Raw genomic sequence first — 144,179 nt, forward strand, 5'->3', positions numbered from 1 at the left:
ATCTTCAGCTGCTGAGCATGGGAGATAGGGCGCATCTCCAGGAAGAGACAGACACCTGGGGTAAGCCAGGTGCCCAAGAAGCAGTGGGGGTGACCTTACCTGTGACCCACAGCATTAGGGATATGAAACCTGAAGAAGCCACCTCCTGAAGTCAGGTAAGAACTGCAATGGAGCAATGCAAGCAGCAAACCACCCACAATTCTTTTGATCCAATATTTACCCTGTTTACAAGAAATGTAGGGATTGGGGATGGATGGGGGACTGAGGAAATGACCAACCACCATGTTGCAGAACTTTCTAGGCCATTGTACTTGCAGTGAAGCTCTGCCATTGGATAGAGAAGAGGTGGGCAGAGCTAGGAGTTGGGAGGAGGAAGGAAGGAGGAAGAGGAAGAGAAAGGAAGGAGAGGAGAGAAGATGCCTTCAGATGTCTGCATGTCTCTAGCAGTCTAAGGTAGTTATAAATATCAAGATTAGGTAATTGGGTTAACAATCCTAATTGTGTTGGCATCTTGTGTATTGAGTATTTGCTAATATATAAATCTACTGGATAATCTTTAAGCATTAAGTGTCTTATATCTACTGGGTACTGGGAATTGTTATACCTACCGCATGGGGTGGTGGAACTGGCCCTTGAGCCATGCTTAGAGCCACAGACTTCAAGGAGCTGACCAGCAGCCACACAAACATCCTGTGGGTCCCTGGCCAGTACTCCTAACCAGCTGGTGCCCCAGTGCGGGACCTGAGAGCAGGAACATGGCGGTAGCTGGGAGCTAGCCAGCTGGTGTGTGCCAGTTTTTCCATTACCTCTTGCTACACTAGTGACTGGCTCAACTTAAATCTATTCTGTGGGTAAGCAACAACCCCAAGCACTATTGCTGATGCTCTGTTATTTGTCTTATGAGAGGCTTAATTGAGCAGCTAACTCTGACAAATGCAAACACCACAGCCAAATAGTGGATGGCGCTTGGAGATTCTTATGGAAGAATAAGAGGATTATATAATACATATGTTAAGGTTCAACAATCGAAGTCCTCAGACTTCCTTCAGACAAATAGTGTGTAAGAACAAAGAGCATTTATTCTGCAGAAACAACCAGCATGCAGGGGTCACCACTGTTTCAGAATGGCAACCCAGACAAAGACACTCAGAGCTCTTTAGTAATAGAACTGCTATTCAATCTCTTCCAATGTCTAGACTGCACTGAAGACTCTGCCAGTCCTTAAGTGTTATGAGTTAATTGTTTCTGAGACAACAAGCAGACATTTACAACTTAAGAGCACACTCCAAGAAGTTGCAAAACCACTAACCAATGGTCATAAAAGGGAACTAAGGGTTTACTATAAGTGCAAGGACAGAAGATAAAATATTGACTAGGTTTACCTATACAAAACTTCAAGGATAACTTAACTATAGTTTTTAGTGACAAATGATGAATGTTTAGCCAGATTTAATATAAACATTCTCGGATGTAAACTTCTTATTCAATTTATGATTTGAATTTATGTATAAACTTGTGGTGAACTTTCTAGAACTTAGAAATAAAGGTTAAAATCACTTTTCAATGTCTTTTTCTTCCAGCAACTTCAACTAGCAGTCTGGAGTTACAGCCCAGATATAACAAAGGCTACTTAATCTCCTTCTGTTTTACTACTAGGTGCTAAGCAACAGACTGCAGTTCTTGGCTTCAAGCTGTTACTCAGGTGGTATACTTTATTAATAGTCTTATTCCTAGAGCTGGTATCTTATGACTCAGTCTCTGGGACTTAACGGCTATTCCTGAAGCTGGTACCTTACAGTCTTTTGGAAATCAGACCTGATGCTTAAATGGAGACCAATGGGGTCTATGTTGCCTTTACATATACATTGTTATAGCCTATACCTATAGCCCTTGGTTGTCCTCTAGAGTTGGAAGGTAAGTCTCTATTGCTCAAGACCCATGTACTTCAGACACAGGGCCCAGAGGATTTTGAGCTGGACCTGACGTGAATGAATGCCTCCTCCCTGAGGTCTAGCTTGTTGCGCTATTAGAAAAAGCCGTACAAGATTTGAAGGAAGAGAAGGAAAAAGCAGTTGCTATGATGCCAATGAACCACACTGATAACTGGCATGGCAGTATGACCCTAAAAGTGCAATACGGGCACATATAACTGGGCCACGATCAACAGCTCTCTGGACTTAAAACCCAGTCAACAAGAGGAAAATGATGTCTGATACTGGAAACCTAGACAACTACTCAAGGATCATGACATGATCTTGGAGGAGAGCCTACAGCCATCAGTCTACAAAACTAGAATCCCACCTACTCTCTAAACGTTAGTCCTTAGACCCACATATAACCTGCACCCATAGTCAAGTAAAGTTCTCTTTGAAACCAACTTACAAACTGCTAGCACAAACCACAGCCAGTCAAGATGCAGAAGTTCAGTATCGAGTCCCAAGGGATACATCTACAACAGCACCTAATAATCAAGAATCACTGTTGAAGAGGGAGGAGATGAAAAGATCTTAAGGTCCAAAGGACCAGAGTTTTTGTTGTAAGACTCCTAGGAATGTCAGAAGTCCAAGTCTCACCAAGACTGCTTAGGCAATAGCTGAACAAGAACTATAACAGGCACGTGAATGTGGCTGAGGTGAAGGTAGGGGCAGAGTCCAGAAAGCCTGAACCCAAACATAAAACATCTACTAGAACTACAGCAATGCTGACAGCAGGAAAAATGGTCTTGCACCAGAAAGAACATTCTAAATGGTCAGTCCTGAAAACATAGAGAGAAGTTTTATCATACAGACTGAGTAGGCTGTATTTATGTATTTTCAAACCACGCCCCCAACCTCCATCCCTGCACATATGTAACAACAATTAATAAAAAAAGTTATGAATTTAAAAAACAGGATGGAGGTTTTTGAGTGCTGAAATAGAAGGGATATATGTTATAATAATATAATCTCAAAAATATTTTGAAGTATGAAGAAAGTAAATACTATTCTTGGTCCTTAGAAGTCCTCTGAGGTGGCAAGGAACAGAACATTCATCTGAACATGTGCAATCAAGCTAATGATGCAGTGCAGAAGTGAAAAGTTCTTTTTAAATTATCTTTGGGTCTGACTACAACTTTTCTGTATCATTTCATTGTACTTACATGGAAGATACTCTATTTTATAATCCTAGTAAGAATTTCGGGCACGTGTTGGGTACATAGAAGTGTTCTTATGGTGTCCTTCCATCTGACATCAAGGCTATGACTACTAAGCACTTTGTTATTTTTAGTGAGTTTGTTTAGGAATATTCTGACCGTGTCTGCATTTTAATAGCAACAATATTTTAAACTGTCAGAACTATAAACTTTTCTATGTAGAAGGTACTTAGCATGTGAAATTTTAATTTTCATGTTAAAGCAGCACACTAAAGCAGGCATTTTAGAGAAGACTCAAATAAACCCAAGCAAGGAAATTACTTCTGAATAAGTAGTAACAATTTTATTTTAACTCAACGTGCTGAAACACAAAATCTATTTCCAACAATAACACAAATAGTGTGTATCTCATCATAAAACAACAAATGGATTAAATAAAGGCCAGAAAGTTTAACTGTTAAAGGTCTGAGTCTTAAAAGTCAACTTCCTTCTGAACTAATAATTAAATAATTTTAGCAAAACTTTTATTTCCAAAAATGGACTCAATTCATCTATAAGCAATGCTAAATTAACTACTTAGATTATAAGCTTTACAATAAGCTTTACCAACAGGAAAATATTTAAAAATAAGGATTCCTTCTCAGACATAAATTTACATACAACAACAGAAAATACAGCGTGATTTCATTCCTAGTAAAGAAGTCTTGCATTGGAGGCACTCAGTATTTTTTTTTCAGCTAGAAATAGCCAACATTTACATCATTCCATGAACACTTAAGTTGGAGCTCACAATCTCTATATAAAAAGGTTTGTAAAATACTCTCGTGTGTGCTGAAAGTGCTGTATGTATTTCTGAGAATACTGAAACCCACTCTCTCATTCACCCACCTCTCTCAAGAACACAACAAATATTTCCACTGTAACCATCAAAGACTAGGTATGTCCAAAACAGATTATTTCACTTCTACATGAACAAGTGAGACTTGTAGTAAAACTGCTGATTGAGATTTTCATAAAACTTCCAAGTCTTTGTTGCATTTTTCTAATAATGAATAGTATCTACGATCCCATCTTTTTGTGTGTTGTTGGTGTTGCTATGGATCCAACTTACAGACCACAAATATTCATAAGCACTCTATCATTGAGCCATACTTGAAGCCTTTATCTATAATTTCATATAAAAACTTCTGCTTTAAATTCATGTATAAAGTTTTAATGAGCAAAATAATATTTCCAAAAATTTAAACTCTCAATTAGATCAAGGTAAAAAATAAAATAATGTTCATGACATTTTTAAAATATTTAAAGCAATTATTTTTAAAATTTAATTATCCTTGATATCCTAAAACAGCACTATTTTCCTATTTTATAATGCAGAATGCTGGTCACATTTTTGAGGATTACACTGTCTTCTGGCAATCCACTGTCTTTTCATATAAAGTACACTTAAATGAGATACTTCAATTAATCTGAATTTTCAGCATATTTAACTAAGTTCTATTTTCATAAATTCACTCAAGCATATTACACACAGCCCGAGAAAATATAACACATACATATCTCACACAAAGGGCATTTCATTCAAGGTTCTCCAATTATTATTTGAAGATAGTAATATAGAAAGTATTTAAGGAGGTAACATCAGCAAGCCATCTCATGGCACCTTCATATTTGTGCTCCAAGTATCAAAACACATTAAAAGCAAAACAATGAAAAAGGCACAAATACAGCATTTCTAAATCTTACTCTGAAGAACAATTTTCCAACAGACACATTTTTAAATTGTAATATTGAAAACCACTTACTCTGTTCTGAGAAAAGCCTTGTTTAGGTGACTCAAAAGTAACAGGAGAAAACTGGTAACTTAAAAAGACTGCATTAAGCAGAAACTGTACCTATTTTGACCAAATATACTAAAATATACATTAAAATATACATTAAAAAACAGAAAAGATTGTATGATTCTTTAAGTGTAATGGTTGGTATAGTACCATCCAAAAAGTGGGCATTTCAGCAAACACCGATATTTATAGAGCACAGTGTTGGACATTTTTGGTAGAAAATATATTAGCAAACTAAAACCAAAAATATGTGTTATAACATTGCAAACATTATCAATAAACATTTATAATGTTTATATGGCATTACTATTGATTTCACCACGGTTAGAAATGTAGACCAAACCAATGAATCAATTTGCAATATGTTGTACATAGACTTCAGTGTTTTTATGACATTTGACAATGTATTCCAGATGCTGAGTGGAATCTTGGCTTTTTGTTAGACCATGAAATTATCTTGTATTAAAAAGTGTGCTTGTATGTGTTTAAAAGCTTACACTGTTAATGTAACACAATTTGTATTATGAAGAAATTAAGTGAATAAACCTTTGCTCATCATGATTCTCTTACATAGGGTGAAGCCCACTCTCAGTTGAAAAAATTTCTTCTATCTCAAATAATTCTTACCATTTTAACTCAACAAAGAATCAAAACTAAAATATCTAAAAATAACAATCTTTGCTTGTTTTCTCTTGATAACTAATGCTTATTTGACAGTATTTTCTGAGTGTATTTTAAGATTGTTTCAGTTAAGACCTAAAAAGCTATAGTTAAAATAGTCTATTTTAAAACAATATGCTTACTTTTGTCCTGAATTTTATAATAAACAAATTACACAAATTTTAATGCAGGGAATAAAGCTATATATGCAAAATACAGGCACATATACCTGTTTTCCAGTAACACGCTCAGTCTTTATGAAGAGAGCACATCATTGGTGCTTCAGTCACATAGGATCTGACACTGACCATTCCTGCTTCTCTAGAAAATGCATCACAACAGATCTCACAACTATTAAACACAGAACATTTGTGTGTTTAAAGCTAAACTTTAATTTAAAAAAACTGTTTCACTAAAAACAGTTGGTAACATTTATCCCATTCACGTTACGCAAAATTTCAATCATCTACCTTGTTAGTAACTGAGCCACTGAGGAGAGAACAAGCTTCCTAGTGTGGCTGCACACACTCAGAGGGTTCTCTGCTTCCCCATATCTGTTAATTGCTTTGAAATAAAGCAGACTGTACAAGACTCATTTATTGTTAGGTGCCTTCCCCAAATGTAATAAAACTGTAATAAGCTCAATAATAAATATTTTTAATCCAAGTCAATGTATCTAAAATCAAGCATAATTTTATCTATTATCATGAATATCCAAGTTGGCTCCTTGTGTCACAAAAACTTCCTTTAAATGTTAAAACATAATCAAAATCTTATTAATTCATGCAAAGGGAAAATATATATGTACCATTTATCATAGAAAATTTCCACATTAAAAGTGCACATATATCTTTCTTAATTGGCCCACTCATTACATGTACATTGGTCATCCTGACTTTAACATCTATTGAATTTTTCTTTCAAATGTAACTCATAAATTTAAAACATTAGCAAAAGCCATGCTTTCTTTTTATTGAAATCTTAACTTCATATTATTTTTCAATCTTTACAAATGTGCATAAACCCAGTTTCTTGAGCAGTTAATATACAGACAAACACTACAAATATTACTAAAATTTTAGGTCAACTCATTGCTTATCTGCCCCTGGAAATGAAAAATAATTTTAATCAGAGCAGTGTATGGCCAACACTTATCTGGATGGTAACAGGCTCTGTAGTGTCTACACAACTGAGACTGGAGATGACTCTGGCAATCTACAATCCAATAGAACCTTGTTTTATACTTGAAGATCATATAGAATAAAGCCTGTAAAATTCTTTTGTTTCTAAAATAATGGAAGATCCTTTGAAACTCAGTATCATCAGTTATCAATATTACTGCATTGTGGAGCTAGTGCAATCCTGCATAGCCTTGGCAAACTGACAAGGCACAATAAAAAAAATTAAATTATTATATGAACAAGAGAAGTCACTGAAGACAATTTAAGGCCTTGAAGTGAATTAATCAGTCAGATTTAAAGCTGAAGTATAAACCATAAATTATCCATGTGAATGCAAGCAATATGCCTTTCCAGCTTCTGTTCTGCGGACAAGAGACAGAAACAACTGTTGCTTATGGTTTGTATTGGAATCCTTCGGGACCTGGGGGAGTAAAGGCAAATAAATTTTCTACTGTCCATGGAAGACTCAAGACTGCTTTAACCTTTTGCGTGGAATACCAAACTGTGGACACTGTGAAGATGCGAGTGCTCGGAAGGCTTCTGCCACTAAATGAGGATGAGACTGAATCATGGACTTCCACCCTGATGTTTCCATTATGTCAGTTGCTTGGCTGAAAAAAAAGATTAAGATTAAGATACTGAAAAGACACTTTACAAGTGGTTTGCTGAGTTATCATTTTTTTTGGTTTTGTTTTGTTTAACTTGAGGATTTTAAAATTTTAGACCCCATAACTCTTTCCACACACTCACTTGAATGTTTAAAAACATTATCTTTATCTTATTAGCATTTTCTGGCAAACCTGAACATTAAGATGTATTGTCATCCCCAAAGCTCTCCAATGATGCATGTCTATCCCAGGACCTGATCATCTCTCTTCCCTTCTCATGAACACCTCCTACAGGCTGTCTCAAGGGTAACACTCTTCTCCTTTGACCACTGTGCATTCGGTCTCACCCACTGTCACAATTCTAATAGTCACTGCTGATCCGTCCAATCTCAGGGCTTTACTTAGTCAATTGCTCTTTTTATCTGAATGAGCACAAAGTCTCACAAATTCAGCACTGTCACATGAGAACTCATCCCTTTCTCCTGAAGTCTCAAATATTTTGTCCTTAATTTGGCTGAAGCTTTCACTGTTGTCCAGTGATCCAAGTTCAACATCTAAGAGTCATCCTAGAAACAGTCCCTTGATTAAGCATCAAAGTCCCATCTTAATTCTAGATATCATCAAGCATCCACAAATTAATCTCATAATTTCACAACTGGGTCATTATTATATTCTCCTGATTTGTGTTTAATCTCCTATACTGTTACTGCAGCTTCCATAAAGCTCCAACAAAAATATGACTCTATTATGTTTTATTCTATTTTTTCCCCTACATTTAAGTTTTAACAGTGAAAAATGTGGTTCCATCCTTTTTATAGCTTTGCATTCCCACTTCTACACCCTGGATTCTCCTTTCCTATTTTATTTATTGTGTCCTGTATGTATAACATGCTCCCAGTGAGCAATCAGAACAACTGAAAATGCAACACATTAGTTCCTTTCCCTTCTCTCCTCTATGCCTCCATTTACCTGAATTTAATCTTGTTTTTCAAATACCAACATTACTCCAACCTTTCTGTACCCATTCATCAACCTGCTAAATGTTAAGAATGGAATCAACAATGCTAAGAATGGAAGCTTTATTGAATCCCATCAGGAGAATTAACTGTTACTGGAGAGTCATTATTCTTGACTTCATTGTCAAAAGCCGTAAATGTGGTTTGGGGGATCTGACCTTTGCTTACTTTCTCTAGCTTTTTCACACTAACCACTTACTTCACACATTCTTTACTCTGGTTTTCTGTAATATAAATAAAACTAGGCTCCACACTTTATTTTAATTACTTGTTTAATCAATCTGCTATCTTCTGTACTAAGCAATAGTGTTCTAGGAACTCAGTAAACCAAGAATCATGCACCCATGTATAGTGCTATGCTTTGTTTCATGAATCCCTTTCAGTCTGTCATGTCTGATCTTTCCTTCTCACTGACTCCTGCTACCTCTTAATCATGTTTGAAATGCAGCTCAGCCCAATCTGTGAGCCATTCCTAAATCCCAGGGCTTAGGCAAGTGCTTGTACATATATCCTCTTCTATGGATCACTTTAAAGGGTGTATGTGTGTATTTATCTCCATTAGATCAATTACTTAAGCAAAGACAGTTTTAAAATGTTGTTTTATATTAAAAGTTAAGTATACTGAATTAAGTACTACCTGATTATCAAAAAAATGTTTTTGTTCCACCATTATGTTTAAAATTTTAATGAGTTATTTAGAATCACATTGGTACTTATTAGTTTACTTGAGTAATTTCATTTAATAAGTATTTCACTCAATAAGTATTTGATTTAGTAAGTATATATTGAAAGTCTGTACATATAACACCAAGTATATAAAATTACCTAATACTTTGATAGAAGAAAAGTTGTATGATATATTTTCTCAAGACTAAAGAAAATCTTGAAAACCTAAACTAAAGCTAACTAAAAAAGATTAAAGAGAGCGACTGCTGCTAATACACAATGTTAGAGTCACCTGACAGCCCCGTGGTCACTGCTGCTGATGTACAATGTTAGAGTCACCTGACAGCCCCGTGGTCACTGCTGCTGATTTACAATGTTAGAGTCACCTGACAGCCCCGTGGTCACTGCTGCTGATTTACAATGTTAGAGTCACCTGACAGCCCTGAGGTCACTGTTGCCATTACAGATTTGAAAACAGTAAAAAGCTTTACTTCAGAAATCAGAATTTACAAACTAATATGAAATTAACAGATAAGTGCAAAGAAAATATACTGTTATCTTTAATACTGTGTCCTTTTAAATTTTATCAACTATCTCACACCCTTAATAATGTGTTTTGTGATAAATAGCCCATCGTGGTCTGTAATTTTAAATATCAACTTTTGATAATTTTTCAAAAGCAGACTTTAAGGGTTTATAGGTAAAACTAATCAAATGTTTATGAGAAACCTCTAATTTATCATTTCTTCCTTTTGTTATTGGAAATAATTACAAGAATACTAGACAATAAGAGACAGGAAAAAGTAGAAAAGTATTCATTTCTAATACTTTGTATATAAAGATCTAGGATCAGCAGGACTTAGCAATCATCCCACCTCTTAGCAGTAAACATACTACTGACTTACAGCGTCAGGCAGCTTAGCTGTAAGGCAGAGCATTTGGCTGATCTAAACCTAACTCTTGAGGCAAAACAGGAAGTGTCTGAGTTTGATGATGGGCTAGAATGTATAGCAAGACTTCAAAAGCAAGCAAACAAACAAACCTCTAAGTTCTACTGATATGTAGTCCTCACTATTTAAGAGGCTAGGGCAGGAAGAGTCAAGTCTGAATCTATCCTAAAAAACCTAATAAGATCGTGACTCAAAATTAAATTTCAAAAGGGGTTAAGACTCAGGTAGCTCTGTGGTAGAGTCCTTGTATAGCATGTGCGAGATCTCGGGTTTGATCAACAAGCATGATCAAAATCAACAAAACTTTTAAAGACTTCCACGGCAAGTCTTGAGGACTTAGCCTTCCTTAACACATTCTGAAAACAAGAGGCCAGATTTCTAGCAACCCTTATAATGCCTGCACTCAGCTCTATACCATGTGTGTGATGTGCATGTGTACTTGTTCAAGAAATTAAGAGGATCCATCCTACCAGGCAGTGGTGACCCACACCTCCAGAGGTAGAGGCAGGGGCAGGGAAATCTTCATTAGTTTGAGGCCACTAGCCTGGTCTACAGAGCTAGTTCCAGGACAACCAAGGCTACACAAACAACACAACAATGACGCACAACAGAAAACAAACAAACAGCACAAAAGCATCCATCTCAGTTTGCAAGAAAACCCAAACTTCAAGGAATGTACTGAAAGCAGTAAAATTATTATTTCTAAAATAACTGGCAACTGGCTTCATCGGAAGCCACAATTATTGTTCATGAGCAGAAGGATATACATCTTACTTGTTGTTCCAGTTTTTCCCATCCTTACACCCAAGTTGTCGAAGAACACTGCACCTGCATTGAAGATTTAGACAGGGTTTAAGAAGTCCCAGTGAAAACATGTTCAATATGTCATGTCAAATGAAATGCAAGTATAGCTTACCTATTAATAAAGTCTATTGCCTGGGCTTTCAACTGTTCTGCACTGTGCAAATCTGCAAGGACAAGGGTATCAGCAACATTTTCTACTGAGAGGTTACTACACAAAGCTTCTTCACACATGACCTTCAGCCGTTCCAGTGCATACTACCCAAAAGAAAACATAATTATTAAACATGTAACCCCCTTATTTAGTGTGTAAGTACATGATATTTGTAACAGTAGATAAAGCTCAGAAAAATTTGTTTGGAACTAATACTATTTTTTAAATCAATAAATTGTTGGTTTAGCTTACAAAGAAAATGTAAATGAATGCATTCAGGAGAAATACTTCAGAAAGTATCTTAAGTATAAACTATGGCAAATTTTAAAGTACGATTTATGTAAGACATCTTAGTAATAAATTATACTAAAGAGTATTTTGTCAGATAAACATTTACCTCAGTTCTTTTCTTCTCAAAGCAAAGAATTCATCTGAGAGACAACTTAAGCTATATATATTTTTTTTTGTTTAGTAAAAAAAAAAGCCAAGTAATGAGCACATGACAAAGAGAGATCTGAGTGAAACTGTTCTTAAGAAGGGGAAGCATGACAGCAGCCTGGCAGATTTCGCATAATGGATTTCTAAGATGTTTACGGTCCCTTTTCTTGTGGCATCATTTTCAAATTTCTCTTTCTGGGTAGCACCTTTATTTCATCTCATCCTACTGTATGCTATCTGCTGCCACAGTGCCGCTTTTTACAATTCCCTACTTATTAGAGCTTCACTGGTGTGCATATTCACCATTGTGAAAAGTGTCCTAATACTTCAAATTCTAATTTGGTAGAAAGAACTCAAGCTTAGTTTTAAGGATGTTGAACCACAGAAAGGCATTCATTCCACTATCAGGAGATAATAGTATAGTTACCAAGTTGCCTTAGCTAGCTCTCTGGCTACTAAGTGTGAAAATACCTCACCGTAGAAGTAGTGACTGTCTAGAACCCACCTGTCCCTCTTGCTCACAGGTGCTCCAGTTACCTCCTGTAAAAATCCATTTTCTTTTCTAGTATTTTACACTTAGTATGTAACACACTGTATTTCTTTTGCACTATTCAAGCTTGAAGAATGATTTCACGGAAAGCTAAGTAAATCCTGCAACTGCTAATTTTTTGCAGATATCAGTGCAAAGCTGCGTTAGTAGGTTTGCTGAGGTTTAATGACAAAAAAATAAACAGCACCTACTTAAAATTTTTACCTTGATGATTTAATACAACCAAAAACTTAGCATCCAAAAAAATGAATATACACTTTGAAGTTTATCTTTCCCATTCACTTCCAAGAAGTTGCTGTGCTACTGAGATATGCTACTGAGAAACTATCTTGCATTTTCTGAAGTTATGCTTACAAATGTAATTATACAATATGTATTCATTATCTAGCACTGTTTTCAGTGGGACAATTTTCAGGCTCGTGCACATCATGGATTATAGTTCAGTCCCTTCTTACTGCTAAGCAGTAGGTTCCTTAAATATAGACATCTTTCTTTTTATCACTCCTTTATACATATTTACATATGTGTGTATATAAAAGTATATATGTCCATATATGTGTGTGTGCGCCAGATACCTATTGTAATAATTCATTTCTTTTCTAATACTTCAAACTTAGCATTTACTACTGAGTATTTACTTCGCCAATATTCAGTCTTGAAAAACGACCCTCAAAAGCTGAGTAAATGTTAATAACCACTAATATTGCAGCTAAATATATGCACATACATATTGCATATATATATACACACATATATATGTACAGTTTATTGCTAGTTCTTAACTATTATAGTTATAAATACTCATATAAACTTTAAATCAGAGTAGGTATATGTTTTTAGTGGGTAATAGAGCAGTTAAAAGTTTCAAAGTAAACAGAGTGGAATACATGGCAAGTTTATATTTGACTTCAAAAGATATTGTAATTTTCTAAAGTGGTTGTATCATTCCATGCTCCTACCAACAGTGTCTGAGAATCCTACTTCTTCCAGATCTTTGTCAAGTCTTATAAACAGACTTTGATTTTAGCCATTATAATGGGTGTGTAGATATGCACTATGATGGTCTTAATCTCCATTTCTTTAATGATAATTGTCATTTTTATTTAATGAACTTCATTAGTATATTTGGAAACTATTTATTTAAACTTTATCTACTCTTTTATGTTCAAAAAGACAGAACATATTTACAATAGAATATAACAAATTATTAAATTTTTCCTTTCTATGCTATCATATTAAAATAAATCTATAAAGAGAATCATGTAAACCATATTATTTTTAAAGAAAACACACAAAGGTTGTGTAGTATATGTTGCATTTATCTTAAAAATTATTAAGCTTATGGCTTAATCTTCCTTGGAAAATTCCAGGCCCCTCATACTTTCCTATCATATTGATATTTCAGACAATTTTATTTCTATAAGTAGTCTACTTTATGCTATTTTATAAAACTTTCCAAGCTATCTAACAAATAGTACAAATTAAGTTATATCAAAAATTACTTTTACTTTTTTATGTATAATAGCTTCCAATAAACAGCAAGTTTAAGGACTTTTGCTTCTGTTTTTTGATTCTGTCCTTTTAAAACCCCATTACTTACTTTGTCTGCAGCTGCCAACAAGTTGTCGGCCATTTTATCAAGATTTGGTGCTTTTCCTGTGTAAACGAATCTCATCATTTCTTTAAAAACCTCAGGGTCTAAATCATTTATTTCCACTCGATTCTATTATTGAAAAGAACACAAACAATGTAGGAACAAGTACATATGTGACTCCACATGAATCTTTAATGGTAATTAAAAAACATAACATTTTCAAACTCTATTTTAAAATTGAGGTTAAGTAAGTCTGTAGTAAGTTAATCATCCAAACTATAATATAGGCTATTTTAAGAACAAAAGCATACACCGTGTAAGAGATATGACCAGTTGGAAACTACGTACATGGATAGTGAAACCAGGTAAGTATTACTATGTGGGAAGCTTCCCATTTTTTCATAATTAAAAAAAGACAAATAAAATACTGCAGTTCAAATCAAATACATTTATGTAAGTTTCTGAACACAGTTTCAGAAGACAGTTACTGGCTTTCTCTGAGTACCTAATATAGTATCTAAACCTTATAGCCACAAACTCTATTCACGGTTTTTAAGTGAAAGAAGAATCTACAAATACTTGTAATAAGAGCTCACTAGCTGAGAAGACTTGCTTTTTGCAAAATGCCAGGTGATATTACTTACTGGTCATGCTAGTTATGCTTACTTGAGACATACTCCAATTCAGATAAGACCAGTTACTTTTATATTTCTGTGTGTGGCCCTGGGCTCATGTAGTCCCACCTGCTAATCACACAGCCTATGCTCTCAAGGATGTCTTGGATCCTCCACCAGTGCCATCCTCCCAGCCTCTTCACCATGGATATGGGTTGAGCCTGCAAGCTTCTGAAGCATCCTCACTGGAGTCAATTTTCCAGTGGAGTCCTGTAGTAGCAATTTATGCCCAAGCCAACTGTTCCCCACTTGGATGCTTAACTTTCATTTTAGTATGCTATCATAAGGAATGTTTGTGTGAACAAACCAGGCATATTTGAAATACAAATCTTGTGTGGATATCATAATTGCTGAGCATCTCACCACCCACTGGTCAGTGCTTTCCACACAAGGCATGGGCTGAGACTTTAGATCCAGCTTATGTCACCTGTGAAATTGGGAGTGTATGGAGACTTTGGACTCCACCTGGCCACCCTCTGAGGTCAGAGAGCCTCATCAGATTCCACATCAGGATATGCTGGGAAGGCAGGGAACTTAAGACTTCAGACCTTACTCTGAGCTGACATTTCATTGAGGTCATGAAGTATGCTGGTATTTCATTCCCACCCCAGGGTTACCTGAGAGTATATTGACATTTGCCTCTACACCACATGGTTCTGTGAGGTCGGAGAATGAATTGAGACTGGTTCTATAGCTGGACTCTCTGCACTTCCCACCTCACCCTGCAATTATGCTTTATTTTTATGATATACAAGATGGATGCAGCAGGACATTCTGATATCCCACTGTTCATACTTTACTTTTTTCCCCACCATTTTGGTTGTTTTTCAGATGTATTCTCCTCTCTTAGTCCTTTCTCTGACCTCTCCTCAGAAACACATGTTTGTCTAATTGACAAAGTAACATGACTCCTCCTCCTCCTCTTGCAGATTAAACTATTAAGTGTTACCTGAGGGCAAGTATTTTAGTCCTTGCTTCTCATTCTGCATTTAAGCATCTCCCCAAACCTGCACCATTTTCACTTCCAGTTCTGTTTTTCTACTTCCTGTTTAGCAATCTAATGCTTAGTATTACTGTGACTTTTCCCTCTAGCATCCCCACAATAACTAAGCTATTAGTACCTAAAGCACTATCAGTGTCCTTTTACTCACCAAAGCACTTAAAATACTTAAGTGTGATTGTACTCTTTTCAGTGTAATCACAGCTACAGTGAGTGTTGCTGCAGGCAGTAATCAACTCTCAGGGGAGCCATGTAATTAGAGCCTAGTGTTCTTAACATCATTAAATTAACTCTTAAAGAGGAAGATATGAACTCAACTCTATAAAACCTAGTATCTCCTGAATACTGTAAATGTGTCTACTGAAAATAAAAGGTAATCTGAATTTAAAATATCTGTAACAACTGCAAAAAACTCAACCAGCTATGTAGCATCAGACGAACAGTGCTGATGCAAAAATCACAGATAATCCAAGACATTGTATCTGCTATAAAAATCTACCAATCTCATAGAACATGCATATGTTCTAAAAGTTCAAAAAACACAAATGATCACCAAGCCAGTTCTATAGAATACTGAAAACTCTAGACTGAAGAAAACAAACAAACAAACCAAAAAGCCCATCCAAGATGCTACAGGTAGCAGTAGAAGGTATTAAGGTAGTTGTTAAAAACAGGAGACTAAAATCACAATGGACTACAAACTTTAAGAAAATGTAGGGAATTATACACACCTTTTAATAATAACTGAATATTAATGTTCTCATTTATCTAACCTGAACCACACAGAGGACTGGATTAGAAAACAGGATCCTTCTTTTTGCTTTTTACATGAAACATAGCTCACCATCAAAGACAAGCATTACCTTATAATGCAAGGACATAAGAACATATTCCAAGCAAATGGCATTATAAAACAAGCAGGTGTTGCTTTTTTAATATTTGAGAAAATATATTTCAAACCAAATCTAGTAAGGAGAAATAAAGGTCACTTCATACTGATTAAGTAAACAATTCATCAAAAGGACATTACAAAATCAAAAGTAAAACACCTTCAACACAGGTAGACCCAATTTCCTGAGACACATACAACTAAGGATACAATTAAAGGTCAACACCAACATAACAACAGTGAGAGACTTTACCACTCTATCAGACACACGATCCAGATGAATATAGAAAAGCATGGAATTAGATGACCTCAAAAGATGCAATAGACATAGCAGAAACATGGAACACTCCCCCAACTAAACACTACAGAATATATATTCTGTAGGCCGTGGAAATTGACCCCAAATAGACTACAGATGGAACATAAAGTAAGTCTCAACAAAATTTAGGGACTCTGAAATAACTGCCTGTATCCTATCTTACCACAATGGAAGAAAGGAAGAAATGAACAGCAAAAATACAGAAAATACAGAGGCAGATGCTCTCAACCAAACATTGAACTGACCGCTAGGTCCCCATGAGAGGAGTTAGAGAAGGGATTGAAGGAGCTGAGGGAGTTTTGCAGCCCCGTAGGGGGAGCAACACTGTCAACCAGCCAGACGCCCTGGAGATCCTGGGGACTGGACCATCAACCAAAGAGTACACATGGAGGGACCTATGGCTCCAGCCAAGTATGTGGCAAAAAATGGCCTTGTTGGACATCAGTGGGAGGAGTGGCCCTTGGTCCTGTGGGGGGTTCCATAGCCCAGTGTAGGGAAATGGCAGGGCGGGAAGATAGGACTGGGTGGGTGGGGAGGCACCCTCCTAGAGGCAGGGGGAGGGGTATGGGATAAGAGGGTTTCTGCAGGGCAGACTTGAAAAGGGGATAACATTTGAAATGTAAATAAAGAAAATATTCAATTTAAAAAAAGGAAAAAAAAACTCTGAAAACTAAAAAAAAGAAAAATACAGAAAACATAAATTTAGAGGTGTATTACCTCGAATAATAAATAAGTAATTGAAGCAATCAAAAGTACAAAAATTCCTGTAATGAACAAAAATAAAAATGTAATATATCAAAACTTAAGAGATACAATAAAAGAAATTCTAAGATGGAAGTTCATAGCTCTCAATGCTTACAGGGGTCGTGGGTGGGAGAAATACACAACCTGAAGTCCTAGCCTGGTGCCCGTATGCTGACTGTCTACCCTACTGAATCCCTCGTCGCGGGTGGGAGAAATACACAGCCTGAAGTCCTGGCCTGGTGCCCGTATGCTGACTGTCTATCCTACTGAATCCCTCGTCGCGGGTGGGAGAAATACACAACCTGAAGTCCTGGCCTGGTGCCCATATGCTAACTGTCTATTCTACTGAATCCCTCGTCGCGGGTGGGAGAAATACACAGCCTGAAGTCCTAGCCTGGTGCCCGTATGCTGACTGTCTGTCCTACTGAGTCCCTCTGAAAGCAAAGCTGAACAAACTTAGAAAACTGAAATACTTCAGTGTATCAAATCTGACCAAATGGAATGAAATTTTAAAACTCCAAATGAATCTCTCATAATTATAAAACCCACAGAGATGAAATAACACAATCCTGAATCATAAAGAGCAAAGAAAGCAAAAAAGATCTTTTAAAAATACACGGGATTAACTGAAAATATAAAAAACACAACAAAACCTCCGAGACCCATTGTAAACAGTTTGAAGAAGAAATCTTATACTTCTAAGTCCCTATATTAAAAATTCAGAAAGAGTAGAAATAATTAACTATTTCAGTAAAGTGGCACAATACAAAAAAAAAATCAACTTAAAAACTTAGAAGCCTTTCTATATACGAACAACAAACACGCTGAGAAAGATGAACATGTGCCCATTTATACAGCTTCAGAGAAAAGAAAGTCTCTAGGAATGACCCACTCAAGCAGGTGAAAAGCCCCTACAATGAAAACTTGAAATCCTTAGAGAAACTGACTGAAAAAGACACTGGATGATAGACAGACCTCCTATGCTCAGGGGCTATTAGAATTCATACTGTGAAAATATTTTGATAGGTAATCCCTATCAAAATGTCCAAATTTGTTACAGAAGTGTTTTTAAAAACTATAAAATACATATAAAGCCGTAAAAGACACTCTAACAAGAGAATACTATGAAGGGATTATCGTTTTAGATTTCAATATACTACAGTACCATAGTAATAAAAACAATGTAATACTAGCAGAAAAACAGATATTTAGACCAATGTGACAAAACAGGAAGCCCAAGTGTACATTCATGTAACTATAACCATCTGATATTTAGTAAAGATGGCAAAAGCATACACTGGAGTAATGGTTGCATCTTTAAGAAACGTTCTGGGAAAATTGGAGGTTCACATAAAGAATGAACTTTAGATCTATGCTACTGCCCTTTACAAAAATAAAGCTCCAAATGATGCAAAGAACATTTCTCAATGTGAAATGTTAAAATCTGAGAACCCTAGAAGAAAACAAGGGTACATGATATAGAAATAGGAAATGACTTTCTGAATAGGACTCAAATTTGCTCAAGAATTAAGACCAACAAGGAGAAATGGGAATGTTGAGCGCACCTCCCGTGTCCCCTCCGCCCGCGAACGAGGACACGAGAGGCAATATTCGGGTATCACCACAACAAGGCTTTACTCTGTATCAGCAAACGTGGAAAACGCAGAAGGGACAAAGACAGGAAGAGGCACAGCTAAAATACACCCTAGAGTGACGTGTTCACTTCTGATTGGCTGTCCACTCATCACCCAATATTACGCCTCGGGATTGGCCAGTGACTTTGGCGGGCTTTCTGCCTTTGCAGCTGCGCAGTTAATTGTTTACTAGTGGGAAGGACACGATGTCCGCGCCATCTTGGAATGGCGGATACTGACATGGCTCACTGCGGCTCCCAACATGGGAATTCATAAAAAGCTTCTGCACAGCAAAAGAAACAAAGGAGTGAGCATCCAGATCTAAAAAGACATACACTGCATGCTATTACTGGTCTGTAATTCCTAGCTGCAAATCTCTAGGAGTTCATTAGCTGGATTACCCTTATAAAGCTGAGATGTAAAAGGAGACCATGGTGGCTAGGACTCTATAGGATAAACTAGCAGAATGCAAAACCCCATGTACTAGGCATAGGAAACCTTCCTTCCAGTTGTTGGTCAACTCTCAAAGCAATGTAGGTTATCGCTATTGCCCTTGGATGCCTCTAAGAATCTAAAGGCAAGTCCCTATTGCTGAAGTCACCATGCTGTTTTGACAGGGACTTAGAAGAATCAAGATGCGTGAAACCTTGGATCCTCCTTCCTGAAGACAAGCCTTCTCAGAAATAAAAGGTGCTATATAAAATGAAAAGGGAAAAACAAAACAAAACAAAAAAACCCAAAAAAGCAAACAAAACAACAACAACCAACCAACCAACCAACCAAACAAACAATAAACCTACCTAGCTATAATATCTACAAACCACAACAATGACCAGCAGGACAAAGTATCTCTACAAGTGAAATGGTAGTACATTCTGGGAATAGTTAACAGTCACCTAGTTAGACTTGGGGCCTGTTCAATAAGAAGGAATTCATACCTCATACTGAAAACTAGCCAGCTGTTCATGTCTGGTGAGGCCATGCAACCCAGAAGAGACCCTACTGTTGTCACTTTCCGAAACAATATTTTATACTCACATATAAGTGTACTCTCACCCCTTCTTTTTGCAGTAAGGAGATCATTACAGAAAGCCACAAATGATAACAATGCAGAGAACTTACTGTGGTGTGTCCAGCCCCAATCAATGACACCAATCCTCACACCTCCAAAAGCACTACTGAAGTAGGGGTCAGAATAACTCTAAGACCCCAAAGACCAGGTAGTCTTCTGGAAGACTGAATCTTCTTTATATGACAGGGAAGTTCCACCAATGAAATTTCAAAGATAAGATTGACTCAAGAAGAGAAATTTCTCATACACACACACATACACACACACACACACACACACACACACACACACACCAAAAAACAAAAACAAAAGGAACTTAAAAATGCACCTTAAGGCTTTGAAAGAAAATTAAAGAATATAACTAATGCCTCTAAAAAGTCTGGGATATATTCAAAAGACCAAACTCAGAATACATGGAAGAGAAAGGGCTAAGGTAGTTGTAAAAGGAATTGATACCCTATTTACTGAAACTGAAAATTATACCTATGGAAAGAAATTTATTCCTGAGTATCAGATGCCTTTAGAACCCCAAATAGACATGATCAGAAAAGAACTTCTCCACGACAATTTAGTGAAGAAGTAAAAAAATACAAAGTAAGGGAACTGTAGAGATGGTTCAAAATTTAAAAGCACGGGCTGCTCTTTTAGAACACCTGGGTTCAATTTCCAATACTCACAATTGTGCCTCACAACAATCTGGAACTTCAATTCCAGGAGATCCAACAGCCAAACCTGACCTCCACAAGCACCAAGCATATATGTGGCATACAAACTTACATTCAGACAAAATAAACAAATTCAGAAATTAAATGATAATCTTAAAAGTTGTAATAGAAAACTACTACCACCACACTCAAAGGTAAGAAGATCATGAGAACAAGAGGTATTACATCAGTAACCTTAAAATTCAGAGGCATGAAAATACATTTCATACTCTGACTACCTATGAAGTATGCTATATCTAGCAAGGCTTTCTTTTAAAACTGGAAAATAGGGGCATTTTAAAAAAAAATCACAGATTAATGTAACTCACTACAAGTAAACCAGCAGTAAAGAAAATCCTTAAAGGAATTCTGTACATGGAGGAAGAAGACAAAAAAGCCTCGTACACAAGACTTGCACTCCATGAAGGGATGAGATGAACAATGAAGAAATCGGCAAGAATCAACCATAATCAATACACATACATACATACATACACACATACACACACACACACACACACACACACACACACACAGAGAGAGAGAGAGAGAGAGAGAGAGAGAGAGAGAGAGAGAGAGACAGAGAGACAGAGAGACAGAGAGAAAAAGAGAGAGAGAGAATAAACAAACTTGTTGAATCCTATTACATACTATTCAAATTATACGGCTTTGTGATTAACTTCTAGTAATCAATAATGCATACAGGTCACATTAAGGGGGAAAAAGCACTTTCCATTGGAATCCTTTAACCAAGAGAGAGTCTAAATTTGAATTATCTCTACTTCATGTCCCTTCTATCTTCTGTCCTATCTGTTGTATCAGTCTCAATCTGTGCCAATCTGTGCCTCCTGAAGGCTGTCTTGTGAATGTTTGTCCCAGCACCTGCCCCCCCTTTTTGTGTGCGCTTGTCTCTCCATTGTATGAGCTGTATCTCTGTATCTGCGTGGTGTCTGTTTGTTGTTCTGTGTGAATATGTCTTACTATATCCCATGACCTCTTCCGAGAGTATCCCTGCCTACTTGAAAGGAGGAGTGTGGCACTTAGAGCTGAGTCCTTTACAGTACCTTATTCTCTGCATGTTGAGCAGTTGAATGACTTTGTATTAACTGCCAGTTACTACAAGTAGTTTCACTGACAATTGCTGAAAGGTGCATTCATCTATGGATATAGCAGTAAGTCATAAGGAATTGTTTTTAATATTATATCAATCATAATCAGTTGTTACCTGAGGCCTATGACCTCAGCTAGTGAGAGAGACTAAAAATAGGAAATGAGAAAAGTATCCCTATGTTTATGGCATGATTCCTTACTTCAGAAACCCTATAGATTCTATTAAAGAAAACACTAAGATTTAGTAAACATGTTCACTAGAATTGTGGGATACAAAACCAGCATACAGAATCAGAAGGACTGAAGAGACAGATGAGCCAGTAAAGGCAAGGCTAACAACCAAAGATCAAGAGACTTCATATATACTAACAATGAACTCAATGAGAAAGTAGGAAAAACATCTCTTTCAAAATATCTCCCAAAAATAAAGTGCCTATGAATAAACCTAAACAAGATATAAAAGACACATACAACTTGGCTTTAAGATACAGAAATCTTTAAAAATTATAAAATGGGAAGTCATTCTATGCTCCTAGACTGATTGTCAATATTGTGAAAATGGAAGGATTACCAAAAGTAATCACAGGTTCAATGTAATTACCATCAAAATTCCAATGTCATCCTCCATAAAATAAAAAATATATTTTTATCATAAGAAAATATCAAATATAAAAAATGACCACATATAAGCAAATGTTTATCAGAAAGGACAATGATGGGGATATCACAACATTTGAGCTCAAATTATAGTACAGAGAGTAACAAAAAACAGAATTGCACATGCAAAAACATACATGTAAATTAATGGAGTAGTAATGGAATCGGATAAAAGAGGCTCTGAAATAAACCCACACTGACAAAGGCCATATAATTTTTGAAAGTTATTAAGAACACAGAATGTTGAAAACAACAGCATATCTAATAAATGGTGCTGGCAAAAGATTACTATAGAGCCACATTTCTCACACTGCATTAACATAAATTCAAACAGACCAAAGAATACATGGCCCTACATGAAATCTAAATTTTTCTGAATAGCAGTGTTAAATCTACTCACAAACACACAGTTCATGAAATGGGAAAAATAAATCTTCAAGCTATACCTCAGACACAGCATGATATCTAGAATATCAGAACTGTAAAAGTTAAACTACAAAACTTTCAATCAATAAATAGTCTAACAAGACTAAGAGACAGACTTCAAGAGAAAAGACACAGAAAGAGTTTAAAGCATGTCAGTCAGAACTGTTATCAAGGAAAAAAAATGATATTGGCCAAGGAAGTAGGCTTCAGGCAGGAATCTGATGTTAGGCTAGAACAAAGAAGTAGTTTCAGGAAGGAATCTAAAACTTAGGCCAGAACAAAGAAGTAATTTCAGGCAGGAATCTAAATCTTAGGCTAGAACAAGGAAGTAGGCTTCAGACATGAAAATGACTTTGGACTTTGGACTAGGACAGGGAAGTTGGCTCAGATATTTTGGTCATTCTGATAAGCCCTTAGAAACAGTGATCTTAGGAGTGGTCACAGAATTTTGTTTATTGCCTTGCTCTTCCTTGACTATTTTCATCTGTTGTATCCCTCAACCTAGAACTGACCTAAATACTTGCATGTAATTCAAATGGTATAAAAGCAAAAAGGAGGAGGAGGATGGGATAGGGGGTTCTAGGGAAGGAAAATGAAGAAAGAGAATGGCATCTGAACTGTAAATAAATATAATATCCAATAAATAAATAAATAAATAGAACTATATACACTTAAAAAACAGAAGACAAATGACAACAAATGTTGGTGAGACTAAAGAAACACAGCTGGTGGGAATATAAACTAGCACAATAATTTCAAGAATTAGAGTGGAATGTTCTCAGAAAATTGAAAATATAACTACCATGACTTAGCTAAAACACTGGTGTGTGTATATATCCCTGCTCAAACTACACCATCTTTCTGGTCTGTACATTCCTCAGGAGAAGATCATCAGCTTCCCCGCCCTCTAAAGACCACAGTCTGAAGGTATGCCAGAAGATCTGCTGCAGCAAGGGCAACAGGTCACCAGAGTGCATGCTCCTCTGAAGACCCCACGGTCTGAAGGGATGCCAGGAGATCTGCTGCAGCAAGGGCAACAGATCACCAGAGTGCATGCTCCTCTGAAGACCCCATGGTCTGAAGGGATGCCAGAAGATCTGCTGCAGCAAGGGCAACAGATCACCAGAGTGCATGCTCCTCTGAAGACCCCATGGTCTGAAGGGATGCCAGAAGATCTGCTGCAGCAAGGGCAACAGATCACCAGAGTGCATGCTCCTCTGAAGACCCCATGGTCTGAAGGGATGCCAGAAGATCTGCTGCAGCAAGGGCAACAGGTCACCAGAGTGCATGTTCCTCTGAAGACTCCAGTCTGAACGCCTCTCAGGAGGTCTACTATAGCAACCCAGGAACACAAAAGACAGGTTCCAGACAGAGATACCCAGACCAGCTGATACCAGAGATAACCAGACCATACACAATACATAAGCCAATATACTCTGGCATTGCCACAACCCAGTTCTCCTACCACAGCAAGCCATGGATACACCAACACACCTGAAAATCAAAAAGCTGACCTAAAATCCTATCTCATGAAGATAAAAAGAGTCCTTTAAAAAGGATATAAATAACTCACTAAAGAAATAAAGGAAAACACAGGTAAACAGGTAGAAGCCCTTAAAGAAGAAACAAATTCCTTTAAGAAATATAAGAAAACACAATCAAACAAGTGAAGGAATTGAATAAAGCAGTTCAAGACCTAAAAGTGGAAGTAGAAACAATAAAGAGAACACAAATGGAGGCAAAACTAAAAATGGAAAACCTAGGAAAGAGGTCAGGAAATAAATATGACAGCATCAATAACAGAATACAAGAGATAGACGAGAGAAGCTCAGGTGAAGAAGATATTGACATAACAGTCAAAGAAAATTAAAAAAAAAAAAAAAAAAAAAAAAAAAAAAACCCTCCTAAGCCAAAAACATCCAGAAAATCCACAAGGAAAAGACCAAATCTAAGAATAACAGGAAGAGAAGAAAGCAAATATTCACAGCTCAAAAAAACCCTAAAACATTCTCAACAAAATCATAGAAGAAAACTTCCCCAACCTAAAGAAAGAGATACCCATAAATGTACACTAACCCTATAGAACACAAAATAGATTGGAACAGAAAAGAAAATCCTCTCCTCACATAATAATCAAAACACTAAATGCACAGAACAAAGAAAGAATATTAAAAGCTGTAAGAAGAAAAGGCCAAGTAAAATATAAAAGCAGACCTATCAGAATTACACCAGAATTCTCAACAGCGACCTTAAAATCCAGAAGAGCCTGGACAAAGGACATGCAGACCCTTATAGAACACAAATTCCAGCCCAGACTACTATACCCAGCAAAACCTCAACAATCATGGAGAAACCAAAATATTCCAGGACAAAACCAAATTTAAACATTATCTATCAATCCAGCCCTACAAAGGGATTTCAGAAGGAAAACTCCAAAAGGAGGGTACCTACACCCCCCCAAAAAAGATAGTAATCATCTCATAACAAAATCAAAAGAAGGAAATCACATACACATAAGGCCATGCGTTACAACAAACATAACAGGAACTAAAAATCATCTGTCTTTATATCTCTCAATATCAAGAGACTCAATTCCCCAATAAGAAGACATAAGTGAACAGACTGGATGGATACCATAACGATCCAGTATTTTGCAGACTACAAAAAAAACCATACCTCAATAACAAAGACAGACACTACCTCAGAGTAAAAGGCTCGAAAAAAGTCTTCCAAGCAAATGGTCCCAAGAAGCAAGCTGGAGTTGCCATCCTAATATTCAATAAAATAGACTTTTACACAAAAGTTATCAAGTGAGATGGGGAAGGACACTTCATGTTCATCAAAAGAAAAATCCACCAAGAGAAAGTTTCAGTTCTGAACATCTATGCCCCAAAGGCAAGGTCACCCACATTCATAACAGAAATTTTTCTAAAGCTCAAAACAAATATAAAATAATAGTGGGAGACTTCAAGATCCCACTCTCACCAATGGACAGGTCATTAAAATAGAAACTAAACAGAGACACAGAACACAGAGAGTTCATAACAAAAGTTATGAACTAAATGGATTTAACAGATATCTACAGAACATTTCACCCTAAAACAAAAGAATATACTTTCCTCTCAGCATCTCATGGAACCTTCTCCAAAACTGACCATATAATCAGTCACAATACAAGCCTCAACATGGACAAGAAGACTGAAATAATCCCATGCATGCTAATGAGATCACCATTAACTAAGGCTAGACTTCAATAACAACAAATCAACAGAAAACCCACATACCCATAGAAACTGAATAACTCTCTACTCAATGATAACTTAAAGAAAGAAATTAAAGACTTCCTAGAATTCAATGAAAATGATGACACAGCATACTCAAACTTATAGGACACTATGAAAGCAGTGCTAAAAAGAAAATGCATACACTAAGTGCCCTCATAAAGTAACTGGAGATAGCCTACACCAGCAACTTAAAAGGATATTGAAAGCCCTAGAACAAAAAGAAGCAAATACACCCAGGACAGCAGGAAATAGTCAAACTAAGGGCCTAAACTGAAACAAACAGAATGATACAAAAAAAAAAAAAAAAAAAAAAAAAAAAAAAATCAACAAAGTCAAAAGCTTTGAGGAATCAAGATAGATAAACCCATAGCCAGTTTAGCACTAACTAAAGAGCAGAGACAGTATCCAAATTAACAAAATCAGAAATAAAAAGGGAGACATAACAACAGAAATAAAGAAAAAAAAAACATCAGATCCTACTACAAAAGCCTGTATCTGACAAAACTGAAAAATCTAGATGAAATGGATGATTTTTTAGACAGATATCACATACAAAAGTTAAATCAAGAGCAGGTAAACTATCTAAACAGGATCATATCTGCTAAAAAAAAATAGAAGTCATTAAAAATGTCTCAAACAAACAAACAAACAATAAGGGCCAGATGACTTTAGTGCAGATTTCTATCAGACCTTCAAAGAACTAATACCAATACTCCTCAAACTATTTCATAAAATAGAAACAGAAGGAACACTATCTACTTCATTCTATGAAGCCAATTACACTGATAAATAAACCACACAAAGACCCAACAAAGAAAGAGAACTTCAGATCAATTTCACTTATGAATATCGATACAAAAATATTCAACACAATTCTCGCAAACAGAATCTAAGATCACATCTAAATCATCATTCATCAAGATCAAGTAGGCTTCATCCCAGGGATGCAGGGATAGTTCAATATACAGAAATATATCAACAGAATCCACTACACAAATAAACTTAAAGGGGAAAACAAAAACACATGATCATCTCATTAGATGCTGAAAAAGCCTTTGACTACCTCTTCATGAGAAAAGTATTGGAGAGATCAGGAACTCAAGGCCCCCAAAATTATTACTAAACATAATAAAAGCAATATACAGTAAACCAACAGCAAAAATCAAATGAAATGGAGAGATACTTGAAGCAATTCCACTAAAATCAGGGATAAAACAAGGCTGATCTTCTACAGCTGATAAACAACTTAAGCAAAATGGCTAAATATAAAATTAACTCAAACAAATCAGTAGCCTCCTTTATACAAATAAAAAAGGGGGGCTGAGAAAGTGATTAGGGAAACAACGCCCTTCACAATAGTCAGAAATAATATAAAATATCTTGGGGTGACTCTAACCAAACAAGTGAAAGATTTTGTATGACAACAATTTCAGGTCTCTCAAGAAAGAAATCAAAGAAGACCTCAGAAAATGGAGCGATCTCCCCGCTCATAGATTGGTAAGATTAACAGTGAAAATGGCCATCCTATCAAAATCAATCTACAGATTCAATGCAGTCCCCATCTAAATTCCAACACAATTCTTCAAAGACATGGAAAGTGCAATTCTTACATTAATCTGGAAAAAAAAAAAAAAAAAAAAACCAGAATAGCAAAAACAATTCTTAACAATAAAAGAACTTCTGGGAGAATTACCAACCCTGACCTCAAGCAGATGTCATCAAAGCAGTACTGATAAAATCTGCATGGTATTGGTACAAAGACAGGTTGATCCTTGAAATAAAATGGAAGACACAGAAATAAAACCACATACTCATGAACATTTGATCTTTGATAAAAAAATCAAAAAGTATATAATATAAAAAAGAAAGCATCTTCAATAAATGGTGCTGGTCTAACTGGCCATCTGTATATAGAAAAATTAAAGTAGTCACCTTTCACAAAGCTCAAGTCCAAGAGGATCAAGAACCTCAGCATAGAATCAGATACACTGAATCTAATAGAAGAGAAAGTGGGAAAGAGCCTCAAATACACTGGCACAGGAGGAATGATGCTTAACAGAATACCAGTGGCACAGGCTCTAAGATCAAGAATTGATAAATGGGATCTCATGAAACTGAAAACCTTCTATAAGGAAAAGGACATAGTCAATAGGAAAAATTGGCAACCTAAAGATTGGGAAAAGTCTTCACTAACTCCTCATCCAATAGAGGGCTAATACCCAAAATATATAAAGAACTCAAGAAGCTAACCTCCAGAAAACCAAACAACCCAATGGGGTATAGAACTAAACAGAGAATTCACAACAGAGGAATCTTTGAAGGCTTCAGACTGAGGTGGTGTGGGGCAGTGGGGCAGTGGGCGAATGGTTAATAAGCACTTAGTTAATCTTTAGTCATCAGGGAAATGAAAGTCAAAATGACCCTGCAACTCTACCTTACACCAATCAGAATGGCTAAGATCAAAAACTCAAGTGACAGAAAGCACATGCTGGCGAGGATGTGGAGAAAGAGGAACACTCCTCTATTGTTGGTGGGATTGCAAATTGGTAAAACCACTCTGGATGGAAATCAATCTGGAGGTTCCTCAGAAAACTAGAAATAGATCTACCTGAAGATCAGGCTATACCACTCTTGGGCATATACCCAAAAGATGCCCCACCATGCCACAGGGGCACATGTTCCACTTTGTTCATAGCAGCCTTATTATTTGTGATAGCCAGAAGCTGGAAACAACCCGATGTCCCACAATGGAAGAATGGATTCAGTTAATGCAACTCATTGACACAATGGAATACTAATCAGCTACTAAAAACGAGGACATCATGAGTTTTGCAGGCAAATGAATGGAACTAGAAAATAGTATCATCCTGATTGAGGTACCTGAGTGAATGGTATATACTCACTAATAAGTGGATATTAGCCAAAAAAGTACAGAATACCCAGGATACAATCCACAGAACTCAAGAATGTTAACAAGTGGAGGGGCCTAAGTGAGGATGTCTCAATCCCATTTGAGAGGGAGAAGAATGTAATCACAGGGGACAGACGGAGGGCCCTGGATGAGAGAGAGGAGAGGGGGAAAAAGGGGGAATATAATCAGGTATTACAAGGCCTGGGGGGAGGGGGGGAATAGGAGTGAAGCCCCGAGGGCCAGTAGAGTGACTGGAAACAAGCAACCTGGTTAGATGGGAGGTGGGGTACCCTCTAGAATGTACCAGAGATCTGGGAAGTGAGAGATTCTCAGGACTCCACAGGAGAAACCTTAGATGAAATGCCTAACAATGGAGAGAGGGAACTTGTAGAGTCCACCTCTAGTAGAAAGACAGGGTATCAAGTGGCTGGTTGGGGTTGTCGTTCCACAGTCATAAACTCTGACTCAGAAGCGTTCCTCTCTAAAAGAACTATAGGAACAAAAACGGAGAAAAGCCTGAGGGGAAAAAAGGTACAGTGACAGGCCCAAACTTGGATCCAACTCAAGGGGAGGCTCCAAGGCATGACACTATTACTGATATGGTGTGCTTACAGACAGGAGCCGAGCATGGCTGCCCTCTAAGAGACCCTAGAAACAGTTGACTGAGATAGATGCAGATACTTAAAAAAGCAACCATAGGAAGACCAGTAGTCTCAACTCAGCTGGCTCCTGAGGTCTCTCAGACACTGAACCACCAACCAGGCAGCATGTACTAGCTAAGTTAAAACAGCCTGGAGGTAATGGCACAGCCTTTAGTATTAGTGCTCCAGAGATGAAAGCATGTGAATATCTTTGAGTTCAAGGCCATCCTGGTCTGCAGAGTGAGTTTCAGGCCAATCAGAGCACAGCATTTGGTTCAAGTTATTATTGTATCTAATATGTGCACTGTTCTCAGAATTCTTTTTCTCAATCAAATAAAAAACCAGAGTTTAAAAAAAAATAACAACAAAAAAAAAGAAGAAAGAAAAAGAAAAAGAAAGAAAATAGCCATCCTATCAAGGAAGATCTACAGATTTAAAGTAATCCCAATAAAATGTTAGGGTTATTCTTAACATAAATAGGAAAAAACAACAAACAAAAAACAAGGAAAAAAACAGCAGAAAATCAAACAAAACCTTCCTCAAACTCTCTTAAAACTCACCTGGAAGTGGATAATACTCTGCATAGCCCAAACAACTTGAACAAAAGGAATTCTTCTGAAGGTATCATAATACCTATTTCAAGTTATTCTAAAAGATCACAGCAATAATAACATGCTGCTGGTGCAGAAACAGACAAAGAATCAATACAAGATTAAAGAGAAATGGTGTAAGTGTAAGTTCGTGCTCTACAGACAAAAATGCCAAAACCACATTAGACAAGGCATCTTTAAAGTGTGTTGGGAAAACTGGGTATCTACATGCAGAAGACTGAAACTAAACCCTACTTTCTAACCCCGCTTGAGGACGAAAAAGAGGGAGAGACAAAAAGATCTTGGAGAAGTGCACAGAAGAACACACAAGGATCAAGGATTTCAACATAAAACATGAAATTCTGAAATGCCTAGATGAAAACACAGAAAAGATACTAAATACACAGATGCAAGAAAGGACACTGTAAAGATGATTCTGGTTACTCAGGAAATAATGTCAACAATCAACAAATAGAACCTCATATAATTAAAAATTTGCACACCAAAGGAAACTATTTAACAAAGAGATAATCTACAGAATGGGAAAATATTTTTATCTGCTATGAATCTGATAGAGGATTAATATTTATAATATACAAAGAACTAAATATCAAGAAACAACCCAATTAACTGTACCATACATTAAAGAATAATTCTTAAAAGAAATACAAATCAACATCCTTACCACTGAGAAGATACTAATTCAAACTCCCCTGAGATACCATCTTATCCCCATCAAAATAGCTTTTATCAAGAAAATAAAAAATATGCCGAGGATATGAATAAAGAAACCCTTTATTCACTTTTGGTGGGAATACAGACTGGTACTGGAATTTTATTCAGGTGCTATAATTAATTAATTAATTAATCAATCATGACATTTTCAGGAAAACAGATTGATCTAGAAAATACCATATTATTAAATGAAGTAATCAGGCCTTGAACAGAAAAACTCCCCCATGGTCTCTCTCAGGATTCTAGCTTTGAATTCTTAGACTATGTGAACGTTTATAATGGGTCCATTAGTGGAAGTGGAACAATACAAGCCTAAATGGAGGGGAGAGTAGTAGAAAACTTTTTCTATGAAAGTAGAGAGAAGAAATATTAAGGTGGAAAAGGCTTCTTACATGGGGAATGAGTCAAGGAATGCAGAAGATTTAAGAGAAAGGGCTAACCAAAGGCAATGGGAAAAAAAAAAAAAAAAAAAAACCAAACTCCATAAAGCTTACTATTTGTTATTTTTTAAGTCGATTTATTAAAAAAATATAATTCAAAAAAATTTGAACAGAAGTCCATACACAGGTGGGTAATTTATGCCCTAGAAGCCAGAAGTTACTCAATAATAATAATAATAATGATAATGATAATGATAATAATAATAATGATAATAGTGTGATTCCTTCCCCTCCCCCTCTCTCACTAGAGACGAATCAGAAGGCTTTCTGTACACTAGGAAGTGCTCTAGCAATCAGACCATGAAAACAGTTGTTCCTTACAATGCTCAGTGAGCATCCACATTGAGAGCATCTGCTGTTTTATTAGAGGACACATTTTCCCCAGTTTCTAAATTCTTTCTATTATAATTTGAGAACAAGAACATGCACAGATATTTTTAATATGTGCATTCTATACACATACATATATACAAATTAAATAATATGAAGCCTTTTAACAACATTTACCTTTGTGCATTCGTCCATTTCATGTTCAAACATTGCATTAAAAACTGGGGATCGAGCTATAACAAGAATAAGCATCATTACTCAATGCATAAATTTATTTTTAAAATGTTATATTATCCAAAGGAAAAGGTACCTGCAAGCACAGACTTATGAGCTTTGAATTCTTTTCCTCTCACAAAAAAGCAGCAATCTGTAAATCTTGTGTTTTCCCAGAGATTACCTAAATCTTCTGCTAGTCGACATTCTGGCACCTTTAAAGTGTTTGTATTAGTATGTCCTGATACATTTACTGAATCTTGGACCACACTCACCTAATAAAGAAGACAACAAAGAAAACATTTTCATACAGCATTATTAATCACTAGTTACTATGTATATATTTTATTTATTAAATTTAAGATATCTTGATTAATTCAACATACCTAATACTAAGTAATCCCAAATCCTAGTACCCTCAAAACATATTTAATGATATAAATGAGAGAAATAGCCTAGGGAAACTAAGATATAACCTAAATCTTGTTCAGTGGTGACACTGTATGTAAATAAATAGCTTATCAATTGATTAGAAAGCTCATTTATTATAATCACAAAATTATTTCTTAATTAAAAACTCCACAATATCATTAGATTTACAAAGTTCATATCTTTGTGAAAGAATTTTTGTTTTTTTTTTTCACTTACACTGCACACCTATTAACATTTCAATTTCATTATATGTACTACTTTCAGAATTTTCAAAGACATAAAACTATTATCATAAAAACTGGAAACTTAGAGGAAGAGAAATGGCTTAGTACTCAGGTAAGAGTTCAGCCTGTCATTCTAAAGGACATGGGTCCCAGAACTGCCAACTCAGCAGTTCTCCACCATTTGTAACTCCATGGGATCCAACACTCCTTTCGGACCTTCCTGGGCACCAGACAGACAGTGGTATAGAGACATAGATGCAAAACACACACACACATAATAAAATAAAGTAAATATAAGAAGAAAATTGGTAATTTAATCATTATTCCTACACATTTCAACAACAGTAGAATTGATTTAAATATCTGCTAAAATTAATTAAAAATTTTTAAGTTAAATTAAATTAAGTAAAAGACATACTAAAGAAAAAATTCCCACTGTAATTTTTAAAGTTCTTGACATTTTCTGGAAAGTCAAAGGTAAGTTCAATACAAATGTACTTTAGTTCAATATGCATATATTTTATTTATCTATGAAACACTAAAAAGAATTGGGATAACTGTAACACTGCTTTTATGCAGATCCCCCATTAAAAATCGTTGTTCACTGAGTCAAATCTTATAACCTTCACACCATCTTTAAAAAACAGCACTCCACTGTATTACTTTGATAATTTTGTATTACAATGAACAACAAAAAAGAAACACTAACAAACCAAATAGTTCAGAACAAATGAACAATTTTGAAAAATTAAATTGGATGTACTGTATTAGTTATGCTTTGAGTACTAAATATTGAGAATGGGAACATTTTTTACAAAGCGGTAGACAAATGAATTGATTTCTTGAGAATGTAATTTAAGGGTACACACTGGGCTTGAGACACGGTTCAGTCAGCAAACTGCTGTGCAAATTTGAGGATCTGAGTTTGATCTCTAGTACCCAAGTGAAAAACATAACAATTTACAGCAGCAAGTGCAATCCTAACACTGGGAAGGCTGAGAGAGGAGGATGCCTAATGTTTGCTGGCCAGTCAGCCAGCCAAATGAGGACGCACCAGGTTCAGTAAGGATCTAAAAAAAAAAAAAAAAAAAACCAACCAACCAACCAAACAAAAAAAACCCAAAACAAAACCATCTAAACAAAGCAAACCCACCATCATGCAGGAAGCACATATTACAATAAACCATGTAGAAAATGAAAATGCATAACAGATAAACTTGAGCAAATTACTAACATGCAAATACATGGTCCTGTTTAAAAGGTCTAGAGATCTGATATACTAGTATATAGAAATGTGTGTTTCAAATAAGTTACTAAACACGAGAAAAAGCTAGACAAGATTTAGATTGGAAATATATGTGGCATAGAGGTAATTTGATCTATTCACTTTATCTTATAGACAGTTCAAACTGGTATCATAAAGTAAATAAAGCAATGTAAATCACATGGATAGTCTGTACCAGAAAAAGCTTCATATACCTCCAGATTCCTAAGGTCTTTATACTACATGTTATTTTTAATATATATAATTACCTTATACTATTACCTTTAGCAATTATGGACAAAGGTATTTATTACAATAATCTTATTTTCTAAATATGGGGGCCAAGATATTATGTACATAAAGCCATACACAAAGGTTCTATCTTAAGACTTTCATAATTCAAAGTATCTAAAATTTCAGTAACTTTAAGAGAAAAAAATGCTCCATTGATCTTTACTTCATTGCCCTATTTTACTATTTATCAAAAGACAATGATACACAAATGGACTATGCTGATGTAAACATATACTCAATTTATTTAGCAATCATTTTTAAAATACAATGTATTTAATTGCTTATATTAATAATTATTCTTACTGGGCGGTGGTGGCTCACACCTTTAATCCCAGCACTTGGGAGGAAGAGGCAAGTGGATTTCTGAGTTTGAGGCTGGCCTGATCTACAAAGTGAGTTCCAGGACAGCCAGGACTACACAGAGAAACCCTGTCTTAAAACAAAAACAAAAAACAAAAAACAAAAAACAAAAAACAAAAAACAAACAACAACAACAACAACAACAAAAAACAACCAATAAATAAATAAATAAATAAATAAAAAATAATTATTATTATTATTGAAATTTTTAAGTAGAGAGAACTGGATTGTTTAATTACCTACATAAATTACACAGTTTTATAAAAAATACGGTCACAATTTATATAGAAAAAAATTTCTTAAGCTCTATGTGTTGTTTCTAATTCAATATAACTTATGTTTGTTTGAATGCATGCATGTATGTGTGTATAAACTGCAAGTGCATAAGTGTCATACCATCATGCAGCGCTCAGAGGAGAACTTTGAAGAACCAGTTCTCTCCTTACTTTGTTTCTGAGGTTGAATCTGGCTTGTTATCATGTTATTTCTAGCTAGACCACAAGTCTCAGTCTGATTCTCCTGTCTTAGCCACTCATTTACTGTAGGAGTGCTGGGACTACAGCTGTGTGCTACCACAACTGCCTTTTTATGTGTTTTCTGGTCATCAAGGATGTGCATGGCAAGTGCTTTTACACACTGAATTATCTCCCTGGGACCCAAGCTAACATATTTAATATAAAAACTTGGCAGAAGACACACAATCATATATAAAGTAAGTATGTAAAAGAATAAGAAATCAGAGACATTATCACTGTGGAGTGATGCACAGCTACACTCTGTATAAGCAATCATACTGTAAAGGACTCGCATTCCTTCCATATCTATCTAGTGCTATCAAAGCAACCACACATTTCAATTCAAATAGAAATTAATGACCTAAATAAAGTTGAGAAGTGATGGGTTCTCACTGTTTTGATATCTATAATTTGAAATGATAAAAACATTGAGAACAGGTAATGAACAACTTAATGGAACCTAGAGAGAAAATTCAGGAAGAAGGCTGAGATTCTCTGCTGACTTAACACATAAGACAATTCTCTTTTTAAACTTGCCATTGGTTCACCCTAAGAACATAGCTTATAATGAAGATGAGTATTTCAGGGGTATAACTGTATATGAATCTAGCTCACAAATCTAGTTCTTCTTTTCTGCTTTGACTGAACAGTACTTGTTCTAACCTTTAAAAACCTGAACCCTGTAAAACTAAAAGGGAGCTGTTTCTAAACCCACACAGTATTATAGTGTCACTAGAATCAACTACTTGCTTAACCTCTAGACTGACTACAAAAAGTCCAGTTTTGCATATCTCCTAGAAAAGGGAGACAGTAAGAGCTTGGGGGTTTCAAGATCCCATTTTAAAAGTTCTAGTCATAGCAAGAGTGTAGTCAACTTTTCATTTCTCAGCTATGAAATAAAACCCATCTTCTACACAATACCACAATGTATTAAACGGACCTTATTAAAAGGATACCTTATCAATAGGAATTATTTTATGTGTCCTTAGGAAAGAATGAGTTCAGCTTTATTAAAAGCTCATCTATTTTAACTATACATATATATTTCTGTCTCTCAAGGAATGTCATAGATCTGTAGACTATCAATAATATTTAATATTTTTAAGGTTTCAAAATATGAGTGACTTTAACCAGTGTTCTATTTCTCCAATTTATTCTCAATTTCTGTTTGTGCATCATTTTGGAGAAAGGAAGCAGAGCTGTTTACACTGTTAAAGATTTTCATCTAACGCTTGCCACTAAATAGACTGCAAGACTAACCTATGTCTTGCATAAAAAGAGTAGTACCAGCTGCCTTACCTGTCTACAGCACCACTTGCAGTGGAGGGGAGATGCCAGTTCTTTAGGGAGGGCAGTGCAATGCTTCCACCTCTTCTGCAAGCAGTGTTGGAGATGCTGTAGAATGAAGGGTATCCATGAGAGGAGTGGAAGGAATGATGGAGGGCACAAAGAACGTTAAAAGTGACTTTGCCCATCTGTACTAAAGATAGTGCCCAAGAGATAATGTCTGGGCTTGTGAAAAGCACATTTCAAGATCTAAAAATGGGTTACCTTAAAAATATGTCATAAGTTTTATGGGTCACTAGAATGTGTTATTTAGCATATTGATAATATACACACATACCTGAATAATCTTAAAATTAATTTCAGCCTTAATTCTGAATTTATTGTCTAGGTTCCAGTATATACACCCAGAAAAACACCTACTAACAAACATTATTTCAGTTCTATAATACAGATTATTTTCTAAAAGAGGTTAAGTTATTAGTCAAATCTATCAGGCCATTTTGTTTGATTGTGTTTTTATAGATTGCTCAAAGAATTTTTAAGGACCACTAAATTATAAGATGACCTTAAAAAAAAAAAACCTAACATTTTCAAATTAAGATCAATTCTAAAATTCTGGAAGAATCTACAATAAAGGTCAAAATTTAAACAGTATAATAATTTTATCTATTTAAAATACTACTTAAATGCCTGCTTACTACAAACAAATGCTTCAAGTTTTAGCCCCTTGAAATGATGAGGAAACAACCCAATAATTGTATTTATAACAAATGAATTATGCAGTTCATTTATGTATGTATTTCTCTGTGGTCATACTTTAATTACTATGCATACTTCAGAATGATATAATACAATGGTACAGAGTTTGTAATTTTGAAAGTTTCTATTCATTGACTAGAGACTAAAGTTAATTCAGTAGATAAGGAAGTTACTATATTCACCTCTTCACATTAATTTGCTGAAGTATATTGATATTTTAAGAAATTTATCTGCTACTTAAGTATATCAATAAAATTGTACTAAAAACAATATAATCTTTTTGAGTTTATTCCAAAAGTTGAATTTCATGATTTTATATCAATAAAACTATCCAAAGATAAAAATGACATAAGCAAACCCAAACCTAAACTCAAACAAGTCATAAGAGTAAATTCCTGGAAGAGGAAATAGAATTTTCAAAATATGATACAATATGAATATAAATTAAGCAAATATTCTTATGCCAAATTATATGTGCACATCATTAAAATATCAAGTTTGTTTTTTATAATATTAACACAGATTTGACTATGTTAATCCAATAGCTTGAAGGACCAGAAGGCTTCCCAATGTTTTCCACATGCATTTTCATTCAAACTATAAACTGCAGAAGGTTGTATCAGATTAATCTATAAAACTGGCTATGTCAGCATTATTCAAAATAAAGAAGATATTAAATGTGCACAATGATATATATATGTATATATATACACATATGTATGTATATATATACATTTATATATTTAGTATGTGGTAGTATAACTATGCAAAAAAACTAGAGACATGGCAAAAATATAAAACACCATGTTGATTTGTAAGATTATTTTAGTCAGATTTTTCTAAAAAAGAATTTACAAAAGAAACCCTGTAAAATAAACCAATCACTTTCATTTTAAAATTATACTCTGTATTAATCTAGTTCACTCTTTTTCCACATTAGTAAATAAACCATGGAGTTATTAATATAAAGGCATACCTACCTCACAGAATAACGTAAGCTTGTCGTCTGGAAGGAGACCATTAGCTTCATCAAGCAAAAAATCCCTTCTAATGAATTTTTTAAATCCCCAGTCCTTCCCCTGCACAAATCGATACGCTCTTTGGCTTTCTGGTGGAAAACAGAGGTTTAAATCAAACAAGATTCAAAGATAATTTTTTCCTTAATGGTAAAGAAATACAAATGTACAGAATATAGCTAGAATATTCGTTATGCTGTATGAGCTACAAGTATAAAAAAGGCATCTGAAGAAACTTGTCAGGAGAATTAAACCCTTTCATTGTTCCTCAAAGTTTGGCCACAGTCATTGAACTTAAATTAAGACTTATGAATCTCTTAAGAAAAGTCATCAAATCCCTTAGAGGGAAAGGAGACACACAGACACACATGCACACATTTGCATTTTCTCACACACAGACACAGACACACACACACACACACAGACACAGACACACACCTCTGTTGCCTGTAAATAATAAATGCAAATCATACTGGTATTGGCATAGTAGTCATCATCTAACGTCAAAACTTCATTAAAAAATATCTCATTTCTTGTTTCTCCCTTTAAGACCAATGATCTAATTCATTAAGAAATTTTTTAAGCACTGCTGCCAAACATACCTATTGATTTACGTTTGCTGAATTATAGAAAACCTCAAGTTGGTGAGAATGTTAAAAAGCCTCTTCCTGTTCCCACGGTACATATAATCTCATGAAATAAACATCCATACATAAAAGCCCTCAAAATGCTTTTTGTAGAATTTGTAAAAAAAAAAAAAAAAAAATTTAATAAATATCTAAGATGTTTCAAATATTTTAGGGACTGCTCAATTGTATGGTGTGAAATACACAAGATTCTCAACAAAGTATTTTTTACATATCATCCATTATCTACACAATTAGCATAGAACTTTAACTGAAATACTCTATTTTAAGTGACATATAATATGAAAATGTAAAAATTAATTATATGTGTAATGAAGTTACTCGATTCTTTAATTCACTTCTAAGAAAGTATTTACAATTCAGTGTGGCCATTCACAGGCTATTACCCTATAAAAAACATTGTAAATATTCTCTAACATTCTTCTCTTATACAGCTCTGAAGTAAAGAATTTTAACGGAAATTAAAAAGCTCTGACTACAAGAAAATTTCCTTTTCTTTCATTCACTGTTAAAAAAAAAAAAAAAAATTCTAGTGAGAAAATATGAGGCCAGTCCATTTCCTTGTAATGTCCACCAAAAAGGCAAGGGAGAGGAGACACTTTCCTGATGACATATACCAGAAACCCTGTTTTAGCAGCAACTACTTTTCCAAGTGACAAGTGCAACATTATTTTAGGACATGAAGCAGTTAAATTTTAATATTATTGTAACTACCTCTATATTTTTATGGAGCTAAACCATAGGAAACAACTTAAGCTCAAATGTGAAATTAAAAAATGGCCAATGATAAATGTTTTGAACTAAGACATAAGAGAGGACAATAATCTCAGTTTTCCAGGTAAAGTATGAAGAAAAGTCTTTTGCCAATCACTTACCCATTGCTTTTGTTTCTTCCCTTTTAGCATTCAGAAGAGAGAATTTGAATTTAGCTCGAACCTCACTTTTTGGGCAGCTAACTAGAAGCAAATATAAGGACAAATAGTCTTTACTTTCATCATCCAATCCCTTTGGGTTCACCCTCAGGCACCTGAAATAAAACAATAGGTCATTTATAGTAATTTAGTATTCGGCATAAACAAAAAAGGGCAGACAACACTGAAATTACCTACAAATTAGTATCTCAACTGCACTTCTGAAATAACCATGTAGTTTTTTTTACATTTCTCCAATTTATTAGGAATTAATTACTAATTTAGTGTAAAATTATACTAATGACTATAGTACCAACAATAACAGTAAACACAAAGTTAACAAAAAATAGAGTAAAAAAATATGTTTACCATTTCATTTTATCATTTGGGCCAGAAGAAAATGTTGAACTCTTTAACACTTCACCCATTTCTTCTCGACAAAAACTGAAGTTATTAATAGTCCACATGTAGGAAAATTTCACTACTTTAACCTACAAGATAAGAAAACCATTTTTATCCTCATGACTTAATCTTGTCACAAATCAAATATTCATTCTAATGACAGTGAAGCCATATTGCTTTACAATTTTACAGTAATACTTGTCATTGTTAGAGAATGTATGTGACAAGCAGCAAATGCATTTTAAATGGCATGTACCTGTGTGTAACACCAGCTTTCTGCAACAGGACTAGTAGACATATCTCCATGCAGAGGTGGAGTAGGTTCCCGAGACATTGCCACTTTATTACAGTCTTAAGATTCATATAGTATCCCACAAACTTGAATAATTTAGCTACAAACAAAGAAATTAAATTTACTGGTCAATCTTTGAGAAAATCAGAAAGAGAGATTATATTTAAAGTTCGAGAAATTAGTATTAAAATTAGATTTTGAAAGAGTACATGAGGTATTTAAATAATTTTAGAAATTTTTCATAAATCCATAAGCATCTGTCAATCTAAACCTGAAATGCAAACCAGCTTAATATTTATATAAGACTATTTTTCAAATACCACAAATCAAAAATATCCATGTAGCATATCACAGAAACTTAATGTCATCAAAGTCTGGCTCATCTTCTGCCATCACTTCTTGAAATGCAAAGGGCCATAGGCGAGTTCTCACTGTAACTCTATGTCACTACCTGCCAGATCCTAGTTCTCACCAAAGAACACAGATGTCTACAAAAGCCTATAAATAACTCAGACTACCCACTGTGTCCTTAGACAGTATCTGTGGCATAGTGTTTTCTTCGAAGATGTACTAAGTGATTTATTTCCCTTCTAGTTATCTATTCCTGATCCAAATCAATTTGGATGAACAATTAGTAACCTATCTGGATGTCGTGAGCAGCCATTTGTTTGAGATGAGCTCTCTTCTCCAGGGTGTACTTTTGAAATCTCTGTCAAAATCAGTTGGTTGCAGTTGCATGGGAAAACGTCAATACACCATAGTAATAGTTTTCATTATTGGTGCCTATGTCCTTTTCTTCAGTTCTCATCTTCCATCCTCCTACTGACATTGTTGATTTTGTTGAATATACTATACTTTTTAGGAACAATGAGAACCTACTTTTGATTTAAAAACTGATCAAGAATACCACATAAATCTGATGGAGGGAAATACTTGGCAGAAGAAGACAAATTCTTCAATTAAAAAAAGAGATTTTTCTCTAAAACTATAAAACAGGAGTTAAAATAAGAAAATGAATTGAGTAAACCACTTGACATATTAAGAAAGAAATATAGCTATAAAAGATAAAACTATGAGTGAAGAAACACTTTAAAATTCTTCAATACAGATAAGAAACAAGAGCCAGGAATCATGGTGCAGGCTTGGAGCCCCAGCCAAGAGCAGAAGGATCATAGAAACAGAGTCTGGTAAACAAGGTGGACTGAAGGAGAACCACTAGAGATAACAGACTAGCCTGGTTTACACAGCAAAGTCCTGAATACTGCCTCAAAACAAAGAAAACAGAAGAGGAGGTAGAAATAGCTAAGGGGGGTAATGGTGGTAACAGAACAGGAGAGAAGAAAATTGGGGGAAAGGGAGAAGACAACAGGAGGGAAGAGGATGGAGGTAAGAATTGAAGAGAAAACAGTCACCAATAATGAAAACTATTACCGCAATATATAAAAGTCCTCCCAGGCAACTACAACTGATTCATTGAACTTTTTATTGGTTCTTTGTGAATTTTACATCAGGTACCCCAATCCCATTTATCTCCCTCTCCCTTCATACCTCCCCTCTACCCTTGTAACCTCTCCCCAAACAGGGGGAAAAAAAAATCTCACTGTGGAAGCTGTAGTTGGGTCACTGTGGAAATACAGTATACCCTTTTGTCCTTTGTTTGCAGATGTTCATTGCAGTGAGGCTTGGTCTGGTACAAACCTCTGAATTCTGTTACACTATCAATACTAGAATAAACAAGAGATGGTGGGAAGGGAAGGCTAACTAAAACTAGTAAGTTATGAAGAAACCATACAGAAATCTATTAATTTTTAGGCTAACTAAATATATAATTAAAATAATAACAGAATAGAGACATTTATCATAAGTAGAATTCTGTCTCCCTGTAATGACCATGGGTTACTAAATGAAAATCCCAGTAGCAAGTAAAGAATACCACTCAGGGAGTTCTACAACACCACCTAAAAGGCCCCCCAAAAATACAGGTCATTGTCACTGATGTTGGTTCTTTACCAGAACCATGGACTCTACCATTGAAATAAAGGTACCACACAATTTGGAAGTAGAAATCACACAAATCAGGTAGAAACTAAGCTGGAAGGTCCCTCCTGCTGTGTAGCTTTTATAGTGCCAGATATGGCTACTCAGACAGCTAAGCGAAAAGTGGTTAAGGTTCTTATCCAGCTGTGGACCTTGTATGATACAATGCCAACCTGTCAGAGGAGATATGTCCATTGGTCCAATAATAACATGAATCATATAGGATTAACAAACTGCATTCTGATTGGATCAGAAGCCCACTCTGCTAAAAGAAGCTATCTCTTGAACATGATAAATTCACTCAAGTTACTTTCCAAAGGTAGACATGTAAAGAAAAAAACAAAACAAAACAAAACACAACAACCTTCATATAAAGAAATTCTAATATATTTTTTTTATACCACATGAACGCAAACCAGAAATTCATGTTTTTAAATGAAAGGTAGCCAGGCATGGTAACACAGGCCGGCTTCACAATCACTATCCCCTTTCTTCTCCCTTCCAAGTCCTGGATTACATAAAGGCTGTACTAGGTCTCATCACCACTACATCCACACCAGGCCAGCATCTAGTCCCTTTTCTTCCTTGATGATAGCCATTTCACAACCTTACTCTTAAAATGTAAATAACTAACAAGTGACTGAACACAAATTTGCCTGGCTCCAAACCCATGCTCCTCCCATAGAATATTGCTGACTCTAAAAGTTACAGAGACGCAACAGGCTGATTATTTCAACTCTTAATTTTACAGATGACAACCAAAAGACACAGGCTACATGAAATATCAATGTAAAATGTTAAGTACTAGAATAAGGGACAAAGATGAGATACTTGAAAGTCAACTTCACTATTTCCAGTAGTCTTTACCCATCTATTTTAAAAGAAAAAAAAATAATGTATTCTATTAACTAATGCCATTCAGACCTTCCTATCTTTATTCTTTCAAATAAGATTGTATAAAAAAAGAACATAACTAAAATATTATCAGTAAACAAATGATTTCTTTCTTAGTCAATGGACATAGGATAGGGCCATGGCATGAAAAATCTATCCTACATAGTTTAAAAACATACTGAACATCACAGCATAACTAAACAATAAACAACTGAATACCATGTATTTAATTGCATGGCCAAACACCAAATGTGGCTTGCTGCAGCCTAATATCCTGAGAATACAATTACTGAATAATGCTAGCCTAAGAAAACATAAAAGTTTAAAAACTGAAAGTAGAATATCTTCTGAATATGGACTGCTTTCATAAAGTAGTAAAACTCAAGCTAAACCAATGTTAAGTGAAGGACTTGTCTGGATTTAGTTTAGAAATTTCAAGTGTGATATTTCCTCCTTTACTTATTGATAAAAAGTGAGTTTTACTGATATGAACATTTGTGAGATTTCCTATTTCATAGAAGCATAAGCACTAATGTTTGATACAGATGAATACTAACATAACTACCTATGTTTACTACAAAAATTTCCCAATATTTATGAGAAAATAAAGGTCATGTTAAATAACCATGCACCTATCATTCCATTTCTTCTCCCTACCAAAAGTAAGTATTGGCTTGAGACTGCTGCTAACATTAAATGAATATGAAGAGATTTATCAATGACTCCCTAAACTTTACAGGCAGGAGTTCACAGATGTAATGAATGCATACACAGATATGACAAAAAAAATAGTCGAGTAGTGACTCTGAATGTAATAAAATATCTGACAATAACAAGAAAGCCCGCTATAGTTAGTGAACTACAATGAAGAAAGAACTTACTCAATTTAGTTATAAGTGATAATGACATTTTAGCAAATGTGCCAGGGCCTCCTTCATCAGTAACAACAATAGTATTAGCCCATGTTCTGAGAAGAGGGTACTGCTACCAAAGAAAGCTTGTGAACTTTATTCTAAAACATCTGTAGTTCTATCTTTAGCTAGCTTGGTAACTTTGAAAGCCTGGCTCAAGAGCTTGTCTTTCTTTCACTTGTGTCCATACTTTGGGAATACAGAAGTAGCCAGAAGATCCTGGACAGATGTCATACAGACCCTAAGAGAACATAAATGCCAGCCCAGGCTATTATACCCAGCAAAACTCTCAATTACCATAGATGGAGAAACCAAGATATTCCATGACAAAACTAAATTCAAACAATATCTTTCCATAAATCCAACCCTGCAAAGGATAACAGATAAAAAACTCTAATACAAAAAGGGAAACTATACCCTAGAAAAAGCAAGAAAGTAATCTTTTTTCAACAAACCCAAAAGAAGATAATTACATACACATAATTCCACCTCTAACAACAAAATTACTAGGAAGCAACAATCACTGGTCCTTAATATCTCTTAACATCAATGGACTCAATTCCCCAATAAAAACATAAGACTGACTGACTAGATACATAAACAGGACCCAGCATTTTGCTGCATATAAGAAATGCACCTTAATCACAAAGACAGATACTACCTCAGAGCAAATGGTCTGGAGAAAATTTTTCCAAGCAAATAGTCCCACGAAACAAGCTGGAGTAGCCATTCTAATATCAAGTAAAATCAAAGTTATCAAAAAAGGTAAGGAAGGACGCTTTATACTCACCAAAGGGGGAAAAAAAATTACCAAGATGAACTCTCAATTCTGAACATCTATTCCCCAAATGCAAGGGCACCCACATTTGTAAAAGAAATAATAGTAAAGCTCAAAGCAAGCATTGAACTTCACACAGTAATAGTGGGGTACTTCAGCACCCCACTCTCATCTATAGACAGATTATGAAAACAGACACTAAAAAGAAACACAGTGAAACTAACATAAGTTATGAACCAAATGGATTTAGCAGATATCTATAGAACATTTCACACACACACCCCCCAAAAATATACTGTCTTCTCGGCACCTCATGTTACCTTCTCCAAAACTGACCATATAATAGAATATAAAACAAGTCTCAAATAAAACAAGAAAACTGAAATAAGCCCAAGCATCCTATCAGATCACCATGCACTAAAGCTGGTCTTCAATAAGAAAAACAACACAAATCCCACATACTCTTGGAAACCGAACAACTCTCTACTCAGTGAAAACTTGGTCAGGGAAGAAATAAAGAAAGAAATTAAAGGCTTTAGAATTTAATGAAAATGAAGGCACAGTATACCAAAATGTATAGGACACAATGAAAGCAGTGCTAAGAGGAAAACTCATAACCCTGAGTCCCTCCAAAAAGAAACTGGAGAGAAAACACAATAGCAGCTTAACAGCACACCTGAAAGCTTTAGAACAAAAAGAAGCAGATACATCCAAGAGGAGTGGATGGCAGGAAACGATCAAACTCAGGACTGAAATCAACCAAGTAGAAAGGAAGAGAACTATACAAAGAATCAACGAGACCAGGAGTTGGTTCTTAGAGAAAATCAACAAGATAAACCCTTAGCCAGACTAACCGGAGGGCACAGAGACAGTATCCAAATTAACAAGATGAGAAATGAAAAGGAAGACATAACAACAGAAACTGAAGAAATTCATGAGATCCTACTACAAAAGCCTATACTCAACAAAACTGGAAAATCTAGATGAAATGAATGATTCTCTAGGCAGATACCAGGTACCAAAGTTAAATCAGGATTGGATAAACCATCTAAAGAGTGCCATAATCCCTAAAAACAAACAAACAAACAAAAAAAAAAAATAGAAGTAGTCATTAAAAGTCTCTGAACCAAAAAAAGCCCAGGAAACAGATGGTTTTAGTGCAGAATACTATCAGACCTTCAAAGAAGACCTAATACCAATTCTGTTCAAACAATTCCACAAAACAGAAGGAACACTACCTAATTCAGTCTACGAAGCAATAGTTACACTGATACCTAAACCACACAAAGACACAACAAAGAAAAAGAACTTTAGACCAATTTTTCTTATGAATATCAATGCAAAACTACTCAACAAAATTCTCGAAAATGTGGAATGCTAGGGTGGCAAGGAGGGAGTGGTTGACTGGGTAGGGAAGCTCCCTCATAGAAGCAGAGAGCAGCAGGGATGGGATGGGAGTTTCCAGAGAGAAAACAGAGAATGGGGATAATATTTGAAATGCAAGTAAATAAAATAACCAATAAAAAATATTTTTTAAAAAAGGGATTTAAGAGCACTCTACACCAGGGACAGTCTGGATTACCTATATATCATAAAGACACATATAGATTATCTTTGTCCAGCCCTGCTCCATCCAGGTAATCCCTATGACGCACAATGACTTACCATGAACATCACTTCCTCTTAAATCTCTCTTCCTCCCTTTGGGGTTTCCCAGTGTTCATCCTGTTCCCAGGCAAACATCCTCCAGCATAGCACATGGCTGGGAAACCCAGTAAACTCCCTTGGTTCACAATGTAACAGTCATAGCAGCTGCTTAACTGATACCTTCAGTGCTCATCCAGTCTTGAAACTCAGCCCAAAGGACACTTAACTTGTTCCAAGTAACTTGACCATTTCACTAAAGGCTATAGCAGACAAACTAGGCTCCAACAGGGAACATGAATATCCCAACCCTCCTATCAATTAGCCTCCTTCTGAGCACTGAACCCATGCTGAAAGAACATGCTGTATAAAACGGAAAGAAAAATTTAACCAGCTAACTGCAAATACACAAATCCAAACACAGAAATAAAAACATGAGATACCAAACCATCTCCAAAATGTAAAAAATCCCATAACAGCCACTATTGAAAATAACATGGAAAAGCTCCCAGATGCAGAATTGCAAAGAATGATTGCAACTATGGCTAAACAACTAAAAGAATTCTAAGACAAAGAGAAGAATGAAATAAGGTCAGCCCAAAACAGGAAAGTAGACTGTGAATCTATGAAAACCCAAACTGAAATAACGCTTGAACTAAAAAAATCTCAATAAGCCAGTTAAAACCTCAACAGAAAGCCTCACCAACAGAATCGATCACTTCAAAAACACAAGTCAAGAAAGGAGGATGAAGCAGAGGAATTCAAACTCCTGGTGAGCATAGAGTTCGAGGGAAAAAAAGTTACATGAACAGAACACGGAACAGTCAAGAGAAGAAAAGTAATTCTCCACCATGTATTACAGTTAAAATATTACAAATATCTAGTACAGAAAGGTACCGAAAGCTGCAAATGAGAAATGTCAAGACACATACAAAGGCAGGTCAACTGGAGTATTTGACAGAACTCCTTAAAACAAAAAGGGCCTGGAAAGATGTATTCCACCTTTCAAAAGTTTACAATTGTCAAACATATTACTATGCCAGGCAAAGCTGTTTATTAAAACTGAATAAGAAATAAGCATTTTCAATAATACAAACAGATTGAAGATATTTTTCAGTTGTTTTATTGTGATATTAACTTTGTTTTGTTAAATAAAATAATTTGTATTTAATACAAATTTTATTAAAATTATAATTTTAATTATTTTATTAAATTGTTTTATTAAATGTATTTATTTATTCCCTTTACATCCCAGTATCAGCCCCTCTCCCCCCTAGTACTTCCTCATGCAGATCCTCCTCCCATTGCTCCCTCCCCTTTTCCTTTGAGGAAGAGTCCTTCTCTGGGCATCAACCCTCCACTAATGCCCCATCCCCACGCTCCTCACATCAAGTCACTGCTGCAGGACGAGGCACATCCTTTCCAACTGAGGCCAGACAAGGTCGTCCAGTTAGGGGAACAGGATCCACAGGCAAGCAGGCAACATATTCAAGGAGAGGCCCTGCCCATGTTGTTGGGGGTCCCCCACATGAAGACCAAGCTGCACGTCTGCTACATATGTGGAGGCGGGTCTAGGTCCGGCCAATGCTCATTCTTTGGATGGTGATTTAGTTTCTGGGAGGCCCTAAGAGACCAGGTAGTTGACTCTGTTGGTGTTCCTATGGAGTCCTTGTTCACCACAAGTCCCTCAACCATTTCCCCAACTATCCCATAAAACTCCCCAAGCTCTATCTAATATTTGGCTGTGGGTCTCTGCATCCCACTCTCAAAGGGACAGTTATGCTAGGCTCCTGTCTGCAAGTATAACAGAGTATCATTAATAGTGTCAAAAATTGTGTCTTGTCCCTGGGACAGGTCTTAATTTGGGACTGTCATTGATTGGCCATTCCCTCCATCTCTGCTCCACCTTTTCCCCTGCACAACATGTAGGCAAGAAATATTTTGGTTTGAAGGTTTTGTGGATGGGTTTATGTCTTTATCCACACACTGTATATTCTGTCTGGCTACAGAAAGTAGCTACTTCAGGATCCATATCCTCAACTGCCAGGAGTCTCAAGTAGAGTAGCCCCATAGACTCTTTGAGGCCTCCCCTATCCCATGTCTCTGGTACTTCCTAGAGATTGTTCCTGCCCCCAATTTCTCTTCTCTCTCTCTCCTGCTCTCCCTATATCTAATTCCCCTTGCCACCACATTCTACTCACCTCCTCATCTCCTCTCCCACTCAGTTCCTTCCCTTCATCCACCTCTGATATCTATTTTATTTCCCTTTCTGAGAGAGATTCAACTATCCTCCCTTGGTCCCTCTTGACTATTTGACTTCTTTGGGTCAGTTGATTATTGTGTGATAATCCTGTACTTTATGGCTAATGTCCACTAAGTGAGTACACACCATCCATGTCCTTTTTGGCCTGGGGTACCTCACTCAGGATGGTATTTTCTAGTTCCACTTGCCTATAAAATTCATGGTGTCCTTGTTTTACATAGCTTCCATTGTATAAATGAACCACATTTTCTTTATCCATTCTTCAGTTGAGGGTCATCTAGGTTATTTCCAGTTTCTGGCTATTATGAATAAAGCTCCTAAGAATATAGTTGAACCAGTGTCCTTCTGGGATGGTGGCACATCTTTTGTGTATATGCCCAGGAGTGATACAGATGGGTATTGAGGTATAACTATTCCCAATTTTCTGAGGAACCACCAAATTGATTTCCAGAGTGGTTGTACAAGTTTGCATTCTCACCAGCAACAGGGCATTGTTCCACTTGCTCCATATTCTTGCCAGCATATGTTGTCCCTTGGGGTTTTGATTTTAGCCATTTAGATGGGTGTTAACATAGAATCCCAGAGTTGTTATGAACATTTCTTTATGTGTTTTTTGGCCATTTGAGATTCTTCTGTTGAAATTTTTCTACTTAGCACTGTACCTGTTTTTAACTGAGTTATTTGGTTTGATGGTGTCTAACTTCTTGAATTCTTTATATATTTTGAATAGATTAAAGATATTTGACTACTAAAAATTCGTCAAAGGATAAAATAGTGCAATCTGTAGAGAAAAATAAACACATACAAGAAGTCACATTGAACAACAACAAAAAAATATAAAACCCAATCAAACAAATATACAAACAAACAAACAAATACCAGGACAGGTTATCAAAATAAACCTGAAAAAATAAATAAGTAAATATGGTAAAAAAAAAAAAAAATCAACAAACTGACAGTAGTTAACAGATGTTGTTCAAATAACTTCGCTAATGGTCTCAATTTCGCAATGAAAATACACAGATTCATAGAAAGGATCATAAATCCATTGTTTTTCTACCTACAAGAAACGTACCTCACCATCAATAACAGATAACACTGGAATGTACAAGTTAGAGAAATGGCATTCTAAATAGAACTAAGAACCAAAGAGACATAGCTATTCTAGTAACTGACAAAACAGACTTCAAACCAAAATTGGTCAAAAAAGATAAGAACTGACCTGTAGGTAAGTCTATGAGGTACTGTTTTGATTAATGGCTGATAAGGAAGGACCTAGTTCACTGTGGGAAGTACTATCCTTTGTGCTATAAAAAAGCAGGCTAAGCAAACCATAAGGAGCAAGCTAGTAGGTAATATTCCTCCAAGGTCTTTGTTTCAGGCCTTGCTTTAAGACAGGTCCTATCCTGACTTGCCCCAGTGATGAAAGAGTGACCTGAAAGTAGTAAGATGAAATAAAGCCTTTTTTCTGAAGTTGTTTTAGTCATGGTGTTTTATCACAGCAATAGAAAACAAAGTAAAATAATGACTATGGTAAAACACACTATACAAAATGTTATGAACTAATAAAAAGTAAAATAAAGTGTCAAGTCAATATGCTTCCTTTATACCATAGAGAATGAAAAAAAAGGGGGTGGCAAATAAAGTAAAATTTGTATAAGAAATAAAATTTAAGAAGGATAAATACAATAATGAACCAAAGAAACAATAGAAATAATCAAAACGTAAGTTTTGACTTAATAAAATTGATACACATTAACTATACTTGTCAAGAGAAAAGAGACTAATTTCATTTTAAAACTTCACACATTCATAATTAAATGGCTCATTCTTTGTGTTATTCTCCACTTAGAAGAGCACTGCTGAGGAAACAGACCTGCACACATGAAAGAAAACCATTCCAGTCCAATTACCTTGCAAAGTTGTCCTGTATCTTAAATCTAAGCAATCATGCAGGAGAAACTACGACTACCAATTTACTCAACCAACGTAATTTCTAAATATTTATCCTTATACTCACAGATATATGGTTTTCACATCTCATCAAAGAGACTTTCCTTTGGAACAGATCTAGAGACTATCACAGAAAGCAATAACCAATCCAAATAAAGAGTTATAAAGGCTAGTCTTAAATAACATCTCCAACACAACGCTTTCACCCACAGACTCAGGGATCATTTTTAAAGACAGAGAGGAAAAATTATAAGAGCCAGATAATTTTAAGAGCCAGAGAACCAGGAAGTTTGCTGTAAGACTGTTTCTCTAAGAAATGTCAAAGAAGCTATATCTATGAAGTCTTATTAACATGACTGTCTAAACAAGACTTGAACAAGGATAATACCAATAGACATGCTAACCTGGAAGGATAAAAGCTCATGACAGCTCAACCCTGGTCAAAGAGCTATGAACAACTAAGAAAAATAGTCTTTCCCAGGTAGTAGTACACCAATTGATTATTCAGTGCCAAATGGTCAGCCCTGAAAAATATACATACAGTACATACAAGCAATGCTATATGGACTGAGCAGGCTCAGTGTGTGAGAGGTGTTTGTGTGTGTATGAATATATAGTATATTAATAAACACACACATAACAACTAAAGAAACAGGGCCACAGTTTGAAAGAGAAGGAGGGTACATGGGAGGGCTAGGAGGGAAATATGAGAAAGAAGAAATGATATATTCTAATCTCAAAAAATATTTAAACAAAAATATGAGCAGAGTAATTCATTTAGGAAGAACAAATGAGATTCAAAAGAAGTTCTAAAATGGGAGAAAAAGAGAAACAAGTAACCTATCATCAACTCAGCAGACAGAATTTTCTTTAAAAATTAAATTTTAAGACTTAAATTTTCTTGTAAAGTAGGCAGACACACAGGGGCATCTGTGAGTCTGAGGCCAGTCTAAATAGCTTGTTCCAGGCATGGCAGGGCTACACAGAGACTGTTTCTCAAAAGATGGTAAATAAACAAATAAACAAATAAATAAATAAATGTTTTCTCATAAAGCATATTGGAAAAAGATAAGAATAGGTGTTCATAAATGTTTTGAATAGGTGTTCATAAATGGAAAATATTGGAGATTAATTCAATTCACAAGATAAGTAAATGGTGCAACTCACTCATAATGGAAAATAAAGACTAACTTTGAAGACAATAATATCCCAAATATAGGAAATAATGAGCCATTTGGAACCAGATTTATGAACAAATACTGAGTTAAAACAGGAGCTAAACTAGTAATATACAAAAAGAAAACAACAATATCATTGTCATGAGATAAAGGAGGCACAAGATCTCATTATATTTCAAAAAGTATTACTGAGAAAAATCTAAACACAAGAACTTCTGGTAAAACCAGAATGCTTTAATTTTTTTAAAGTAAAAGAAAATCCTAAAATTCACCAAGTTATCTACAAAAAGAAAAAAACATATTGAAATCTAAATATTACTAATCCAAATAGTGAATATTGTTAAGTTTTCTGAGAAAAAAAAAACCTTGGAATTCCATAATTAAATTTACTCAATTTACAATTGCGTGTCAAATAAAGAACAGTCTCAAACTACAAGCAGTTCACTTACCTCCACTAATATACTCAAAACAATATTCTAAATCCTATAAACCCTACGTTTTTTCTATAGCACACTTTTATTTTTTTTTTTAAAAGAGCCTAGTCTCTATATAAAGCAGTACACAATATATGGTTTTAAAACTTAATAAAATAAAAATTTAAACTAATCTGACAAAACTGATTCTTCCTCTCTCAACAGCCATTTATTGGCTGTAGCTCTTCATCTAGAGATGGGCCTAGAAAATTCCCCCATCCACATTAGCATGTTAGCTGAGATCATCACGCAGGCCTGATTTAGGCAACCATATTGCTAAAAATCCAAGGGTAAACTGGTATCCTGGTCAGTCCTCTTGCTTTTACCCAGGCCTAAACTCTAGTAGAACATAGAATTCTAAGTGTTCATCCTTAAGCATATGTATATATATATATATATGAGTGTAATGGCTATTCTTGGGTGTCAATTTGATTATATCTGGAATGAACTACAATCCAAAATTGGAAGGCTCACCTGTGATCAGATCTTGAGGCTGGGAGATACAAGATTCTGACCTGGATCTTGGTATGAAGATCTTGAGGCATAGTAACTATGAATCCCAGGGGGCTAAGGCAAGGAATTCTCTGAGTTCAAGGTCAGCCTGGGACAAAACAACTCCCAGATCCAGGTGTGGTGGTACACAGCTTCAATCTGGGCCACACCTTCTGCTGGAGACCTACATAAGGACATTGGAAGAAGGAAGATTCACTCTTCTTTGCCTCTACTTGCTAGCACATCTGTTGGAATCTACTAGCCTTGTGGGACTAAGCAACAACCGGACTTCCTTGGACTTCCCATTCACAGCTGACCACTGTTAAGGAGTTGGACTACAGACTGTTAAGTCATCATAACAAATTCCCTTACTATACAGATACTATCCACAAGTTCTGTGACTCTAGAGAACCCTGACTAATACAATGAGTAACAAAAAATAGACTCAGTAGGTTACATGGTGTGTGTGTGTGTGCATGTGTGCATGTATGCATATGAGCATACAAGTAAAACATTACTAAAGAGAAGTCATAAATTTGAGTGAAGAGGGGCAGAAGTTGGAAGGAGAGAGGGAAAGACTGAGATGATGCAAATATAGTATACTTACATACAAAAATGCTCAAAAAATAAATGAAAAAAATCAGATAAAAAGTAATACATGATTTCTTTTCTAATCCTCTCCCCTTATAGTATAGATGTCTCATTTTGAAGACTACAGCTCTTATCAAGAAAATAAGAGCCCAATTGTTGTGTTATTAATTGTATAGCAACACATATACAGAGCATAATGAGTATGCTTTATGTACAAGCCCTTGACAAATGTTTATGGCTATATGAGCCTTAAAATAATTGAAGCAAAAAGATCATTTCCAAAAAGACAGTTAATAGCAATTCTTAAGATCATCTTAGCAAAGTCTGTGTGGTGGATAGCTGATTCAACTTGACACAAGCTAGAGTTATCTGTAAGGAGGGACCCTCAACAGAAAATGTCCCGCTAAAATCTGTATTAAAACATTTTCTTACGTGATTGATGAGGGAGGGCCCAGTATATTGTGGGAAGAGCCACCTCCCGGCTGGTTGTCCTGGGTTCTGTAAGAAAACAGGTTGAGCAAGCCAGGAGAAAGTCAGTAAGCAACATTCCTCCATGGCCTCTGCATCAGCTCCAGCCTCCAGGTTCCTGCCTGTTTGAATTTTGTCTTGACTTCCCTTTTGATGAGCAGTGATATGAAAATGTCAACCAGATAAATCCTTTCCTTCCTAACTTGCTTGTTGATCATTATGTTTCATCACGGCAAAAGGAAACATAAGACAGTCTGTAAATAGTTATTTTAAACAAATGCAGTATGCAAACAGCAAACTGAAGAAGAGCAGTATGCAGAGTATTCACCATGCCAGAATCTCTCACATCTTTTTAAATCACCCATTCTTTTCTCATATGCTTTCTCTTAATCATTAACCCATGTGAGTATCTGTGGGGAGGCTACACTGATTTGGGCTGCGTAGACACAAGGAAGGGCAAGAGGAGGCATTTCCTAGTTTCAATTTAATATAGTACTCAGATACTCTGGATATAATTTTCTATACTTCAACAGTGTTTAAGAGAATAAACAAGATAGCAGAATTCTTACTGTCTCCTCCCCCCCATTTTTTTTGAGGGAGAAAGTTTAAAGTCATTAAAATGTATTCCTTTTCAAAAGTATGTGCACATTTGTGTATGAACATTTATTTAAGTAGCAGGAACTTAATAAAGAGAACAGGGTCATTAGAGGAAGCACTTAACTCTAAAGAGCCATCCTTAAGTTCATCAAGTCAGTAGGAATACACTGACTTTGGTATTTGCTTAGAAAGTTTTGAATATTTTACCAATGGTTGAAAGCTCTGAAAAGACAAAAATAATCTAAACTGTAGCCAATTAAGCAAACCACTGAAGAGGCTGATATAAGTTAACAAAACATCCAGTATATTTATAAAATTGTAAGTGTTTAGTCATTTCAATTGAAGTAACAAATGACAAATTGTAATTTATCCATCTCTCTTCAATTAGCAACAAACTATATGTGAGATATTTTATGTACATTTTTATTTATATATTTTTAATTTATTTTATTAATATTACATTTTATTATATATAATATACATAGTACTATGCTATATTATATATATTATATATTATATATTAATATATTATATATTACATATATTAAATATGTTGTATGATTATTTTATTGTTACTAATGTTAATATTAAAATATTAAGTTTTATATTTAAACTATATAAATAATATACTTTAACTATAAAGTATTTAAACTTCACACACACACACACACACACACACACACACACATATGTATGTGTATATATATGTGTGCATGTATATATTTACAAGATTTTAGTTCCAATACATAGGGTGGCAAGGAATGGCTGTCCCAGAGGGCCAGAACTTAGCCCAAGATAATTAGCTTCTGGACATAAAACATTCCAGTCTCTCCACAGTACTAATTAGCCACTCAGATTCTACAGATAGATTCCTTACATACATTTTGTTCATAGCCAGATGCAGCTTCTTTTCATATTTCTTTATTCAGAGCTCACCCTGTTGGCCAAGCATCATATTATAAGATTCATCATAACTAGGAATCTCATTCCTATCTGAGGCTGAATAGTAGGCAAGACAACAGTCTTCAGGAGAGAGGAACAGCTGGTAAAAGCCATTAAGAAAGAAACTCCTGGATCATATCAAAACTAGTAGCCATCATGGTCCAGGTTAGATTTTTTTTACACCCTCTCTAACCAATATATTTATATGAGACATAGTTATTGTATATAAAATGAAATAATCATGATCATAGTTTGGCCTACAGAAACAAATCTCTTAAATTGTCTAAAATAAGCAAAATTTACAAGACTGACTATATACTTCCCTCTGTATTTAGTTACTTTCAGTTGATGAACTTTCTTACTTATTTTTAAATGGTTAGAAATGGTACATTTAAAAAAACTTATTGTAGTATTGTCTCTCCTTTGTATTATTAAGATATCATTTAATTTTTAATCCCAGCCAATTGTACTATAGAACATTTCAGATTCAAATTAAATCAAGAAATATCAGTACTTAAAGTATATTTATTTTGTTATTAGATGTTGATATCTTTCATATAATTTGGATAAGAAGAATTAACCAAAATGCTTGGGTATCTCTAGCTAAGTAAATGGAGTTAAAGTTTAACTTAAACTTTTGTTTTATCTCTGGTGACCTTGGAAGGTCTTAGCCTGATGTTTTTATTACCAGTCACTCATAAAAGTTCTAAGCTAAAGGCCTAGCAAGGTTGCAGGAGAAGCAGGAGAAAAATGCAGAATTGTGCATTTGAGGAGCAATGTCAGGAAACAAAGGCCAAATGTTAAGAAATCAAAACATTTCAAAGATAACAAAAAATAAGACAAAAACCAAAATGTTTCCAAAATTCAGTAACTGAACAAAATGCTGAAAACAAACTAAAAAGCCAGAATCCAAAATGGCTTCAGAGGTCTAAAAACAAAGAAAATAAATCAAATATCTAGATAGAGCTCTACAGGCAATATAGTCATACACTGGCACACTCCAGACATGACCATTCAAATCAGTGCCCTGCCCTTCTGTGAAGAAAGAGAACTGTCATACTTCTGTGCGCCCAGTCTGGTATTGTAGATGTCTCTGGATGCCTGAGCTGTCATACCATCTGGTCAGTGTACTTGTTGGTTCCTGAAGGACTGTGGTCCAAACAATCAATTTATAGTAGTTATATGATTCTTGTAGCTGTAAAAGTATCACTTGGTACCATAGGCCAATATTCAGGGCTGGTTAGCTTATTTGTTGGTGGGTATCTGCAGCCCTTGGAAGCAACAGCAGACTTTCTCAGCTATCATCATCAACGTTCAACTACTGCTTCTCCGTTTGATGGCATGTCCAGGTAGGTGCTCTTGGGCATGTCCTTCCCTGTCAGCTGCATCATGTTCCGACTTCTCAACAGGTCCATGCCACAGCTGACCATGGCCTTGAAGTTGGAAGGGGTTTCTAGCTGGTGCTAGTTACCCATAGAGCAGCTTATCTAAGGGGACATCAGTGGGGTGCAGCTTGCTCATGAGTACATATAGGCTGGCCTCATCTTCCAGACCCTGAATCTAGCTAAGGAGCTAGGGTTCTTTCTGGGAGTTGTATTCAAGTAGGAACTAGATTATGATCTCAGCTTCCACTGGCTCAACTGCCTAAAGCTTCCTGTGTGGGGAACACCAGCACTAGATAGAACAGGACAGGACTGGAAATGAATGTGCATGGAGGCAGGGCTAATCTGCTTTTCATAAGTATTGCCTCTTTGGTAAAGCCTAACAACCTTTTATTTAGTAAAAATAATTAAACCACAAGTTTTGTGGCCCTTATTGTAATGATTCTTCAAGTATTATTCTATTTTAATACAATGCAATACAGCAGTTAATGATCGGTAAGGTTTTGTTTCACACCTTAAAACTGTATTCCTATACATATAATTTCATTTGATCTACAAAAGTCCTGGGGTGTGAGATAGAGAAATGGTTTAGCAGCTAAGAGCACTTGCTATTCTACCAAATAACATGGCTTAGATTTTGAGCATCTACAGATTTTTAACACCCACTAGAGCATCAGACACATAAAATAAAAATAATAAAATATTTAATATTAATGTAATCAAACCATTTGAATAAAGAGATTTAAATAGTCATGTGCAAAGTCTATTTTATTGATAAGAAAACTTTAAATGCAAAAAAACCTGATATAAGCTTGGGGTATTGATTTTTTTCTAAAAGACTAGGAAATCAAAAATTAAACTTGTAATTTCTAGTTGAAAATATTCAATTCTAAGCTCCTTTATTTTATTATACAAATCCACTGCTTGCTTGCTATAGTAAGTCACACTGTATTAACTGGATTTGAAATTAGCCACTGCTAAAGAATAAGATACTTAGAAAAATCAATACATAACTTATGCCTTCAAAAACAAAGCACAAAGTTAGGCTGCTCTTAACAGAATAATCCAGAGAATATTATTAAATTTGAAAATTTGGTTACAGATATTAACTTCAGGTTCAAAAGCAATGTGCAAGCTCTAAGTCTCAATTTTCCTATCCATAAAATGAGAATAATAATTTCAAAATACTAGTTTGCTCAAGGGGAACACATAGAAACTATTTAGTTCAGTGTCTAGCACAGAAAGAAGCACTCCTTATAGAATGTAGAAAACAGCATTATCAGAAACTAGGAAAGAAGGAATTTTACCCAAATATGGTTCTTGAAATCTTATTGTTGCTTTTCTACTTGTTATCACTTGGGCTCCCATCAGTTTTTCTATTAACTATTAACTTAGATGCTCTCGTGGTACTTATTTAACAGTTTTATCTGCCTTTTAATCCAAATTAAGTGAAAGGAGTTGATACCCAAGCACTCTCTCAGGAATTGCATAAAACCCGGTGAACGTTCTGGAAACAATGGAATTGATTTATCTCTTCACTGAGCTGTTGAGTACCTCTATTAAAGCTCACTGCCATTACCTTTTTTAAAAGTCTATGTATAAAAGTTGCAAGTTAAAAACAAAAGGGTGTGAGGCACTAACACGAGGTACTGCAGTGGAAGATTAGTCTGCAAAACACGCAGTATCTCTGGAACAACTTTTAAAAGGCAGGTCTTATAGAAAGACTTTTTTTTTTAAAAAAAAAAAACTGTCTCATGAAACTGGAAGAAAAGCCGGCCCAGAGTGTGCTGAGCCGCTGTGGGGTATGGGAGTGGTACTAGAGCATAGCTGCAGGGGACAAAGGAACCCAGTTTTGCTGAGCAGCGTTGGTACTCAATCTGCAAGCAGGTTTGGGCTAGTGATCAGGCCAGCACAGCGGAGCTTCCTACTGCAGTTTGTGCTGCTCCCCCTGCTTAGGGGAGGAGAGCTTGGGTCTCATGAGCTCCCTGCAGGCTGCAAGCACAGTGATCATACCCAGTGAGCCAGTAGGATGGCTGGCACTGATGGCAGAGAGATGGACAGTAGCCTACAGCTCTCAAGTACCCTGCCGCTGGACACCCTGACTCTAGGCAACAGCAGGATATCTAAGAGGAGTCTCAGCAATAGTCCAGTATTTATGGTGCCCCAGAAACCCGAACCAGACCAATAACTCATTGTGATACGCATTTGAATGTAAAGCTGTTTGGGCAAACAACATACTGTTTGGAACACTGCAGTTTATAATGCCACTGATGAATAAATACGTGATGGGGTGTAACTACAGCGGCAGTAGTGACAATAGGTGTTGAAATGGAATAGAGATGGAGAGAGCAGCAGTTTCTGTGCTGAGCAGGGTGTGTGGTATACAATTGCCCAGAGGCAGGACTGTCCTGTCTCTGAGCAACATCAAGATGTCCAAGATAAAAAAACCACTTGTTGTCTTCAAAAGACTTCCATGGTCTATGTTGCTACCAGAGGCCATGTTGGTGTCAATGGTCCATGATGCAGCATGGGGAGTTAAGGGGGTAGAAAGGTATGGAGCTGGGAGTGGACATGGGGGAGGTGGGGGAGGTGGTTGAGGTGGAAGTGTGTGAAGAGGGTTGTTGGTGCCGCTGATGAAGATTATTAGATGTCCATGTTGATGTCTGTGGTCAGTGCTACTGGCAGAGGCCATTTGTCTATGATCCCTATTGTGGCTGGGGGCCACCCAGAAGTTCATGATCTGTGCTGCTACTGACTATTATAGGCAAGGAAGCTTTAATTGCAGTGGTATCATTGACTGCTGACTCATAGTTGAGAATGGAAGACACTGGAGACTTCTATGACAACCCCTCATGAAAAAAAAAAGAAGGAAGGAAGGAAGGAAGGAAGGAAGGGTGGGTGGGTGGTTGGGTCTAGGCAAGAACCCATGGAAATAGCCCTTAAAAATCGTGATAAAGATGATGAACTGTAGCTCTTCACAGTTGACGGCTTCTGGTAGGGAGGTGGGGAAGGACTCAGTTAACTTTAAGGTCCTGGCCACTGGGAGTTTGGCTATGTTCCAAAGATTATACAGGCAACAAATATTGGACTTAGTGCATTTTTTTTCTTTTCGTTTTTTGAGGCGGGGAGAGGGGATAAGGGTGGGAAGGTGGACTTGAAAGGAATGGGGAGTGAGTATGATCTGGGTGCATTGTATGAAATCCCCAAATTAAAAGTTCTTTGCCTTCATATTTTTTTGTTTGCTTCATGAAAGAATGGTCAGAATATTTACCTTAAAATGCTTGATTTATTTACTCATCATTCCCTAATTCTCATCTGCTATACTTCACTGAAAACCTTCTTGTTACAAAAACAAAAGAAACACCAAAGTAAACTAGCTGGTAGAGATGACAGCAATAATATCTACTGAAAATTCTGCCATTAGTTTTGCAATATCCTCCTGCCAAACAAATGAAAAATACTCTCTGAAACCTCTTAAATCTTTCAAGAGGGGCTAAAAAGATGGCTCAGCAGTTAAAAATAAACAATGCCTTTTCAGAGGACAGGAGGAAGCAGAGCTCAGTATCCAGCACCCATGCTAGGTAGCTTACAACTAGCTTAACTGTAGGCGTTCCATGCCCTCTTCTGGCTCCCAACAGTACTGCACTCACATACACAACCACACAGACATATACTCATGTTAAAAATAGAAATGAAATCGTTCTTTAAAAAAAAGTCAAGAAACTGCAACGCACAACTTTTTGTAAGTATTTGTACTATTATTTCCTGTATTAACCCTTTGAAACAAATGTTTCATTGCAAGAGGTTAACTTAATATTTAAAACTACATATTGACCTAACATTTGCTTTACCCATTTTAAAATGGGTCTAAGAAATGCTTCTAGAACTCCAAGACACTTGATTTTTTTTTTTTTTTTTTTTTTTTTTTTTTTTTTTTGAGACAGGGTTTCTCTGTGTAGCCCTGGCTGTCCTGGAACTCACTCTGTAGACCAGGCTGGCCTCGAACTCAGAAATCCGCCTGCCTCTGCCTCCCAAGTGCTGGGATTAAAGGTGTGCGCCACCACTGCTTGGCTAAGACACTTGATTTTTTTCATGTTTTTAGCATGTCCTAAACATATATGTATTAGGTTTTTTAAACAGACCAGAAACTGAAAGACTACATGAAGATCACAGAGGTGAGTTAGATAAACAAATTCCCCAAATTTATCCAACTTTCTTAAACCTGTGACTCTAGAAAGAAGCATTGGCAGCCAAGTTCCTCCAATTCCTCATAGTTGCTTCGAGACCACTTTCCCAGCCTTCTTCATACATCAACAACTCTTCTCCATTGTCCTCACTTCTAAACTTTCTTAACATCAGTTAAAATTACTCCACACCTGTAGACTTTCATCCTATTACCTACTAGCAACAAATCCCTTGGCCTCCCTGAATAACCTATTTTAACATGTTACCACTTATTCTCAAGTAAACTTGTTTGATAGCTTTACTAACTCTGAAAATAAATCTTGGTTTACCTTTTAATAACACAGACTTAATCCTTTAATACCTTGCTACCAATACAGCCTTGCTTTTTCACCAGCCTTTCCTTAAAATTATCTTTCGTCCCAAACCTAAAATCTACATGTATTACTTTCTAGAGGGTATGTTTAACAATTCACTATCTTGTCCCATTATTACAACCTACTAATAAACTATTCCTCAACAAGCTTGTCACTTTTTTTGAGCTGATAAGTAGAGCATAAAAAGGCTTCAAAAGAAGAATAGCAGCTATATAAGGTTATAGATTTCATTAATTAGTACTTTATTGTAAACTCACAGTTGTCAAAGAATTTGCTTCAAAATAAAGGCCTTACCAAATGATGAAATAATTAGTTGGAGATTTTAAGTATAATGTCACAAGAGCTTTCAAACCGTTCAAAATGGTAGGCTCTAGCCAAATGTTGTGGATGGCCCTGGTGCTGACTTTATTTTGATATTAATTCTGCTTTCCCTGGAGGGGCTGTCTGGAATGAGGAATGAGTCACATATTCAGGTGACTTCTTGTGAACCTTCCCCTAAACAAATAAAGGGACCAATCACTGGACAAGTAGGTGGGACTTCCCGGTTAGACAGAGTAAGAGAGGAAGCAGGAGAGAGTGAGGGGCCTTTTGGACAGGAATAGCGACAGGACAAGATGTAGTAGCTATTAGCATATTCCAGATTAGATGGCAAACCTGCCAGGATTCGACACCAGAGGATTTAGGTTTAATATGGTTTACAAGATTAGGATTCTAGTTGTTCTACCCAGAGACTGAGTTACCATTGTTGCTGAACTAAGTTTGTGTGGTGTTTTCCTTTACGAGGCGGTTTGACTGGGTTCCAGAGAGAAAGGTAAGGTGGTAAAGCGTGGGTTTGCCAGATGTGCACCACAAAGGCAGTGGAGGTTTTGAAGCATGAAGCTGGCGTGGTAGTGACCCTCCAGTGGGAACTTAGCGAGCTGGGTGAAGAGATTCTGGAGCTCTGAGTCAGAGTCTCTATGAGATAAGAACAGGCAGGCTGCCCACCCCCACCAGATAGAGGGTAGCTGGACGTCGCTCGGGAACTGGTGCCACTTTTTTAATATTTCCCACAACAGCCAAACATGCCTATTTCAGTTTAAGCTATAGAACTACAAATCCAATTCTGCAACTGTTCTAGATTCATTTTAACTGTTCAATAGAGGCAATAGCTGCTTTGTTATAAAGCAAAGATTTCAGAAAATTATTATCATGGCACACAGATTTATGAAACAGAATCAGTAAGCATGCTCTAAGAAGAAATTAGCCAGTATTTCAATTCATCTACCTTTCCCCATTTATGATGGCTAATCTACATTGTCAACTTAACTATTCTGGAACCAACTAAAACACAACCAGCTGAACACAAGGGTGAGAAACTATTCTTCATTGGATCATTTGAGATGGGAAACCCACCCTAAATCAGGATCATTTGAGGTCATAAAACTTACCTTAAATCGGGCCACATATTCTGCTGGCAGCCCATATAAAACAACAAGTGAGAAGAAGATTTACTTTTTGCCTACTTGACCTCACTCTTCCAGATAAGTTCATCTCTTCACTGAACTTAAGAGCCACCTTCTTCGGGATTCCAATGTAGACTAGAGACAAGCTGTGATGTCCAGACTTGTAGATTGAAGAGCTATCAGATTCCTGGCCTTTCTGTCAGGAGATCACCACAGTTGGACTAGCCAGACCACAACTTGTAAGGCACTCAAATTAAGTTATATATATATATATATATATATATATATATTCTATAGGTTCTATTCTTCTAGAGATGTCTAACTAATAACCACATTTTCTACTTATTCTTATCCTGGTAGTTCAAGAATATCACAAACTGCAGCAATGTACTATCTGAACTCAAAGTAGCCAATAAAGCATCAAATACATCTCTGTTATCATTCATGACAGCAAAGAATTTGCCGTTCTTAATCCTGTTTGTCCTACTTAGGTTTTTTTGTCAACTTGACATTTGGAAAAAGTAACCTCAACTGACAAAAAAAAAATTTCCTATATTGGATTGCCTGTAACGAAGTCTATAAAGCATTCTTGATTACTGATTGATATAACTAATATAACTTAAATTTATTAAGAATTTAGGCTCCCTCAAAAAACCAAAAATACAAATAAGACAAGCTATTAACATTGCTCCTGGTTGCCCACCAGACCCCATTGTGAAGACAATGTACACTTTGATCTCACGACATGAAGAACTCAAGTGAATATTGACTGGGAGGCATCTTTTCTGATGGCTAATTTTCATTGTACCACAGGGTGCTATGTACACTGCTGGAAGAGAAACATCATCAACACTTTACCTATCTGTGAAGCTCAAAAGCTACAATAACCATCTGCATGATAAGATATACCCACAGTCAATAATAGGGTAAGCAACTGCTTTCTTATTCAATTTAAGAAGAGCTAGCTATACAGGAGAAAATGAATGCCTAGTAGTTTAAATATGGTCAAGAATTTAGGGCAGCAAAGCTCAGGTGAAACAAAGTGCTGGCTACAACTTGACACAAGCCATAGTCATCTGAAAGAAAGGGCCCTCAATAAGGAAAAATCCCTTCAGAAGATCAAGCTGTAAGTAGACAGTTCTGTACAGCATTGTGGACAGGACATCCCTGGATCCTGGGTTTTGTAAGAAGCAGTTGAACAAGCCATGAAAAGCAAGCCATTAAGGAGCACTCATTGACAGTCTTTTACAAGGGCTCCTGCCTGCATGTTTCTGCCCTTCCAGACTGAGATCCTAGCTTCTTCTTCTTCAACAGACTGTGATATGTGAGCCAAATAAACCCTTTTGTCCCCAGCTTGTCATAGTGTTTGCTCACCATGCAGTGATAACCCTAATTGAGAGAACCTTTTACTATTACTTTCTAAAGGAAACACTGTCAAACTGACCTCGGAATATGCATCTCTACAGAGTAATGCAGCTCTTAGACCTCAAAGAAACTTTTTTTAAGCAGAAAACTGATGTTGAGAGAAGTGAGGGTGAATATGAGCAAAATATACTATATAAATGTATAAAACTCTCATAATAAGATATATTAATAAGTATAGAATTATAATCACAATAAAAAATTACACAAAATATATTTCATTTGGTGACTTTAAAACCATAACTAAATAATGAAAAGAAAAATTAGATACACTTCCTTCAGTGAAACATTTTAAACAAACAAAAATAAATAAATAAATCTTAAAATAGGCATGTTATGGGCCCATAGTCAAGTTTATTTTTTCAATATTTGTTAACTTCAAGTTCTGAAAGCTAAGTAAACTGGTATAGACAGTGTTTCCCTTCTTAATATGTAGCATAGTCTCATAGAACAACAAAGGAGACAATCCCAGCCTGAGTAGTAGGTCAAGAACAAGTCTATTACAATACTGTGTAATTAAAGCTGTAGGCTTTAATTTAATGTTGCAGATTAACTAAATGAAATGAGTATCTAAGAAACCTAACCAGCTTGCAAAGGTTGAAAAGCTGTTCTACGTGTATGCAGCAAATGACCCAGAAATACATTATTTGCCAAAAACTAATACCTATACTGGGAGCTACAATTTTCATGAGAATCCTATTTTCCTCAAACAGTATTTAAATTTGTTTTACAGTCTCCATCTGACCATCTGGGACCATCTTACAGATTTTGTGAAAATACGCAGGTCTCTGTTCCATGTTCCTTGACTATGTCCACAAGGAAAGAAATCATGTTTATGTTGAGATAACAACCTATTTACAATGCAATTTCATTTTATAGCCAAGATAACTAAAAAATAAGACATGGCATAAGGCAAATATGGCAGAATATGTAGGAACCAGAACTCATGCTCCTTATTTATAATATTATAGATGCACAAATCATATAATGCTGCTCTCAAACCATAGTGGAACTAAACTAGAAATCCAAGATAGAAATGGTTGTGAAATCCAAAATTACTTAAATGTTAAACAACATAATGCTAAATACACTAAACTAGACAAAAATTAAAAGACAATTTATTAGAAATTGTGAGATGTACCAAAACAACCCTCAAAGGAAAATTAGGAATAATGAATACATCATTGGCCTTTGTTATGTATTTGTGGAGTCAATTAATCAAGTGTAGACTAAATTATTTCTATAGAAACAACCTGCATATATAAAAACAATAAATTTCCTTTTCCTTGCCCTTAGTCTGTAAACAAGACAGTACAGTATAGTAACAACAAAGGGGTTACGTTACGGGTAATGTAATACTCTCTATATAATATATAATATAAGTAATATGGGTCATACTGAATTGGTCTAAACTATGTGAGAAAATTTGCACTGATTATATGAAAACACCTCCTCATTTTATAAAGCACTTGGGTATATTCATAGGGACCTTAGAATCAATGTCCCATAGGTATCAAAAGATAACTAATTATCAGAACATCAGTAAGAATTTAAAATCTCACTTATATTTCTACCTTAGCAAACTAGGAAAAAAAATAAAACAAAACAAAAAAAAAAACCCCAAAACAAACCAAAACAAAACAATAAAAAACATGTAAATTAAACTCAAAGTTAATAAAAGAAATTAACAAAATTGAAAGTAAGAAAGCAATAAAGAAAGAACAGCAAAAAAAAAAAAAAAAGTATTCCTTAGAAAGAGGCATGAAACTGATAAGCTTGCAGCTCAATTGGTAATGGGGGGTGTGGGGAGGGGAAAGGACACAAATTATTGAGAAAGATCATAAAAGACTTCATGGAAGTGAAATGGGTAATAAAGAAATATAACATAATCAATTCTATATCCATTATTTGATAGTCTAATGAATGTAACAAACCAATTTCTTGAGAAAGAATCCTCAAAATCCACATAAGAGACAGTGTTAGCAATCAGGCACCTCCACAGACAGGCAAAGGGATCCCATGACAATGTCTGCTACCAGGCATCTGCCTAGCCAGCTTTCAAGGGATCAGGTGACATCAAGACATATCATTAGCTGACCAGAGGGGACAAATTGTCAACCCTGTCACATGTCTTCTTGTGCATGCACCACAGCCTTATAAAAGGCCAAGTTTTTCCACCTCTCATCTCTTCTTCTCTTTCTCCTCCCTTTTCATAAACTTCCCATGTGAGATCTGTTGTTGCATGTGACTTGCCAGAACCTGCCACGTAGTTCCATCAGATAGACCAGGAGAAAAGGCTGATCTGCTAACAAAACTTAATCAATAATAACTAAACTTCCAAAACAAGGTATCATGCCTAGATAGCTTGATAATTTAAGGAAAAAATTATAGCAATTTGGGGCTAGAGAAATAGTTAAGACTGCTCTATTTGCAGAAGCCAAGGTTCTGTTTCCAGAAGCCACATGGCAGCTCACAATCCTCTGTAACTCTACTTCTGAGGGAGTTAACACCCTCTTGTAGCTTCCACAGACTCTTATGCACATGTGGTAAACAAAAACTCACAAAGGCATACACATACATACATATATACATACACATAAAAGTAATAAATCATTAATGGGACAGAGATGGCTCAGTGGTTAATAGTGCACACTGCCCTCCCAGAGTACCTGAGTTTGGTTCCTAGCACCCATGTTGAACAGCTCACAACTGTAACTCCAAATCCAGGGGATCCAACACTTTTTTCTAGCCTTTATGAGCACCTTCATACACCTGGCATATACAGAGAGATAAACATATGCATAAATTAAAATATGTATTAAAAGAAAAGACACTTGAAGGAATCTAAGTATAGTCCTCACATCTCATCAAGGTTTCTATTTGCAAGACACCATTATAGTGGGATGCATCTATGAAAGACCTCCTACACCAAAGGCATAAGAACATTGTAAATGATGGAGAAAGATATAAAAGCTAGTAAATTCAGGGAGTGTCCTGTAAGATTATCTTTCCCATAATGCCATAAAGTTTCATCAACACAATGCCTAAACATGAGCTATGCAAGGACAACAAAAACAAATATGATTAGTACATGGGAAAGACCATAAGGCCTCAACCTTTTCCTCCCCAGAGGCAGGCTGAGTGGAAGAAAAAGTCTTCACCAGGAAAGACCACACCAATTGGCTATCCAATATCAAAAAGTCAGCCCTGATTAACAAAAATAGCCCTGTTAAATATGCATGTAATATAAATATAAGAAAATAGGGGAGAATATAGGAGGAGTTAAAAGGAGGAAGAAAGAAATGAAATAATTATACTACAATCACAAAATAATAAAAGAAGAAATTAGAGTAATTCTCTACAAATTCTTGTGAAATCAAACTTACCATAACCAGACTAGACCAGACCAGAACAGTATACTAAGGAAGCACAAATAAGTATCTGCCACAAACAGAAAATTCTTCAAAACAATATAGGCAAATAAAATCCACAATATACTGTCAGGTCCAAAGGAAACTTCATTTCTTTGTGACTAGACAAAAGCCTGCATTCCTCTGGAAATTGTGGAGTACACCCACTCCTTGATCTCCCCGAGCGTGCACATGTGAGAGAGCACATGTGCGTGAACACACACACACACACACACACACACACACACACACACAGCCCAAAAGAGCTATTTTCCTAACCACAAACAAAAGGGACAAAAGGCTTTCTGTGGTGTCTATTAACATACCAAAGTACTCTTGATCTCTGGGCTACATTAGGAAGATCACCTAGCCTTTCTTATATCCTCCCCTATGCTAATCCCCAACACACACACCCCACAACCAACTGAAATTTATCACAGGAAAACAAGCTTGCTCAATGTTTGAAAACCCATTCATAAATCAATCACACTAATACATCAACAAACCAAAGCAGCAACAAAGAGTAGAGTGCTAAAGTAGTTTTACAAAAGACACAAAAAGCCACAGCAGAGGAAGGGCAACAAAGAACAAAACTTTCTTCCCTACCTCTTTAGAGACAGATTTGACTTTTGTAGAGTGAAAAATTATAAAGACCACTTTATAAAATATATACAGGCTTTTTCTTTACCCCTAGACCTGAGCAAAAGAATGCAGGTTCCAGAAAGCGGAACTGAATGTAATATTTCAGGACCTTACTACCCTGGGATACACCCTGAGTCAGAGGACACTTACTGAATTAACATTCCTGAAGCCTCAGGGAAGAGAACCCACCTGTGGGTGGGGAAGGCCCAAAGCAGGACGACACATTCCTGACCACAAAAAAAGATGCAAGTCATCTAGGTGGGGCTGGGAAGCTAGTAACCAGGATGACAGGGCAAGTGACAGGGCACCAACTGAGAAATAGTTGAGCAAGTGACATGACAAGACCATATTTTTTTAGAGAAATGGGTATACAGAGTGTTTTCCACATGACCCTGATTCACTTAGGTTGCGTTCCTCTGGAATTCTCCGCTATTTTTATTGTTATATTTCCTTAGCAACCTTTCACCCCTTCCTCACTCTCCAGGTTTGTGGTTTCCCCCTTTAAAAGCCCTTCTCAGACTGACTGGCTTTGTCAATTCAACTCCTGCGTGAGTGAACCGAATTGACCTTGGCTAGCCAACTCTCCCTAATAAACCTCTGCAGATTGCATCCAGGTACGGTGTCTTGCGATTTTTGGGTGGCCATGATTTCCTGAGACTTGAGTAAGGGTCTCCCGAGTTTGGGGGTCTTCGCTTTGAACTCCTGTATCTTTTGGAGACCCTAGGGTTCTCTAATCCCACAGATTGGACAATTCTTCCCTGACTGATCTCATTTATTTTTACTTTATTTACATGGCTACAATTGTCAATTAGGGATCACAGGCACCTGACACTTTATAAATTCCAACTTCAGAACACAGGCATAGAACTGCAGCCAGCATAGAAAGAGAAAGAAGAGAACAGAGGAAGAAAAGAATCAAGACTCACTCTGCTCCTGATTATATGACCTGGCCAAGTACCTGCCTCCAACCCCACCCTACCTCATCCCCAGATGCACCTGCTCCTTACAGGGGAAAAGAAGCCTGGCTGAAGACTCTACTGCCTGTCACTCAGCCAGCTTATTTCTTTGGCAAAGGAGAACCTAACTCAAGACTCTGAGGACAGGCCCACTGAGGGCTAGGGCTTCTCCTTTGGTAAGGAGGCTTGGTTGGTCCAGCTTCCAGAACTGGACCAGAGGCACAGAGAGGGCTCATTTTTTGCCTCAGGACTTATTTTTCCCTCAAGTTGTGACACTACAAACTTCAGCTGTAGATAGGAATTCATTCCTGAAGCCTCCAAAACTTGCTACTCCCTTAGCTCTAACTTAGTCTGCAAGCAACTGCTCATCTTTGGCACCCCCAAAACCCTGAGAGCTTTTGAGCTATCACATTTCTCAGAACTGTAACAGCTTTCTGATGGTGAACTAGTTACTTTTCTATTGCTGTGATAAAGCACCATGACCAAGGCAACTTATAGAAGGAAAGCTTTATTGAGATTACCATTCCAGAGTGTTTTATGGTAGGAAAGCAGTAGATATGACTATGATGGCAGGAGTAGCTTTTCAGTTAACCTTGAATGGCAAGCAGGAAGCATAGACAACAAACTAGCAACTGAGTCTTTAAACTACCAAAGTCTGTTCCTCAGTGACACACTTCCTCTAGGAAGGCCACACCTCCTAAACTTTCCAAACTGCTCCACCAGAAACCAAATGCCAGAGGTTATGGGAGACACCTCATTCAAGCCGTGAGAACTAGCATCCCCACCACTATTCAAAGCTCAAAACAGTTTCATTTAAATCCTGCAAAGGAATCTCTTCTAAGTTTGTTTGTTTCTATCCCACTTAAGGTTGTTAGATCTAAATCAACAATAAAGTACTTTCCATTGGTCTTCACTGTCTCTTTCCTGTCTCCCCACTCCATTCTTGGAGGAGGGTAGAAAACTACCTCAATACAACTAAAAGAAACACAGGAAAAGCTCTAAATAGCCCTGGATTTAATGGTGCCTTTAAAGATGAAACCAAAAAGCATAATCCATTCAAGAATAGATCCAAATTAATAATATTTTTTTTTCTAACTCATGAAAAGACACTGTTAAGAGAACCAAGACAAGCTAGGTGGGCAGAAAATACTTCAAAATGGCACAGCTGTTAAGATATCAAGCAAAACAAAAAACTGCAACACAAAATAAGGAGACCTTGAAATACAGCAAGAAAACAAATACATCAGGACAGAGAGCACACATATACCAAACATCTACAGGAAGGTACTTCTCATTCTGTATTAGAGAAATACAAATTATAATAATGAACCATCACATATAAATTTATTAAATGCTCAAAGTTCAGAACATTGACAACCCCAAAGACAAAGAAAAATATGAAACAAACTGCCTTATTCACTGCTAGAGGCTATCCTTGGATAGCCAGTGATAAAACCACTTTAAAAGATATTTGGTCAACGTGTCATCAAATGAAACACAATCTTACACACAACAACTACACTGCTTGTTATTTACCCAAAGAAGTTGAAATTTTATGTTTCCACAAAATGGTGGTTCATAACAGCTACATTCAAAATTGCCAAAGCTTTGAAGATGTCTTTTAATAAGTCAAATAAATGGTGGGACATCTATGCAATGAAATACTACACAGCACTAAAAAGCAATATCCTATTGAAGCCATGAAACCCTGAGGAAGCTAAAAAGCACACTGAGTAAAAGAAACTAGAATGAAAAAGTCTATGTTGTATGACTCACATCACATTTTGGAAAAGGCAAAGTAGATTTTTTTGGTTTTTTTAAGTTAGTAGTTTTCCAGGGATTGAGGACAGGTGGATGAATAGGTGGAGCTCAGAATTTCTATGGCAGTTAACATACTCTGTATGACATTATCATGATAGGTAAATATAAATTTGATGAATTTCATAGAATATATAGTAGGAGTTGTTCTTAATGTGGGTATGTAGAGTAATAATGACATGCTAATTCAGAATAATCGACTGAAACAAATGATCCATTCTGGTAGATGAGAGCGAAACTATGTGAATATGGGCACAGAAAAAAAATCTGAGAAATCTTTGTACCTTCTGTTCAACTTGCTGTAAACTGACAACAGCTTCAAAAATCTTCTTCTCTTAAATTAATTACTTGAGATAGGGGCAAATGAGAAGTTTACAAATACTCTTTATATAAAACTTTTTAAAATTAACTTGCTTCAGAAACTACAACCATGTAGGAAGCAACAATATGTTCTTTTATTTTACTTTTCATTTTGTTATGTGTGGGTGTTTTGTCTGCCTGTGTGTCTGCAAACCACATGTATACAATTTTTATGGAGGCCAGAAAAAAGCAATGGTTCCCCTAAAGAGAGTTAGAGACAGTTCTGAGTTGTGAGGGAGCTGGGAATTAAACTTAGATCCTCTAGAAGAACAGCCAGTGATATTAACTACTGAGCCATCTCTCAAGTCAATATGTACTTTTTAATAAATCTCTAAAATATTTTTAAAATATTATATCTACATTAGCTAATAAGAGAATAAAACTGCTCCTTTTGTTATATTTTTCACTTCTGACAAACAGTAATCCCAAGAGTAGGGGGAGCATGTTTTCTAAATACATTCCTGTTTTGCAAGTCACCATTTCCAGCACACCTTCAAGTCAGGGGTGCATACAACCTATCAAGACCACAGTTTAAGACAATGAAACTTTAAATCTTCACTCCGTAGTCCCTGAATCCCCGAAAGTGACAATCTCCCTATCTCACCCTCTTAGATGACAGAACCAAAGATGCATGTCACCACAACCGGCCCCTGAAGTTATAAATTTGCTAGCTTTCAGCTATGGAAAGTTCAGCTGCATATAATTATGTTACACAACTCAGATATTATGCCAATAATTAAGAAATAATAACAACTGAAGATCATATGAAAAGCAATTATTACTTAATCAGAACTACAAAAGTAAGAAGCATGGAGATCACAGGTGTGGCGAACGTTAAAGGCAATAAAAAACTGCAAAAAAAAAAAAAAAGTTCAAAAGTGGCAAAGTTCTTAACATAAAATTTAAGAAGACTAACTTAGACAGGCAAGTATTCCTGCAACCAAGCCTAACGACCTGAGTTCAATCCCTGGAACCCACGGTAGAAGAAAGGAAGTTACTCCCTTACATTGTCTTCTGACCTCTAGACATGAACCATGGCATGTATGAATACAAGCATGCATCATGCAAAGGAAGAGGGTATGTAAAACAATTTCAAACCATTTTACCTGGCATGCAGTGCATCATACATCCCTGCACTGCAGGACTAAAGGTCGCGGCCAACCTCGCCTACGAAGAGACTGCCTCAAAACAGTATGAGGCACATCTTAAGCTCCATTTCTTTCAAATCACTGTTTTCTTTGACTGGGACCCTGCTCAACTGCTTTGCCAGCTACAGCGTTAAAAGCCTTGCCTACACATACCATCAAAAGCAACTGAAGTTATGTCTTTACATTTCCCACCTACTAAACTACCCACTCAAGTTTAACTTGCTATTAAACACTCTAGCCTAATGTCACTCTTTTTCCAAGTCAACTTACACAAATTGCTTTGATGACATTATTCATACCAGAGTAACAACTATTCATCTACCTGGCCATTGTTACCTACATTAACTACATAGTTAAGTCTAGAACTCAGTATCTGATAGTGAGTCTTTAAAAAAAGACTTTAAATTATCAAGGGGGAGAGGTTACAGATATGTATCCAAATGTCACCAAACAAAACAAAACGTGTGTGTGTGTGTGTGTGTGTGTGTGTGTGTGTGTGTATAAATACATACACATACATATATGGGCAGGAGGTCAAGAAAGAAAACATGGTTCATGCTATAGATTTTTAATCCTTCTATGTTTATAGTGGTAGCTTTGGCAATTAAAACCAAACTTAATCATCAAATAGTTTGTGGTTAGACCAACTAAGAAATGCAAAACTGCATGTCACTAAAACCAATGTATACTTTGTAGTTTTTAACTGATTTCTTGGCTACATTCAAAATAGTTTCCTGGGGTCTATAGAGATTACTCAGTGGTTAGGGGCATTTAGAGTTCTTGCAGAGGACCTGGTTTCAGTTTCCAGCACTGACATAATGGCTCACAATCATCTGTCACTCCACTTCTGGAAGAGCCGATGCCATCTTCTGGCCTCTGTAGACAGTGTGTACCTGTTATACACATCCATACTAAGGATAGACACTTTCTCTCTATACATCCATACTAAGGATGGACACTTTCTCTCTATACATTCTCTTTATACATCCATACTAAGGATGGACACTTTCTCTTTATACATCCATATTAAGGATGGACACTTTCTCTCTATACATTCTCTTTATACATCCATACTAAGGATGGACACTTTCTCTTTATACATCCATATTAAGGATGGACACTTTCTCTCTATACATTCTCTCTATACATCCATAATAAGGATGGACACTTTCTCTTTATACATCCATATTAAGGATGGACACTTTCTCTCTATACATCCATACTAAGGATGGACACTTTCTCTCTATACATCCATACTAAGGATGGACACTTTCTCTCTATACATTCTCTTTATACATCCATACTAAGGATGGACACTTTCTCTTTATACATCCATATTAAGGATGGACACTTTCTCTCTATACATTCTCTTTATACATCCATACTAAGGATGGACACTTTCTCTTTATACATCCATATTAAGGATGGACACTTTCTCTCTATACATTCTCTCTATACATCCATAATAAGGATGGACACTTTCTCTTTATACATCCATATTAAGGATGGACACTTTCTCTCTATACATCCATACTAAGGATGCCTCTTTCTTTACATACTTCAGGTACCAGCTTTCCTCTCTCTGAGGTCCCAAACTGAGTCATTACTAAGTCCTATCAACTTTGCCTCTCAGGTATTCATGAAAGCTACCTCAACTTTGTTCTTACTACCCTAAATTTTCATCATTTCTTGCCCAAATTATTTTCTCTCCTGGTACCTGGAATAGAATGCAGCATCATAGATGTGCATCATTTTAGCACTGAGCTACATGCTCCACCCACTAAATTACTCTATATTCAAAGCCATTCTCAGTATGTTCTTTGAACTAACAAGATGACTACTCCACAAACTTTAAAAGCTTTAACAGCCACCTGACATACCAAAATGTTCATTTTATTGTGTGTTACTGAAACAAGACAATGAGCAAGACAAACACAAATGCCTTTCATGTCTGGTCACACATAAGGCCTCAGGTAAACTATCCCAAGAGCTCTACAAAAGCATGACATTATTTCCCTACACAACCTAAAGGAAACCTCAGTGTCTAGATCCAATTATATATATATATATATATATATATATATATATATATATATATATATATGATATATATATGATATTTAGAAAGGTGAGAAACTTATCTAAATTAGCCAGCTATGAAGGGGGAAGTCTGAGAGGCAGCAAAGGATAACAGACTAAGCCATTCTGCATACCTTACTCAATGGATGAGTGAATTTTAGTAAACAGGTAAAGGTTTAGGAATATGAATGAATGTAAGAGGTAAAAAGAGAAGAGCTGGCAATCTTCTAGATGAAGGCAAGTCTTTGCTTCCTGTAATTCAATATAAAAGTCATGTGTAGACTACCAGCCCATCTCTGAATATTTCATCTATAGTACTAACATTGTTATGTAATTTTTCCACTGTGAAAAATCTGCTATGTACTTCATTTCACTTATTCTGAAAGCAATGATAAAGTTTTACAAGTTCCAAAGAGATATTTGAAACAAAACTTATCTATTTTCCTATGCAAAAATAGGGAACATAAATAAAGCTAAAACATGTATTTGAAATATCTATCTATATAGATAGATAGATCCACACACACACATTAACTGGCATAATAATGCAATACAAACCTTATATACACCAAAAAGTGGATGTTAAGTAAAAACAGTACCTTTCAATTCTTCTTTCCTCTCTTAGAATCAACTTACCAACACAAATCAAGTCAGACTATAAAACATTAACATTTCAGATGCACTTACTACACCCCAGGCACTGACTAACAGATACTTTAACTGCATCAACTTGTTCAAGCATTACTACCAAAAAGTATTGTGCACACCTCCTTTATAGTTACAAGACCACTAAAGGCTGGAAAAGTTAAACGACTTTCTCAAAGCCAGAACAGAGCTGGCTGGGTAGAATGTTTGGCAATTCAACTACACTCTCTTAGCTCCTAACTATGAAGCAACATTTCTCTTAGGAATGGTGGAATAATAATTTGTTAATAATATTACCAATTATAATAATATTCTGTCACTCCTTATCATGGGGGGGGGGGTTGTGTAATTTTCCCAGCTATAAGCCTTTTACTATTTGTTTCCACCCCAATAAACAGTGGGTTTCAACTGCAGAAGAAAATAAGAAGTCTTCTAATGGGGCAAAATATGCCCAGAATTATTCAGATATATATGAAGTGTCAACCACCTGGGAAAAATGGGCAGACAGCTTAGGCATTGTATTCAGTCATGGAAATAGGAGTGGCTTTTATTTCTATAGGGAGTGTCAATTTCTTGGAGGGGGTAAATTCTATCACCCTTTTCCTTTTGGTCAACACAAATATACATACTTAAGACAGAAATCAGCGGGAAAGACAGCAGCAAAAGATAAAAGGGGAGGACAAATTTTCTATATTCAAGAATTAAACTCTTAACCAGGGGCCTGGCTTGTCATGTCCTGGTAAATAAGCTGTTGGCGGCAAGAATGTGGTTGGAGACGGACACTCCTGGTCCGGGGAGCTTAAGTCGCCTTAAAACGAGCTAACAGGGAGGACAGTTTTCAGAACCCATGCTTGAGGAGACGGATTTAGACTAGCGAGGCGTGCAGTTCTTCGCTTCAGGAAGACAGGAAATGCCATAAAGATGTGGGCGTAGATTCGTGAATGCAGACGAGGGAGTTAGACACGAGCAAAGGGGCACCTGAGAGCGAAGCACCGGACTCCCGAAGGGGCAGGGACGTTCTGAGGAAGCAGAACCGCCTGAGGGAGAGCGCGGACAGGGCCAGAGGGCGGGGGCCGGAGCACCGAGGGCTGGAGCGGCGAGAGGGAGCCGGCCCAGGACCGGCCGGCGGCCGAACACCTACCCGGACACGCGGGGAGGCGGGCGGACCCTCGGCGGTCCTGGAGGCCGAGGCTGAGGCGGCGGCGAGCTCCTGCAGCGGGCGCCCCGGCCAAGCTGCATCCTCCTCCCGGCCTCCCTCCTGTTCTCACCGGCTGCTAAACTTCTTCCCCACGGTAAACACACCCGCCGCCAAAGAGCGCGCCTACCCCGAGCCCCCTCCCAGTGCTGAGGCTCGGGCGTCCAGTTTCCGCCCCGCAAGTCACCAGGGCGCGTGCGCCAGGGAGCTTTTCCTGCTCCGAGGCCGGGAACTTCCGGCGGCAGGTTTGCGTGCTGGGCTGCAATTTCCTGCTACCCATATATCTCCCTATAGACAGTTTCCCTGGAACCAAAAGCTCTGGGCTGCCTCCTGACTCATGCAAATAGCAGGGGTCCTGTGCCCACTAAGAATGCTCACCTCCTATTCTGAGCCCCAAACTGTATTAAAAGCTGAAACCCAAGTCTGTGTAGGTAAATAGTTGCATGTAGTACATTTTAGGTTGGAGGGAATGAAGGGGACTTTTCATACAAGAGAGGAGTCTGTAGAATTCCTTTGTACAAGACCAGCCAACAACTGGAGATTGAACCATAGTAAAATAAACCTTATCAAATATGGTAATACAGAGGTTACAGCTTCCTCTCTTTAGCCATTTGGAGTTTATAGGAATGGATGACACCAGAACTTTTTTTTATTGGCACACTTATATTAGCTACTTGTCCTGTTCCTACAACAAAACACCAGAGGAAAGCCGTGTACAAAAAGAAGGATTTATTTGGGTTGCTTAGAAGGTACAGTCAGTCCATCATGGCAATGAACACATGGTAACAGGAACTTAAGGCAGCCAGTCACATTGCATCCAGTGTGCCGAAGCAGAATGATGAATCCTGACTGTCAGATCACCTTTTTTGTACTCAGTCTAATACTTATCAAGTTAACAAATGTAACTACCACAAATCCACTCCCTTGTTAACTGTACACCCAGGTAACAACAGAGAAATCTTATGCACTCCAAACAGTATCAGTATGTAAAGGAATATATTTATTTAGGAATGAGGAAGCAGGCACACAGCAGACAGAGAAAAAGACCCTCTATAAAGCAGAGGAGTGGGGGACTTCAACAGACAAAAAATGAAGTCTTTTCTTAAAGGTTGGGGTTATTAAAGCTCCTGAAATGTTTTCCTCCCTTACTTTGGAGGTTGGTCAGTTTGAAGAAAGATAGGATGGTTAATTGTTTCTCAAGTTGTTTGACTTGCCCTGAGCTGTTGAGTCAGTCCATCAACAGGAGTTTATGGACAGAAGACAAAGGCTGCTAGGCTTTTGTCTCAAGTCAAGAGGATGAAGAAGAGACTGGCCATCTTGGAAATTTGGCAACTTTATTACCAAACCATGGCCCTCTCTCCCTGTCTGTTTGCCTACCAGGGAGTCTTTCTAACTTCTGTTTTGTCATTATGCTCTCTCAGAGATCACCCTAAGTACCTTTAAGGAGTGTCTGCAGTTTGGCAGTGACTCAGAGGAGGATTTATCTAAGAGGACATGATAAAACTTAGCCAATGGTAATGATCCATAGCATAAGACAACCATTTGGTAATGATGTGTGTATTGGAAGCTTGTCATATGAGTAGGATATCATCTGTAATACATAAAAAGGAAGATGTTCAGAGTACTCTAATTCCTACTGAAAGCAGTTAGAAAAATAGCTGAGGCAGTTTCTCCCTTATGAGAGGAAGAGAACAGGCAAGAAAACCATCCTAAAAATTATTTGCATACTTCGTCATAGGTAACAATAAGAATGATGTTTTTCTGACACCATTGTCTGCTATAAGATGTGTATACCTAGGAGAAGGCCATTTCTAGTTCAGGAGTTCAAGAAGCCTGTCATTAGCCAATTTAAGCTCAGAACTCGGCCATTGAGTTCCCTCTATTATAACTTTTTGAGGAACATTAAGAGACAAGGTTAATGAAGAAAGTTCCTCAACATCATGATTTAGCATAACTTTGTTTAGTAATGTACTATGGCTGTGACCAGCTTAGCAGTGCACCAGAGATCAGTAGGATTGAAGGAGTATTTGGAAACCTCACATGAGAAATTGACAAGAGTTTAAGTGTATTATTAATTAGTCCTTCCCAACAATATCTACCATGCATAATTTTTGTTGGGACTAAATGCTAAAGGACAAATTTGGGTGAAGTCTGGGTACCATTTCTTTTGGAAGCAAAGCTAGGTACCATTTTCCAGTTGACAATCTGAAAGAGAAACATAGTGTCATTGTGTTTTGTTTCATAGAAGTACCCATCAATATACCTTGGATACAACATTGGCATTTTGAATAATTTCTCCTAATTCTGTGAATCTGGTAATATGATGTTGGGGTGAACTTTTTGTGCATGCACTATGTAAAGATTGTTTTTTCTATTATTTCAAATATTGATTTCTGTGTGGCAGAGAGTTGAGTGCAGACCAGACTTTGATACTGATATTCATATGACTACATCATATATTGTAAATACACCCTCTCTCACGTTCTGATTGTTTTAATAAAAATGTGTTGTTCTATAGCAAAGCAGGAAAGAATAGGTGGGAGTTCTGGCAGAAAGAAATTTAGGTAAAGAGTCAGCCATGGGAGAAAGTCACCAGACAGACATGGATCAAAAAGCAGGTGCTGGAACTAGAAATTGGGGGATAATGGGCCAGGTAATGGTACATAGGGCAAGCCAGTATTGTCCAGTTCAAATACCTGAGAATCTGCCCAACTATAGTGCCAAAGCTTATAATAAATTGTGTCATTATTTAGCAGCTGGTGATCCAAAGTAAGTCCCATTTTAATGTGATATTTAATTACCTTATTTAGTAAAGGAATATGGATGGTTAGGACACAGAATGTTGCATGACAGTAATGGGAGATTATTTTGTAGAAGAATGGGAATACCCTAAGTAGTAAAAATATGACTGCGTTTAGCCTCAGCATTTGAAGGGTGAGCCATTGGCCGGTAGTTAGTTCAGATCTCATTTGAACTAGAATAACCAGAAGATCCTGTTTGGCTTGTGTACAAGCCCTCTCTCAGGTCACATGAGCCACAAATCTCTGGAAATTCTATTCTGCGGCCTTTGTCCATACTTTTAATTCTACATTTATGTATCTAACTATTTCCTTCTTCTCATAATAATATTCCAACACTGTGTCCTACTTTAGATATTAAGGCCTTTTCTAACAAGCGTCTCTTCTGAAGTGGCCCATTGTAATTGTCCTGCAATCTTCAAGCCTGTGCCAATTCCTTGAGTCCGTCTCTTCTTTTGTGAAGGCACCAGTGTGAAACCATAGGGCACTATGAGTTTTCTTTAGGCCAAATTTGCAATGACTACAGAGAGGCTGAATCTCTTGGTGGTCTGTGATTGAGGTACAATTGGTATAAAATCAATGGATCCAGAATCTAGAAATGTCTACCCATTGAAGGATGAGAGTAATTGGAACCACTTCCACATAGGCTATGGTTTGTGTATGCCACAGGGGTTTCCAGATCCATCCAGACATGTTAGTGGGCCTTTGGATCATTTTAGTCATGCCAGATTCAGCCTGGAAAGTAAGATTAGTTTTGGAAGGCCTGTGTGGCCACCAGATTATTCAATTGAGGGTTGATACTCTGTAAATATCCCACAAGTACAAGCAATAAATCTTTTAGGACAGTTTTATAACTTACAGTGATTCTTACATAAATGGTTAGGCTCATGAACTCTGCACACAGAGGTTCAAGATTGGAAGTGGGCCTTGAAGTTGGTTAGCCATTCTTGCCCAGGGGAATTTATCATACATATTGTGACATAGATTTGTCCCTGACAATTATTTTTCACACAGGTATCAACCAGGAAAGAACTGAAGAGAGAACTTTTACTGGAGCTCAGACTCAGATATAAGAGTGCTTCCAAAAACATTTCTCCCTTTGTAGGTCTAAAGTGATCTTGTTCCATCTCAGAGTAAGAAGCCCTCCCTTTCTTGAAGAATGAAAAGAGGCAGAACTAGATGAGCCCTTTACTCAGACTTGGTTTTGTAATGCATCTTTCTATAGCACAAAAATCAGTAGTGGTACAGTGCTGTGTGTAGCTTGGACCTCGTTTCCATCTGTCTATTTCTTAGAATCTGGTTCAAAGAACATGGGAGTATTGGAGGGATATTAAAGGGCACTCTATCTCGCCTGCTTAAAGGGTCACCAATAACAAAAAAATGTGTCACCAGAAACATTTTAATCAACAGATATTGATACCTCAATAGGATTTCTCCCTTGTTTATGGGAAATTATCTGAATATGTAGTGTTGACACTTGAAGAGCAACCAGAGGTCATCTAGCAGTTCACAGGTGTACCTGGAACCTGCAGCTTCCCAGGCATCTGTTGTAGTCTCAGGAGGTTCAGTAGCTGTCCAAGGCTTGATACAGATGTGATAGATGCAGGAATCCAATTCTGTGACTTAGCTGCCATGAAAGTGGACAAGAAAACAAAATTTGGACCCTCCCATAAAATATAAGCAAGACCTATTTTGAGACCTGGTGTTTTTAATGCTATCAAGTGTCCAGAGCAAGAGGTAGGGGTCCTCTTTGTCCCTCCTGAGGTTTCCTTTGTCCCTCCCTGGGAAGTCCTGTTTGTATCTCTGACAGGATCTGATGAAATTTTGTCATTGAGTAACATGGGTCACATATTTGTGGTCTTATGCTCCAATACAAGATCAGTAATGTGTAAAGGCCTTCCATACAGAACCTCAAGAGGTGTGAAGACCTGATAAGTAGGCATATTCCAAAATCTGAACAGGGCTAGCAGGCAGCAATTTGACTCAGGGAAACTGAGTTCTCTGAATTAAATTTCTTAGGTTTCTCTTTAGGAGATTATTAATAGCTCTACCTTTCCACATGACTGGGTTTGCCACACAAAATATGAGTTGTATTGAATTCCCATGGCTCTAGTTAGATCTTGCATTGTAAGCAGGCTTGTTGAGTAGCCCAAATCTGGGAATAAATTCCGTCTTTCTGATTGAGCCTGGAGTCCAATTAGAGAGCTTTTGGTTACCAGGTACTCATGTCACTAATGCACACTCTGGATTATAATGCCAAGCTGGCTGTTACTGTGGTTCTTCATAGGCACCATAGCTGGATAAGACTACTGGTTCTTTCATTCCTTGAAAACATGCATTGTACCTTCAGTATACAGCAATTAGTACTTGAGGAAAAAGTTATCTCCTCATCCTTTCTTCCTATGTATTTATTGGATCACCCTCTACTTAAAGTCAGTCCTCATTTTTTGCCATTTCACTGTTCACAACACTTTTACCCAGCTATACTATCTCTATTGCACCACCATCATAATGCCCTTTTACTATGACGGTTTCTGCAAGATTTACTCTCAGATATGAAAACTAGGGCTAGGAAACACAGAGGAGAGGGAGTATGTAGTCAGTTACTCCCACAACACAGAATTTCACTGAATCTATAAATTGTTTTGATAGGATTGGTATTTTCACAAACTAGTACTGTTAATTCATGAGCATGGGAGGTCTTTCTATCTTCTGGTGTTCCATTTCTTTCATCAGTGACTTAAAGTTTGTTCTTGGGTTGGGTTGTTTTGCTTTATAAAATACTTTTCACTTGCTTGATTAGAGTTATCCACACTTGTTTTAATTTTTAGACAATTGTGAAAGGTATTGTTTTCCTGAATTCTTTTTCAGTATGATTGTCATTTACATAAAAGACTACTAATTTTTGTGTGTTCATTTTTATCCTTTATAAGGTTATACTCTTATACATATTGACTTTGAACCCTTTGAACCCTGTCTCAAAAAAAATTATCCCAAACAAGACTATACTTACTTTGTATGTAGAAATTGCAAAGTTTTATACACTGGTTTGAGGCTCTGAATAATGACCAACAATGCTATAGTTCCTGCTTTTGTATGAAAAATAAGGTGCAATTAGTTACTGAACTCTGCAAAACCTTTGTTTTAATTATGAAATTTTATTGTATAAACCTTACAGAGAATTCAGTTACTGAGTTAATGTATGTGCCCAAAATGATTTTTAATCCTTCCGTTTAGGTCAACCTCTGTTCTAGAAAAGGATCGGCATAGCCATGTAAAATGAACTATTGTAATATAAATGTAAAAAGTAAATTAATCTAACAGTTGTATTTTTTATCTTTGTTAATCCCCAATAACCACACAGAGAAGCCAAGATTTATTTCAAGCTGCCTCTCAATATCTGGGCAGTTTTAATTTATATTAACCCCCTAAGCTAAGTTGGCTACATCCCATCCCCATTCCCATCCCCATCCCCATCCCCATCCGCATCCTCATCCCCCATCCCCATCCTCCCATCCCCATCCCCATCCCCATCTCCCTATCTCCATCCCCATCCCCCTATCCCCATCCCCCCACCCATCCCCATCCCTATCATCCCCATCCCCATCCTCACCCCCACCCCCATCCTCACCCCCACCCCCCATCACCATCACCATCACCATCATCCCCATCCTCATCCCCATCATCCCCATCCCCATCCCCATCCCCATCCCCATCACTATCACCATGACCATGTTATTTGCAGTTTGATATTGTTGTAGTTCTGCTTCACTTGCTTCTTCCCATGGTGTCTTCAAGAACTCTCTTCATGTGACTCTATTGAGATCTGAATCTCCTTCCTCCTCTCTCTCCTCCCTCAGGCTGGCAGAGGTTTTTGCCTTATTCTCTTTTATGCCCAGCCATTGAGTGGTCAGCATTTATTGACAAGGCAGGGAATAAATGATAAGAATTATTTATACAAACTTAAGACAAGGGATTCTAGACAAACATCACAATGCTTGTCCAGATTGAAACAATATATGAGGGCAGAGAGATCAGCATTTAAATGTTACAAGGATAAACTTAACACAGTGCACAAAAACATTCTGCCTACATAGCCATCTGTAGTCAAGTGACTTGGATTCTCATGCTCTTGTATTTTTCCTTGAATTATTGACATAGTTTGAACGTCAATTGGTAAAATGAAGTCATGGGCAGAATTACATCTCATTGAAATAAACATGTGTAAACAAGAGGACAGAAAGATAATCCAGCATTAAAGCAAGTATTTGGCTTAGAGCTTTAGGGTCATTTTTAGAAATAAATGTAGAAAAATGGTACCTTAAACCTAACCAAAAGAGTGGCTAGGCAGGTCATAGGCCGTAGTGTGAGAGCTTTAGCTTTTGTTTTTACTAAATGGACATGATATGTCCACTGAATTGCCTTCTAAATGGTCATGTTTATTTCCATAGATTGTTGCAGCTGTCAGTTTTTGTCAATGAAGCTTCTTAGTGAGGCAGGTAGTATAACTGCAGAAATTCATGACTGGTCAAAGTATTTAAAATAAGTCATTGGTTGAATATTTAACCATAAATTAGACATTTATGTCCAAAGGTTCAGGGAACATAATGGAAGAGAGAACTTATCCAAGAACTTGAAGTTTCAATTTTGTTTATTTATTTATTTATTTACATCCCAATGCTGTCCCCTCCTGATCCCACCCTTACAGACTCCCTCCAGCAGTATCCCTTCTCTTCTCTTCTGAGAGGGTTCTCTCCCCCACCCCACCCCTACAGGTATCTCCACATTCTAGTGCATCAAGTCTTTGCAGCATTAGGTCCATCTTCTCCCACTGAGGTCAGACAAGCAGCAGATTTAGAGGTATGGATTCCAGAGTCAGGCTACAGCTTTAGGGGAGAGCCCCATCTCCAGTTGTTGAGAGACCCGCATGGAGATTAAGCTTCATGTCTACTGCCAATGTGGGCAGGTTGCCTTGGTCCAGCCACTGTATGCTTTTTCGTTAGTGGCTTAGTCTGTGAGAACTCCCAGGGTTCCAGATTAGTTAACTCTCTTGGTCTTCCTGTGGGGTTCTTATCCCCTTCAGGGCCTTCAATCCTTCTCCCACCTATTCCATGAGAGTCTCCACCTCTCTCCAATGTTTGACTGTGGGTATCTGCCTCTGCTTCAGTCAGCTGCTGGGTACAGCCTCTTAGAGGGCATTTATGCTAGGCTCCTGTCTACAAGAATAACAGTGTATAATTAAGAGTATTAGGGATTGGTGCTTGCCCATGAGCTGGGTCTCAAGCTGGTTGGCCATTCCTTCCATCTCTGCTCCAGCTCTGTCCCTGCATTTCTTTTAGATAGAACAAGTTTGGGTTAAACGTTTTGTGGGTGGGTTGGTATATTTATCCCTCCATTGGTATGTGTGTGGGGGTGTTCTGCCTTGCTACAAGAGTTGGCCTCTTCAGGTTCCGTGTCCCCACTCTTAGGCATCGTGGCTAAGGTCACCTTCACTGACTTCTGGAAGCCTCCCCCATACTGGGTCTTTGGCAGTTCCTAGAAATTACCTGCCAACTCCCATACATAGCAGCTGCAGATTCCCATTCATTCTCCCAGTCTCCCTCCACACCTGATCCTGCCCCACATTCCAGTTCCCCTCCCTTCTCTCACCAGGTCTCTCCTACCCTCTGCATCCCATGACTATTCTGTTCCCCCTTCTGAGTGAGAAGGCTTATCCTCACTTTGGCCTTCCTTCTTATTTAACTTCTTTGAGTCTGTGAAGTATATCATGGGTATTCTGTAATTTATGGCTAATATCCCCTTATCAGAAAGTACATACCATGCATGTTCTTTTGGGTCTGAGTTACCTCCCTCAGGATGATATTTTCTAGTTCCATCCATTTGCTTGCAATATTCATAATGTCCTTATTTTTAATGGATGAGTAGTATTATATTGTTTAAATGAACCACATTTTCTTTATCCACTCTTCAGTTGAGGAACATCTAGATTGTTTCCAGTTTCTGGCTATTATGCATAAAGCTGCTATGAACATAGTGGTATCTTTGAACATAGTGGTGTCCTTTTGGTATCTTTTGGGTATATGCCCAGGAGCTGGGTATTCAGGTAGAACTATTTACAATTTTCTGAGAAACCGCCAAACTGATTGCCAGAATGGTTGTACCAGTTTGCAGTCTCAACAGCAAAGGAGGGGTGGTTCCCTTTCTACACAATCTTGCCAGCATGTGCTTTTGTTTGTGTTTTTGATCTTAGCCATTCTGATTGGCATGAAGTTTTATCTCAGGGTTGTTTTGATTTGCATTTCCCTGATGTCTAAGGATGTTTAAGATGTTTTAACTGCTTTTCAGCCATTCGAGATTCCTCTGTTGAGAACTCTCTGTTTAGCTCTGTACCCAATTTTTAATTGGGTTTTTGGTTTATTGGAGTTGAACTTCTTGAGTTTCTTATTTATTTTGGATGTTACCCCTCTTTTGGATGTAGGATTTGTAAGCATCATTTCCCAATCTGTAGACTGCCTGTTTTCAAAGTTTATTTCTGAGAACATCACATACTTGGAAGAATGAAGTTTGAACTGATTGGATTGATCTGGAGGGCTCCTCTCTGAGGACTAGATCTTGTAATATCAGAATGAGCCATTCAATATGCCAAAGGAGAAGATAAACCAGTAGCCTCGTCTTCTATAAAGCCTGTTAACTATAACAATCACTACCCCTTACATACATCCCCAGTGGTGCAATATTGGCATTGGTCTAAGACTCTTCATTGAAAAGGGAACCCATGACAGTCTTTTAAACCTAAATACCTATGATTGAAGATATCATAGCCCTAAGGGGGAGAACTTAGTACTGTAATTTTTTTAATTTTTTCGGCTTTTTTATTGGATATTTTATTTATTTACAGTACAGATATCATCCCCTTTCCCCATTTACCCTCACAAGAACCCCCTATCCTATACCCCCTCTTCCTTTATGCTTTTATACCATTTTGATTACATGCATGTAAAAGGTCAGTTCTAGGTTGAGGATCTAGCAATACAATAGATGCAAATAGTCAGGAACAAGCAATACAATAAACACAAGTAGTCAAAGAAAAAGCAAGGCATTAAACCCAGTTATGTGAACACTCCCATGATCACTGTTTCTAAAGGCTTATCAGGATGACCAAAGTATCTGAGCCTACTTCCCTGTCCTAGCCCAAGTTCATTTTCATGTCTGAAGCCTACTTCCTTGTTCTAGCCTAGAATTTAGAATCCTGTCTGAAATTGCTTCTTTGTTCTGGCCTAATATCTAGATTCCTGCCTGAGAGTACTTCTTTGTTGTAGCCTACAATTCTCTTACCTGAAATTACTTTTTTGTTCTAGTCTAATGTCAGATTCCTGCTTGAAACCTGTTTCCTTGCCCTTGGCCAATGTCATCTTGAGGGACCCGCATGTCATATTCCTGTCAAGCAGCCCCTTTCTTTGTCTTTGGCCCATGTCAGCTTCTTGCCAAGCAGCCCCAAAGGCTCTCCACCTTTTTTATTTCGTTAACAAAACTGAGCCTGTCTTAGGTCATTCTGACAAGAATACCTTCCTTGCCTGTCATGGAATATGCATTATCAAAGGCAATGCACTTTTGTCTTAGGTTGGTAAGGCTCTGTGCAGAATCTTACCTGTCCTTGGCTTGCCAGCCTGTTAATTTAATAGCTTTCTCTGGGGGGGGGGTCCATCTTCAGGTTTAAGCCATGTACTTTGGCTGCCAACATGTTTATGCTGTTAAAGATGAGCTTTAACATGATTAGCAGGAATAAAAATATTCCCAGGACAAGAAGGGCTAGCCTGGTCAAGATATATATGCCATTCCTGAGCTTTGTCCAAATTGAAAATACTGATCTCAGGCCATGAATAATTTTATCAGCATTATCTGCAGCATCAAAGGTCAATAGAGCAGCATTCATTAAATTCATAATCTCATTATGCAAAGTTAACACACCCAAAGAGGTGTTAGGATTATGCCAAATTTCCTACAGGTGTCTTTAAACTTTTTTTCTAATTATAATGACAATCATTGTAAATTTCAAAAGTAATACTACTCCAGTGATATTTGTCATGACACTTGGGATGGCTCCTAACTCTTGAACCCTGAACCTCCTTCAGAAAATTTGAATGGGTTATAGAGCATCATTCGTTGTTCCAGATACCGATATAAATCCTTTTGTATACTCAATACATTAGTAACATTTTTGCTAGATGGTTAACAAAAATAGTTGTCTTAACTCCTTGTGTCAATGCTATTGCAGAAGCAATGGCACTAGCAATTAATGGAATTAAAGCTGTTATACCAGCAATAATCAAGCCTGCTACCCTCTTGCTTCTGCTTAGAGCCTAACTCACTTCTCCCAGCACTTTCAAGCTTTTTTCAGAGAATCAAGGTTTTCTGATACTTAGGGCAGTGAGACAAAAGCTGGTTGATAGACTCCCATAACAGACATGCCAGGTTACAACACACTAACATAATTGAAAATTATATGGTCAATGCATCTTACAATAAATGCTGTTGAAGAGACAAAACCAATTTTATCTTGACAATTAAAAGCACCTTAAAACATATACTAAGCCTTGATTGAAATCCAGATCCTGTCCCAACATTATCTCTTGCTATCCTAATATCATAGCAAGCTATAGCTAGCTTCCAAATATGTTCCTAACAAAGTCCACCTCAGTCTTCCAAAAGTAGACTGTTATTTTCCATATTGGAATGGTTTCTAGACCTGTCCATGATTGAGTCCTAATAGCTGGGCATCTTTAAGAAGAATACAAGAGACATAGTTTCTCTTTTTGATTCTCTATCCCACAATGTCTAAAAACTTGAGGCAAGACAGCTTGTTCCATCTGGGATAGAGTCAAGCAAAGGTGGGTCAGGAACAAATTTCCAATACAGCTCCCCAGTTACCCTTGTCAGGGTACTCAGCAAGATCACAGGTCAGCATCATTCTTTGTGTCAACAACAGAATGTCTCACCAATCTTTTTAAAGTTCCATGGGCTTCTTCCACAATACCTTGTCCTTGAGGATTATACAAAATCCCCGTAATAAATTTTTGACAAAAAGTCTCGACTGCTTAACTGTGGGGCACTGAGCTGAGAGACAACCAGGTGTCTGGTCGAACGAGCTTCTGAACCCCGGAGAACCCTTTAGGGATGGTAGGAGTTCAGCTCTGTTCCTGGCCCCCTGGCTCTCTCAGCTTCCATTAGGTCACATAGGAATGGTGCCCCAGGCTCTCCTTACATGCATATGAGGCATCCCCCAAAACCTCAGACTAAGCCAATGAGGTTACCTGCTGCTAAAACCTTCACCCACCCCAAACTGTATATATTGAGCTTTATTGAGAAGTAAAGCGCACACAAGAACCATCCTGTTGCCTGAGAGCTTCCGTCTCGGACCCTCCCCTCTTCACCAGCTAGCTGGCTCCAGAGCTGTTAACACTGGGCAAGGGATCTACTGCCTTTCCCTGCTACCTGGCCCGCACTTCCCGGCTTAGCAAAGAGCTGTAACACTTCGGAACCTGCCAGCTCTCCTGGAACCTGCCTGGGACACCAGGCTGCCTCCTTGTCAGCTAGTCGGCTTCTTATCAGCCTAGCCCGGGCCTGGACTGGTTCAGCTCGGAGAGACAGGAGCAACACCTGGGAGAGACCGGTCAGTGACAGGGCGCCAGAGGCAGCGGCAGGGGCAGGCAATCTCCCCTCCAGCTCGCTCTCTGTGTCCTTTGGCCTCGACCTCCCACATCAGGTCGGGATGGGCATCTACAGACAGCAGGCCGGAGGCAACGTGGAGACAGTAGTGAGCCCTCCCTGCTCCCACCCTGTCCCCAGCCAGGAGATCTTCGTGGGACACCCTCCAGAACAAGGATCCCACACTCAACTATAATTACCAGACCCATTATCTGTTTTTTAAAATTGGATATTTTATTTATTTACCTTTCAATGTTATCTGCTCTCCCATCCCCCCTAAAACCCTTTCCTATTCCCCCTCCTCCTATTTCTATGAGGGTGTGCTCCCACCATCTTCCCATTCCTGCCTCCCTGTCTCGAATTCCCCAACACTAGGGAATCCAAACTTTCAGGCACCAAGGCTGTCCACTTCCACTGATGTCACCCTCAACTACCTATACAGGTGGAGCCCAGAGTCCCTCCCTTTGTGTTCTCTGGCTGGAGATTTTAGAGTGGCTACTCCAGCTTGTTATTTAGGACCATTTGCTTGGAAACTTGTTTTCCAGCCTTTTATTCTAAGGTAGAGTCTGTCTTTTTGACTGAGGTGGGTTTCCTGCATGCAGCAAAATGCTGGGTTCTGTTTATATATCCAGTCAATTAGCCTATGTCTTTTAATTGGGGAATTGAGTCCATTGATATTAAGAGATATTGAGGAACAGTGATTGTTGCTTCCTGTTATTTTTGTTATTAAAGGTGGAATTATCTGTGTGTGGCTATCTTCTTTTGGATTTGTTGGAAGAGGATTACTTTTTTGCTCTTTCTAAGGTATAATTTCCCTCGTTGTAGTAGAGCATCCTTGCTATTATCCTTTGTAATGCTGAGTTTGTGGAAAGATATTGTGTAAATTTGGTTTTGTCATGGAATATCTTGGTTTCTCTGTCTATGATAATTTAGAGATATGCTGGGTATAGTAGCCTGGGCTGGCATTTGTATTCTCTTTGGGTCTGTATGACATCTGTCTAGCATCTTCTAGCTTTTATAGTATCTGCTGAGAAGTCTGGTGTAATCCTGATAGGTCTGTCTTTACATGTTACTTGGCCTTTTTCCCTTACTGCATTTAATATTCTTTCTTTGTTTTGTACACTTGGTATTTTGATTATTATGTGACGGGAGGTATTTCTTTTCTGGTCTACTCCTGATTTATTTCTTAGGTTTTCTGTTTGGTGTTCTATAGGCTTCTAGTATGTTTATGGGCATCTTGTTCTTTAGGAAAGTTTTCTTCTATAATTTTGGTGAAGATATTTATTGGCCCTTTAAGTTGGGAATCTTCACTCTCATCTATACCTATTATCCTTACGTTTGGTCTTCTCACTGTGTCCTGGATTTCCTGGAGGTTTTGTGTTAAGAACTTTTTGCATTTTGTGTTTCCTTTGACAGTTGTGTCAATGTTTTTCTATGGTATCTTCTGCACATGAAATTCTCTCTTCCATCTCTTATATTCTGTTGGTGATGCTTGCATCTATGACTCCTGATTTATTTTCTAGGTTTTCTAATGTACTTTTAAATTGATAATATGAAGATGTAGGGTCACTTTGTTTCTGGGGAGCGCAGGTGTTCTCCAGAATAGGATGTTGGCTGGGTAAAAAGTTTAGCAGAAGAAACAGAGCAGAACAGGTTGCTAGGTACCTGTCCATAAGATCTATAGTTATTTGTTCTTATCTAAGCTAGTACTGTCCCACAGAGGCTACCTGTCCACAAGATCTATAGTTACTTGTTTTTAACTGGGCTAGCACTTTCCCACAGAAGCCAAGTCTTTGTGCCAGGTTGTTGGGAACCGCACTAGTCCCACGTTCGGCTGCCAAAAAATGTTGGGGCCCCGAGCTGGAGTCCTTGTTCAGGCGCCAAAAATGTCTTGGGCCGAGCAAAATGTTGAGGCCCGGGCTGCCCCGAGTTTGGCGGCCACTGTATCCTGGCCCAAGCTGTCCGCGGGTCGGGGTTCAGCAAGAGTGGGTGAGGGCGGACTCGAAGAATGGAGACCAGACAGAGTGTGTTTCAATCCCGTTTATTCTTCAGTCTCTCTTCCTCTAAGTGTCTCCTAAAAGTGTCTTCTATCTAATGTCAGGTAATCTGTTTTCCTCCAAGTTGTACTGTTTCTGTCTTCTCTCTGCTATGCCTGATTCTCTACCGTCTGCCTCTAGCCTTTTATATGTCTCACTTCTAAGCCATGCCTCTAAGTCACACCTATAATCATTCCCTTAGGTCTTGTCTCTAAATCTGATCTGTACACTTCTAAATCACTCTCTTAAGTTACACACCTTTAATCTCACACACCTTTAATCTCACACACCCAAGGTATCTAAACCAAGATTATCAGAGTGTGCTCAGCTATTGTAGGCTATTGTAATCCAAGTCTCATGTCAGGGTATATGGCTCAAGATGGCTGCAAAGCTGATAGCTGCTTTCTGCTAAAAGTCGGCCCCCAACACCAGGTAAGCATGTATGGCTGACAAAGCTGTGAATGTTTAAGCAAGGTCGCTCCCAGCATCTCTTCCATTTTCTTTGTATAGAGGGACTGTGGCAATTCAGGGCGGTTCTAAGAATGTCATTGAGGGACCAATAGTTAAAGGCTGTAACTGGTATTTTGGTAGGTCCAAATGCTTCATAATAATCTTTAAAACAATTGCCAACTTGGCACCCCTGTTTTTCATCAATCATTCCCTCTTGGGGGAACCATGGGTAAATATCTGCTATAAAATCTAAAAATTTCTTTAAATTCTTTTTCTTAACCCTAGTTTCTCACATCCAGATGGAATCCTTGAGCCCTGTCACAAAGAATGACTGTTTAGAAAATTCTTGTCCCATGTCTTACCTTAAGAACTTGCCACTCTGTGATCGTCCTACAGACTGTCGCATGGCAGGTTGTACTGTGGTGACCTACTGACTGCGACAACTCTAAGCCCAATATCCAATTTTAAAAATGGGGTATAAAGCTTGTAGTGGCATATTTTCCCTGGAAGTTGGGAAGAGCTAAGGTGGGACGAGTAAGGAGAGGAAGAGAAGAAGGAAGAAGAGGAGAGAGGAGAGAGAGGAAAGAGGGAGGGGACCATGGAATTGGGTGTGCACATGTCTCTAGCAGTCAAAGGTAGTTGATACATCTATGTTGAGTATTGGGTTACACCTCTGATTGTGTGGGCATCTTGTTATTGAGCATTACCAAACATATAAAGCTATTGGATAATCTTTAAACATTAGAATCTCATTTTCTACTGGGTGCCACATGGATGTTGGGATGGTCTGGGCTCAGCCCAACCTTGTAGAGACAGTGTGGAAAATTGGCAGAGCCATCTTCCTTGCTAGAGTCTTGTGAGTGGCAGGGACGGTGTCTCTGGCTTCCTGAGCCAGTGCCTGAGCTAGTGGCCTGAGCTGAGTGGTGGCAGTGTATTTTTAGGCCTAGGCTAGTTGGAAAGATGGTGACTGATTGGGTCAAGCCAGATTGGGTGCCACCATTCTTAAATAATTACTTCAACAAGAGCTAAACAGAATTCTCAACAGAGGAGTCTCTAATGGCTAAGAAACATTTGAAGAACTGTTCAATGTTCTTAGGTATTAAGGAAATGCAAATCAAAAAGACTCTGAGATTCTATCTTATATCAATCAGAATGGTTACGATCAAGAACTAAAGTGATAGCATATATGGGTTAGGATGTGCTATAATGAGAACAATCCTCCATCGCTGGTGGGAGTGCAGACTTTTATAATCACTCTGAAGGTCAATTGGCAGTTTCTAAGAAAAATTAGAATAATTCTATCTCAATATTAACTATACCACTCCTGGGCATATACCCAAAAGATTCTCCACTATTCCACAAGGATACTTGCTCAACTTTGTCCATAGCAACTTTATTCATAATAGCTAGAAACTAGAAACAAATTAATGTCCTTCAACTGAAGAATGGATATAGAAACTATAGTTCAGTTATACAGTAGAATACTAGTCAGCTTTTAAAAATAAGGGCATCATGAACTTTGCAGACAAATGGATGGAACTGAAAAGTATCTTCTTGGGTGAGGTAACTCAGACCCTAAAGGATATGTATTGTATATATTCTCTTATAAGTGGATATTAACCATAAAGAACAGGGTAACCAGGTAACTGAAGGGGGTAGGGACACCACAAGAAGACCAAAGAGCCAGCTAACCTGAAACTTTGGGGCCTACCAGAGATGGAACCACCAACCAAAGAGCATGTGAAGGCTGGAACTAGCACACCCTCACACACATAACAGGTATGCAGCTTGGAGTTCATGCTGGTCCCTGAAATTTGGAGTGGGGCCTGTCCCTGAATCTGTTGCCTACCTGTGGATCTCATTGTTCTCCAAACTGAGCTGCCTTTTCTGGTGTCAGTGGAAGAGGATACACCTAATCCTGCAGTGACTTGATGTGCCAAGATGGACTGATAACCAGACAGGGGCTCCACCTTCTCAGGGGTAAAAGGCATGTGAAATGTGGGTTGGGGCTGTGTGAGGAGGGCAGAGGGCTGTGATCAGCATGTAAAGTGATTAAATAAATTAGTGAAAGAATAGAATAGGCTATGTGAATCTCTTGAAAGTAATTTTCTAATATTTGGCTTTATTACATTGGGAGAAAGCTATCTGTGAACTTTGATTATTGAAGAAAAGAAAGTAGAAGTTTGAGATGGTATGCTCAAAATTTCTCTCAAGGAAGCAAGCTTTTTCTAGTTGACCTCTAAAATAACAATAATTTATGTTTTTAAAGTCAAACAAGGAACACACAAGGAAATAAATCCTCTGTTGCTGTTAAATTCTCAGGTCTGAGTATTTTTGAAGTAGACAGTGTCAGAGGAACAGCTCAGATATTTACTATAATTTTCTCCTACTTTAACCCTGGGACATCCTGCTATAATGAGGTGGAGGGAGACAATAGTAAAAACTCTTTCCAGACTTCAATAAAACTTTTTTTTCCTGCAATGTTGAGTATGAAGCCCGAAACCTAAATCCTAAACCACTGGGACAACCATACAAGAAAATACTATTTAGATCATGGACTAAAGAACTATAAATTCTCTTTAATTCTAAGCTCTGCAAGTTCTAAAATGAAATCCATAAATTTGCAAAGGACTAACTTATTCTTACAAGAAGATGCATTTGTTTGCCAGAAAAATCCAATGTATACCTCTACACTTCATTTCCTAAATAAAGTCAGAAGCAAACATCAATAACACTGCAGTATCGTTGAACATCAACATATAAAAGATTATTAAAAGTTCATAGAAAACAGAATTTTGAGAATGTACATGTAATTTTTTTAAAAGACTGAATGAGATTATAAAAAGCCATGTCTATCAATTTGAAGCTCAGAGAATGGGATTTTGAACTAGTCTTGATTTTACAATTGTATAACCTAAGATATTCATTTAATATTTCATAGACTTAATTTTCCAATTGTGTAACTACTTCCTGGGAGGATGTGAACAAATGTCTACTTATCTCAAATAGGGCACCAATGGCAGACTAAGGAGATGATTTCACCTAATTCAGACTAAGGAGATGATTTTACCTAATTCACATTATGTGAACCATTGAGTGTGTGGTAGAGTATTGCAAGAGTATAGACAACTTAAGAGTGGGCACACCACCAAAGTCTCTCTCCCCACATGACCTGTAATTATTTATATAACTTTGAGAAAAGGCAGAGATTTGTGAGCTCCTTCCTTCTCCAAGATATGATATTAATATGCTCAATAATATACAGATATTCTATGGGTCACCACAGTAGTAGAGATATAAGGAGAACAATTGCCATACCATGTCTATAGAAAAAAGTTTCACAACAACCTGCTTCTTCCTCACATCTCATATACTTGCATTTTTCTTCTACAATGTCCTTTGGGTCTTAGAGAGATTGATATAGCTGTCTCATTTAAGGTTAAGCACTCTTCGCTTGTTCTAATCACATTGGTCAGTTATAATTCTGAACACTAATTGCTATGAACTATAAAAAGAAGTATTTCTGACCAAGTCAAAGCAAAATAATTCATAGGTAGAAACATAAGTATTTAGAAGGCAATTTGAGAAGTAAATCATATCAATTTAACAAATCATAGCAATAGCATAACCCCTGGGGACTTTGTCTTCTTAGCCATAGGCTTCTGAAAATGTTCACAGTACCATATGTAAATTTAGGAATAGGTTTTAATTCTAACAGGAAAGTAGTTGGTTGTACTCTAAGTAGTTATTTCACTATTTTACCAGGTGGCACATCTTACATGGCATGCTGACAATGTAGCATGCAGGGTCAGAAGCCAAGTAGGTTCTTTGATGACAATTCTCCCTTACCACTTTATATATCACGTTCTAGCATAGTGAAAGATAAACACTAGAAATGAGGTTTCTAGCTTAATCTGAGATTGATTTCTCTATATCCTGCAAGGAATGTAGGGTCTCGCCATCTAGTTCTGGTGGGCAACCAATACAGAGAAGCCTTCTAGCTTCTGGGACTATCTTTTGTAATTCTAATGGGAGACCCCATTTAAGCTCTGTAACTATTACTTAAACATTTAAAAGCTCAGGCTTTTGTAGAAATTTCTCATTCATCTTATTGGGTATCATATTGATCTTAATAAACTACAATATTATGAAAAATTTTACAGTTGTATAGGGTTCTTAAGCTTTGTGGGAAGTTTTCTATCTGTGTTCCTTTAAGTGTGATTGCATATCTCTTACATGCTTTTCTAAATCTTCAAAGCACTAAGATGTAAGCATTATACCACTTATGAAATGAAACTTTCTTCAAAGAGTGGGAGGATTTCTAGAGGCACATCACCTACCATCTCAAATAAGTACAATTTCATCTTGGTATTCAACAGCCAGAAGTATAGTGCTACACCTACTGCCTCCTAGGTCTCACATACTCTCGGATTATGCTGTGGCTGTGACTTCTCTGTCTACCCGGCTGCTAAGGAGGTCCCAGGAGGGATGAAGTCTCTATTTCTACTATATTTTCTTATACGAGAAAAATTTATACATTTATACATTTATACATGGGTTGAATAACTGGGATAAGCTTGGTATTTTTGCTGAACCATTTTATTGTCTATGTCTTCCATGAACTCCAGTTTAGTTAGGCCTTAAAGTTTTCCAGAGTCTCACAAATACAAAATTTCTCGTTTTGTAAATCCTGTCATATTTGCTTTTGAACAGGTCCTTTTTTTTTCTACTTTGTTTTTTTTTTTCCTCATCCTCTGTTGATTTAGTTAACATTTTTTTAAATGTCACTTACGTAGTGGTGTAAGTATTCATATCTGTTAGAGTTTCTTTTACTTTTTATAAATCATGTATCACTATGGGACTCTTCAAAGCCACAAAAGCCATAGAACAATCTCAGAGTTCTTACTGAGCTAACTTTTTTTTTCCTCTTAATTTATTTTGGAACAGTTCAATTAGCCAAGTGAACTTGTAAGAAATGCTCACTGGTGTAATAGTGGTGTAGTGCTTATGAAGATAACCAACCACTTTCTGAGTGTATGTGAGGCCAATTCTACAGGAGCAATTTTATGACTGGTGCTCTAAACTTGGTCAAAAGTCTATGACTGAAAAGATCATAAGCCCTGGGTTATAATCTACTGAGTGGTTTTCTGTTTATTTGTTTTATTAAACAGCCCTTATGCTAAACATTTTTCCTAAATATTTACACATTTGATTTGTGGTACTTACATTTTTAATTGAGCATTTAATATAAAGTATTTAAATATTTATTTCCCATTCTTTGGAAAGAATCCCTAAGGCTCTATCTTTGGCAGACACACTATTGGGAGTTGACAGATGTTGACAAAGGGAGAATCATTCTTATTTAGGAACAAGGCCACTGAGGTTGACCATGACCCAGTGGATGGCCCTAAATCTATGTATGTATGTACAACACTAAGTGGACTCAAGGGATATAAGTAACATTGAAATGAAAAGAGATACAGTGTTGTTGGGAATATAATGGGGCAGAAACTGAAAGCAGTTGGATGGAGGTATTCATAGATAGAGTTGAGCAAAGCACATGTAATAAATGTGTGAAAATGTTAGGTAGTAAATGAACATATTATTTAAAAAAAACAAGTCCAGAATAAATTGGTACATAAATATACATATACAGTTTAGTTGAAATATTCTCATTTTAGCTAACAATGAGACTAGAAAGGCGTAGACTATTTAACAAAAGCCCCAAGTCCGGGCAGAAAAATCCTTTTTAGTTGTTCATCAGAGTTGTCCTAAAGATGCCCAAAACATGTAGGGTATTGCCTCCGAGAGGTAGACATAAGTCTGTGTTGAAGACACCATGCATTCAGACATAGGACAAGCAGCCCCTGAATTGAAGCTGATTTAAAAGCCTCTTTTCTAAGAACTAGTTGCATGGTACCAGAAGGCACTATTCAAGCTTCTAAAGGAGGTTAACAATCCACACAATTGTTTGGTAGGAATCAAACTATGATGCCTCTGAATCACATCATCAGCATGGTACAATAACCTAAACTGTGTGGTTGTAGAATACATACCTTGTTGCTGTCAGTTAGGGTCTCCATTGCTGTGAAGAAACACCATGACTATGGCAGCTTTTATAAAGAACAACATTTAATTATGGTTGGCTTACAGGTTCAGAGATTCAGTCCATTATAATCAAGGCCAGAGCATGAGCAGTGTCCAGCATGGCATGGGAGGAACTGATGGTTCTACACCTTGATTCGAAGGCAAACAGGAAAAGACTAGAAAAGCCTGCCCCCCACAGTGACATACTTCCCCCAAATTGGCCACATCTGCTCCAACAATGACACATCACCTAATGTGCTTGACCCATGGGCCAAGCATTCTATCAGATGAATCTCTTGGGGCTAAACCTACTCTAGCTATTACTAAGAACTCTCTAATTGGATTTACAATCTACTCAATGGGAAAGAAATCATGCTTGGTATTGGAAACCTTTCCAACTATCCAGGGATATTAAAGTTATGGACACTGAAACAGAATCAACAACTCACTTTTTCTAAGACAATGTAATGCCTAACTGAATTTAAATATTTGTCCTTATATTCACAGTTAAATATGATCCTCACTCTTGATTAAGGAAACCTCTCATTTCAACAAATAGAGACTATTACAGAAAACTACAAACCTACAAAATTACAGAACTGTGGAACACAGTACTAATGAATATATCTATAATACAACTCTTAAACATAAAGCTCAAGGAGCATTTCATAAGATGGGGCAGAAAAATTGTAAGAGCCAGAGAAACATGGAGTTGTTTGTAAAATTATATATCCTAAAAATTTCAAAAGCTACAGTCTTAAAGTTTTACCAATTAAAAAAAAAAGTAAGTAGGACCCTAATAGACATGTTTACATGGTGGAGGGTGGGCATGGAGAAAGACTACAAAGCTTCAATAAAACACAAGTAACTACTGGAAGTTAAGAAATGCAAATAGGAAAAAAGTCTCTCCCAAGAAGAAACATTTCAATTAGTTGTTCAATACCAAATGGTCAGTCCTGAAAACATATATGTACAAGTATCACCATGCAGACTGATCAGGTTGTTTTTATGTATTTAGTTACATATATGTATATATATATATATATATATATATATATATATACATATATGTATATATACATATATGTATTTAGTTACATATATGTATATATACATATATGTATTTAGTTACATATATGTATATATACATATATGTATATATGTATATATATGTGGGGAGCCGACAGAAGGTGGCTATCATCCTTGCAGCCATCTTGAGCCATATACCCTGACAAGAGATTTGATTACATTAGCCTACAACAGCTGAGCACACTCTGATAACATCTTGTTTTAGATACCCAGGATCTTCCCTTGGGTATGTGAGACTTAAAGCTGTGATTTAGAGCCAAGACTTAAGGGTGTGACTTAGAGATCAGATTTAGAGACAAGGCCTAAGGGCATGACTTAAAGGCATGACTTAAAGGCATGGCTTAGAAGTGAGACATATAAAAAGGTGAGAGGCAGACAGAAGAGTTCAGTACAACTTGGAACTAGGAATTAGGTTAGAGAGTACAATTTAGAGTACAACTTGAAGTAGAAATTAGGCATTGAAGAAGAAGACTTATTAGGTAGTATGCACTTGGCACTTGGAGGAAGAACTTGGAATTAGACATTAGGCACTTAGCACTTGGAAGAAGTAACTTGGAACTTTGAGGAACTAGGGTCTAGGAACTCAAGACTTGGGACTTGGACTAGGAAGAGAGACTGAAGAATAAACGAGATTGAACACACTCTGGTCTCCATTCTTTGAGTCCATCCTCACTCTCTCTCTTGCTGAATCCCTATCTGCGACCTCTTCTGATTGGAGCTTGGAGCAGTGCAGGCTCTAACAGTTTAGCCCCCAAGGCTTTTGGCAGTGTAGGTTCCAACATTGACAGAGCGGTTTGAGACATTTTGGCCCCTAAATGTGGGGCAGCTCAGGCTGCAACATATATATTCATAATATATGTATATATACATAAGCATATACATATATGTATACATATATATTATATCATAATTTATTTAAAGTTTGTATATTAGAACAATTAAAGAGGGCTGAAGGGATGGCTTAAGAGGGCTAAAGAAATGGCTCAGTGGTTAAGAACAGTAACTGCTCTTCCAGTGGTCCTGAGTTCAATCTCCAGCAAATACAGGGTGGCTCTCACTCATCCATAATGAGATCTAATGCCCTCTTCTGTGTGTCTGAAGAAAGCAACAGAGTAGTCACATACATAAAATAAATAAATCTCTTTGGGGTTGAATACATGGCTCAGGATTTAAGAGCACTGACTGCTCTTCCAGCGGTCCTGAGTTCAATTCCCAGAAACCACATGGTGGTTCAAAACCATCTGTAATGGGATCTAATGCCCTCTTCTGGTGTGTCTGAAGACAGGTGCAGTGTACTCATATAATTAAATACATAAATCTTTATAAAAAGATTCTATCAGAAAGAACAATTTTTAAAAAACAAGATTATGAATTTGAAAGAGCAAGGGATACATGGGAGGGTTTGGAAGGAGAAAAATAAAGATGGAAAAAATGTAACTGTATTAGAATCTCAAGGAAAATTCTAGTTTAAAGAAGGAATTAATGAAATCAAGGGTCGCTTCTCTTAACCGATAAACAAGATTATTTGTCAACTTTCATCATACTATGCAGACCTGAGGACCTAAAAGAATAGGGAGAATAACAGTCTAATGATGTAGACAACCTTACTTTAGTGTCAGTGTACTTTATAACACAAATAAAACAAAGCAAGCAATGATTCAAGGAAGTTTGTTTGAGTCCACAATAACATTATCAGAAAAAAAAACATGTAAATAAAACATCAATAAAAACATACTAAATATTAACACAGCAGCTCTTTCCCAGAACTTTTTTGATACTAATCAATTTAAACGCAGTTGCCTGGCATATGCTATGGATTATATCTAGGAAAGCACAAAAACAAGGCAGAAGGCCAGATTCACAGATTCCAGATTCACAGTTCACTGAGAACAGCACTCAGCACATCTTTTCATCAGATTGCATTTTAAAGATTAGGTTCTGACATTCAACAAAAATAAAAATATTTTGTAAAATGAATATAAATATTTAACCCAAGAGGTACAAAAATCACTTCACAGAACATTCTAGAAAACAAAATGCACTTAAGGTAAAAGGCCCACCTTCTACCATTTTTTCCTAGAGCCTCTTTCACAATTCCCCCAGAGCATTGTTTACCACATGTCATTTGTTCAACAGTGTTCTAACACTTAATGGTGTAGTTAAGTTTTGGACTCAAGAAAAAAAAAAACTAGACTGACAAAACTCTAAGATAAATTAACCAACTAATTTTGAAAAGCATCCAAATTAATAAAACATTTCTATGTAAAGAAAGACATTACAATAGGTATCATTGAAATTCAAAAAAATAATGAGGACATGCCTTTAGAAACTTATACTCCTTGTTGTATGTTGGAGCATCTTCTGGGTATATGCCCAGGAGCGGTAGAGCTGTGTCCTCAGGTAATGCTATGTCCAATTTTCTGAGGAACCTTCAGACTGATTTCAAGAGTGGTTGTACCAGCTTGTAATCCTACCAACAATGGAAAAGTGTTCCTCTTTCTCCACATTCTTGACAGCATCTACTATCACCTGAGTTTTTGATCTTAGCCATTCTGACTGGTGTGAGGTGGTATCTCAGGGTTGTTTTGATTTACATTTCCCTGATGACGAAGGATATTGAGCATTTCTTAAGGTGCTTCTTGGCCATTTGATTTTCCTCAGTTGAGAATTCTTTGTTTAGCTCTGTACCCCATTTTTAATAGGGTTATTTGGTTTTCTGGAGTCTAATTTCTTGAGTTCTTTGTATATATTAGATATTAGCCCTCTATCGGATGTAGGGTTGGTAATGATCCTTACCCAATCTGTGGGTTGCCGTTTTGTCCTATTGACAGTGTCCTTTGCTTTACAGAAGCTTTGCAATTTTGAGGTCCCATTTGTCAATTTTTAATCTTAGAGTATAACATATGCTCCACTATGTTCATAGCAGCCTTATTTATAATAGCCAGAAGCTGGAAAGGACCCAGGTGTCCTTCAACAGAGGAATGGATACAAAAAACACATTTACACAATGGAGTATTACTCAGCTATTAAAAACAATGAATTTGAGAAGTTTTTTGGTAAATGGATGGAAATAGAAAATATCATCCTGAGTGAGGTAACCCAATCACAAAAGAACACACATGGTATTTACTCACTGATAAGTGGATATTAGCCCAAAAGCCTGAAATAGCTAAAATTCAACTCACAGACCACATGAAGCTCATGAAGAAGGAAAATGAAGTGTGGATGCCTCAGTCTTTCTTAGAAGGAGTAACAAAATACTCAAGGGAGCAAATATGGAGATAAAGTGTGGGGTAAAAACTGAAGGAGGGGCCATTTAGAGACTATTCCACTTGTGTATCCATCCCATGTACAGTCACCAAAGGTAGATGCTGATGTGGATGTCAGGAAGAGCATGCTGACAAAAGCCTGATATAGCTGTCTCCTTAGAGGTCTACCAGATTCTGACATATTTAAATGCAGATGCTCACAGCTAACTATTGATCTGATCAAGAGGTTCCCAATGGAGGAGTTAGAGAGAAGACTGAAGGAGCTGAAAGGATTAGTGGCCCCATGAGGAGAGCAACAATACCAACCAACCAGAGCTCCCCAGGGTCTAAACCACCAGCCTGAGAGCAAATAGGGAGGGACACCTGACTCCATCTGTATATGTAGGGGAGGATGGCCTTGTGGGGCATAGGTGGGAGAGGAGATTCTTGGTTCCATGAAGGCTGAACACCAAGTGGGGGGGGGTGGATTTGAGGGTGGGGAGGTGGGAGTGGGGGGATATGTGGGGGTACATCCTCATAGAAGCAGGAGGAGGATGGGATGGGGGTTCCTGGGTTGTGGGGGCAATGGGGGTAAGGGGATAAAATCTGAAATGTTAATATAATATCCAATTAAAAAAAACTTATACTCCAATAAATAAAAAACTAAAATAAATAAATCTGTAGATGTATACAATATGATCAAAATTAAACTCAGATGAAATAAATAATTTAAGCAGATCCATATCCACCAAAAAAAATTCAAGTAGAAATGAAAAGTCCTCTCGCAAAAAGGCCCAGGACAAAATTAAGTCACTGCAGAATTATATCAGAGCTTCAGAAAATATCTAATACTCAAACTGAAGAGCCCCTCTCTGGAGAGACCCTCACTCAAGTCTTGGGAAGTCATGGCCACCCAAAAACTCGCAAGACATCAAATCTGGATGCAAACAGCAGAGGCTTTATTCGAGAGAGTTAGTTGGCTAGCGGTCAATTCGTTTGCTCATGCAGGAGCTGAATTGACAAAGACCGGCTGGCTGAAGGGCTTTTTAAAAGGGGGAAACCACAAGCCAGGTGAGTGATGAGGGGGTGAGGGGTTGCTAAGGAAACATAACATAAAAATAGCAGAAAATTCCAGAGGAGCCCAACCTAAGTGAGTCAGGGTCATGTGGAAAACACTCTGTATACTCATTCTTCTCAAAAATGTGGTCTTGCCATGTCACTGTGGCCTTGCCCTGTCACTTGCTCAACTATTTCTCAGTTGCTCCGGACACAGCCCTGCCCTGTCATCGTGGTCACTAGTTTCTCAGCCCCACCTAGATGACTTGCATTCTTCTCTTCCCTTTTGGTTAGCTGGTCCCTGAAACAGGCCAGTCTACATTTTTAGCAAGTGCATCATGAACCTACCTCAGGCTACCTCCCAGTCCTCCCACAGTCCTATGTAGGAATCGAATGAATGGATGTCTCTGAGCCCTTGTTCCCAAAGGGCCGGCCAAGGGCTGCCTGCCAGCCTGGCTTCATCAACCCTGCATGACCAAATGATAGTTGGCGGGCTCTGCAGGCTGCTCAGGCCCTCTGCTACCTCCCACACTTGCCTGCTGGCAAGGGGTGGGCCCCGTTCTGTGAATTGACTACCTATGGAAATGTGACCAATTAGTATGAAATGCATGTTTAGCAAGTATTAGGTACTGTATTTGAACCAATAAATGTGAATCCTCTGCACAAAAAAAAAAAAAGAAAGAAACAAAAAAAGAAAATAGCTGCTATTGTTTTTTCTAAAAAAAAAAAAAAAAAAAAAAAAAAACCTACAAATGCTAGTGTAGATTCTAGAAAAGGGGAAACTTTACTGTTTATAACTCCTATGGAAAAGACTATGGAGTTTCCTCAAAATGCTAAAGATAGAACTGCCATATGACTTAATTACACAGTTTCTGAACATATACCCAAAGGAGCCCATACCTTATAACAGAGATACCTGCCTCATGGCTCCATAATAAATACTATACTATACTATATAGTTATATACATATTATATTACATACATATATAACGAAAATTATATATTGTAATATGTTGTATATAATATATGTATTATAATATGAAACCAGCCTATATGTCCAATAACTGATGAACATGTGAGGATAACATATGGTAAAAGAGGGACACAAATATAAAATTTGTAGGAAATGGATAAAACAGAAAAATTTACTAAATTAGGTAACTCAGATCCTAGCTGTGAATTTTTGGAGTAGTATGCTTAATAAAATAATTTTTGGAGTAGTATGCACTGATGAAACTAGAAAGGTAGAAAGAGGAATTAAAGGGAAAGAAGGAGGTTAGAAGAAGATGGCAATCATAAAAATGGAAGGGAAAATATTAGATATAAAAATCTCTAAACAAGCAGGGCAGTGGTGGCGCACGCCTTTAATCCCAGCACTTGGGAGGCAGAGGCAGGCGGATTTCTGAGTTCGAAGCCAGCCTGGTCTACAGAGTGAGTTCCAGGACAGCCAGGGCTACACAGAGAAACCCTGTCTTGAAAAACCAACAACAACAAAAAACCAAAACTCTAAACAAGGTAGAGAATAGGAGGATGGAGGATGGAGGATGGAGGATGGAGGAGAAGAGTGGAAAGGAGGAAGGCAACCAAAACTGATGATATATACAAAAAACAAATTAAAAAATACAATCTAAAGAGGTAATTAAATGAAAGTACCTTTTAAGGCTAGATAATGTTTCTCAATTTGTTGGTAAAAGCTTTTGCTAAAGACATCTCTACACACTTTTGTCACATGGCATAGAGAAATTAAGCTGGAGCTGAGAAAATTTTCTCCATATCAACTAGATTTCATGATCACAGAAACTCAAGTTTCTAGGGAAGAAAATTCCTCAAAAGGCTTACTCAGTTGTGAACCCTGTGAGTAAAAATAGTAACCCATTAGACATGATTTACCTTCTAGTGGAATAGAGGCATGGATGTTATGAATGTAAGCAACTACATTTCAATTATGTTTTAGGCCTAGTCTATAAAAGGAAGGAGGGAATTCAACATCTTCAGTAACTTACATACCCAGAGAACTCATGTGTTATTCTATAAACCTTGGGTGGGGACCCTCTTAGTCAGGAATATACTTCTATTGCTTTGTTAAAGAATTTTGTCATCAAAATACCTTCTAAAATGCATATTTATATTTGTAGATTAATGCTGTGTTTTGCCTTCATCAGAGAAATTCATTACTGCAGTAGGCTGTTGTTAATATGGAAACCCATTACTGGCCAAAGTGTTGAGAGTAAATGAAGATCAAGTGCTCTGTTCTAACTAGGGCAACTAGGACAATAAAATTCTCTCTGAATATGAAAAACTACCCCAAAACTGCAAGCAGAAGGAGCATAATAACTGAGGATGGTGAGATGCAAAAAATTGTCTTACAGTCATGACATGGTCATTACACTCATGAAATCACTGCAGCATTTATCATCATCACAAATGTTCACAAGATTGGGCTCATCAATATTTCACTAGGAGGTCTATTAATACTTGATATTTGCTGGGAGATGGGTGTCACTTTCTTCAGTAGTGTAATAAATTGTCTTTGCTCCAGTGTATAATTTCTACACTCTTGCTTGGGCAAGTAACACTAAAATTAGTGATCCACACATAAAAAGAAGACTTGAAAACAATTGAGAACTAATTGAAATAAAAAAGGTGTTAATGTAAATGGAAAAGGTATAAGGAAAGAGGATAGGAAATTAAAATACATAAAATTCATAACATAAGTCTATAAGATTGTCAATCAATAAAATGGACAAATGGAAAATTTTAATGTGTTAAAATTTTCTGACTTTTTCATTTCCAAATCACCCTTTTCTATCAGGCCATGTCTTAATAATTCAACATCTTCAGTTTGTTAAATTATAGTGTCCTCTGTTTCATATACTTTACAGTAGTTCTATGTGATTCACTCACTGCTCAAGCCCTCCTCTTTCCTAACTCTTTTCTTTATTGGTTTTTACATTTATTTACATTTTAAGTGCTGTTCCCCTTCCTGGTTTGCCTTCAGCAAATCCTCCATCATCCTGTAACCCTCCTTTTTGTCACTATCAGGATGCTCCTCCACCCACCCAGCCACTCCTGCCTCACCCCTTTACAATCCCCCTACACTGGGGCATCAAGCCTCCATAGGACCAATGGCTCTACCCCCCCCCCCCCCCATTGATGTTAGATAAGGCAATCCTCTGCTTTATATGAAGTTGGAGCCATAGATTCCTCCATGTATACTCTTTGGTTGGGTTTATTCCATGGGAGCTCTGGGGTGTCCAGTTAGTTTATATTGTTGTTTTTCCTATGGGGTTGCAATTCCCTTCAGCTCCTTCATTCTTTCTCCTAACTTTTCCACTGGGGTCCCGGGCTCAGTCCTATGGTTGGCTATTAGTATCTGCATTTGTATTGGTCAGGTGCTGGTGAAACCTCTCAGGAAACAGCTATACAAGGCTCCTATTAACAAGTGCTACTTGGCATCAGCAATAGGGGTTTTGTGTCTGCAGATGGGATGGATCCCTACGTGAGGCAGTCTCTAGATGGTCCTTCCTTCAGTCTCTGCTCCATTTTTTGTCCCTGTGTTTCCTATAGACAGAAAAAATTCTGGGTTAAAAATTTTGAGATGAGTGGGTGGCCCCATCCATCAACTGGGGGCCATGACTATCTACTGGCGGTGGTCTCTACTGGTTCTTCTCCCCTTTATTGGGTATTTTGCCTAATGACATCTGCATTGATTCCTGGGAACCTCTTGCTTCCCTGGCATCTGGGACTTTCTATTGGTTGCCCCCAGTTCCCCACCCTCCACTGTGACATATTTCTATGCAATTTCCTGACTCTTTGTACTTCTCTCCTATCTCTTCCCATACCAGATAATGCTCTCTTTTTTTTTTTTTCCTGCGCCCTCCTCTTTCCCTCCCAGATCTCCCTCTCCCTTTACCTCCCATGATTATTTTATTCCCCTTTCTAAGTAAGATTGAAGCATCCACACTTTGGTCTTCTTTCTTCTTAAACTTCATATGGTCTATGAGTGAGTTGTATCATGGATAGTCTGAGCTCTTAGGCTAATATCCACTTATTAGTGAGTACATACTATATTTGTTTTTTTGTGTGTGGGTTACCTCACTCAGGATGATATTTTCTAGTTCCATAAATTTGCCTGGAATTTTCATGAATTCATTGTTTTTGATAGCTGAATGTACCACATTTTCTGTATTCATTCTTCAGTTGAGGGATATCTGGCCTGTTTTCAGCTTTTGGCTATTATAAATAAGGCTGCTATGAATATAATGGAGCATGTGTTTATGTTATATGCTGGAGCATCTTTTGGATATATGCTCAGTAGTTGTATAGCTGGGTCTTCAGACAAAAACTTCAAGCCTCTGAAGAAAGAAATCAAAGAAGATGTCAGAAAATGAAAAGATCTCCTGTGATCATGGATCAACAGGATGAACATAGTAAAAATGGCCACCTTACCAAGTGCAATCTATAGATTCAATGCAATTCCCATCAAAATTCCAACTCAATTCTTCACAGAGATAAAAAGAACTATTCTCAAATTCATCTGGAATAACAACAACAAAACAAAACAAAACAAAAGCAAAAAAAAAAAAAAAAAAAAAAAAAAAACCAGGATAGCAAAAACTATTGTCAACAATTCCCCCTTCTGGGGGAATCACTGTCCCTAACTTCAAGCTGTACTACAGAGCAATAAGTAATAATAATTTAAAAAACCTGCATAATATTGATACAGAGACAGACAGGTAGGTCCATGGAATAGAATTGAAGACCCAGAAATAAACCCATACAAACCTGTACACTTATGGACACTTGATCCTTGACAAAGAAGCTAAAACCATCCAGTGGAAAAAGATGGCATTTTCAACAAATGGTGCTGGTTCAACTAGCAGATGGCATATAGAATAATGCAAATTGATTCACTTTTATCTCCTTGTATAAAGCTCAAGTCCAAGTGGATCAAGGACTTTCTTATAAAACCAGATACACTGAATCTAATAGAAGAGAAATTTGGAAAGAACCTTAAACACATCAGCACAGGGGAAAATTTCCTGAACAGAGAATGAATGGCTCAGGTTCTAAGATCAACAATTGACAAATGGGACCTAATAAAATTGAAAAGCTTCTCTAAGGCAAAAGACACTGTCAATAGGGCAAATGGCAACATACAGATTAGGAAAAGATTTTTACCAACCCTACATCTGATAGAGGCCTAATATCCAGAATATACAAAGAACTCCAGAAGTTAGACTCTGCAGAACCAAATAACCCCATTAATAAATGGGTACTAAACAAAGAATTCTCAACTGTGGCATCTCAAATGGCAGAAAAGCACCTAAAGAAATGTTTAACATCCTAGTCATCAGGGAATTACAAATCAAAACAACCCTGAGATTCCACCTCACACCAGTCAGAATGGCCTAGATCAAAAACCCAGGCAACCACAGATGCTGGCAAGGATGTGGAGAAATCCATTGCTGGTGGGATTGCTAGCTGGTAAAATCACTTTGGGAAACAATCTGGCAGTTCCTTCCTGACTCTTACATGTTTTGTGAAATGCATCTATATATAATTCAGGAAGCTAACACAGTAGAAAAGGTAGAAAGGCGGCAGATGGATACAAGTAAGGACTCTGAAAACAGACAAGAGACAGTCAAAACCCAAACTCACAGACACATTTCAAGGTTTTGTAGAAGGCTATGCATAAGTTCTCATGAATATTCTCACGTGATAATAACATCATACATATGTGTAGTACTTGCAGATGACATCATATGCAACAGGTCCAGTAGGTTAAAAAAAAAAATCTCTGTGTTGGGCTTTTTTTTTGGAATAACTTAGTGTAAAATTATCTGAAAATCTTTGGAAAATCTATTTAACCTCTCTGAAGCTCAGCTTCTTTATATATAAAATGGAGTAGAACCTATAGTTTTTTTTCAGGTTGATTTGAGGCAATAAGTTTAAATATTCATCGTAGTTTGTCAGCTCTAACTTGCTATTAAATAAGGAATTTGACATGTTGCAGTGGGAATGTTTTAAGTTCTTCCACTGCTCTAAAGGTAATGTGACCTGGGAGAGTGGAAGCAATAAATGAGGTGGATTAATACAATATCCAACATTATTCAGCGCATCAGACAGTTTATACTCTGAGGGTTGAGAGGCATCACATGAGTAAAGTGTATAATCACAAGGATACACATGGCAGACAGACCACTTGTAGCAGGTGAGCCACATGCTCCATAAAGGCATATAAACAAATAATAATATTGTAATGAATAATTGTAATGAATAATCTGAAGTAAACTTATTGTTATTTGCTTTACCTGGGATGAGCAAGAAAACACATTCTAAGAACAATTCCATGTTTTGAAGAAACTGTGGTCAAAAGACTCTTGTGTTATTTTCTTAGAGTTTTCTCAGAAGCATTTAGAAGTTTCATCTGACACTTCCTAAGACTGTGTTCTGACACTTTCTTGCTCTCTTTCAAATTTATGACCTCTCTTCTCATTCCTTGCTGATACATACACCCATAAAGTCTCACCAACATGACTGCTTGAACATGAGCAGAACAAAGACACCAACAATACTAATTTATGGAGAAGAAATGTCACAACGTGTCAAACCAATACCAAACCTAAAGTGAACTAATGAATGCTAAGTGAGAGAATTAGTCTTTCTTGAGTTCTTATTCTTAAATGCTAGAAGGTATATGTCTCTCAACACTGCATACATATTTAACTTCATGGATTTGTTACAGGATGGTGAGGATTAAATACTTACATTAGTATACCTCCATAGACTATAACACAGATCTTTTTCCTCTTTGAATTTTATGTCTTTCTTATTAGTGAAACCTATCTTTTAGTCTCAGTTGTATAAAGTAGATAGAGAGATGATAAGTATATAGAAAATAAATGTCCCTAAAGTAATGAACCTTACTCTCTGTTTGATTGCAGAGAGAGACTTCAATAACATAAGGGCCAGGCAGAAGGTGCCTTGAAATCCCATCTGTATTTTTTAAGATTCAGTTTGGCATTGAAACTAAAACAGGAGTTATGAGATCTGAGGTGGAAATTGATTAAACTCATGGCATGTTAGAAACATTGTGATCTGACAACCAAAATAGCAAATAGAATAACAGACGTTTAAGAGTCTCTATGTAGAAAAGGGGCAACCAGTATCGAATCACTGAAGGTCCTATCAGAAAAAGGTGACATCATCTCAGCAGAATATTTGCAGAGTGATTGTTAAAAGTAGACTTCAAGGTGGTGGCTCAATACAGAGTACAAACTTTGAAAGCTACCCACAGTAGATATATTTCTACAGATAAACCTGATGGAAGTAGAGGCGGCATAGAAGCCAAAGGAAAAATAAATAGTTCAGACAAAGCTGATTGCATCTGAAAGCAAGAGAAAAGAGAGTCCTGTTGGTGTGTTTTGTTTAATTCCAACCTCATGATTTTTGAGTTTTGTAAATACGTGGAGTTAGTTAGAAGTTTTCTAAAGCCATTCTCCAACCTTGTGGCATATTATGAAGCCCTAAAACGTTGGTATAATCATTAAAATAGGAGAAGGTGGGCACAAACTGATTAACATTGAATTTATTTTACTGAAAGAAAATGAGGACTTAAAATAGAAATTCAGCTGAGTTACAAGAAAAAGACATATGCTATACTTCTCTCGAAACATAAGTTATGAACTGAGAATTAAATCCACATATTTCCATATTATATATGTTGATTATATAAACTATGACAAGAATTTGTGTGTACAGTCTTATGTTTTATACATACATGTGTTGTACACATGCATACAACACCAAGACACAAATGGGTCTCGTTATCAAAATGACAATGTAATACAAGATAAAAAAAAAAGTATTAGTGAGGAGAAATATGAAACAAGGAATGGAGATACATGACTTGAAGTGGCGGGATTCTGTTGCTGTGATGTAGAGTCTTCTTGAATGACCCTTTGCCTTTGTAGACAACAGTAGAACAACCCTTTGTCTGCTGTTGTCTAGGATGAAGACAGGAGAAAAGAGTAAATAACTACCAAAGAGAAGAAAAGCAAGAAATCAGTGGTCTCTTGAGACTCTGACGATGTTTATTTCATGCCCTACTTTAAGTTACCCTGTGTTTGCTTCCTGGTTCTCCCTTTCTTTCCCAGTCATCTCCTTTAACCTACACTGAGGCATGCTCCTTGACACTTGTGTCTGTTGTAAGTTTTATGATTATATACTATGACGTTCATTTAACTTTGTGAACCTCAACTTAAATTCTTTATGACAGAAAATGAATCCTATCTAACCGCAACTCTTTAAAAATCTCAGATGCTGAGGCATAAGGAAAAGGACAGTGGGTTTAAGATTAACCTAGACAATATAGTGAAATTACTATTTCAAAAACAGGAAAGAAAGAAATCTAAAATTTTCTATTAGTTTATATAATTATTCATTCTTTCTTTTCTCTTCATTCTTTATCTTTTTATTTTTTGAGCCCATGTTGGCCTCAAACTTACTTTATAATTAAAGATGACAAATTCCCACCTCTACCCACCCCCGTCTGCTGGGCTTACAGATACATGCTGTCACACCCAGTTTACACTTGCATCTTTGAGATATGTACAGTTTGTCTGATCTTAGCTCTCATTGAAAGTCCATGTCCTTTGGTGCAGTTTTCCTTCTCACAAATACAAGATCATCTGTACTCATCTTTCTAACGTCAAATAAAATTTAGATAAAAAATAATATTATAGAATGTTTAAAGGCACAAATAGAATAATCTGTGAAAATTAATATTGTATTCTAGAAAAAGTCATAATCTCTCTTGAGTGTAAATGTGTGTGTGTGTGTGTGTGTGTTGTCTTAGGGCTTTTATTGCTGTTAAAAGACACTATGACCACAGCAACCCTTATAAGGAAAAACATTTATTGGGAGCTGGTGTACAGTTGAAAGGTTTAGTTCATTGTCATCACAGCAGAAAACATGGTAGCACACAGGTATACATGGTTTTAGAGAAGGAGCTGAGATTTCTATATCTGGATCATTAGGCAGCAACAAGAGAAAGTGATATGGGTCCTAGATTGAAACCTCAAAAGCTCACCCCTGTAACATACTTTTTCAAACAAGACCATGCGTACTCTAACAAGGCCATACCTTCTAATAGTGTCACTCCTTATCCAATAGGATATTTTTATTCAAACTCCTCCCTCCATACATACAGTATCTTTTCCTTTCCAACTAGGACATGTTTTTGCCCAACATGACACTTTGATTCAGAATAACCTAATTTCAATTTCTGTCATATTTTGTTCAGGTTTATTTAAAGCAAGATCAGAGGAAGAAGCTGTGAATTATAATATTGAGAAAAAGGTTGACTTACTTCTTAAATTCTATTGTGTATTCTCCTTGTGGTCTGGAAAATCATTTAATATCAAGAACTACCATTAAGAATATAATCATCAAATAAACAACAAAATAAACAATAAAATAAAACAAGACTTTTTTCTCTGCACTCCCATGGGAGTACAGACTGCTAGACTTGATCATTAACAGTAAACAAATTTACCTGGCCTGTTATTCAACAATTTGCATGCTTTACTTTTATCTGACTTGAGCCTTTGTATGTTGTCTTATTTGCTTTTAGTAAGCTTTGAAAAAAACCCCACAAACAAGCACTAATTCTGGAAGTCAAAAATAACTATGTCTATCAGTCTCCAGGTAATTTAACTATTGATGATTACTCTTCACTGGGCTTGTATACATCTCCATTAAGAATGTTGGCCAGCCAAAACCTCTACTTTCAGGTAGTGTCACCTGCTATCTTCAGCACACACATCCTATAAATAGACAGATTGACTATTTATGTGCAGGCCACTGGTTACTTCTAATCACCTTTCTCTATTCATTTATTCATGGTGCTTCTTTGCTCTTAACACTATCATCAAGGAGAGCAACTTGAAATTTGAGTGGTCATGCTATACATTAGGTTTCCTTGAATAAATGCTCTTTTGCCAAACTCATTGTTTTAGTGACTGGCCTGCACAATTGCAGAAAAACAAGCACCTTAGTGAAAAAAACAGACAGTACCTCAGAATAAAAGACTGGAAAACAATTTTCCAAGCAAATGGTCCAAAGAAACAACCTGGAGTAGCCATTCTAATATTGAATAAAATAGATTTTCAACCAAAAGTTATTAAGAAAGAAAAGGAAGGATACTTCATTCTTGTCAAAGAAAATATCAACCAAGATGAAATCTCAATTCTGAACATCTATGCTCCAAATGTAAGGGCACCCACATTCACAGAAGAAACTTTACTATAGGTCAAAGCACTCATTGTACCTTACACAATAATAGTGGGAGACTTCAACACCGCACTCTCATCAATGGACAGATCATGGAAACAGAAACTAAACAGAGACAAAGGGAAACTAAGAGACATTATGAACCAAATGGATTTAGCAGATATCTAAACAACACTTCACTCAAAAACAAAAGAATATACCTTTTACTCAGCACCTCATGGTACCTTCTCCAAAATCAACCACATAATTGGTCAGAAAACAAACCTCAACAGGTACAAGAAAAATGAAATAATCCCATTCATCCTAACAGATCACCAATGAGTAGGGCTTGCCTTCAGTAATGATAAAATCAATGGAAAGCCCACATACACATAGAAACTGAACAATGCTCTACTCAATGATAACTTGGTCAGGGAAGAAATAAAGAAAAAATTAAAGACTTTAGAACTTAATGAAGATGAAGACACATTATACCAAAACTTGTGGGGCACAATAAAATCAGTGCTAGGAGGAAAACTCATTGTTCTAAGTGCCTACAAAAAGAAACTGGAGAGAACATATACTAGCAGCTTGACAGCACACCTGGAAGCTCTAGAAAAAAAAAAAAACCAAATACACCCAATTCTATTAGACCTTCCAAGAAGACCTAATACCAATTCTCTACAAACTATTTCACAAAATAGAAACAAAAGAAACACTAGCCAATTCATTCTATAAAGCCACAATTAAGCTCATACCTAAACCACACAAAGACCCAACAACAACACAAAAAACTTCAGACCAATCACCCTTATGAATATTGATGCAAAAATACTCAATAAAATTTTTGCAAACTGAATCCAAGAACACAGCAGAACAAACATCCATCATTATCAAGTAGGCTTTATCCCAAGAATGCCGGGATGGTTGAATACATGGAAGTCCATCAATGTAATCCACTATATAAACAAACTCAAAGAAAAAAACCCACATGATCATCTCATTAGATGTTGAGAAAGCATTACATAAGATTTAACACCTCCTTATGGTAAAAGTCTTGGAAAGAACAGGAATTCAAGGCCCATATCTAAACATAGTAAAAGCAATATACAGCAAACCAGTAGCCAACATCAAACTTAATGGAGAGAAAATTGAAGCAATCCCACTAAAATTAGAGACTAGACAAGACTGCCCACATTCTCCCTACCAATTCAATATACTACTGGAAGTCCTAGCCAGAGCAATTAGACAACAGAAGGAGGCAAAAGGGATACAAATTGTAAAGGAAGAAGTCAAAATATAACTATTTGCAGATGATATGATAGTGTACTTAAGTGAACCCAAAAATTCCACTATGGAACTCCTAAACCTGATAAACAACTTCAGCAAAGTAGTTGGATATAAAATTAACTCAAACAAATCAGTAACCTTTTTCTATTCAAATGATAAACAGGCTAAGAAAGAAATTAGGGAAATGACATCCTTCAGAATAGTCACAAATAATATAAAATATCTTGGTGTGAATCTAACCAAGCAAGTCACAGATCTGTATAAGAACATCATGTCCCTGAAGAAGAAATTGAAGATCTCAGAAGATGAAAAGATCTCCCATGCTCATGAATTGGCAGGATTAAAATAGTAAAAATGGCCATCTTGCTGAAAGCACTGTACAGATTCAATGCAATACCTATCAAAATTCCAACTCAATTCTTCACAGAGTTAGAAAAAGTAATTCTCCTTTTCATTTAGAATAACAAAAAAGCCAGGATAGTGAAAACTATTCTCAACAATATAAGATCTTCTGAGGGAATTACCATCCCTGACCTCAAGAGCACTACAGAGCAACAGTGATAAAAATTGCATGGTATTGGTACAGAGATAGGCAGGAAGATGAATGAAACTGAATTGAAGCCCCAGAAATGAACCCACACACCTATGGTTACTTGATCTTTGACGAAGGAGCTAAACCATCCAGTGGAAAAAAAATGACAGCATTTTCAACCAATGGTGCTGGTTGAACTGGAAGTCAGCATGTAGAATAATGCAAATTGATCCATTCTTATCTCATTATATAAAACTCAAGTCCAAGTGGATAAAAGACTTTCACATAAAACCAGATACACTAGAGATCACCAATATTGGAAATAACAGTCTTCATTTGGAAGGCTGGTTCTGGACATTTTCAGGGACATATTTGGAAGTTAACTGCAGTTTTCTATGATGTTATGTTAGCAAGAGATAAAGTTGGGACAGTATCTGGATTTCAAACAAGTGTTAGTACATGTGTTAAGGCTCTATTAATTGTCAAGTTAAAATTACTTTTGTTTCTTCTACAGTATTTAATGTAAGTTGCATTGATTGTATACTTTCTAATTGTGTTAGTGTGTTGAAACCCGGCATGTTTGTTATGGGGGCGTATCAACTAGCTTTTGTTTTATTTTGCTGAATATCCCAGAACCTTGGTATTCTGAAAAAAGCTGGCAAGTACTGGAAAAAGTGAGTCAGGCTTTAAGCAGAAGCAAGAGGGTAGTAGGGTTGATTATTGCTGGTATAACAGCTTTAATTACATTAATTGCTAGCACCACTGCTTCTGTACAAGTTTTTTTTTTTGACACAAGAAGTTAAGATAGCTACTTTTGTTAATCATTTAGCAAAAAATTATTAATTTGTGAATATAGAAGGGGATTTATATAGACATTTGGAACAATGGATTGGTGCTCTTTATCCTATTCAAATTATTAGAAGTGGTTCAGAGTTTAAGAGTAAGCAGCCATTTCAAGTGTCATGCCAAATACCATTGGATTTGTGTTAGTTCTAAAATTTACAGGGGCGGTCATTATTATTAGGACAAAATTTAAAAACTCTTGCAGTGTATTTGGCATAATTGTAACAGCTCTCTGAATGTTTTAACTTTGCTATGTGAGCTTATGAAGTTAAAGAATGCTGCTCTGCTGAGGATTGCTTCAGCAGATACTGTGGATAAAATTGCCCATGGTCTGAGGTCAGTATTTCTATTTTGGTCAAGCTTCAAGAATGGCATATATATCTTGATCATGCTAGTTCTTTTTGTCCTGGGATTACTTTTATTCCTGTCCATTGTGTTAAAGCTTGTCTTTAACAACACCAACATGTTGGCTGCCAATGTACATGGCTTGAAACGGAAAATGGACCCTCCAGACAGAGTTATTAAATTAACAGGCTAGCAAGCCAAGGACAGGTAAGATTCTGCACAGAGCCTTACCAACCTAAAACAAAAATACATTGCCTTTGATGATGCATATTCCATGATGGTTAAGGAAGGTATTTTTGTCAGAATGACCTAAGACAGGCTCAGTCTTGTTCATGAAATAAAAAAGGGGGAAAGACAGAGAGCTTTGAGGCTGCTTGGCAAGAATCTGGCATGGGCCAAGGACAAGAAAATGGGTTGCTTGGCAGAAATATGACATTGGCCAAGGACAAGGAAATGGGCTTCTGGCAGGACTATGACATTAGTTTAGAACAAAGAAATAATTTCAGGCAGTAATCTAAATCTTAGTCTACAACAAGGAAATAATTTCAGTCAGGAATCTAAATCTTAGAACAAAAAAATAATTTCAGGTAGGGATCTAAATCTTAGGCCAGAACAAAGAAGTAGCAGATATGAAAATGACTTTGGGCTAGGACAGAGAAGTAGGCTCAGATATTTTGGTCATCCTGTTAAGCCCTTAGAAACAGTGATCATGGGAGTGAGTGTTCATGGAACTTTTTCTATTGCCTTGCTTGTTCTTTGACTATTTGTGTTTATTGTCTTGCTTGTTCCTTGAGTATTTGCATCTATTATATTGCTGGGTCCTCAACCTAGAACTGACCTGAATACTTGCATGTAATTAAAATGGTATAAAAGCAAAAAAAAAAAAAAAAAAAAAAAAAAAAAAAAAGGAGTGGGAATGGAATAGAGGGTGTCTAGGGAGGAGAAATGGGGAAGGGGGATGTCATTTGAAATGTAAATAAATAAAATATCCAATTTTTAAAAATACAGTAGCTAAAAACAAAAAAGTACAGAAAAACAAAAACAAACAAACAAACAAAACACCAACCCTCCTAACCCAAAACATCCAGGAAATCCAGGACATAATAACAAGACCAAATCTAAGAATATTAGGAATAAAGGAGAGTGAAGATTCCCAGCTCAAAAGACCTGCAAATTTCTTCAACAAAATCATAGAAGAAAACCTTTCCAGCCTAATGAAAGGGATGGCCATAAATGTACATGAAGCTTACCTAACACTCAACAGATTTAACCAGAAAAGAAACTTTTCTTGTCACATAAAAATCAAAATACTAAATGTAAGAACAAAGAAAGAATATTAAAATCTATAAGGGAAAAATGTCAAGTGACATATGAAGTCAGATCTATCAGAATTACACCAGAATTCTCAACAGAGACACAAAAGGCCAGAAGAGCCTGGACAGAGGTCATACAGACCCTAAGAAGACACAAGTGTCAGCCCATTCTACTATACTCAGCAAAACTCTCAATCAACATAGATTGAGAAACCAAAATATTCTAGGACAAAATCAAGTTAAAACAATACCTATCTACCAATCCATCCCTATAGAAGGTTCTAGAAGGAAAATTCCAACACAAGTAGGTTAACCAGACCAAAGCAAAAAACAAGATATTAATCATCTCACAACAAAGCAAAAACAAGAGAATTATATGCACATAATACCACCTACAACAATAAACAACAGAAAGCAACAAACATCTGTCTCTAATATCCCTTAATTTCAAGGGACTCAATTCCCAAATAAAATGACATAAGCTAACAGACTGGATACTCAACCAAGATCCAGTATTTTGCTGCATACAAAAAACACACCTCAATAACAAGGACAGACACCACCTCAGAGTAAAAGGATGAAAATGATTTCTTAGCAAAAGGTCCCAAGTAACAAGCTAGAGTTGCCATTCTACTATCCAAAAAAATAGACTCAACCAAAAGTTGGGAAAGGATACTTCATATTCATCAAAGGAAAAATGCACCAAGAGAATGCCTCAAATCTGAACATCTATGCCCCAAAAACAAGGGCACCCATATTCATAAAAGAAACTTTACTAAAGCTCAAAACACACATCGAAATACAAATAATAATAGTGGGAGACATAACACCTGACTCTCACCAATCAAAAGGTCATTGAAACAGAAACTAAAGAGAGACACTGTGAAACTAATAGACGTTACAAACCGAGTGGATTTAACAGATATCTATACAACATTTTACCCTAAACAAAAGAATATACCTTCTCCTCTACACCTCACAGTACCTTCTCCAAAATTTACCATATAATCAGTCACAAAACAAGCCTCCACCTATACAAGAAGATTAAAATAATCATGCATCCTATCAGATCACCACCAACTAAGGCCAGTCTTCAATAACAACAAATCAACAGAAAACCAATATACCCATGGCAACTGAGCAACTCTCTACTCAATGATAACTCAATGATTCAGGGAAGAAATAAAGAAAAAAATTAAAGACTTCCTTCCTGGAATTCAATGAAAATTATGAAACAGCATGCTCAAACTTATGGGACACAATGAAAGGGGTGCTAAGAAGAAAATTCATGGTACTAAGTGTCCTGTAAAGGAATTGGAGAGATCCTACACTAGCAACTTAATAGCACACCTGAGAGCTCTAAAACAAAAAGAAGCAAATACACCCAAGTGGAGTATATTTCAGGAAATAATTAAACTACCAAGTAGAAACAAAGAGAATGATACAAAGAATCAACAAAACCAAAAACTTGTATTTGAGAAAATCAACAAGATAGATAAATCCCTAGCCAAACTAACTAAAGGGCACAGAGACAGTATTCAAATTAACAAAATTAGAAGTGAAAAGGGAGACATAATAACAAAAACTGGAGAAATTTTTAAAAAATCATTAGATCCTACTACAAAAGCTTATACTCAACAAAACTGGAAAATCTAGATGAAATGGATCATTTTCTACATAGATACAGTGAACTAAAGTTAAATAAAAAAGAGAGAACTTCAGACCAGTTGCATGAATATCAGTGCAAAAATCCTCAATAAAATTCTTGCAAACTGAATCCAAGAACACATCAAAACCATCATTCGCCATAATCAAGTAGACTTCATCCCAGGGATTCAAGTTGGTTCAATATATGAAAAATCCACTTATGTAAGCCACTGTATAAACCAACTCAAAGAAAGAAATCACATGATCATCTCATTTGATGCTGAAAAAGTATTTGAGAAAATACAGCACCCTTTCATGTTAAAAGTATTGGAGAGATCAGGAATTTAAGACCCATATCTAAACATAATAAAAGTAATATACAACAATCCAACGGCCAATGTCAATTGGTTCAATACTTGAACCAATCCCACTAAAACCAGGAACAAGAAAAGGCAGCCCTTGTATCTATTCAATATAGTATTCAAAATTCTAGCTAGAGCAATATGACAACCAAAGGAGATCAAGGGGATACATGTTGGCAAAGAAGAAGTCAAGGTATCACTATTTGCAGATAATATGATGGTATAAGCACAAATATTCTACCAGAGAACTTCTACAGCTGATGACTTCAGGAAAGTGGCTGGGTATAAAATTAATTCAAATCAGTAGGTTTCCTCTATACAGAGGATAAATGGGATGAAACAAAAATTAGGAAACAACACCCTTCACTGTAGTCACAAATAATATAAAATATGTTGAGGTAGCTCTAACCAAACATGTGAAAAATCTGTATGCCAAGAACTTCAAGTCTCTCAAGAAAGAAATCAAAGAAGACCTCAGAAAATGGAGAGCTCTCCCATGCTCATGGATTGGTAGAATTAACATAGTAAAAATGGCCATCCTACCAAAAGTAATCTATAGATTAAAACAATCCCCATCAAAAGTCCAACACAATTCTTCAAGGGCATGGAAAGAGAAATTCTCAAGTTCATCTGGAAAAACAAAAAAGTCAGAATAACAAAACCAATTATTAACAATGAAAGAACTTCTAGGGAATCGCTATCCTGACCTCAAGCTGTACTACAGAGCAATAATGATAAAAATTGCATGGTATTGGTACAGAGACAGACAGGTTGATTAATATAACAGAATTGAAGATCCAGAAATAAAACCACATACTTATGGCCACTTGATCTTTGACAAAGAAGCCAAAATATACAATGGAAAAAAGAAAGCATCTTTAATAAATTGGCTGGTCTAACTGGCCATCTGTATGTAGAAAAAATGAAAATAGATCCTTATTTGTCAGCTTGCACAAAGTTCAAGTCCAAGCAGATCAAGGACCTCATGATAAAACCAGATACGCTGAATCTAATAGAAGAAAAAATGGGAAAGAGCCTCAAACTCATTGGCACACGACAGGATTGAGGGTGAGGGTGGGGTTCCTAAATAGGACTCCGATGGTCCAATGGCTCAGGCACTATTATCAATAATTGATAAATGGGACCTCATGAAACAGAAAAGCTTTTGTAATGCAAAGGACATAATCAAAAGGACAAACCAGCAAAATACAGATTGGGAAAAGATTTTCACTAACCCCACGTCTGATAAAGGGCTAATATCCAAAATATATGAAGAACTCAAGAAGCTAACCTCCAAAAAAACCAAACAACCCAATCAAAAATTGTGTATAGAACAAAACAGAATTCACAACAGAGGAATCTTGATTGGCTGAGAAGCACTTAAAGAAATGTTCAAAGCACTTAGTGAATGAAATAACCGTATTAATAAATGAGTCCTAAATAAAGAGCTAAATGAAGAAGTCTCAACTGAAGCATCTCAAATGGCCGAGAAGCAACTAAAGAAATGTTTAACACCTTTAGTCTTCAGGGAAATGCAAATTAAAATGATTCAGAGATTCCACCTCACACCAATCAGAATGGCTAAGATTAAAAACTCAAGTGACAGCACATGTTGGTGAGGATGTGGAGAAAGAGAAACAGTTCTCCATTGATGGTGGGATTGCAAACTGGCACAACCATTCTAGAAATCAATCTGGAGATTCCTCCAAAAATTGGAAATAGATCTGTCTGAAGACCCTCTCTTGGGAATATACCCAAAAATGCCCCACCGTACCTAACAGGGGCACATGATCCACTATGTTCATAGCAGCCTTATTTGTGATAGCTAGAAGTTGAATCAACCCAGATGTCCAACAATGAAAGAACAGATACAGAAAATGTGGTCCATTTACACAATGGAATACTATTCAACTACTAAAAACGAGGACATCATGGGTTTTCCAGGCAAATGGATGGAACTAGAAAATAGTAGTATCCTGAGTGAGGTAACTCAGACCCCAAAGGACATGCACGGTATGTACTCACTAATAAGTGAATATTAGGCAAACACAGAATGCCTAGGATACAATCCACAGAACTCAAGAAGGTTAATAAGCAGAAGGGCCCAAGTGAGGGTGCCTCAGTCCCACTCGGGTAGGAGAAGAAAGCAATCATGGCAGCAGGAAGAGGAAAAGATGACCCTAAGTGGGAGAGGAGACAGGGAGGGGAAAGGGTTAATATGATTAGGTATTGGTGGGGAAACAGGAGTGAAACCCTGAGGGCCAGCAGTAAGAATGAAAACAGGCAACCTCAGGAGGTAGGAGGTAGGAGGTAGGTAGGAGGTAGGAGGTAGGTAGGAGGTAGGTAGGAGGTAGGAGGTAGGAGGTAGGAGGTAGGAGGTAGGAGGTAGGAGGTAGGAGGTAGGAGGTAGGAGGTAGGAGGTAGGAGGTAGGAGGTAGGAGGTAGGAGGTAGGAGGTAGGAGGTAGGAGGTAGGAGGTAGGAGGTAGGAGGTAGGAGGTAGGAGGTAGGAGGTAGGAGGTAGGAGGTAGGAGGTAGGAGGTAGGAGGTAGGAGGTAGGAGGTAGGAGGTAGGAGAGGTAGGAGGTAGGAGGGTGTAGGAGGTAGGAGGTAGGAGGTAGGAGGTGTAGGAGGTGTAGGAGGTGTAGGAGGTGTAGGAGGTAGGAGGTAGGAGGTAGGAGGTAGGAGGTGTAGGAGGTAGGAGGTAGGAGGTAGGAGGACCCTCTAGAATGTACCAGAGGCCTGAGAGGTGAGGAATTCTCAGGACTCAAAGGGAGGGACCATAGATGAAATACCCTACAGTGAGGGAGAGGGAACTTATAGACTCCACCTCCAGTAGAAAGACAGGGCGTCAAGTGGAGGGATGGGGTTGCCATCCCACAGTCAAAATCTCTGACCCAGAAGTGCTCCTATCTTAAAGAACTGTAAGGACAAAAATGGAGAAGAGCTTTAGGGACAGAAGGTACAGTGACAGGCCCAAATTGGGATCCAGCTTAAAGGGAGGCTCTGAGGCATGACACTATTACTGATTCTACGGTGTGCTTATAGACAGGAGCCTGGCATGGCTGCCCTCTGAAAGGCTCAACAATCAGCTGAGTCAGATGCAGATACTTACAACCCAAGCAGTGGACAGAGGCCACGGACCTCCGTGCTTGAGTTAGGGAAAAGCTGGAAGAAGCTGAGGAGGAGGGCTACCCCATAGGAAAATCAGCAGTCTCAACTAACCTGAATTTCTGAGATCTCTCAGACACTGAGCCAACCAAGCACCACACACCAGCTGATATGATACCCCCGACACATATACATCAGAAGACTGCCTGGTCTTGCCTCAGTGACAGAGGATTCACCAAACCCTTGAGAGATTTGAGGCCCCAGGGAGTGGTGGAGTCTTGGTGCGGTTTAGGGACATACTCTTGGAGACGGTGGAGGGAGTATAGGATGAGCAACACCCAGAGGGCAGACTGGGATGGGTATAATGACTAGACTATAAAAAAGAAGATTAAAGAGTAAAACTAAGAATATAAATAGACAAATTCTTGGGTTAAAAAAAAGAAAACCTATCAAATCCAACATATTTGAAGTGTACTTGTTTGCAAATAGCTATTAAGCGTTTTTGATGGGTATAAAGTAAACTAGCACACACTCCCTCTTTACCTAAGAAAGACAATAGGGCCGGGGTCAACTTAGCATGAGCCTCAAACACACATGCGCGCGCGCGCACACACACACACACACACACACACACACACACGCGCGCGCGCACACACACACACACACACACACGCACACACGCACGTGCACACATGCACACACACACACGTGCATACATACACACGCACACATGCACACACGCACACACATGCGCACATGCACACACACACACACACACACACACACACGCAGGCACACGCACACGCGCACGCACGCACACACACACAATATTTTAAACATAGTAAAGCTCTAATGATACACTGATGTTTCTTTCCTGTGAATTAGCATCTCTGAATAATTTCCTTTCTATTAATTTTTGGATTGTGTATCTTATTTTGTTTGTTTTTTTTTTTTGTGGAAACTTTTTGCACAATGCAGGTAGAAATTTTTAAAATTCTTGTTTTAAGTAGTATCACTTCACCTCTTGTGTTTGTCTCTATGTGTATCTATATCTATTACAACATGTTTTGAAATGTATATAATATAATGGGTAAAATAAGCAAATTATATTTATATATTTACTATTTATGGTGACAATTTTCTTTTTAAAGTTTACGCAAAGATTTATTGGCAATTTTGATTACAGAGAAATAAAGGAATGACTATTATACAGCTTCTTTCGCGTAAGCAGCAGGAAAGCTAATTAAAAGATAGTTAATAGATGTCATCTGGTTCTTAGTGAGGAAAGCCAGGGCAGCTTCATTCTTTTTATTATGTGTCTAACAGTGAGCATCCCTGCCTGATTTTTTTGAGCTCTTCTCTGCAGTTGCTTGCTCTTGGCTGTAGGGTGACTTTCTTCTGCTTCTAAAAAGGATTTTCCTCGTCCACTGAATTGTTTTTCTCTTATTGAACACTCTTTTCTAACTCTGCCCTTTCAAACTTCAGAGACTGTTCAATCATCATTCTCTCCTACTCCAGAGTGTCCATCTTACTTCTCTCCGTTTTTGGATCACTGGAGAAAGGAGGACCAAAGAAGCTGTGTCTAGACCGAATAGATGATGGCTGGGCTATTATTCTGGCAGGACAAAGGCTGAAGGAAGCAATGTGTAATTTGTCCAGAGCTTCCACTATCTTCTTCCGTGAGAGTCATATGGAAGAAGAGGTTCTGTGTGTCCTTAAATCACCAAGAATGCTTGGTTCCCTTCTCTTCCTTCATTATGCCCCAAAGAGGCTGCTGAAAGACAACTCTGTCCATTGCAGAAAAATGTCTACACATGGAACTGGAATCTATACTTCTGAGAACTCTGGTTCTGAGAACGTCTGATACAGACGACGAGCCCTGCTGGCTGTGACTCCCAGTGCTGATTTTTAAATTCCTTTACAACAATCTGCCTCTCGGTGTAGCCCTGGCACTGATCGGGAACTCAAAGTCTGAGTCTAGCCTGTCACTGCATTTGATAAACTGGCACCTTTGACACGACTTCATCTTCCATAACCTTGTTCTGTTCAAGGAAAACGTTCAAGAAATCTCCACTTGTGTCCTAACTGTGAGACACCATCTTGCCGGGCTCAGCAATGATGGGCCAGAGACTGCAGTATTTTGTGGAACTTCCTTCTCTAGGGTTGCCTGAGTTTGTTTTGGTTGCATTTTAAATTAGCAACCAGAATAGTTAATCTTTTACAAAAAGCATCGTATCCTAAAATTTAGACCTTTAGCCGTGTAGAATGTTCAGTTTCATCTTACAGCTCTGGTCTGTAACACTTGTCTATGAGTTTCCAGTAATTCTGGAGAAACAAAAGCTCATGAGGTGACTGAATTACTCTTTCAGTTGTTGTTTAAGTTATTTGTTTTGTGATTGAAGCTCCACTTTCTCTTTCTTCTTTTCATTCAGCAAACAATTTTCTTTTAAATTGAAAAAAAAAGTGGGGAGGGGCTTTGACAGACTCTAACTCAGCTTCTTTCATAGGATTGCAAAGTTCTTTCGTTTTCTAATGAATAATTGTGACTCCCCTTGCAAATAAAGTGTTTTTCTTTATTCTTTCTACTCTCTTCTAGCAGGTTATAAGTTCTAGCAAAGTAGTCATTCTTTGCTTCGGGCTGGTACTGGAAGGTCAGTTTTGAGTTTTGATCATAGGTCTCTCTCCTCATGTTCTTTAGATTCTGCTTCTAACTCTTGAGTGCTGAGGCTTCACTTTTATTTTTTTTTTTCTTGGAGTTTCTGAATCAATCCAAAAGCTTCAGTTCTCTCTCTCTCTTTTTTTTTTCAGCTCTGCTTTTCTTCTCTGAGCAAATCTCTATCCTTTAGTAGAAGCTGTCTTTCAGCGTAAATTTCTTATGTTTCAGTCTCTTAGTGCTTTCCACACCTCTCCAGGGTGCTCTTTTCATGGAAGTGAGAGAACTTGGTCAGTTCCTTTTCATATTTCATTTGCTCTTGCATCTTAATGTTTGTTATTTCACCTTGTCTAAAACACTACAGCTTTTGAAGTTTTTTGTTTCTGCTGGAAGTTTTTGTTGTATTGGTTTGATTTGGTCTCTGAAGATTTTGGGACAGTGAGCACAAACTTCTACAAGTTGGTTATCAATAAGCTGGAGTTTCTCAGCAAAAGCCACTTTGCTAGGAAACGTAGAGCTAGTCTGTGTTGCTGTTGCAAGTCTCCGTAGTTTAATGATATCCTACCAGTTCCTTTAAGAAACTTAGAAGAACACCTTTTTGGACTTTTTTTTTTTATCAAAATCTTGAAGTCAAAGGTTTGAAAAGACTGAACAAGTGTTGATTTGAATGAGTTGTAATCGATCCTTCATAGTAAATAACTTTTCTTTTGACAGACCACTTACTGAAAAGAAAACACAAAACAGATTTCATAGTCATATCTTTGTGAGTGATCTACCACCATCGAATTAGAAGCATCTCTTAGGAAGGCACTCCCTTCTACTGAAAGGCACTGAGGCTGCACTTCTCCAATACATGGTACATCAATTCATAAGTTAGGTGGTTTGGGAGTTGTACAGAGCAATGGCTGAGAGCTTATTATCAGGAACATGGGTAGCCTTACAGCAGACATACTGGGAGGTCTGCACATAGCGTGATGCCTGAGACCACATCCACATCCACACAGCCATAGTTGCATAGATGGAGACACCTCTCCTACTTTTTCCCAGCTGGGTGACAGTAAAAATCTGCTTTTACTGATTTTCAACGACACAATCTATACTTATTAACTATAATTATAAGCATTCCCCCTTCCACTGCTGCCCATGCTGGGGATTGAAGTCAGTGGTCTACCACTAAACTACAATAACACCTATTATTTTATTTTTCCTGACTGTGTTCAGGTTGTCCTCAAGCTCTTGATCACCTTGTCTTAATCTCCAAAGTGTTAGGATTGTAGACATCGCTAGATGTAGTCACCATGCTACATAGTAGGCCTACTAAGTGTACTCATTCTAGCTAAAATTTTGTGCCAATTAACTAACATCCACTACTTTATGCTCACTATTTGGCAACAACCACGGTATTGTTTATCTCAGTTAGTTAAATATTTTTATATTTCATGAGGAGATCATTTTATTTGTCATTCATTACTTAGCATATGTTTTAGTGCCTTCTGTTGCTGTGATGCCCTCACATGAGCACCTTAAGGAAGAAGTAGTTTATTTTAGCCCATAGTTTAAGGTACAATCTACCATGACAGAGAAGTCAAGTCTGGAGCTTGAAGCAGTTGGACCACATTATGTCCTTATTAGAGAAAAGAACAATGAATGCCAATGTTTAGCTCACTGTCTCCATTTTAGATAGCACGTGATCTTTGCCCATGCAATGGTCTCACCTACAGTGGTTGTGTCTTTGAACTACAAATACTGCAATCAAGATAATCCCTCATAGTTATTTTTTGAGGTCAATCTTCCAGGTAGTTTTAGATTCTGTCAAGTTGACACTTAAATTAACAACATTATGTGCTGCAGTACAATTCATGTTGTTATTAATGGTAGACTTTCCTTCCTAAGATAGAAATTTTCCATCATGCACATATACTACATTTTTCTTGTCCTTTTTGACACCTGAGGATATTCAAATTGTTCACATATTAGTTATTGTGATAATGTTTCATTGAACATGAGACTGCATATTTCTTCAATATGCTATTGATTTCCTAAGATCTTTACCTGAAACTATGAATACTGTATCATATGATAATTTTCCTTATTATCTGAGGAACTCCATATTTTTATTCATATTTTCTGTATACATTTTCCATACAGATATTTTGTATTTGTATTTTACATAATGCTTATAACTAACTTAGTGGGGGTAGAATAAAGCCTGGGACTCTCAAAACATTTGACCGTTAGAAGGCCTCGAACTTGATTTTGTGATGTTTAGAAGCCATTGCATGCAGAGAGCAAACCCATGTCTGTCTACTTCTTGTTAGAAGTACCTCTGTGCCGTAAATCAACCAACTAATTTTACTTTACTACATAGTTTCTAATGTGTTGTTTTGTGGTATTTTAAAATTATTTTTATTTATTTTTTGTTTTGCACTTGCTCCTTGGGTTAAGTACTTCACTCATCTACTTTTAGTCTCCATTATTCTTTCCATAAATATATCTTCCAAAAATGTTTAAAATATTTGTTCAGTCACATCTGAACCTACCAACTGCTGTTTGACTTAATTTAATTTCTTTCAAATGCAAAAAAGATAGAACCACTTCAAAACTGTTTCATTGCTTGTATTACAGACAATTCCTGTGCATTCTGTTTTTAGAGAACAGAAGAGACTGTGATTGAAGACAATCAGATCTCTATTCATTGATATATGCTACTCACATCAGCCTCCCACAGAGTACTGAGACCTTAATGTAAAATTTAACCAAGTTGGTGTTTTCCAAAATACTCTGAAATATTTGTTTAAATGTGAAATATTTCTGAATTACCATTACTGCAAATTTGATGTTTTTTGGTGAAATAAACATCTGACAATGAACACTAAGATGAAAGTTGAATAGTTAGGAAAGCCCTAACATGAATAATTGGGTTATTTTTATTAAAATCTGTTTTTCTGAACATTTTGTTTATTTGGGGACTGTGGAGACACATATCAGAGATGTTTAATAGTTTTTGTATTTCCTATAGAAACTAAGAATGGCCTTCTCAATGCATACTACAAGACAAATGGGCCTATATATCCTAAACATATAATTAGTAAATGGTCTTTCTATTTCAATTTTATATTATCTGTTGCAGTACATATGTTAACTGTCTTATTTTATATTATTTCAAGTCATTTAAAAGGCAAATATTTCAGCATATTCCATTTGAAGACTTGATAAAAAGCTATGTTAAATATAAATAGACAGCTTATATTTAATTATGAGAGAAGGGTTCAAAAGCCTCCAGTTCTTGTCAAATTTTATATTGTAAAATGGTCAAGGAGAAACGTTTAGGACTGTATTAAAAACAGTTGAAACATATCCTCAAGAATTTTCAACTTCTGCAAAATTTGGTTAGTGAATGTTAATGTTGTAAGGCAGAAGAGATCTATTTTATCAGAGCTGAAAACATTCTGGAATACAACATTCATTTCCAAACCTGGAAATGATATACTTTTAAATTTAAACATCCACAAATGAATACAATTAAGTTATATAATACACCTTGTATAAATTGTCTAGTAAATTTTTCTCTTATAATTATTTCTATCTCATAAAAGTAAGCTAAATAGTCATGGGTCCAAATGAAGCCCCAATTCCCCAAACTCCAAAAGGAAGTCCAGTGCACTAAACCTTGACTATAATAAAATTTCTGGCAGTTAGAGAAAAGCCAACATTTCTCAGAAACTTGTATAGCCAGTTCCCCTCTATTAAAAGGAGTCAGTTCCCTTACCTCAGCCAGAAGGGACAAATGGCTACCCATGGCTCGAGGCTCCTACAGTAACATGTATCTTTTACACATATTAAAGTCCTTCTAGCACTCTATCTCTGCTCACCTTCTTCCTATCCTAAACACACTCCAGGTCATGGGCTTCCCTCCCACTCACTACTCATTTTCCTCATAACTCTGCTATTAAGGCTGTCTTGTAGTCTCTCTCTTTCTTGCTCTTTCCCTTGCTTGTCTGTACTCTGCTTTCATTTACCTCACAACTAGTAAAGGGAGCATTGGTTTCTCCACATGTAAATAAGAATAGCTTTTAAACTTTCTGGTTTATGATTAAAAATTAAAAATAGAATTCAAACAGATGAAAAAATTAAACAATGAGTGCTCACCAATTACCTTAATAATGCTGACAAATTGTACAGTGTATCAATTTTTGAAGAAACCTGCCTTTTGAGGATAAATTAGGATCCACTAAATAACTGTCAGACAATACCATCAAGAAAAGATAACTTGTTAGAAACAGTTAAGAAATAAAGTTGAAAGTAACCGAACTTATTTAGTAAACATTTCTTGAATACTTGCTGTGTTTAGATTAGGAACTAAATTATGAAGATGTAGAGATGAATTAATCTGGGAAAGTAGGCAAAAATTAAGGAAAATTCATTTTTAAAAAGGTCATATTTTTAAATAAGAGTTCTAAATGAAATATTTATTTCATAGATGCAAGCAAATGATGTATGCATTAATAATAGAAAAGGTAATTTCTTATGTGGTGATTCCATGTATGACTTATTTACCCCCAGCAAAGATGCACTGTTTCAGGGAGTGAGTCATAAAACAGGTTCTTGTTTGCTCATCACTCAACTTTGTATTTACCATGAAAGATGTTCATAGTTTATCTTTTAAAATAAGAAAATTTGCTCACAAAGAAATTCTTAGGAAATGAACCTATTTACTTAATAGTAGGCAATCTTTTCAAAACTAAGGTTCTCAGTTAGTTAAAAATAATTCCAGACTATTAAGTGCCTATGTTTACAAAATGAAAGTTACCTTGAGAATATATATTCAGAATATATATATATACACACACACACACACACACACACACACACACACACATATATATATATATATATACTTGAAATAATTACAAAGTTTTTCTCAAATTAGGAAATTAACACACTGAAAGTAAAAGATCTAAGAAACTTTTGTAGTAAGTCCAGTAAAACATAAGCATTTTAGATTAATAAAATTTAAAATTATAGATTAAAAGCTATATGAAGGTTTAATTTTGAATTCTTTAAACTGTTTACCGCTACAGTAAGCTTTTCTATATTAGAAAATGAAAAGTATTGTTATCATAATGTCTTTTTGCAGACTCTTGGATACTTAAACTTCTTAGCATTTAGATTTATTCCTAACAAAGGTGGGCACAAATCTAAAATATGTCAAATATAAATGAAGCTTATGAAGTTATTAAAATTTTATTTCAAAATAGAAAATCTACAGCTACAGAGTTTTATATTAAGCGTAGAAACCGTTCACCAACTCAAGACTAGATGTAGCTTTAAGTCTTACAATCTTGAAATAGATGTGAGTCTGAGTACCTGTTTGTAATAATATAAGCTATGATAATATTTTCATGGCAGTGATAAATACTAAGTAAGTTATTCGTATTTTGAAATAAGTTACAAAGCATTGCATGAGTAAACAAATGAGTACATGTTCAGCAAACACAGTGGTCTGCAAGGCTGTCTTTGCTGGATATTTTGATAAATTAACTCATATCAATGGTTTCTTGACGATGTAGGTACAAAAAACAAAACATACAAACAAATAAAAACAACCTTCCTCCCCCCCCCCAAAGAAACAAAGGGGGTGCTTTCTCTTGCATGAATATTTAAAGTTCACAGTTCTCAGAAATCACTTAACTATGGAGAATTATTTTAGAAAAAGAAATACCATTACTGCCCATAGTGGGAAAAAAGTTCCTATGTGGAGGAACTTCGACAAAAGACTAACGAAAACATGGAGGACAGGACATATGGGGAAGAAGAGGAGTGTGTTGTGGAATTGGAACGTCATACACCCGTTATCCTCACTAGTCCACAGGGTCCTACCTTACATGATTTCCTATGGAAAATTTTCTGCTAGACCATTCTGAGCTGTTCATATGACCATCTTTTTATCTGATTCTTGATATCTTTAACTCCTTTTGAAACTATTTTTAGCTCATTTAAAAGACTTTTATTGATGAGTAAGTAATATATGTCATTTTTACCATACCCCTGTATCTCCAACTTTTTCCCCCAAATTTATAACATCATCAGCAATTGTATATATGTGTATATGTGTTCATTTAGTATTGCTCATATATGCATGTGTTGAAAGGCTGACCACTAGGGAAGTGATAACCTATCAGGGGGTTCATCCCTAAAGAATATTGAACCTCTTTCTCTCAGAAGCCATTGATTAACTGTAATTTTTATCTAGAGGTTGGGCCTTCTGAAATTTCCCCCTTTCACAGTGGCATGTCAACTGGTGTTGTCATTATGAAGGTCTTCTTCGGGCAGGCATATTGTTGAGAGTTTATGGGTATAACTTCCTTGTCATATCTAGAAGACATTATCCTGCTGGTTTTTATAATATTTGAAGTAATTTTATATTTCAAAGATATTTATGTAAATATAGTACAAAGACTTTCTGTATTCTCTTCACTCTCAGCCTTTTAAAATTAACATGTAATATCACATTGTGATCTGAATCAGACTAAGACTCACTTGTAGCACTGGTACAATACTAGTAACTAAATTAATATTTATTTCAGTCTTTTTATTAATTTAGTTTTAGTTTTGATCAAAGATCCAAGTTATGGACCACATTGTAGTTAGTCATTGTTTCTACAATCTAATATCTATGACATTTTAACCTTTATTTACTTTTATTTTTTAAAATTAGAGTATAATTATATAATTTCCCCTCCACTCTTCTCTTTCCAGTATCTCCTTGCTCCCTTTTAAAAAAATCCGGGTCTCTATTTCTTTAATTGGTCACACACACACATACACACACATGCACACAGACACACACATGCATGCACACACACACACGACTTTATTTAATGTTTCTTGCATTTATATGATTTCAGGGCTGACATGATTAGTATGGAATAACGTTTTAATTCTTTAGGAATTAGGTTTATCCCTAAAGAAGACCACTTGTCTTGCTCTCAGCATTCCTTAATTACCTGTAGTTCTCTGTTAATGAGCAGAGACTGGTACTTCTCTTACGTTAGAATATTTATTAGTGTTCAGTTTATTCAAGTCTTGTTTATGCAGCTGTATTGGGCAGCTGTATTTAGCCAGAGGTATCATGGATGAACTTTTCCTAACATTTCTAGGAGTTATGTTCTTATAGCAGCTTTCCTGATCCTCTGGCTCTTAACATGTTTTTGCCATCCTTTCTACAGTTATTTTTGCACCTTATGTGAAGGAGTGGTGATGCAAATGTAGAAATTAGGGGTAGGCACCCTACAATTATGTGTTCTCTGTTTTGTTCAGTTATGGTTTTTTGTGGCGCCTTAGTTTGTTGTAAGGAGAAGCTTTGTTGATGAGGGGTAAGAGCTAAATTTATCTGTGGGAATAAGAATAAATTTTAGAATGCAGTTAGGCATTAAACTAGTTTAGTAAAATAATGGTAATAGTTTCTCTTTTAAGATCCATGACCTCACTTTAATTGGCTAAATTTCCTCTTGTTGAACAGGCATTTAAGTACACATTCATGAGTTATATAGCTCATAGATCCCAGCACTCTTACAAAAAAAAATTCTTTTTTTTTCTAGAGCAAGGAGAAAATTCTCTGAAAGAGCTCTGTTGATCTGAATGTGATTTTGTGTTTACTTATGAACCACTGTTACCTGGATAATAGAGTCTCCCATTGGATGAGCCTGAGTCATGCGCTCCTGTGTATAAAGTGATCCATTACTAGAAGGCCTTTCAATCATGAGTAATTGGAATAAAGTTCTGTTGCTTAAAGAAAATAATATGAAACTATGGAGAGCTTTTGGGGCTGCTTGGCAGGAATCTGACATTGGCCAAGGATAAGGAAATGGGCTTTAGGCAGAAATCTGACATTAGGTCATGACAAGGAAGTAAGTTCAGGCAGGAATCTAATTTTAGGCTAAAACAGAGAAGTAATTTCAGTCAGTAATCTAAGTCTTAGGCAAAGAAGTAGGCCTCAGGCATGAATATGACCTTAGGCTAGGACAGGAAAGAAGGCTCAGATATTTTTGTCATCCTGATGAGCCCTTAGAAACAGTGATCATGAGCGTGATCACAAAACTCTGTCTATTGCCTTGATTGTTCCTTGACTATTTGTATCTATTGTATTGCTGGTTCCTCAACCTAGAACTGACCTAAATACTTGCATGTAATTAAAATGGTTTAAAAGAAAATTGGGAAAAAAATAAACCTGCCTCAGCCTTCAGTCTCAGGATTGGCTGGGGTCACACTGCAATAATGTCTAATTGTCTTTTTCTTTTAATCCTCACTCCTGTGCTGGAGAACCTGTTGACTGACTGAGCTGGCTTGGCCATGAAAGACGAGTAAGTTCTACTGTTCTGTATCTTAAATCAAATTTTATTACATTCTAATGCATGGGATTATTCACTCCAAGAATTAAAATGAAGTGTGTGGCAGACAGTTGTGTTATGTGTGATACACATTTTGCCTAAATTTCCCTACTATGAGAATAAGCTTGCTACATTAAACTATTCCAGCACAACTGTACTTTTTCTTTACCTGTAAGATTTAGAGCACTCTAATACTACAGTGAATGAGATGCTATGCTCTCATATACTACCTTTATGTGGATATGCTTTAGACATCCTAAAGAGAAATGTTAACAATCTCAGCTTCTAAAAGAAAATAGGTAATAGTGCGAACTTTTTCTCACAATAAATTTCCTGGATAGAAAAATCAACATATTGGAATAGTTTTCAGAACTGTATCTTAGATTGTATACCAGAGCCACTTTCAAAATTAATTCTTATTTTTCAGCAAGTTATTGTATAGAATCTGAAATCCCCACTTGAATATATTTTTATTAATGAAAATAGTTATAGAAAAGTGTGTTGCGGTAAATCTCCAACCCAAATAAGTCCAGTCAAGGAAAACACAAGTCAATATTTATGGATATAAACTGCAAGCCAAGATTGGGCAGATTTACCATTTCACTACTCTATTCCCCAGCTATGAGATCCCTTATAACTTGCGGTTTTTCCAGGCCACGTTCTTCTCCTCCATTGTCCTTCTACCTCCTCCCTTCCTTCTTCCAACTCCTCCCCTAAGCCTTTTGCTCCACCTCTCCCTTTACTGCCTAATCACTGGCTCCAGCCTTTATTCTACAAATTAGGGTGCACAGAAGGCTCACAAGAGTACTGATTCGCTCCTCCTCTGCAGCCCCTCCCAGGAAAATGGAACTACCATCAAAACATGAGGCTGGTGCTATCCACAACAAAAGTGGGTATGTTCTTAGTCTCAAACACATAGTTTAAAATTACTATTAAAAAGCAAGCAAAAATCAAATTGTCTTTTATTTCTATTTATAGAAACCATATATGTTATCTGAGTTTTGTAAATTTTTATTTGCATGTATATGGTGGAGGAGGTGATATCCATAGGTGTGCCTGTCCTTAAGTGTACATGTAGAGACCAGTGTTATTTATGCTGGTTAGCTTTTGTCACCTTGACTTAAACTTGGCTCATGTGGGAAGAAGAATACTCAACTGAGAAAATACATCCTTCAGAATGGCTGTAGGAAACTCTATAGGGGCCATTTTAAAAATAGTAATTTACTTTAGAGGGCCCAGACCTTAAAACCCTTATGCAACTAGTCATGGGAGGTATTACAAAGATAGCTGAACTTGAACCTTGAAAGAAAACCAGTAAGATTTCTTCTAAAGTTTTGCTTCACTTTCCACAATGATGTAATGGAAGCCACAATGACATAAAAGCCAAATAAGCCCTTTCCTTCCCAACTTTCTTTTGGTTAAGGTCTTTATCACAGCAATAGAAAACAAGTATAAGAGGTGTCTTCAACTGCTCTCCATTTTATTTTCTGAAGACAGGGTCTATCACTAAACCAAACCTGGATCTTGTATTTGAGGCCTATATTGTCTGGCCATAAAGCCCATGGGACCTCCTGTGCCTGTCTCTGGAATTTACAAATCAATACTACTGCATTCAACTTTTATGAGAGTGCTGGAATCTGAGCTCAGAATCTTCATTTTTCAGCAAACACTGAGCTGTCTCCCCAGAACACTATTAGAGGTTTTAGAATCAAATAGCCTTTTAAGCCAGAGAAATTATGGAAATAGTAGTGCAAAATTAATTCTGGATTTATTAATTGTTATAATTATGGGAGCTAAGTTTTCAGTTTGTTATCTGCATTTGAGAATTGTTATACTATGCATAGTTATTGCCTCATGAGATAATTCTAGTAAAAAGTTTCCAGTCATGGTACAGTCTAGACCACTAGAATTTGTGTGAGTATGCCACTCCAAAGAAATGTGGTGTGTTCATATAGTAAAATCCTTAATTCTTAAGATGGTGGGGGAAGAGAAAAATATTGTTTGAGGACTTAAATGTCTACTCCAATAAACTATCTTCTACAGCCTAAATATAGCCTCCATGTTCATGTACTAGAAATTTTATTTCCAAATAAGCTGTGTCATTGAAAGGTAAGCCCTTTAAAAGGTGATTGGGTTATGAGACCTCTGCCCTCATGAATGCTCTAATGATGAGTGAGCATGAACTTGTCACTTAGGATGTAAATTGGCTACAAAGTAGTATTATTATTTACAAGAGTGTCACTTTTTTGTGTGGCTCTTACCATCTTGTGTTTCTTTCCCATGTTACAATGCCCAGGAAAGCCTCATCTGATGTGTCCTCTGGCCTTGGACTTTTCCAGCTTCAGAAGTATGAGGCGAATAAAATGCATAAACTGCTTATGAATTACCCAATGTGTTAACCTTCTTTTACTTTAACAAACTGCCTTATACATTTAATTCATGAAACCAAAAAGCATTCTGGGACTCATAGTTTTGAGATTCCAGTCCGTGTCTGGTTTTTCTCTATCTTGGATTTGTAATGAGCAATACATCATGGTAGGGAACACATCTTAGTAAAGAAACATTCCTCTTATGAGTCAAGGATCAAACAGAAAAAGAAATGGGACCATCTTCATTTATATATTCCACAGTAACTTAAGGATATTGCATTAGGTGCCAGTTTTTTTGAATTTCATCACCTCCCAATGGTATAATTCCAGGAACCAAGACTTCAACATTCAGGGCTTTATAAATGATAAGATCCACACTAGAATACAATCTACTGTATTTTGTTTTGAAAGCACAAAACCAAGCTGGGACATTAATGAAGAAGGGTTTTTAAATGTTTCTCCTCAGCTTCCTGTTTCCAACAAGGAGAATAATTTTTCCCCTGTATATCATTAAGGTCACACATGAGTCTCTACAAGAAAAACTTAATAGGAGAAGAATATAAATATTATTCAATAAGTTTTATCTGATATACCCAAACAAACTTGAATATATGTGTATTTTTATGCCAACTCTGATGTGGCAGACACTATAACAAGAGTGTCATTGAACGAAGATCCTATATTATCTGTTAGTAGGGAGAACTTAATAAAGTTTGTTCTGTTTGTATCTGTTTTCCTGAGGCTCTGGAGACAAACGCATTCCTAGTTTTGGATATAGGGTAGGTACCTCTGAAATGAAGATTTAATTACTTACTTTGGGGAATGTTCAGCTAGGTTTTATGCCTTGATTCAGAAGGTTGGAGAAGATTTGAGGAAAACTATATCTTTCAATTCATGTCATTTTCTCAACATATTCTGACGCTATCATATCCAAATGATCAGTTAGATAACAAAGTAGTTGAGTGTTAAATATGCTCAGATCCTTACATTTATATTATGCATCTGTTAAGAGTTAAACATCTCACTTTTTACTTTTCTGAATTAACAATTTTAACAATAAACATTAAATAAATTCCATTCTCTACTTCTTTCTAATTTCGCACAAAACTAGTCAATAATAGTGAAAGTTTGTGGTATTGTGTTTCACGATTGCTTATTTGGTATGAATTGTTTCCACTGACATTAAATCTCAGAATTGAATGCAATGTTAAGAAAACAACAATTCAGTACTTCATTTTCTCTTTCATTTCATTTCACTCTCTTTGATTAATGTTTGGTTCTATTTACAGAATTCACTTCTAAGTTCTAGAAACATAACTATCTTACAAATCATTGAAGTACAGCCTGAGTAAATTTAATACCTTGTATTTCTGGTCAGGTAGAAATTCCTCTTGCTTATAGGCTATTAGAGGTATTTTATATTCTTTATTTGCAAATCATCAGCATTCTAAATTTTCACTAAATAAAATTACAAGTAACAAATAAGCAGTATAATAACATGTCTCTCCTGCATTTACAAAGTAGGATATTCTTATACTTTGATCATATTGAGCAGTAGTTTCTCTGCAGAAGAACAACTACGTAATGTTAACACCCACCATTTTCTCCTATCACTTACAACAACATACAACTTGCCTCAAAACATCTCTCAGTATACAAATGTACTGCAGGGAAGAAGATCACAGTGGGTAGAACATAGGATAATGAGTAGAGATGCTAGCGTTTCAAAGGTTCTACCATAGACTGGAATATTTAACGGAATACATGGACTTGGCATTGACATAAAGATACTGCTAACTTGTGAATGGCTCTGTGCTGCTTGCATTTTGATGTTAATTTCTGATTTCTTGGGAGGAGGGGCTGCAGACAAGGAGTGAGTCACCGTACTCAGGTGACTTCTTGTGAACCAATCCCCTATGAATAAAGGAGCCAATCACTGGGCGAGCAGGAGGGGACTTCTGGGCTGGATAGGGGAAGAGAGGAGGAGGAGGAGAGAGAGGGGGCCTTTTTGAACAGGGATGAGCACATGGATAAGATATAGATGGTAGAGTTTCCAGAATCATGGTGGATCCGCAGGGATCCACCACCAGAGGAGTAGATTTAATAAGGTTTACAAGATTAGGTTTTACTTGTTGCACTCAGAGATTGAGTTACCATTGTTCCTAAACTGTGGTGTTTTTCTTTTCACAGAGACTTGACCGAGTTCGAGCGAGAAAGGTACAGCAGCTGCAAAGCCTAGGCTTACATGATGTGCCCCTCAAAGGCCTTCGGGGTTTGAAGCACTAGAATGGTGTGGAAGTAATCTGCGGGTGTGAATTTAGAGACCCGGCACCTCTTTTCTAAATACTCTAGCTACACTAACTTGTATCTTTGCTGACTTACATTTAAGCATTTCTTCTTGCTCTTTTTACTTCCTTGCTTTCCCATTGATTTATTTTCTATTTTCTATGTCTTCTGTGTTTTGATATATTAATCTTTCTTTGTGTGTCTATATCCTACTTGAATTCACAGTTTCTCTATGATACATCAAAATACTGACATGTAATTCTGAATTTCTACCTTTATCTCTCATTTCTTTCATTTTTATTATACTTCTGTTAATTCTCTAATAGTGATTTTGTAGTTATAGTTCTTTAAATACTTAGCATTCTACCCATTATTTGTTTAACTTTTCCCCATTGACTTCACCTTTGCCATATCTCACATTTGTCTTTCATTGTGTTTCTACTATTAAGATACTAGTGGATGTTCACCATTATTCATCTTGGTGTTCTGGCATTTGTACTGTTGTTAAGGAGTCTATATAAGTTTCTTTTATTACCTTGTAATGTCTTGCTTTTACTTAATTTTAATAAATATCTTTACTATTTTCTTGATTATTTCATACACCCAGATTTGTGTTGATATCCACCTAAGGCCACATCTATGTCCCTGGTCTGGACCGCCACCTGAGGCACTGTGCTGAACCGACCCCACTCCTCAAGAGGGAAGCATAATAAACATTGCACTGATGAGTCTATGAGCCTTCTGAGGGTCTGAACATGGGAAATCTGGCCTCACCCCTAGTCTGCTGTGGAGTCACTTGGAAAAGAAAGAGGTGCCCTCCCCTACCTCTACCCTTGACTTTTGTGACAGATGGGAAGAGCTGGCCCTGAGTTTGAGAGCAAGAGAGCTGTCCCTTCCCCCTCACTGGTTGTAATACACAGGAGAGTGAAACCTACACCTCACCTCAGAATCACAGTAGAGCTGAGCTTGCTCTTGAGTGTGAAAGTGAGCCTGCTGAGGACACGAGGACACGAGAGCAGTAGACTTGCCCCCGCTCCTTGCTCACTATGTAACTGTATGAGCTAGCAGGGTTAATGCTGGAGAGCTTGCAGGCCCAGGAGAGGTGACTAGCTGACCAACTCAGCTACCTCCCAGGTCCAGATCAAGGGCTTTTAGTTGGCCCACCACAAAATTTACCCCACCTATCATCTGCTGGAGCGCATGGAAGGGGCATTTCTGTAGATCCAAAGCTGCAAGGATCTCCATGATACAGGCCAACAACAGGATAATCAAGAGGAATCCTTGTGAAGACCCAGTATAAATAGTGAGGCAGAAGCCAGAGGCCTCAAAATAAAACATTGTCTCACTGCAATGAACATTTGCAATAAACATGTGTGGACATTAGTGTACACTACATGACGAGACCTCTTTCTTATTCTATCTTATTTTATTTTCTTTGAAGGGGGCATTGAAAGGGCAAAGGGCAGATATAAAGGGACAGGGAGATGAATGAGGTTGGGGTACATGACGTGAAATTCAAAAAAACTCAGTTTTAAAGTTTTATAAATTAGCAATATATGGCTTCTTAGAGAAGCATAGTCTCCTGAATCTACAATTAAACCAAAATAGCCTTTTTCAATGTTTTAAGCAGAGTTCAATGGGTCATTAAAAGAGCAGATCTGAGGGTAATTTAAATTGGTGGGACCCAGTTCATGTAGTTTTAGAGGGGAATTATGTTAGTAACTGGTCTAGTGATTATTCTTGTGGTATTTGTTAAAGAATGTGGCTGGTTTCTGCCCTAGTCCATAAAATTTGCCTGAGGTTAAATTGAAGAGTTTTGGACTAATGGTACTGGCAGAGAAGATTTCAAGACAGGGTAGTATCAACTCTATAGTGTGTTGATTAGTGGTTACTCTTCATGCAGATCTATAATGAAAAGGAACAAGGTATGTCTTTGATGTTTTAAAGCCCATGCCACACTTAGTTTTTCTCTACCTCCCTCCCTCCCTATCCCCCTTCTCTGCTTTGTATCATGATGTAGCTCTCAGCTACTGCTTTAGCAACTGCCTGCATGCTCCCTGTCATGATAACAATGGACTGTACCTTCAAACTGTCAGCAAGCACCTATTAAATTATTAAATGCCCTCTTTTGTAAGAGCTACCTTGGTCATGGTGTCTTTTCAGCATCAATGGTACTGGCTTTAGAGTTGAAGAGAGATTTAGAATCTCCCTCTATGACTAAGGAAAGCCACAGAAGACAGGTATTTGTCAAGGTTGTCCCTATATGGAGGCCCAGAGAAGCCATTGCATGAATCTGTGAAGGTGAAGCCTGAATTATGTTGAAGACACAATTTTTGGACTGCTGAATCATGGGATTCTTGCTACAGCCTGGGTGTGGAACCAGCCTAAGAGAAAAGTATGCTTCAGTCAGCAAAGCTGAAAGTTGAAGATCTGAATAGTTTTTGACATCACATTAAAGATGAAAACTGTGCAATTTGGCTTGCTGATTTTCAAGTCTTGCTATGATTCCAGCATTTCTTCACTATGCTCCCCTTCCCCCCATTTTGAACAGCAATTCAATTGTGTGTTGGAACAGTTCAGTTCTGTTCAGTTGTGTGTTGGAAGTATGTGATCTGCTTTTTTCTTTTTCTTTTAGATGGGGTTATAATTAGTAGATTGCCATGAGTCTCGGAGGAGAATTTAGACTTTTAAGCAGTCTTGAGACTGCAAAAGTCTATGAGGGACATTTGAAGTTATACCAAATGCATTTTACATTGTAATATGGATATAAGCCTATTGAACCAGGAAATGGAATGTGGAGATTTGCATAAAAAGGGCCCCCATAGTTAAATGTTCACTCACTAGAGAATGATAGTATTGAATAGATTAAAAGTATTAAGAGGTAGGGTCTTCTTGGAGGAAGTGTGTCGCTTTTTTTTTCCAAAGCCCGTGCCAAGCCCAGAGTCTCTACCTAATATAATGTTACAACTCTCATTTACTGCTCCAGCATCTGTCTGCATAACCTCATTATCACTGCTGTGATAATCATGAACTAACCTTCTGACTGTAATAAGCCTCCAATTAAATGCCTTATTTTATAAGAGCTGCCTTAGTCATGGTGTCTTATCACAGTAATAGAACATTCTTGCTTTTATTTTAAATATGATTTATTGTAAAATGTTGCTTGCTTATCAATTAGCATACATTTTCTTTCTTTGATTTTCCTGTTTACTTCTCTGATCCTGCTGCCATACTCTTCATTGGCCCCTTCAATTCTTAAGTCATTCCCTTTTTACTTTCATGGTACATGTATCCATTATCTTCTTCCTGACCCTTAAAACTGCTTTTTCCCCTTTCATGCATGGTTGTTTTTCTAGTTTTAGGACCTTAAAAAAACTTCCAACTCATATATAAAATTAAAATTTCATACATAAAAATACATTAAAATTTCATACATAAAAAAAATCAAAGTACAAGATTCAATTCACAGACCATATAAAGCCCAAGAAGAAGGAAGACCAAAGTGTGGGTGCTTCAGTACTTCTTAGAAGGGGGAAGAAAATACTCACAGGAGGGAATATAGAGACAAAGTATGGAGCAGAGACTGAAGCTCTCTGATTAAAAATCTTTTGTTTATTACTCTCCTACCCATGTGGCTCACAGAACATTGAAGATGTGGAGATGGAAAAACTGTAAAAGCCAGAGGCAGGGAAAGACTACTGTGGAATGGCATTTTGTGGACATAGGAGGGCCATTTTACTCGTGGACTCAGGATGGCTGTGGTTGCCTCTAGATGATCTGAACATGAGATCTTCCAGCCAGTCAAAATTCTAGCGTAAATGGGGGACAAAACCATGAAGCCTCATCATTACCTGAGAAGCTTTGAAAACTAGAGGCTCTTAGTCTAGGGAAGCATGCTCTCTTCTAGTGCTCATTCATAGACTGCCTGCTCAAAGGATGGCCTTATGGCAAGCACATATTGGCAGGTAGAACTGAGTGGTTTATATAAAGAAGACATACAGTTGGGACAGAGATGTGCTAGGGGATATTTTATGGGACAGTGGGTCCCGATGTAAAAATATACTATACATGTGTGAGTTTCTCAAATAATAAATAAAAGCTGTAAAGAAGAAAATATTTATAATGCAGAAAGTAGTTGTGCCAGTCCCAGAGGTACTGCAGTTAACTTCTCTCTTTCAGTAAAACTAAGACAACCCTTCTTAGGTTTTTTATTTGTTGTTATTGTTTTGGTTTTTTTTTGGGGGGGAGGGTTCTGTTTGTTTATCAAAAACCCATGATAAGGACCAGTAATAGACAAGATAATCAGAAAGTTAAAAACTTTGCTATTGTAGATGTCAGTATATATTATGAATAATTGACACTGTAAGTATTCACATGAATTATAGATAGAACATTTAAAAATAACTGACAAACTTATATTGCAAGACAATGAGAAACTGGTATGATAATGAACTCTTTCAAAGAATATAAGAGAAATAAGTTCTACAATGGACCTCATGGTGCTGTGTTACTCAATGTTGATACGGCATCATAAATGCTGTATGTTTTTTAATCTGATATTTTCTTATTTACATTTCAAATGGTATCCCCTTTCCTGGTCCCCCCTAAGCCCCCGAAAATCCCCTATCCCTTGTCCCTTCCCATGTGTTTAGGAGGGTGTTCCCCCACTCATCCACCCACTCCCACCTCCCCACCCTTGACTTCTCCTGTGCTGAGGCATTGAGCCTTCACAGGACTAAGGGCCTCTTCTCCCATTGATGCCTGACAAGGCCATCCTCTGCTACATGCGCAGCTGAAGCCATGGGTCCCTCCATGTGTACTCCTTGGTGGGTGGTTTAGTCCCTGGGAGCTCTGGTGGGGAGGGGAGGTCTGGTTGGTTGATACTGTTGTTCTTCCTATGGGGTTGCAAACCCCTTCAGATCCTTCAGTATTTTCTCTTACTATTACATTAGGGATCCCATTGGGGACCCCGTGCTCAGTTTAATGGTTGGCTACAAGCATCTGCCTCTGTATTTGTGTGGCTCTGGCAGAGCCTCTCAGGAGACAGCTATGTCAGGCTCCTGTCAATATACACTTCTTGGATCAAACAAAAAAGTTTCTGTAAGTGTGTGATTGTATTTCTGGATCTTTAATTCTATTCAATTGATCAACATGTCTGTCTCTGTTGACCAATACTATGTCATTTTTATCAGTATTGCTCTGTAGGAAAAGGAGTTCAGGGATGGTGATTCCTCTAGCCATTCTTTTATTGTTAAGAATTGTTTTCACTATTCTGTTTTTGTTTGGTTGTTGTTGTTTTGGTTTTTGTTGTTGTTTGTTTTTTTGGTTTTTTTTGCCTTTCCAGGTGAATTTGAAAATTATTCTTTCCATGTTTTGAAGAATTGTGTTGGGATTTTGATGGGGATTGCATTGAATCTGTAGATTGACTCTGGTAGGCTGGCTATTTTTACTATATTAATTCTATCAATCCGTGAGCATGGAGGAACTCTCCAATTTCTAAGATCTTCTTCAGTTTCTTTCTTGGGAGACTTGAAGTCATTGCCATACACTTGTTTTGTTAGAGGTACCCCAAGATATTTTATATTGTTTGTGGCTATTATTGTAGCCACCTGTGGCCACAGATGAACTGAGTTTACCTGAAAGGGCGGG

The 144,179-nt window shown here is 37.0% G+C and overlaps 1 protein-coding gene and 1 pseudogene across 11 annotated transcripts; both read right to left on the reverse strand.

The window, feature by feature from the left end:
• Positions 1-3,450: 3,450 nt before the first annotated feature.
• On the reverse strand, positions 3,451-76,851 carry Spopl (speckle type BTB/POZ protein like). Of its 11 annotated transcripts, none has more exons than XM_076937477.1 (14): positions 76,594-76,849; positions 54,015-54,080; positions 52,974-53,175; positions 40,333-40,468; positions 40,044-40,165; positions 39,639-39,790; positions 38,081-38,208; positions 36,354-36,449; positions 32,063-32,240; positions 31,930-31,985; positions 13,599-13,721; positions 10,972-11,114; positions 10,830-10,883; positions 3,451-7,426 (listed from the first exon to the last, which is right to left on the reverse strand). In XM_076937477.1, exons 4-14 carry the CDS (start codon positions 40,408-40,410, stop codon positions 7,282-7,284), a joined length of 1,275 nt encoding a protein of 424 aa, XP_076793592.1. In that variant the 5' UTR covers positions 40,411-40,468; positions 52,974-53,175; positions 54,015-54,080; positions 76,594-76,849; the 3' UTR covers positions 3,451-7,281. The 11 variants fall into 11 exon arrangements, 10 of the variants coding, with proteins under 10 accessions (XP_076793592.1, XP_076793593.1, XP_076793591.1 ...); XM_076937478.1 differs by lacking the exon at positions 54,015-54,080 and adding an exon at positions 67,064-67,166; XM_076937476.1 differs by lacking the exon at positions 54,015-54,080.
• Positions 76,852-125,323: 48,472 nt separating this feature from the next.
• LOC117710392 (centriole and centriolar satellite protein OFD1 pseudogene) lies at positions 125,324-126,766 on the reverse strand (annotated as a pseudogene).
• Between the last annotated feature and the right edge of the window lie 17,413 nt (positions 126,767-144,179).

Source organism: Arvicanthis niloticus, chromosome 6, assembly GCF_011762505.2.
Source record: "Arvicanthis niloticus isolate mArvNil1 chromosome 6, mArvNil1.pat.X, whole genome shotgun sequence".
NCBI lineage: Eukaryota > Metazoa > Chordata > Mammalia > Rodentia > Muridae > Arvicanthis > Arvicanthis niloticus.

Excerpts from the sequence above, each read along its gene's own strand:
- Spopl (XM_076937476.1), bottom strand. The coding sequence starts at position 40,410 with ATGTCTCGGGAACCTACTCCACCTCTGCATGGAGATATGTCTACTAGT. Across the intron at positions 36,450-38,080 it reads AGCTTACGTTATTCTGTGAG|CATCTCCAACACTGCTTGCA; the intron begins GTAGGTATGCCT and ends TTCATTCTACAG. Across the intron at positions 10,884-10,971 it reads GCAATAGACTTTATTAATAG|GTGCAGTGTTCTTCGACAAC; the intron begins GTAAGCTATACT and ends TCTTCAATGCAG.